The sequence below is a fragment of the Falco biarmicus genome, chromosome 6, assembly GCF_023638135.1.
Source record: "Falco biarmicus isolate bFalBia1 chromosome 6, bFalBia1.pri, whole genome shotgun sequence".
NCBI classification, from domain to species: domain Eukaryota; kingdom Metazoa; phylum Chordata; class Aves; order Falconiformes; family Falconidae; genus Falco; species Falco biarmicus.
Window position 1 is genome coordinate 61000598 of NC_079293.1, and position 105500 is coordinate 61106097.

The window sequence follows — 105500 nt, forward strand, 5'->3', positions numbered from 1 at the left end:
ACAACTGAGGAACCTGCTTCTCCTGGGTTGTCTTTCAAGCTCAGTGGACAGGTACCAGAGGCCCACAAGCACCACCTCTGGGAAGAGAAAGCACCCAGCAGGAGGAACAGAGCAATTCACATATTGCAGAGCTCTTGTCTCTGGCTGCTTTCAGTTCCATACATCCAACAGAGAACTTTAGGTGAATACGCCACATCACCCTGAAATGCAATTCTTTGGCAATTAAACAAACCTATATTGGGTGCTTATGTGACTGGAAAGGGAGCTGGTTCAGAAGCTGGACCACTTGAAAATTAATCTTATTTATCAAAAAACAATAGCTATTTTTTGTCTGATCCCTTATACCAATGCAATATCTATGAAAGTGAATGCCTACAGAAAGTAGTTGCAGGAACATGCAGCCAGGAATGAGAAGATAGGACTGTAGCAGCTTAGCCTAGGGAAGCTTTGACTGCCACAAAACAGTTTTGCTTCCAAGATAATTTAAGCCAACACAAAAATCTGATGCTGCTGTCCTGCACACAGCTTTGCATTGGTCCCTCATACTGCTGCCTGTAGTGTTCATATTGACCTTTTGATGAGTCAATTTGGAAGCTCACTTAATAGAAAATTAAATCAGAAAGAAAAATGTACAGTTTCTACATCTTTCAGTACCCAAACTAGCTCACAAATGGGTAAGTAAAAATTCTGTGCCTAAGAAAAGAAAGGTGACTGTGCAGCTGTGGAAAGGAAGGAAAAAATGCCATAGGACTGCAGCAGCACCAACCTAGCCTAACTTCAGTCACTATGGAGTTGCATACCCAAGGTGTGGTTAAATGAACACCTTAAGCCAGCAGAAATTGGCACTGCTACCAAAAGCAGCAGCTCTGTCTGCCACCCAGCCCCTGCCCTGGTGCTGGCACAGCCATTTGTGCTGCCCTCCAGCAAGTCTTTATCAGAGAATTGAGCCAAGTTAAAAAAAAAACTTACTTCCCATGATGAGTTTTCAGTTGGATCAGAGGATGTGCTACATTTTTCATAATAAAGTGCAAATTCAGTGCTGAGCTGTGGATTTTTGGTACCTCTCTAAATTTGCACTATGTCTATGAAATGAGTACATTTAAATGGCCTCCATAGCAAGACCTCTGTGACTAGAGTTGATAACAGATCTCCATATAGAGTCATAGCATGGTTTGGGTTGGAAGGGACCTTAAAGGTCATCTAGTTCCAAGCCCCCTGCCATGGGCAGGGACACCTTCCACTAGAACAGGTTGCTCACAGCCCCATCCAGCCTGGCATCCAGGGATGGGGCATCCACAGCTTCTCTGGGCAGCCTGTGCCTCACCACCCTCACAGTGAAGAATTTCTTCCTTATATCTAATCTAAATCTACCCTCTTTCAGCTTAAATCCATTCTCCCTTGTCCTATCACTACATGCTCTTGTAAAAAGCCCCTCTCCAGCTTTCTTGTAGGCCCCCTTTAGGTAATGGAAGGCTGCTATAAGGTCTCCCCAGAGCTTTGTCTTCTCCAGCCCGAAGTATATAGAAGTATTTACCTTACTGTCATGTGCAGTGAGTACCTTCTGAAGAGTTTTTTAACATCCATTTCCTAAAATTTATCAGCAACAAAAAATCCATTTGGGCTTCTACATTAGAATGCAGTATTAAAAGGTATGACCATGTGACATTTATCGAATAATGCAACTATGTTTGCTATAACTGTAAGAATACTCGAGGCATTTTGTACTGATTACTTAATCCTGTATACTTAACACTGATTTCATTGTGTTAGTGGTCCAGGACATTTCTTATTACTTAGCTGTATTACTCTGAATTTAATTCCTCAAGAATATATTTAAGTAAGATTAACACAGCCTATGTACCACATACTTATTTTGTGTTAGCTATACTACCCTCCTTAGGTAAAAAAGCAGAAGGTTAGGCAGTGAACTGTGAAACTAACTTGCACAAATAGGTGACCTATATTTGGCAGAAAAATTTTCATTGCTGCTTCTTTCTGTACAGATAATTTTAACATGTTCTGTACTTTCCACCTATGTGACTTTCATGAGCACTGTGTGGGAACATAGTATCACAAGACATTATACTTTCTGTCTCAGATATGAGAAGAGATGGGTATGATATTACTTAATGGAATGTGCATAAATCAAAGCATGCATGATTATACGTACTGACAACAGGATGTGATTTTCTTGGTATCTTCATACGTAAAGATATGTCCTTCAACATCTTGATGCAAAGGATTTTCCAATGGAAGTCTTTTTCCCTGTTGCCAAAAGCAGCCCTGAAGAGGAGTTCCATAAACTTCAAACTTCTGTACGTGAACTAGATTGGCTAGAGCTACCTGCTGCCTGCAGGAATTGAAGTCACCTCAACACAGCTGACAACTGAGCACAGTGTCAGGCACACCTGATGAGTCTGCCCAGGAGCAGCCCCCAAGCAAGTCACAAGCTGGTGGTCAGGCAGCTGTTCAGCAAGACGGGAGGCACAGCATGCTTTATCTTCAGCCATGTCAGAGACCTCTCTTTCTGCAGAATATAGAACACAGAAGAACGTGATGTTGGTATAGGTAGACATATATAATTCCATAATTATAGAAGTTCACCTTGAAGTTCAGCATCTCAGCTCCTCAGGTTTTCAATACACTTTGTAAAAGTCACTAAATACTTCCCACAGTTCTCAGAAAATTACTCCAAGCCTCCTAACTCCTGTGATTTATAGTTAGTTGTATGTTTGCCCATTCTTTCTTTAAGCATCTGAATTCAAAATACATGATTAACAAATCTTTTTTTTCAAACTGTGTGCTTTATTAGTTTGAATAAAGAGTTAAACTGTATAAGTAACACATAATTTGTGAAGTCTCATAGTATTGCCAAATAGAAATAAATGTTCCCTTTAACAAGACTAAACATTAGCATTTGTTAAGACTATTTCATGCCATGTTTTATTTCAAAATTTGGGCATCTTAACTGCATCCATACAGTCCGACATGCTTTTTAACTTCTACTTTTAAAATACTGCAAGTTAATTACAGGCAAAACCATTATACCTATGATTGTATATCTATATCCATTTGATGGCATTTCAGCCATTCATTAAGTCAGAAATTTACTGACGTTACTGAATAGTGCAATTGAAGTTTTCCATTTGTTTATTTATCATTCAGGCAAAAAGTGTACATGCATTAACTTAAGCCACTACCTCTTTTTTCCAGTAGTATGTCAGAAATCAAGTTGAAGCCATTATCCATTATTGCCTTCTCTCCATATATCGGATGTACAATTACCAGAAGACACAAATTATGTGCATCAGTGGGGAAGGACGTTATTTTCTATAAGAATAGCTGTAATTGGGTGGATGGCTTTAGCCATGACTGAACAAACTAGTTTGTAGTGTAGTACAGCAATGAGCAATCAAGGAGCAAATCTGGGAAGTCTCCAAGAAAGTTCTGTAAACCAGGGTACCATCGTTTCTTCTACAGAAAATAAAAAATGCTATTCATGGGTGTCATGTGCAAGGAGCTCACTGTGGCTAAAAATTTATTCCGTTTGCTTCCTTTCATCCTCTTGATGGCAGTTGTATAGCTGTTTGTTATTAGGATACGTGGACCCAAGTGTTACCTCCGTCTCTGTGTTATCTGGTTTCAAGATCTGTCTACTTCTGTTCACATGAAAATGATGTAAAAGTAGACATTGATCAGAACTAGAGCAAAGATTGGTCTTTCTGAGACTCTGCCAGGTAATTTTTACCGTGAAGTGCCAACTGTAGTCTACTCCTGTCTCCCAAGTATTAGCGGACTACATATTAACATATAACTGGTCTGCAGTAGGCATAAAATTTCCTAAAATAATTCCTTCTATTGTCAGTCAAGGAAAGAAGTAATTCATTCACCATGGCCCAACAATGTTCACTGAGACAGAGCAAAGACAGCCCCAGGTTACTGAAGTGACCTAGTTTCATCCTATATATTCACCACAGAGCAGCATTAAAAATCCTCTGACAAGTCAAAGAAAGACTGAAATTTGAAAGTGGTAAACAGGAAGTTTTACAGCAGGAAGAGGCAGCCAAATAACAGTTACTTTTTAAAAATACTGTAATATTACCTTGAAAAAACTTGGGTAGTTTTTATCACTGCAAGTGTTTGTAGTGTACAGTTCATTGGTAAACAACAGTTCCTTCACATCCCTAAATTAATTACTTTTTGCTTGTACAGGAATCAGGAATATAAGGCTGGCGTGGTGCCTCAGCCCATGTTATTCGAGAGATCCCAGCTACTTTGTGTCAATATTTCTATTGTGAATTTCCTCTGCCAAAACTTTTAAAAAAATATGGAGAAAGTCAAGCTGTAGCCATTTTTGTAGTATAAATACATTTTGTAACATAAATACAGTGTTTAATACGTTAGGAAAACACTGTTTCTGATATCATTTGGGGCAACCTGAAAAAATGGTTTTTGTTCAGGGTTCTGTTCTGTCTGTAGTGGTGACGCTGCTATCCCCCCAGCCTGTGAGCAGCTGAGGCATGTTCTTGGTATAACCCTGAGCGTAGCTGACTTGCCTCATGGTTGTACACAGGTAAGGCTGTAGAGAAGAACCTCCTTCTACTTCTGTCCTGTACTTTTCTGTTGCCAAGAGAGAGTACAGCAGGTGACTTTCCCAGTACCTCTGTTGTGAAGGATTGTTTAAGACAGCGTTTTCATGATAAGACAGGTTGTATGTTGGAAACCTTAATTTAAAAGCCTGATTTAATCTTTTAGACTCTGGGCTGTCTAGCGAATATTATAAAGTGCTCTGAAGCAAGATCTCTACAGAAAGAGGTATCTTTCATCTTATATGATGATTTTATATGAAAGCGTTTCTGCTGCTCTGGTCAGGCTTAACTTTGGTGTCATCCTGTACATCTGGAAGGGAAGCACTTCCCTTTGTTATATAAAATTCTTTTGTGTTATACAGAAAGAAATCTGTCTGAAAAAGAGCTCTTTCTATCATCTTTCCACCTCCTACACAGATGGACTTAAAGGAAAAAAGCTTTCCATAAAACTTGATTAAATTAAAAAAAAATACTTTCCTCTTTGCTCTCCTTCTTTTGTTCCTCAAACCCTGGCAATAGAATTACCTCAATTCTTAAATTAAGAGAACCAAAGTCACAGAAAATAGCTGTGTTTTGTTAAATTATTATTTTAAGAATATCATCTGTTGTTTTGGTTATTGTCCTTTGCTAGGAAAAGGGATGTTTATCACTTAGGAGGATGAGTCAGGTAGTATGAGATATGTTAAAGGCTGCAGGATAAACACCATCTATACTGCTGGTTAACCTAATAGCTACTTGCCAGAAGTGTGTTCAACTGATCCTAACAAAAGCAAGGAACCAGAGGGAGGGACATGTCAGATAACCCTTTAATAATACCAAAACAACCCACTAAAAATGCAAGCTAATGCCTGTTGCTAATGCTTTCTTTTGAAGCTAGTCAGAATGGATTTGCAAACGCATTATTGGAGCGTGTTCTGCCTGAAGAGGAGAAGGTTTAGGGGGTATCTAACAGCAATGTGCTAATACCTGCAAGGGGACTATCAAGAAGGTGGAGCCTTGTAGTGATGCATTGCAGAAGCATTTATGACAGAGGCATAAACTGAAACAAGACAGGTTCTAACTGGATGTAAGGAAAAACTTTCTCCATGAGGACATCAGGCAGTGTAGCAGCAGGGCCTGGAGAAGTTGCCCTGCCTCCATCACTGGAGGTTTTTCAGCCCTGACCAGGCAAAGCCTGGCCTTGCAGCTGAACCCATTCAGGACAGGAGGCTGGACTCAAGACCCCCTGGGTTCCTTCGTAACCTAAATTATTCTAGGACTGCTTAGAATTACAAACCTGTCTGGGTATGATTACTTTGTGTCTTTACTTGGCAGAAACATACTTGAAGTAAATGGTCTTTTGGTTTAATAAAGGGATTTTTAGCTGGCGTGGTCTATTGACTTCATGTCTAATGTTAAAATTCCACAAGACGTTGCAAGAGCTATTAGAGAGTGGAACTGTCATCAGCAAAAAAGGGGTTTGCTCTAACAGTTGCCTTTCCATGGCCTTTCTTTGCAAGTGGCATGGGGAAGTAAAATCCAAGAAATGAGCATTGCATACAATAATGCATGGAATTGCTATCATTCTTAGATACACTTAACTGCCTTAAAAAAGAACTACAAAGAGTAAGTTATGCTAAAATGGATTAACATAAACATAAATGAATTATTTCTATGGTTGAGATGTAATCCTGCTTTTTAGGAGTCATTTTACCAGAAAACATTGCAAGTAAAACTTCTCAAGGGATTGGGAGTATAACTTTATATGCAATTCTTTAAAGGTGTTCCATGAATTTTAAGTTTAAATTTGTAGTATTTGTGTGAAATATGTTAGTTTTCAAGTGGAGACAGTGACACTATAGTAGAAACATTGCAGAGGAAAAAGACAGCTTACAAAGAAAATAATAATGAAAGACATATTTTAGAAGAAAATTATGAAAGACTGATTCATTATCACTCAATATTTTTTTTAATATATGTGTACAAGACTGAAAAGGGATGAGTGACATTCTGCAGTGAAGAGGCACTGCTGTACAGAGGTACTGTTCATCGCTGAAGGGTTTGGGAAGTAAAGAAAATACCTCAGAGAGAACGAAAGGATCCAAGAAAAAAGAAGTCTTTGCTTCATTACATAATAGTGAGGTAGTAATACTTGGTGAACAAGTAATGCAAAATTATTACAGGAATTTTGCGCTTGTTAAGATGTCAAATCTTGATTAAATTAGTCTTATGTAATTAGTCTCCTAGATCTGTTCTTTTTCTATACATTTGTTTTGAGATCATAACATGAAACTGATATCAGAAAGAACTTCCAACAGCATTGCAAAAATAGTTTTCTCTAGGTGATACACATTGAACTGAAGGTCTGAATCTGTCTTTGAGAGGGAAGGATACTCAGTCTCACTATCTACTCTGGCATCCTGACAAACCAAAAATAACCGTGTCACCCGCACTCTAAATTAGCTCTATACTATTAGAACTACTGATTTTTCGGAGTGCTAGGTGTCAGTTAAAGGGGCTTGTCAGTGGCATTCTGTATCAGCTGTGTATCGAAAACAATGCTGATAGGTTATTTGTTCCTTCTCTAGGGAGAAACGATGTTTGGCTAAGTTAGGACCCTCTAGTCTAAGAGTGGCATCTGTGAAGGCAGCTTCACCACTGTGCTCACTGAGGACAAATAAAATGCAGAAGCTGCAGGAATTCAAACAGAGGTTAATATTCTTCTCTTCAGCCATGTCAAACCCATTCCATTTTTCATGCTTAGTTTTTCAAATATGGAAATAATTGGAGCTGCAAAAATAATAAGCTCTCCTGAAGTAAACATGCATCTTTTTTGTATATGGCTTTCTCCTCTCTCTTTCATTTTTATAGAAATGGTGTGACAGAAGACCATATTTTCAACAGCATGTTACATTAAATATTTAGTGGTTTTTTATAAACTGATTTTAAAATTACTTGGTGTTTGGCATAACCTAAGTTTCTTTAGCATGGATCTTCTACCTGATCCTAACAGAAGTGTGCTACATAGCACACTGTAGAAATTCTAAGATATATGCATAGAAGTGAAATGTACACAGGTACAAATGTAGAATCAGCTGAAACTTTATTATTAAAAAAAGAAATAAGTTTAATTCGGCTCATAATTGAAGGTATTATAGCCTATTAATGGCATAATACTTGTTTTTTAAAATTGTACTTTCATAAGTAGTTGAAAATAAGCATCTTAACATTCTTTTTAGTATAAGTTCATTATTTTTTCCCTAAATACTTGACCTGACAAAGCTAAGCAAGTTCTCTCAGCTGCAATTTGGAATTATATTTTTCTTTCTCTAAGGGGAAATTTATGATGGAAGTAAATACCATGATGTATTCCCATTGAAATCGATTTTTCTTTTTCCACCACTGAGGGGATGCACCTGCACTCTAATTTGGACTGTCTTAACTACCATGTAGCTCTTTGAATGACACCAAAATATTTACAAACAACCAACAAGAAATATCCAATTTAACTAAATATTTATGGAGTAACTTAAGTAATTGAAGACTAGATCAAAAATAAGCAGTGGTATAGTTTGCTTTATTCTTCATCATTGAAAAGGAAAATAAATGGAAAGTAATTTACAAAGCAAACACAATGAGAAGTGCATGATAATCATGGAAAGGCTGACTGATAATTCTGAAAGAGCTGTTTTGTAATGAAAATTGAGTTTGAGTGGTGGGCACTATTTCTAAATCAGACACTTTTGTCCCTGAGTGATGTTAGATGAGAGTTAAGCAGCTGAATTATGTATTATTATCAATTAAATATTAATTTATTGCATAAAGAATTTAAATACTCTTTTAATAAAAAAAAAGCTGTGAACTTTCAGTGGTTTTCATACTTTGCATACCTACCAGATGACAAAAAACACTCTATATTCTTTCCCCAAATATGATTTACATCTTTTACTGGGCTTTAATGTTCCAGATTTCTCAAAAATAGAATAAGAATTGTGCCACAGTCTTTTTTACTCCAAAAATTTTATTTCAGAGTACAAGTATCATATTCCTGTGTATGTCAAGTAGCTTATAATATAAATTGGAAATCTGCATTTACCTGTATATTTACATAGTGTAGTTATGAGCAATAATATAAATTACTGTCTTATTAAAGTGACCTTTCACCTAGGCAAGCACATGTTAATATTCTTCCCCCATACATATATGGGTTACATGTGGCCCTGAAGGCTGCCTTTAACACTACTATATTATGGAGACATATCTTTTAGAATCAAGGCTTTTCCCACTCTTTCTGTAGGAGATGATGTAAGCCTATCTTTATTACAATTCCTGCTCTGGCAAATTTGACATCTCTCCAGAGTACACACTGTATGGCAGCTACATGGAGCAGAATCAGCCCCTTACTTCTCAGTATCTACTTGGCCTTGCTCTGTTCTGGGTGGATGCCAAACTGAGAGCTACTTGCTTCTGTGATGGACCCATTTGCGCTGCAGCAGAAGCGCTAGCTCAGAAAAAAAAGCTTCTGAAAGGCAAATTATTTTGCCATTAATTAAACCAAGTGTTAGAGAGTTAAGGCTTCTTTATGAGTGTTGGTATGTTTTATAATACAAATATGTGAAGCTACCATACAAGCTTTTTCCTCAGGTAATTTCCCAAGACTCTGCCTAGGTAGTCACTAAGTAAGGAAGTTTAGTCTGGCATCTGGAAACTGCTGTGGCAAACAGTGCAGAAGCCAGCTGCACAGCGCATGGGGAGATAGAGCTTCCCATAGACATAGAGTTTATTCGTTATAAGAGATCTTTAAAACAGCGATCTGTTTTTAGTGAATGAAAGTTTTGCTCAGTTACTATTGCATATACACTAATCTTATAAGGAGAAACCTGGCATTTGAAATTACACAGACATACTTGCAAAAGTACTTCAGAAGAAGTGAGGGAGTTTTGTAGACAAACTGGACTGTCAAAACATTAGAATTACTGGATTTTCTTCAAAGTTGGGTTTGAATATTAAGTTTCCAAAGACCACAGATTTTTAAATTCCAAAAGATTAAGCTGTAATTATTCCTATTACTTTTATTGTGCTTTTTCGATTTTTCAGTCTCAAGTAATTCAACTGGTTCCACTAAGCTTGGCAAGAAAAGAAAAAAACAGAAAAACAACAAACCACCACCTTTAAACTAAAATTAACATCTACGAATGTCACATCTGAATGATGTTAAAAAAGCCATGGATAACTTAACTGTGGAAAAATAATACCTCTACCTAAAATAATAAAAAAAAAAAATTAACACCTACGAATGTCATATCTGAATGATGCTAAAAAAAGCCATGGATAACTTCACTGTGGAAAAATAATACCTCTACCTAAAATAAAATAAAAAACAAAACAAAACAAAAAAAACCCCAAACTTTTATCCGTCTGTAAAACATTGGTAAATGGGGTCTCTTCTGTTTAACTGAAGATCAGCTGGGAAGAGGGCTCCTTTTTACTAAAAAAAATTATTTTTTATTTCTCTTGACTGATTTCCTTTCTAACATTCTCTGAAAGTTATAGTAGGCTTGAAAAACTAGGTAGCAAAAGCACCTTGTAGAAGTACATTTCTTCTTTTGGCTGGCAGAGTGTGTGGCAAGGCACTCATCAGGTAAAAGCTGATCTCAAAGAGATTACTTGAATACTCAAAGCTAAGTATGTACCTGCTGAGCTATGGTTGTAATCACCAAGCTCACCTTAACTGGATGAAGACTTGGAGTGAATTCTTTATCTTGCTCTTCTGAGACACCACAGTACTTCATCACAGTCTTTGACTTAATTCTTTGTGGAGTACTTGATATTCAAATGCTGGGTTTTATTACTTTCCTTTCTTAGTGTTATAAATATTTTCTTCATTTTATTTAGCTTTATATAGTTCTATTCTTACAGATCAGGCAACTTTTAATGTTCAAAAAATGGATTTATGTGAAAGTTGATGAACTCGTTGTGAGTAACTAGCTCAGCATCCAAAGAGCAGTAATAATGATTTCTAAATTATTCTCTCAATATCTAACAGGGTATGCTTACAAGTAAGTAAACTAGATTTTATTATAGTAATTAAGGGCACTTGTAACTAAGAAGTAAAAATGAACAGTGATCTAAAAAATTACTATCAGTGATATGTAATCTTTACAATTTTGCCCTACTGCTCAAGGGAGTTTGTGGAAAAACATAGCTCTTAATTTGCTTTGTCTAAAATGCCTGTTCTTAAACTTCATAAACAATAACTTGCAAATTTGGGGTCTATTCTGGTCATAGAAATCATCTGTATTTTTTCTCTCACTCTCAAAAACATTTTTCAATAAATTATTTACAATTTTTTTCCATAATATTTAAAAATAATCACGTCTGTGCTTATAAACTAGCTTGATTGTGCACCAAACAGTACACTATGCCCTTTATGAAATTTATATGCATGATATACTGAAACACAAATTTGTGCTGATTTTGGGAAGAACTTATTTTAGCTTTCAAAGGTAGCCCATTGTCAAATTATATCTTCCACCTTGGTTCAGAACCAGGCCTATGCAACACTAATCCTGATCTTTTCCAAATTTTTAAATATTGTTGAAGCAGCTGGGTTCCTGTCAAGAACTGGGAACCAAATATTCTGCTGAATGCAAGCTGTGTCGCCATTGATTTGAGGTTGCGCATAATGGGACATTTTCAGGCCCGATGCACTTTAATCCAGCTAGCTGATGACCCTGTACTCTTCACTATTCAAATCAAATCTGGATGTTTGGCAAGCAGGTCTCAAAACATCACCTCTATGAATAACAACATACAGTCACCAGATAATAAGTACGACAATGATAGCAGGTTATCTTATTCAGGGCAGATAAACTTTGCTCTTTTTCTCCTCCCCCTGATGGTTTTAGTTACCGTATCAGTTTCAATAGACTACAATCAAGAGGTACGCCTCTTGATTTTGACAGGTTAATTGATGACCAGTAATAAACTCAAAGTGCACTTTTTTATCCCCCCTTAATCACAGGTTTTCTGTAACACTTCTGTGAAATGGAACTTTCAGCCAGCAACCTGCATATGCAAATTAATCTTAAAATATTTCAGTTTTCAACACATATAATTTCAAAAGAAGCCTTCAGCTATTTGCAGGTGTCCTGGTTTCAGCCAGGTTAGTTAATTTTCTTCTTAGTAGTTAGTGCAGTGCTGTGCTTTGGCTTTGGTGTGAGAACAATGTTGACAGCACACTGATGGTTTTAGTTGCTGCTACATAATCTTTATACTAAGTCAAGGACTTTTCAGTTTCTCGGGCCCTGCAAGCGAGAGAGCTGGAGAGGCACAGGACATTGGGAGGGGACACAGCCAGGACAGGTGACCTGAACAAGCCAAGGAGGTATTCCATACCATGGCACATCATGCTTGGTATATGAACTGGGGGGCTTAGCTGGGGCTGGGGGGATCGTTGCCCAGGGTCTGGCTGGGCATCAGTCAGTGGATCGTGAGCAATTGTATTGTGCATCACCTGTTTTCTTTCCTCCTTTCCCTTTGGATTTCATTCCTGTCCCACTTTCCCACCTTTTCATGATAACTTTTATTATTATTACTATTGTTCTTTCACTTTTATTTTATTTCGATTATTAAATTGTTCTTATCTCAGCCTTCAAGTTTTATGTTCCTTTCTGATTCTCCTCCCCATCCCTCTGGGTGAGGGGGGAGCAAATTAGCAGCTGAGTGGCACTTAGTTACCAGCCAGGGTTAAACCATGATAGCAGGTAATAAAAACTTTACAAAAGCCATTTTAATTTTAATATTGACACTTTGGCAAAGCTTTGGGGGTTTTGGCACAATTTTAGCAAAACCATAAATCCACCACTGTTAATTTTCTGGAAAGATGCCAGTCTATCTTTCTTCCTTCTTGAAGCGTAACCGAAATCCTCTCTAGCCTCCAAATCTGTATGCTGGATTCCCCCAACATGCGTTGGCAAGATGCAGCAATTTGAATTCTTACGTGTCAGGGAGTAGACTGGCGGTAACTATGTGGGCCAGAAAATCCTCAGCCAATGTTGGAGATTAATTAGGCACATTCAAAGTAAAACCCTTCAAGCAACAAATCTCTCAATTTCCAATACCATCATAGTGAGAAATACAGATTACAAATATTGTCCATGTTGCTCTGCAGAATGACCCTGAGGGCAGGATCAGAGCTACACCAGCCATCTGTCTGAACTTTGCTACTGGAGCATTTCTGTGGCTGCTTCCACGCAATCCCATTGATACTGAGGGAGAAGGAAAACCTAAGCCATCCTGGTGCTTTTGGTGCCTTTACCTGCACCGTAGATGAGACATGCCACACAGTGCAGCTTTCATCTGTCCCATCCAACCTTCCACTGATGACCTAAAAAGAAAAAAAATCTGTTTCATCCATTATGCCTGTCACAAGACAGCATGAATTTTATAAGCATCCTGAAGTCTGAATGAGTACATACATGGGACGATAAGAATGCCAGCATAGAGCAGTGAACTAAATCCTCAGCCAGCTTAACTCTGTACCAGTGCTCCTGTAAGGAACAGGTTCAAGCTGCTGAGAGCAGTGACACTGCTGTTTCCTGCTGATGATTTTTTCCCCAAAGATGTATTACAGATGTGATAAATAGCAGCTGTGGCAATAACCATGCCAAAACCAACCAAACATCATTAGCCAGCCAGATTTTCCCCGGAAGATCACTGTTCCAAGTCGTCTTCTCAGTCATAGTTGTTTAGTATTGTTTATCATATATTAATATTCTGAATGATATTTTATCAGTCAGAAATCTTTTTACATTTTAGCCTGTAAAGCTGTTTTTTCCTCTAAAAAGAAAACAAGTGCATAAATTTCTGTACAACAGAATAATGTAATATGTAAATGATGTCAGGATTGAGCTAGGCAAGTCATACTAACATACCAAAATAATCTTCACTGGCTACTGCTAAAAGGCAATGGCAGATTTCCTTGTATTTATCTCCTTTCTGAGTTCAACACTCATATTAGAAATTACACAGCCCCACCCACAGCACTCCCATTCAATTCTGTCCTTAGAGGAATGTTACAGAAGTTAGCAAGGTTACTTAACACATCCCTGGAAGAAGCTCTGATGATATACCAAAGGTCACTGCTCCTTTCAATAGGAATGCTTTCATCCTAATGAAGATAAATATGAATGTATTAATTGAATTAACTGAAATGCATTCATTTTCCACTCTGAACAATCTCCTTAATGAATTCTTGTCAGAGGAGCACAGGAATGTAGAAGATCAACAGTCTATGATAAAGACCTTCAAATTCAACTGTTACTTAATACATCAATTTTTGTCCTATCTGCCATTTTGTCCATAAGCAAAACCAAAACCACTTTCTAACATACTTGGATAAAAGTATCCTAGGCAGCTGATTAAATTTTTATTCCAGTGTAGAAAGCAAGACTGAATCCCTCTTCTGCAGTAGATAAGTCAGTATAATAAGAATTACACTAAATTTAGCATATATTGATAAAATTGTGTTTTCATGTGTGGAAATGTGCCAGAACTTGAGTTTGAGCAGAGAAATTAAATGAAGCTTTCTTTGCACCCCTAAATTTATTTGTAGCATAAAGTTAAAAAGATTGATTTGCAACATTAAGATCAGGATTTGGCCTGCTGTATTCCAGGGAGTGGAAAACAAGGTTGATTTACACAGGTTATGCAGGAAGGCATGGCAGTTCTTTTAATGTCTGCCAAATTTCTTATGAGGGTCCTGCTTAGCAGACCTGGTTTGAAAAACAAGTTCCTTGGCCTCCTATTCCTCACCACGAAGGCCAGCCCTGCCCCAGAGGGCCCAAGCTTACACAACGAGACACCTCTGTTCCCTTCCTCCAGTCCATTCACCATTCCTCTCAAGTACCCACCCCAACTGAGCTGCTAGCTTCCCTGGTTTAGGTCTAATTTTTTCTACCTGAAAAAAGCATGCATAATTTAAAAAAAGGAGAAAAACATAAAATGAGAAAACTTGTTAAGAAGAAGCTTGAAGCAGTATCTAATATGCTAAAACTTTGTGGATGACATGAAAGACTACAAGAACTATTATAACCTGTTTAAGGACTGTATTGGCAGGTTAGAGCAAATGCATACTATTTATATAAAAAAAAATCCTTGAGAAAAGACAAAATGAAACATGATTTAAAGTAAGAAGGCTTACTTCAGAAAGTATATTTTATCAGCCAAAATGCTGGCTCTAAGCCAGAAATTAAGTGACTAATTACTAAAAGCTTGTATCTGAGAGGTTCCATAGGGTTATGTGCTACATTTTGATGCAGACAGCTGGCACAAAATATTCTATAAGGGAACTATTAACACTTACATGAATTTTCAGCATGAGCTCTGGCTTCGTAATGACCAGTTGTCTTACTAATTTTCTGTCCACTGGCAAGCTCTGATAGGTTTAGTTTTCTGCTTTGACAGGAAAAGCGCTAAAAAAATGATTAAAAAAAGAGTTGTTTTTTTATATGTCTAGGTGCTTTCTCAATGTTGGTAAATGCCTTCCTGTCCTGGTAAATTAGGATTTTAAAAAGAAAAAGTTGTAAGAATTACTAGCAAGACTAAGGTTGATACTTAACTGGGGATTCATTCAATCTTCCCCATCTGTGCAGCTAAAGAGAACAGAAATGTACTGGATAATCTTTTCTAAAACAAGAGGAAAAAAAATTATACTAAGTAGACTCTTATAGCATCTTTTACCCAGCTGTATCTCAGCAACTTCCAGAAAAGCAGTGAGTGATATGACCAACATTTATTTTGTGTGACTCCTACGTCAAAATGACTGCCATGTGTAAGCAGTGGGATGTTTTACCAAGGCATTAGTTTTTCTTTTTTCCTACTTCTACAGGTGTTTTTTCTTCCTTTGTCTGAAAAACAGAACTGTATTTTCTCTATATTTTTTATTTTCTTTAAAATATAGCTTCTCTGCTACAAAAAAAAAAAAAAAGTGGATCAAGCTTAACAACAAAAGTAAAGATAAATTATAAGATAACAGAAGTATTGAAAAAAAGAGAGCTACATCAGAAGAAAGACAGAGCCTTACACTTTTCATATTGGTCTTTCTCCTTTACACTGGACTTTTCCATCCTTAACTACTCTTTTATGCTTGAAATTAAAATAATATAAAAATCTTTACTGAATGAAAATAATTGATGTAAAAGAGTGGGCTATTGTTAATTTTTCTAATAAAAAGCCATGTGCCCCCAACCTCATGTTTCCATGTGAGGATAAAAATGCCATGCAAGAGATTATACAAGTGAATTGAAAGAAAGACAGAATTATCTGGAGATAATTGCTCATGGGAATTTTTCTGTGTGCCAGTGCACATTTCTACAGAATCTGGAAAATTAACTTCGAAAGAATCAGCAAAAAACCCAACTGTTCAAATAGGCTTGTTCACAAGTTGCAGCCGAAACACTTTCTCTTCCATCATATCTTGACAGTAGTTCCAGTTTGGACACATGCATGAGATGGCAGCATTCCTTTTAGATACTGGTGACCTAAAGTATCTTCCACCACTAACAGTTTCCAAGATGGACAACTGGACATAATAAAAAACACAGCAGCTTCATCTATATCAGACGTGTGTTCACCATTCTCTGCTTATTTATTTGAAATATTCAATTTATATCAGGTTTCCCATACACATTAGTTCAAGACTTACAGGCGTTAAGTCTTTCAAGCTTTTAAGGCCAAGACAGCATACAGCATTAAAATCAAAACCCCAAAAGACATAAGGCCCAAAGGTCTACCAGGTAGAGCGCTAAACCTGTATTTGTCACTCTGTACCGCTGACTCATTATTGACTGAAAGCTTACTTGCATACATAGAAGCAAGAGGGTAATTGATTGAATTACTCAGATGAGTGTCCTGAAATGTTGACCTGATTGTGTACCTTACATAGATCAGTCTTGCTAACCCACAAATTAAAAGGTCATGAGATTATTTCAAAGCTATTAGGATGTTTAGTTTTTATTTTTGTTTGATTCTTCATCTGCCCCCTGCATATCCTTCATGGTTACGTACGCAAACACAGCAAGGCAATTTTGGCTACTCTTGTATTTCATAGATCTGAAAATATGTCCCTCTTTATATCATTATCTACAGCTAACAGAAGAAGCCCTTGTTACTTCTATACTTTTAAAACAAAATTGTTTTGTATGTTTTCTTACACAGAAATCTCAGCATCGTAGATTAACCTCAGCCTTAGCAACGAGGCCTTTATGTTAAAGTAGGACATCATGGGCTTATTCAGTTATTATATTCCATCAGGTTTGTTTGGAACAGAAAATTAAAGCAGGAATGACAGATACGTTTAAGCTGTGTTGTTATTTTGAGTATTTATACTATTTTTTTAAATGGTGAATTATTACTTTATGAAATTAATTAAACCTGTCTATAAACTTAAGGTATGTATATAATAAAAGGTTAGTTTAGCATTCTGGTAGAAATGATGAGGCTTTTTCTTAAGAGTCTCCATATTTTAAGTATTTCGTTACTAAATACTTGCATCATTCAACCATTCAATGAAAATGAAAGAGACAATTGTGATACGAACACCTTTATTCATACACATTTGCAAATTATTTGAAAACTCAGTGTTCAGAGTTGTAGCTGCAAGCTTACAAATTAAACAGCAGAAACCTGCAAAGACCAGTAGGTCAAATTGCTTGTGAACTGTCCTTTCAGTAAAAGCTGCTGACTTTCTGACGTCTTCAGAGTTGTCAAAAGACATTATCACAAAGCAAGCTTAGCCCTAGTAACACTTTCTGTCTATAAAGAACCAGAGAGGGAGTATTGTGCCTATGGCTTGAAAATAAGACATACAGTGATTGCACACATTTATCTTAGTCAAAGCTGCGATGAGATAAATAAAGGGGGTTTTGTACCCACAGAAATCTGTCAGCCATAATATTCCCAGCAGATTGAATGTAAATGAAATCTTCGTGGTTTTGCAAACCTCAGTTATGGTATTTCATAATTTTAGAAAACATAGACACATACACACATTTGAACAACAAATACACCGATAAATAGACAGGCAGTAGAATACAAAAAAGCACAGGTAGACTTCCATATAGACAGTGTTGTTGATTTTACATCAAAAAACCCAAAACTATAAAGTCATTGTATGTGTTGCACATATGCTGCTATATATGCCTAGCAGATACACAAAAATACAGTCTTAAAGCATACATTCACTAACAATATTTTCAATTTTATAAAAAAATCTTCCATATGCATACACCAAGAACTCTCCTACATAATGCCTATACTCACAGGGAGACACTGGATAGATACAAATTGTATGTCGCTTACGTAAGCCCGTGGTGATAGACACTAAAGGTTTCACTGTGCAGCTTTCACAGCAATGATCACATAGAGAGCCCTGCCTCATTCCATTGCTTTTTGTGCCCTTCAGCAATCCCTAAGCCCTGGCTTCTCGGTTGCCTCTGGATGGCCTCAGCCCAAGCCCTGGGAGACCTCTGGACTTACAGATCCTACTGAACTGATGAGACATGAAATCCCACCAAGGGAAAAAAGCACTAGGGTCCTGACTGTTCTGCTGCATAGAGTCTCTTTTCAGCAGCAACCTTAAAGAAAACAGGCTCTATGCTACACATGTAGACCTGAATAGAAAAGGGCTTAGCAGTCACCCTCTGAGCTCTAAAGGCATGGCATGTGTAAAGAGAAGCCTGAAAAAAATAAAACTTGAAAATTACTAATAAAAGATGCATGAAATATTGACAAAGAATATTTAATCACTTTTTTTTTTTTGTTTAAAAGCACCTAGGCAAAACTCAGTATTTAGCAACTCAGTACAGGGAGACAAGAATGAAACATATTTGACTGTTTTGTCCTAGCAGATAGAAGTCACTTCGCTTCAAAACAATGATCTGGGGCCAGTATGAACCACAGCAAATATGCATACTCCTCAGAAGAAACTGAAAAATAACACAGTGATGCTTTTTGTCTCAAAAGAAATGTTGATAAATCCAAACCACTACGATTTATTTGAAAAATAAGTCTATCCAAAATACTTAAAATGTGTAGATTAAAATTATAATAATACTTCCTGTAACTTTTGAGGTTTCTAGGAGCAATAATAAATTGAGCCAGCCACTCCTTAATAACAGAGGCATTCTTAGGTACACTAAAGAAAGTGCCTTCTTGCATGAGAATTAGGAAGTTTGCTTAAGGTCACACAGTCAGCCAGACAGAACCATAATCTGTAACCAAGTCTTCACAATCAGTCTACTGCTTTCATTAGTAGTTTGACCTTCCCAGACATGAAAAATTACAGTCTAGTCTCTTCTGCCACTGAATTATTTTTTAATTTGATAAAATTAAATTAACAGTATGTGCTATTCATGGATGTCATCTATGGGCAGATTTGATACAGATGCTCCCAATACTCTTTCTTCCTCTTGTATTTCATCTGTATGAATCACTGCCTGAGTAGGCACCATCTGTCCTTTGCTCCCTGTTGCCAGAGTGGGCCACTTCAGAAGGAAAAAAAATAAATAAGCATCAGCGTCAGAATTTCCTGAACAATGCAAATTCTGAGCTCATGGCAACACAGCTACATAAAGACTGGAATTACATCACATCTTAGAATCCTCATTATTCAAAATAGTTTGGGTTTATTATGTCTTTCAATATATGAGACTTTTTCTAGAACCTCTGCAGTTCTTCTGGTCCTTTCTTGAGTGCCTTCCCAGTGTGCTGATGTGTGGAAATTAGACCCCAGACCTTGCTGCAAGTATTTGTCTTGAACTCTCACGAACAACATGTAAAAAAGTAGCAACATCTAACTATACCTTCTGAATAGTGTCCCCTCTGTACATCAGGGAATCACATTTGCCCCACGACCTCAGGTTTGCACTGGCAGTTCATGTGTAGTTGGTTATTTATTATACTATATAAGCATGAATCTCTCTTAGCAAGTGAGGCACTTTACTCTGTAATATGGATGTCTTCTTCTAACTTACTATTCCACCTGTCATTTGCAAATTCTCAGTGTACTTTTCTCCATAATCTTATTGAGAACAACAGATTTAGCAATGTATTTTTGTGGTTTCTCTCTTAGATATTTCTGTCTGCCTACAAAGAATGCAGGCAAATATGGCATTTTTAGAGCAGAAAAAAGGCAGTAAAAAGATACACTACCCAACCCAGGGTAAGCACTAAGGACTCTTAAGAGATGAGTGCAGAGGCTGTGAATCAGGAAATCAAATGTGCCCAACCACATTAGTATCTATATATATTCTCAAAAGGTCAAAGCCTGGCAAAGAGACATTAAATTGTTAAAGAGGGTGGCTAATCTCAGGAGTTGCACAGGGTGGAAACAGAAGAGAGCAGTCACATCCAAAAGAAAAGCATGTGCGATATTCAGATTGAATCCCTTCTGGCAGGGACCTCTGCTCCGGCCCCTCACAGGCGGTGGGCGCAGGCAGCGCCAGCCCCGGCGGGTGGCGGGCCGCCCCACCATCGGCGAGTCCGGGTTGCATCTTCCCTCAAAACCTGAGGTAATTGTGCAGTCAGGTGCTTATCTGACGTACTACTTAGGTCGATTTTAAGACTCTGCTTGTCCCTATCACTTACTACTGTGAGAAAACCGCAGTTAGGCCGCCGCGGACCCGCGCGTACGCAGGGGCCGACAGCACCGCACCCCTCTGCGCACCGACACACGGCGGGCAAGTGCCCCGGCGCCCCCGCGGTGCGGGGCTCTGCACCGGCCCGGCCCCGGCCCCCGCGGGGCGCCGTGCCCCCTGCCGAGCCGGCGGGAGGGGCGCTCCCCGCCTACGCCCGCGGGAGGAGCCGCGAGCGACCGGTAGCGGCTCCGAGCGCCGCCGCCAGCTGCCGGGGGAGGCGGGGGCGGGAAGGCAGCGCGCGCACCTGCCGGGGGAAGGGGAGTGGCGAGGCCCCGCCGGCCGGCGCTCGCGCTCCTTCGCCCGTCCTCGTGCGGCGCGCGCGGCCCCAGCCGCTCCGGGGGCGGCAGGCTGCGGGCGGGGGGCGGGGCCGGCGAGTGACGCGGGGGGCTGCGCGGCGTAAACAGCCCGGCGGCAGCCCGGCACCGGGCACGGCCCGCCCGCCCCCGCCGCCCGGCCCGCCCGTCCCCGCCGCCTGGCCTCCCGCCGCTCCAGGACCGGGCCGGACCCCCCGCCCGGTGCCGGGTGGAGCGGACGGGGAGAGGGAAGATTGGCGGCCGGCGCCCGCTCTCGCAGCGCCCCGAGGGGTTGGCGCCGCAGCCCGGGGCCGGCGGCTGTAGGAAGCGCCCGGGGCCGGCCGCGGGGCGGTTTGCGGCTGGGGCGCCCTCGGCGCGGCTCCCCGGTAGGGCCGGTGCCAGCGGAGCCCGAGCAGCGGCAGGGGCCCGGCGGTGAAGATGGCGACCCCGGGGACGGGCTGGCAGCAGCCGCAGCACAGCTACGGCGGCGGCTCCGCGCCCGGCGCGGGCAAACTCGGCTCCGGTTCGGCCCCGGCGGGGCTGGGTGCCGAGCACGGCCCGGACCTGCACTTCAAAATGAGCAAGAAGATCGCGCAGCTGACCAAGGTGAGGGCGCGTCCCCCGCCGGGCAGCGGCAGCCGCGGCCGCCCCTCTGCCGCCCCTCTGCCGCCCCTCTGCCGCCCCTCTGCCGCCCCTCTGCCGCCCCTCTGCCGCCCCTCTGCCGCCCCTCTGCCGCCCCTCTGCCGCCCCTCTGCCGCCCCTCTGCCGCCCCTCTGCCGCCCCTCTGCCGCCCCTCTGCCGCCCCTCTGCCGCCCCTCTGCCGCCCCTCTGCCGCCCCTCTGCCGCCCCTCTGCCGCCCCTCTGCCGCCCCTCTGCCGCCCCTCTGCCGCCCCTCTGCCGCCCCTCTGCCGCCCCTCTGCCGCCCCTCTGCCGCCCCTCTGCCGCCCCTCTGCCGCCCCTCTGCCGCCCCTCTGCCGCCCCTCTGCCGCCCCTCTGCCGCCCCTCTGCCGCCCCTCTGCCGCCCCTCTGCCGCCCCTCTGCCGCCCCTCTGCCGCCCCTCTGCCGCCCCTCTGCCGCCCCTCTGCCGCCCCTCTGCCGCCCCTCTGCCGCCCCTCTGCCGCCCCTCTGCCGCCCCTCTGCCGCCCCTCTGCCGCCCCTCTGCCGCCCCTCTGCCGCCCCTCTGCCGCCCCTCTGCCGCCCCTCTGCCGCCCCTCTGCCGCCCCTCTGCCGCCCCTCTGCCGCCCCTCTGCCGCCCCTCTGCCGCCCCTCTGCCGCCCCTCTGCCGCCCCTCTGCCGCCCCTCTGCCGCCCCTCTGCCGCCCCTCTGCCGCCCCTCTGCCGCCCCTCTGCCGCCCCTCTGCCGCCCCTCTGCCGCCCCTCTGCCGCCCCTCTGCCGCCCCTCTGCCGCCCCTCTGCCGCCCCTCTGCCGCCCCTCTGCCGCCCCTCTGCCGCCCCTCTGCCGCCCCTCTGCCGCCCCTCTGCCGCCCCTCTGCCGCCCCTCTGCCGCCCCTCTGCCGCCCCTCTGCCGCCCCTCTGCCGCCCCTCTGCCGCCCCTCTGCCGCCCCTCTGCCGCCCCTCTGCCGCCCCTCTGCCGCCCCTCTGCCGCCCCTCTGCCGCCCCTCTGCCGCCCCTCTGCCGCCCCTCTGCCGCCCCTCTGCCGCCCCTCTGCCGCCCCTCTGCCGCCCCTCTGCCGCCCCTCTGCCGCCCCTCTGCCGCCCCTCTGCCGCCCCTCTGCCGCCCCTCTGCCGCCCCTCTGCCGCCCCTCTGCCGCCCCTCTGCCGCCCCTCTGCCGCCCCTCTGCCGCCCCTCTGCCGCCCCTCTGCCGCCCCTCTGCCGCCCCTCTGCCGCCCCTCTGCCGCCCCTCTGCCGCCCCTCTGCCGCCCCTCTGCCGCCCCTCTGCCGCCCCTCTGCCGCCCCTCTGCCGCCCCTCTGCCGCCCCTCTGCCGCCCCTCTGCCGCCCCTCTGCCGCCCCTCTGCCGCCCCTCTGCCGCCCCTCTGCCGCCCCTCTGCCGCCCCTCTGCCGCCCCTCTGCCGCCCCTCTGCCGCCCCTCTGCCGCCCCTCTGCCGCCCCTCTGCCGCCCCTCTGCCGCCCCTCTGCCGCCCCTCTGCCGCCCCTCTGCCGCCCCTCTGCCGCCCCTCTGCCGCCTGCGGTTTCGTCCTCCCGGCCGCTTCCCCCGGCCGCTGGCCGCCACCCCCGGCGGGCTGTGCCCGGGCAGCAGCTGGCGCCGGGCGCGGTGCGGCGGCCCCGGGAGCGGCCCCGGCCCGTCGGTTCGGTCTGGGTTCCGCGGCACAGGCCGGTGCCCGGGCGCGGGGGGACCATCCCCCGCTGCTAGGCTGAGACTCGCTGCTTATCCTGTGGGAATAGTAGCTTCTCTTCCAGGTCTTCTGTAAGCCAGGCTCTGAGTCTTTTTAAACGGAGAAATCCCAGCCGTGCTTGTTCGCCTTCCACTGGAGAGAAGTACCGTTATTTAGCGTGTCTGGTAGCATCTCGAATGCCTTTGATGCTGAGGGTGAAGTGTGAGAGTCTCTCGGGTCTTGTATGGCTGATGGAACAGTTCTCATTGTATCATCCCCGGTATAGGAAATACAATGTATCTTTATTAAAGGCTGTGGGGTCAAGCTACAATGTGTTTCAAAAGCATATTGGTAAGGCCGATGGGCCCCATGTTTCAGATGCAGTTGTAGCTATGATTTACTTGGAACAGCCTAAAAAAAAATCTTGGGCGCTGTAGTATCTCTTAAAGGATGCTAGAGACGTGGGTGAATAGCATTGTTTAGGAAGTGAAAGGCAGATTCTCCTTGTTAAAGAGGAAGCAAAAGAAATTACTTCTGTCAAAAATTACATAGCTAAAACACTTCAGGGTAACTTAAAAGCACTGTGGGAACTGCGAGTACTCTTCAAATACATGCTGAAATGGATGAAGGTGACATTTCATTGGAACTAAGAATAAAGAGAATGAAGACTGCTGGCAGTCTCACAGTGGAGACGGTTCATATTTAAAAATAGTATTACCATGGCACACTGTGCACGTTAATGTACTGGAAAACTGATGGCTGAGGGGTATTTTATCTTGTCTTTGACTTCAGAGTCCGATTTCTTTATATGTTAACACTGATGGAACTAAAATTACAATTTCATACAAAGAAAAGTAGAAATAAGCTGAAGAATTTCTTTTTTTACTCTATGGGCATCCAAATGATGAATTAAAGATGTTACTATAGACTTGTGCGTCCTGAAAGGTACAAAAATCACCTAGAGACCATAAATATATTTTAGACTTACTTTAAGGCCTAGTACATACGCAAAGTAATACTTTCCAAGAATAAGTTTCACTTGTGTGTCTCCAGATATATTTTTCTTTCTTTAGGAATTTACCCAGCAGTTTATAGTTGATCTCAGAAAGAGCATTCCCCTTCTGTTGTGAAGTCATTCGTGTATACCCATGAGTTCCACATCACTGGGCATGTGCCCTGTGCTCTCCCGGTTATTGTGTGTTTAGATACCTTGAGGTGGGTCTGAGTTAAATATGGATTTACATGTGTGGTGCTGGAATATTTTGAATTTGTACTGGGAAATGTGAAGAGAGTGAAAGTATATCCTGGGGTTTTCATAAGCTTGTCTTTTTATGATCCATCGTACAGTTCTAAAACTCTAGAAACTGTGTCCATCTCTGTCCTGCTGAGGACTTCAGAGTACTGCAAGTAAAACCTATGAATTGTCTTCTGCTGGTGTATTTTAAATAACTGTAAACTATGTGCTTGTACAAGGAGTTTATGTGTGAATTAGACTTTTGCAGGAGACCAGAATCTTGTATTTATTTCCCAGTGACTTGTGGATTCTGGTAATGTTTTAGTTGGTGTGTTTGTGTTCTGGTTTCAGGTTTTAGGGAGAAACCTTGAAAAAATCAGCTGATGTTTGTACTGACTGAAGGTCTGGAGTGAAGAACAGCATTTTTACATGTAAAACAGGATGTATAGTAAAAATGCATCTCTTGCACCTATTGTAACAATAAAATTAAGAATTTAAAGATGATTAAAAGTGTTCTGTAGCATTAATTTCATTGAGGTAGAGGTGTAAGTTTTGACAGTTTTATAGTTAGAGGGTTTGGGTCCTATGTTTCTGTTTCTTACTTGACTTTTCAGAAAGGGAGGCTTAAAAAGGTGTAGAAACTTCTGGGTAAAGTATAATCTAAACTTCATTACCTGCTCTAGAATCTGAAGCCTGATTTGATCGATGGCTGCAGAAATTAATCCTTGAGAAAGGACTCAAGCTACAGGGGAAGAAAGATAAACATGATACTTAATTTCTGTAAGCGAGAGTTAACTGTCAGAGAAGAATTAACTTAACTTTGCATTTCCTGGAATAAAACTGATGCAAAAAAATGTATTGGGCTGTTTCTGTGAAGGTGTTTTTTGACCAATTTGTGCTGTTCTAGCTTTGTCAAATGCTTACTAATTTATGTGTATAGAACTCCTCTTCAGTAATCTTCTTAATTATTCTTATTAAGAATACCAATTCTTAATTGGGCTTTTCCAATTGTTTCATGTCTTTTATTTATATTTATAGATATAAGACACTTCTTGCACACCTTCTGACTGTTTTCCCCATTTATTTATTTTTTGTCTTCCAACTCTTCTCTAAGACTGCCTTAAAGATACACTAAGTCTCTCAGTGGATTTAGAGCTGAAGTCAGGTGCTTTACCAGGTCAAAACAAACCTACCAATATAGCATGGTAAAAGGAAATCTAAATATGTATGGGGCATTGCCAAAGGGATGCACATAGTTAAGTTTTCCAGACATCTTTTGTCTTGTGACAAAAGAAATGTGACTTAATAGTTTGGGTTTTTTATTTTATTTTCCTTGTACAGTTTGTATTACAAGCTGTGAGTAACAGCAGAATAAAATGCTTTCCCCACAGAAGATGCAGGTCACTCATGAAGTAAATGTAAAATTCCAAAATTAGGATTCCTCTGTTATGAATTCATGTTACTTAGAGAGGTTCTGATGTTTCAGTCAAAACCGTGCAGGAACACAAAGGAAAAGGTGAAATTTGTTTAATAACTAGATTTAATCAGTAGTTCAGAATGAGGCTAAATAAGATACAAAACCACTTCACTAAGCACAGTACTTCTGAAGTGGTTAACTTTATTTTTACTTTTGGGTGGGGATGGGAAGACTTACTTGATTTAACTTTAACATGCTTAAAGCACAGGGGAAGGCAAAACAAGTAGTTAGAAATGCAGCTTTAAAGAGAAGATGATACTCCATTTCATGTTTAAAGACTCCAGTAAATTGTAACTGAAGCAATTTTAAATAGTTTTCTTCAGCATAAGCTCCTTATTTTTAGGTGTTTTGAAAGATCTGTGTACCAGTTTGGGGATAAAGTAGCATCTGACACGAAGATTAAAGCCAACAAGAAATAAACTGTGATAATGAGGTTGCATGTATGTGTTTGTAGTACTGTATGCTGGAGTGCTAATGCAGTGCTGAATTGTGCCTGCTGCAGATGAAGTTATGCATATATATATATTTAATTAGTTTGCATAAGACAACTGGAATAAAAAAACAAAAAGTAAGTTGCTGCTATGCTTACATCAGTAGGGAAGAATGGGGTTAGTTTTTACAGTTGCCAGAAGAGTACAAGTTCAAGTGTTTTTGGTTTGGGTGTTGTGTGTGGGTTGTTTTTGCTTTTTGTGCTGTAGTTTGAAGCTTGAATATTTGTGATTGCAGACACATTCAGGATATGGATTTCTCAAAGTCTGTTGTGCAAGCTTTGTGACATCAACATAAAACTTTGACTTCTATGGAATAACTGCATGATCCAAGCTGGGATTATGCATTGAGAGTCTTCAGGATTGATTTGGTTGCATGATACTTGTTCCAGAAACTTTACATCAACTGGAGAAGAGTCTGTAAGTGCCATGCTAATGATAGGTACCCTACAGTGATCATTTCTATTCAATAAAAGGAAAACTGTACTTCAGTCTTTTCCCTTGGTACATGCTTAGAGCTGGATGGTTCAGTTTTGGAAAGGTTCCACTCAGCTCATTCAAAGACTAAGGCAACAAAGTTACCCAAGTTGCACCATACTTAAGTAAACAATAAACTAGAATTTGGGACCCCTGAGATCACAGTTCTGTTCTCAACTCTGCTGCCAGCTTGTTGTGTAAATTTGCAAAACTGCTTTTTTTTAAATAACGTTTCTCCTTTGTCTTTCTATCTTCCTGCATTAGAGAGAAGTATGATGTTAATGTAGCAATTAACACAGTGAGTTGCTTGCAGTTGTTGATAGTAAATTTATTTTGAAGATTGAAGTCCAAAGTTGATGATCTTGAATTCAGATGCTTACGCTTCTTATTGTGTGGACTTTTTTGCTGGGATAGTCAGAGGTCTCCCTCGGCTATCACAGAATGCAGTGCTATGGAAGTAAGAGCTATAGGGTTTAACTTATATCGATGATTTTTTAACAAAATATTTCTAACAAAGCTTTGTCAGCTTTTGTTTGGAAGTATTCTGCCTCGGGAAACAAAACAACTAAGCCTCTTGCCGAAGTTTGGCATAGGACTATAAGAAAACTTAAAAGAAGAGACCTTACAAATAGGGAAGAAATGAGAATCTAAAAAACCCTGTGGAACTGTTTTGATGTTAGCTGTCGGCATGTGGTAGCTGATGCCATTAACAGCTTTGTAAAAACGAGTTTTAGTTTTTTAAGCAACCTTATGTCATCTCTCCAATGTGTGTTAACATTGGCAGTAGGCCAATATTTGCTAACAGTTCTAGGACTGCATGAAAAGAACTGAAATTTTGAGGCGGGTGTGATTTGAGTACATATTTGAATGCCAGAATTTTTGCATATGCTTCTGACTGGTAATGTGGGAATAAATGCTATATTTTGTTATTACATAAAAATGGTTTTCAAGGACTAGAAGGTGTGAAAATGTAATATTAGATATTAATATTTTTTTACATCTCTTTAGAGATACTTATTTTTGGTTTGCGTTAATTGTTCCAAAGACAATTGAAGTCAGCCCTCTAAGGAGGGAAAGACTGAAGGTAGCACTGAAAGATAAAACCACAGTATTTCTGAAGCAAGTATCTTAAGGTTTTCCACTAATCATGCTAGTATAGTCTCTCCATATTCCCTTTCTGACTCTGTCCATGTGATGTTCTGTGTCCATGTTCTGCAGTAGTTACAGTTTTAGCAAGGGATATTCACAGAAGAGAGTTTTCTGTCCCCATGATGGTATAAGGACAAAGATGGGACTAGATAAAAATGGCAAGTCTTTAATACCATCTGGTATAGTTCAGAAAAGCTAAGTAGAGCTTTCAGGCTCTCAAAATTTTCTTCAGATCGTAAATAAAATCACCAGTTATTGTCTTTATCTGAATACTTGCTAGTTGAAGCACTCAGAGTTGCTTTAAAGCAGCTGTGGCTTCCGATTTAGACCTGAAGAGGTCTGTCTTACCTTCCATGTTTTGTAGGACAAAAATCATGGAACGTGGCATTTTAGTTAATATGCTCTTTGTCTCTGAAAGAAGAGAGCAGGAAGAGGGAAAAAAAAAAAAAAATTGTCAGTCCTGAAGCAGAGTCTGGGAATTCTTACTTAATGCTGGTTTTTCCCAATTGGGACTAGTTGAAAACAGTTAATTATTCTGATACTTTGAAGACCTCAGGGCCATGTATCCCCTGTAATGGTTCTTCCATTCATTATAATTGCACACCTATAAGGTGAGACTGCAGGGCTGGTAAATGGACCTGATACAGGTATATTTTAGAGGTCAGTGTTCTGGTATGGATGAATTGGGTCAATGACGTTACAGTCTTTTGTCACAAGACATCAAGAAGAAAGAAATGGGAAAAGAATGAAATATTTTGAACATTAAAAAAAAACTAACTCATGAATTTCCTTTGCTCTCTATTTGCATAGTCTTAATGGTTGTCTGTTAACTCTCAGTTCTTCTGACACCACTGACAGTTTAATGTTCTAAAGATATTTTCTGCATATGTGTGTATTTGAAAGTGTGATGTTGTTGAAAAACTTGTCTGATCACACACTTACATAAGCTACTAGTCTAAAATGTCTCTTTAATAAGCTTGTGCATATATTAGCTTCTCTAAGATTGTTTTGGGGTTTGTGGTTTTGGTTTGTGGGTTTTTTTCTTTCACATTTTAAAAAAATCCAAAAGAGTAATCAACATGAGACAAATAAATCGGGTGAGAGGATGCATAATAGGATGTGGCACCTAGAGACATGGTTTAATGGTAGAATTGGCAGTATTAGGTTTACAGTTGGACTTGATGATCTTAAGTCTTTTCCAACCTAAATGATTCTATGGTTCTGTATGATTGATTCTTGTTCTATGCCTATTCATATTTATTGCTATAATTAAATAATAGTTACAAGGAGCTGGAAAACTATAGATGTTGTTGCTTTAATATGTAATTCAGCTGTTAAATCTGATACATCAGTACATTATAGATATTTAAAGAAAACCTGAAAGATAAGGATTTTAGTACAAAGTTCAATGTTACCAAACATGTCAAAATTAGAAAAGTCATGAAGAAAGAACATGCAGGCCATAAATGAATCCTGCTACTGCAACATCCATAAAGTTTAAAATCTGTCAACCTTCATCAGTTTTTTACATAAAATGATATAAATCCTATGGAAAAAATTAAAAAACCATTTGAAATCTAGTTTGATATTAGTTTTTTTGATGATGATGCTGTTTTCAGGGAAGTACTGCATTATGAAAGAAGGCTTTTGCTATTATCTTGATTTAGATAAAATCAAGAAAGTGCTAGCTCAGAGTTATGAAAATAGTATGGAAATGCTTTCCTTCAAATGTGAAAGTTGTAAACAGGAGTGTCTTTTATGTATATTTGAAAAAGAAAATAAATGGTTCAACTCCAATAGTACAAGGTATTCATAGATTAATTTCTTTCTACACTTGTAAATGAGCATGGACACAGTGCTTTGAATTATTCAGTCCTGCAAGGAGTTTTGATTTGTCAAGTTTTATAAAAATGAATCAACAGAAGACAGTCTTTTTTGTGTGTCTAGAATATCGTGGATGTGCAAAGAAGTTACTTCAACATGAAGAGTCTTACCACTTTAGAAGTCAGATTGCAACTTAGTCATAGTGGTTCTGTATTTTCTTTAAACACTGTAAAACTGTATTTAGTAACAGCATTGTCTGGATATTTCTGTGTTTCATGCAGCATATTGGTTGCACATACCTTGTTTTTTAATGTCTGGAAGTATAATTGGGTGCATACTGCATCTAATACACATGTAGAAATATTTTTTTGTAGTAAGTCATTGTATTGGTACAGTAGCTTCTAACCACTGAAATTCTTTCATTATCTCATTTTCTAAACTCAGGGCTTGGCTTTAATAAAAACAGTAATTTTGTCACTGATACTACTGTTTCCCCACCCCTTCAAGTCTCCATTGAAAACTATACTCTCCTTTTAACTGTATGGAGGAGGGGGGGCATTACTTAGATAGTAACTAACTTGTTCTTACTGTTTGCAGGCTTACTGCTAAAGAAATCCAGCAAATTTCAATGTAATACTATGAAATCAAATATGTATGTCTTTCGGCTGATACAAGTTTGGCAGTAGTAAGCCAGGCTTCTATGCATTCTTCTAATGACCAATGTCATACCAATAACCAAAGGCATTGCATTCCAAAAATAACCAGAAGAAACAAAAACAGACTAAAGCTATTCACCATCTTGTCCTACTTAATGCATATTACCTGGTTCTGTTTCCTCGGTCAGGCTTTTTTAACTGAATCTAGAAGGCTCTGACAAAGAACAGCTTTTGCTGAGGCTGTCACTTGGCGAGGCTTAAAATGACAGCCTTTAAACAATAGCTATTGTTGAAAAGTTCATTGAGTCCTTCTTTTTCAAGATACTGCTTAACTAAAATGTTGTCTTTCATTTTAAAGTAGCAGCACGAGATGATTATAAGGAATACTAGCTTTCTATTTTCATTTTTATGACATTAATTTTTCCAGCCAGTTTCCTAAAATTTCATTTCTAGAAACCTGAATTGTAATATGTTTAGAAAACAGGTGTGCTATAATCCAGAGATTTTTAATTTAGTAATGCTTTTGTTCACAACATGACTGAAAGCTATAACTTTCAGTAAAGAGTGTCTGACGCTGCCTTCTCAGATCTGGTATTTTGCAGTATGAATGCTGATATGTTTGGATAGGTTGTACTAAAAAGTATTTCAGTAATCTCCTATGACTGTCTTTGTCCTTTTAAAATTTGACAAAAGAAAACAATGGTAAATTATTTCTGTAATAAAGATTGGGGTAAAGGACTTATCTCCTTTGTGTAATTGTAAGTATAGGTTTCATGCTTTAACAAATACAGTTTGTTTGTAGCTGGTAGTAATAAGTAATCAAGGATATATTTACAGGCTAAAAACAATTTTGAAACGCCTTAAAAATCTATAGATATCTCTTTCCAACATTAAACTGTATTGACAACATAGTAATATATACTACTTTTTGTGTTGTGCCATTGAGTGGTAGCATTCTATTTGAAATTTTTGATTATTATGGTTGGGTTGTTACTAGCTTTCCATATTGTATCTAACATTATAGCATTAACTTATAGCTCCAATAAGTTCCTATGCCATAAAAATCAGTCTTTTTTTTTTTTTTAAAGCATATGGCTGTTTGCTTTATGCTGAGATAGAATTTGTAAAAATGTGTGCTAAAACAGAGACTGGACTTTGACATGAAGATCAGTTTGTGTTCTTTGAGTTGATCTGGGAATGTTCTGTGGCCATTCTCTCTACGCCCATGGTTCTTGTCTTGCCTTTCTTAATTTTCATGCTTTGCTTCACACTTTGACACATTTCAATCCACAGTATAGACCATTCACAGTTTGGTGTGGTGGGTATATTCTGCCTTGCCTACAAATTCCTAATACATGAGCTTGTAGTAAATGCCATTTATATTTGGGCAGGCACTGCTTTACCAAGTATCCTTACACCTTCTGTACAAGTGAAGAGCCTGAAGCAAGCTGAGCTTCTGTTGGTTTGCATTCTTTTCCATAGGTATGAGTTGATGCTCTAGAATAAACTATATTCCAAATCCCAGATATTTTTTTTTTTTTGGGGGGGGGGGGGGGGGGGGAAGGACAAGATGGGACACAAAGGTCTTTATGTAATAGACTTTTTTTTTCTCTAATGGCAATTGTGAAATGTGTTGGGGTTTGTTGTGGTTTTGTTTGCAGTGTGGTTTTGGGGGTTTTGTTTTCTTTTTTCTTATGGGTCTATGCTCCCTGGTTCTGAGGGAAACTAAATCCCCTGCTTTCAGAAAACTTAGTTGGTGAAGTTGGAGATAGAAGTAGCATGTCCTCTTGCTATATGATATCAAAGAAGTTACATAGTGGTCATAAACTGTATCTTCTTTATTTGCCTATATGCAATTTTGGTAAATGTGGTCCCTTAAAAAAAAATCTAATTCAAGTCCTGATTGACGTGCTTTATTTGACACTAGATTTGCTACTAATTCTGACCCTTTTCTGTTTGCATGTATGGAAATGGGTTTCTTTATAGGTCCTTAAAGAAAAAGGAAGAATTTGCTCAGGTGTACAGAAAGAAATAATTCACTTGTCTGGGAAGCATAAAAGCCCAGATGTTTGTCAAAGAATTTAGAGTAGTCTGAAGTTTATCTATAAGAACTTTTTTTTTTTTTAAATCAAAGAATCATAGAATCATGGTATCATAGCGTGGTTTGAGTTGGAAGGGACCTTAAAGGTCATCTAGTTCCAAGCCCCCTGCCATGGGCAGGGACAGCTTCCACCAGACCAGGTTGCTCACAGCCCCATCCAGCCTGGCCTGGAACACTCCCAGGGATGGGGTATAAACATTGATATATCTTTTATGAAGTCTGAGGCTGTACGTGCTTTTGTTGGAAGACTCGTGAAGCAGAGCCTTGTCTGACGCTTTGCCTGTCAGTTCTGTTGGAACTGTGGTGAATTTTTCTCTTGCCCCGTTTTGTCCCGTTGCCGCGGGGGCGGGAAGAGGCGGCAGCCGGCCGCTCTCCTGGTGCTGAACGGGCGGGGGGGGGGGCGATGGGTGCGAGCCTGCCGCTGTCTGTGGTGCTGAACAGGGGCCCGGCGACCGGTGACACCCCGCGCCTCTCCTTGGTGCGGAACGTAGGGCCGCCTCGACGTTTCTCTTCACTGGCACTGATGTCAAAAGCGAGTAAGTTTTACTTCCTCTTATGCAAACCAGTGTTTCCCTACTAGCAAGATCTCTTTAGAGGCTCTACTTGTATAACTACTATTGCCCAGTCCTTTTGTGTAGTCAGTGTGGTGAGCCGTAACACTGATTGCACTGAACACTTTGAAAGTTAAGTGCAGTGACTTATTTCTCTGAAAATGTTTGCCATGCCATTTTGTCGTGGATTCCCAAAAGCCTGACAAAAAAACCAAAGAAGTGAAAACAAAAACAAGCAGTAGTATTTTTCAGGGAGTTCTGTCAGTTCTCAAACATTTCTTAATTTGCTAATATTTAAATGAGCAGCAGCGTTTTATTTATATTGTCAAGATTCTAAAAGGGGTTCAAGTTTGATTTCCTAAAGCTGATTTAGAGAATATACAACACAAAACTTATTTCATTCAGGATTTATCCTTGGTTTTATTATTTTCTCAAATAAATACCTTACTATTCTTACCTTTTAAGGATTTTCAGAAGTTGGAAATGCAGTTGTCTTGTCATTAAATTCATTAAAGGGATGTATTTTATTTCTGGATGTTGCCCAAAGTATTTTAGATTCAAAAGCCCGTGTAGTTTTCAAAAGAACAGGAAATTGCATCCTGAAATTATATGCTGCTTATTTATTTTGGTGATTAATCAAAAACAGTGATACAGGTCTATAAGATGACTACCTTTTTCACTCTTTCTCCACTTAGGTGTTTCTACTTCTTGTTTTGGGTAGCTCTGAACTTACTGTCACTTTTCAGAGAGAAAATAAATTTGTTTGTGCATGGAGCAATTCTTGTAGAGTGAAGATCTTTGATGTGTTTTTTTTTTTTGCCAAGGGCAAGCTACTATTATCTCCTCAATGTAAAGTCGGTTGTTCAGCTGCGAGAACTTCCAGTGCATTGTTGCACAAAGTCTAAATACCCGCAAACAGATGCAATACAAATTGACTACCTTAAATTCCTCTAGGGATGTCTATACCTGAAAGACTCAAATAAAATATGCAAAAGTTCAAGAAATAAATCTGTAAGCAAATGCAGCTCAGAGACTAAAACACAACTTGGAATAGCCCTTTGGCCTATCCTGTTTTCCTTGCAGCAATTTAAGGTCTAAGCACATAGCAGATGTGTAAAACTATATTCTAGATAGATGATTAGTGGGTAAATGGGATTCTTTCTCACTAGGAGGTAGATTGGAGAATCTGTACATCTGTCACTAAATTTTTTTTATTTTTTTTACCTCAGTGTGCTTCTCAAGATTTAACTGTCTTAGGAAATTGCCTAAAGCTAACTGTGCTACAGATTTGTAATGTTTATTTCTGGCATAACCTGATTAATAGAGGTTACCATCCCAAAACTGAAAAGGGGCTTTGACTGAGTGTTGATATGTCTGCAGCTGTCCCCACACAAGGCGGGGAGTTGCAGTTGTAAGTATATGCTAAACCTGTTTGTAACAGGAGGAAGTATTGATTCAAGTTGGGTGCAGGATGAATACCTAAGCCATTACTGTTCATTAGAGGGCTGTGAAAGATTATTTTTGCAAGTCTGTGTTTTATCGCAGTGGAATTTTCAATCATATGTCCTTTTTGGTCAACTCTTGCATGTTCTTTTCTGTGAAAATAAGCACACTTGAAGTGTTTTGATTAATTTTACTTACTTCAGGTCATTGATTTATTACATGATGACTCAGGGGTATATGAAACGTATAGCTGGTCTTTTCTTACATACTTGTGTTTGCCTTTGTAATGTTTTTTCTAACCCTTAAACTATAGGTAGAAAGCCACAGAAGTTCTCCTAAAGTATAGGTTAGAGTTAGGGAGAGGATCTGCTGAAAGCAGAACACAAAGTTAGATATTAAAATCTGTCCTTTTTCTTAGAACCTTTCCTGCTCTGCTATGGGAGGAGTGTATTAATTACTGGAGATAACTCGTGCTTTCTTTTTTGAAGAGTGATGTTATTAAAAATACAAACAAACCAAAGCGTAAATTCTATTTGCTAGCTAAACTTGAAATTGAAATTTGAAAAAGTGTTTGAAAACTTTCAACAAATTTCTTGTCAGCTGCTAGATGTTTTAGTCTGCAAAGCAAATTGTTCCATACTCTCTCTTAAAAGGTTAAGACATCATTTTTAACTGTGGAAATAAAACTGGTGTATTGGAAGCTGCATTATACATAAAGTAGTCTTAAAGTGCACCTCAGAATATTTTTTCGGTGTTGTATGTATGTGTGCTTTGTGTATAGCTTAAGTAGATAATTCTTAATTATATTTTTTTTAGGTAATTACATTTTTCAAGTAACATTTTTGTTTCTCTTGTCATAGAAAAATAGAGATTTTTACAGTAGAAGGTAAAACTAGGCATGTTTGTTTCAGAGACTGAATATATATACACTGAAATGTGCATGATACAGACCTGTACCTACTCCAAGGTCTCTGGCCTGGAGCTCATTATTTAATGTGAAGCTGCACACAGGTGCTGAGAAAGTATTTTTTTTTTTTTTCCTCACAAGACTACTTGTATTTGATTTGTGTTCCTTGATGTAAGATTGCCAATATTTCTGAACTGATTTTAAAAAAAAAGTTTTTAATGTGTGCTGAAGAAAGGAGACTTCTTGGTTTTCCTTTAATCATCTTCCTCTACCATATCAGCTATGGCAGATTTTCTTAGGATAGCTCATCACACCCAAAACTTGAGGTCTTGATGAAGATCCTTACTTGACTGACCCATTAAGTATGGGGAATTTTTGTTGGAGGTGAAAAATTCTGAACAGTCTTAACTATAGACTTTTGTATGATGGATTGTTGGAAGAGTAGGAGTTAATGTTGAATAAAATAAGTATTGTAAGAGAGTCAAATTTAGCAAATAATTACAATATAAGTACTCTTAAAATAAGCTTCTTCTATTTTAGCTGCTAAGCAGAAGCAATGGTAGAAGCCTTTACTGCAGTTGCATGGGATGGCTTTTTTTAAGAACATTCACTAGTGTTGCTCTCCGGAAGATTACATCACTGATGAAGTTTAAATCCAACAGGATAACAATAATAAGACTGTAGACCAGTAACTGAGTGTTCAGGTTGAGAAGCCACAGGATTCCACTTACTGTATTTAATGGCATGAATGCTTTAGGACAAAGCAATACAATTGTATGCTTTTACCTGGTTTCTTGTAGGTTTTAAGTAGGAAAATTGTAGTGTCTCTATTAAAGTATACACTTTTTTTAATTGAATGGTTCAGACAACTTGTGGCAGAAGGTACTGCACAAATTTTAAGTATTTTTATAGGTAGACTAGAGACAAGGAAAAAACTGTTTGGTGTATGGGTTTTTTTTTTGTGGTGGGGTTTTTTTTTTTTTTTTTGTGGGACTATTTAGTTACATATTCACTGCTGTTTGCCACATGCCTGTGTGTTTTCTCCAGGTATATGCTAGATAAGTAGACGTTAAGGTGGACTGAAAACTGGCTGAACTGGTGGGCTTAGAAGTGTTCTGGTCAGCAACATGAAGCTCAATTTGAGGCCAGTCACTAGTGGTGTACCCTAGAGGTTGACACTGAGGACAAGACTATTTAACATTGTTAGTGACCTGGATGACAAGACAAAATGCACACTCAGCAAGTTTGTAGGCAATGCAAAACTGGGACAAGTGACTTTGTTTTATCAAACATATAGGTGTGCTGCTATTCAGAGCTGAACAGGCTGGAGAACTGCAATGACAGGAACCTCATGCGTAGTCCTGCATCTGGGGCAGCATAATCAGTATGTGGTTGGGATCAACTAGCTGGAAAACGGCCTTATCAAAAAGGCCCTGGGGTCCCGACAGACAACAAGTTGAACATAACCAGCAGTGTGCCTTTGGCAAAGAAGGCTGACTGTATACTGAGCTGCATTAGAAAGAGTGTTTCCAGCAGCTCAAGGGGTGATCCTTCCCCCTTGGTGAAACACACCTGGATTTCTGGGTCCAGTTCTGGGCTCCCCAGTATAAGAGACCTAGACATGCTGGAGCAAGTCCAGCAAAAGGCCACTAAGATGATTAAAGGACTGGACCATCTGTCATACCAGGAGAGGTAGAGATGGGGACTGTTCAGCCTGGAGAAGAGAAGGCTTGGGGCAATCTTATGAATGTTTGTGTATACCAGATGGTAGGAAGAAAAGAAGACTGAGTGGGCATGTTCTTAGTGGTGCCTTATGAAGAGATGAGGCAATAGACAATAACTAAAACATAAGAAATTCTGTTTAAACATAAAAACCACTTATTTTGCTGTGAGGATGCTAACGCTGGAACAGGTTGCCCGGAGAGGTTGAGAGTTTCCTTCCTTGCAGATATTCAAAACCCAGGAGTTATTCAAAGGCCCAGCATAGTCTGTTCTGGCTGATCATGCTTTGAGCACAGAAGTTGGACTAGATGGCCTCCAGAGGGGCCTTCCAACCTCAGCCCTTCTGTGATTTTTGTATACTTGTGATATCTGTTAATGTGTTGAACCTTTAAGGTTTTGGTGTGAAATGACAAAACTAATAGCCACTATTGTGTAAATACTGAGAGATAGCTAAGAATTATAAATGGTTTTTATTGTATGTTAAACACGATATGTAAGTTACTGGTAGGTATCCCAGTGGACTATAGAGGAATAGTAGAGGACAGTATGAAGGGTTTATTTGTAAAAGGTTTGTGATGATTGGTAAAAACATGAGGTATGAAATGTTAAAAAGGAAAAAGGGGATATTGTAGAGGGATGAAGTTGGTTTAACTAACATTGATAATAAACAGCTGTGGGCTGGCTTCAGGGCCGGTCGGTTGGCCCAGGTAGATAAGGTGCAGCTGTGGCTGGTTTTGTTAAGAGGTTGGGCAGCCAAGGAAGAGAGAGCAACCAAGGAAGAGAGAAGAGGAAGAAGCAGAGAGAAGAGAAGAGAGTGTGTGCCCTAGGTGAGGAGAGAGTAGGAGAAGGCAGCAGAGGGACTGGCATCAAGAGTATGCTGGTATGAGATGGTGAAAGACCTTGCTGCAGCTTGATAGTTTGGAGAGTGCTGTGACAGTGGACCACTGCAAACTTGTTCTAGGTTTGTCTCAGGCTGAGCTTTGACAATAAACTTGAACTGTCAAATGGTGTGATTTGTGCAAAAGAGACTGTGCCGCTCTGCTTGCTTTATAGTATGGCTTCTATAACCTCAAACCAAAAAAGAAGACTGGAAGCTTAATGATGAGTCCTTAGCTTGAATTTTATGGGTTTTGGTTATAATCTGGGTAACTTTTTCCAGATTACTTCAAGGTAGCATGATAATTCTGGGGAAGTGGCTCAAATTCTTTTACAGTTACTAGAAGTTCCATGAATTGACAAGTTTCTGGTTGAGGTTTCCTTTTTTCCAATCTGGAAAATTAGTATTTATCATTAGACTTCCAGAGATTACTTGTAGTTAAGGCCTTCTGTAAAGTTAAAAAAGATGAAGATAAAAAAAGTTGGGAATCTTGCAGTTCATGCTTTTCATGAATATTTCTTTCCTGCATAGCTGCGTATTTGTTTAAGAGAAGGAAAGGCATGGAGCTTTCCAGACAAGCCTGGAAAGTAGAGAGACAACCATGAGCAAGAAATTGACTTGTTTTCCAGTGTGCCTTTCAAACCACTGGTGAGGAAATCTTTGCTCCATAGAGGCTGCATGGTATAGTCTTATCTGACCAGCCTCTTCTGCTGTGAGTAAACACTAGATACTGGAATTGCGTAGAATTTGCAGAAGTTCTTGGGGGAAATAGGAATCAAAATAGATCAAACATTGAGAGGAAAAGACCTGCTGGCAGGCAGAGTGGGGAACATGAGCTTTGATTTCATAGGGAAGAGAAACTGGGAAGACCTTCTCTCTGGCTTGTACAGTACTGCTTTTTCTTTGGGGAAATGGAATACAAGAAACCTTTTGCTAATGCTTTCATCAGCTGAACGCTTGAGGACTCATCAGTAAGAACAAATAGTGTGTATAAGTGATAAAATGCTGACTATGCATTAATTGCAGGTTTACAAGCAATCTGAAAGGAAGAGAGATAATGTTTCTTTATTGTCAATTTACACTTTGTTCAAAAATACTTGTGACATTTTCAGGTGATGGCGCTCAAATATGGCTTTGGGTATTCTCTGGAGCACATTTAGAAATGGAGAGGCTTTGTTTTTTTACATTTCCACAGTTGTTCTGTCTTTATCACCCCTGCTTCCCCGCACCTTTCCAAATAAAAGAAAAACCAAATCTCTTTAATTTTAAAGAGCTGAAATTTTTAATTCTAGCTTCAGTTCTCAATGTTAGTGAGTACTTCCAGGAAAATTGTTTTTCCTTAAAAGGCAAGACAGCTTGTCTTACATACTCTTGGTTATGTAAAAACTATGGATATTTGTAATTAAATATTATTATTTATAATTATATAGAAATGACATTTATTTTATATAAATATATAATTATATAAAAATTAATACAATACTCTTATTTAGAATTAAATTATTTTTTCTAGCTAGGCTATGTATGGAAAAATCAAAAAATGGTCAATGACCAGACAGCTTTTCATCATAAACATCTAGGTAAAACTAAATGTTTGAATTAAACATGACACTTCAGATGGCAAAATTTAATAGGGGGTTAGGTTTGAAGGTGGACTAGATGAAGATTTAAGAATAAATTTTAGTCTTGAATTATAATGAAAGCTTAAATGATAAAGAGAAATAGATTTTGAAAGGAAACAGGACAGTAATTTTGTAGACTTTGTATTTTGAGTATTATGACTTATTTTTCTATAGAGTACAAATAGCTACATGACTTTATTTTAATCAGAAAGAAATATTTAAATTGGTGAAAGCACAGATATGATTGTATCAAGAATAATTTAGCCAAGTCTAGACAAAAAAAGGGAAACTTAAAATAGCAATTATGTTGACATAAGTGATACTGTGTTAGATGGTTTTATAGTGGCCTTTTTTAAAAAAAAAGACTGATTTTTAAAACAGAAATGAATGAAATTGGCTGACTGATCTTGCTTCTTTTCTATGAGTGTTTTTCATTCTAAATTAAGAATATCTAAGTGTAATGGATTTGTTGAAATACTTTTGCAGAAAATTTCGACTTCTATTCATCCTTTTAGACTCATCACTTCATTATCAGTGAATGTCATCTTTTAAACTGTTTGATCCCACTGCAGAAAACTTACTTTTTAATTGCTCTCATATATTTTTCACCAAAAGGCTGTTTTTCTTATGTGGGTGGTATTTCAAGGACAAATATTCTTTTTCATTGAGAAAAAGGGGGGGGGGGGGGGGGGGGGGGGGGAAAGCAATGTTGAATTGGAGGGTATGTTTTCCTTTAAAATATATACAAATGCAGTGAGGGAGGGAAATTTCTGAATGGGATTATGTCTGGAAAAAATGCCAGCTTTGCTAACTGTGGCTTGAATAACCATTAAGATGTAACTTGATGATACAAAATACAGAAACTGAAAATGGAAGGGAGCGACTTGCTATGGCTGGCAGGTAATTAAAATATGGAAATAGTGTCTGTGTGTTTTCTGTAATGTCGTTCTGAAACAATGTTGATATAGGATGAAACAATTTTTCAAGTCGTAGCATTGAAGAGTCTGAGAAGCTTTGTGAAGAACTGCTGTATTTTGGTAATGGTTTTCTAGCAGAGCTCTCATCAGTTAAGCAAGTAAGTGTTTTAGGACTACTTAGCTTGATTTACAGGTACTGGCTGAGTTAAAAAATGAGTACTGATTTCCAGGGAGCCATTATAAAACACTTAAACTATTTTCTGCTATTTGCTACAGTTCTGACTAAGTTTTGAAATGTTTTTTTAAACACTTTATTTTTTCTCTTTCGTGAACAGTTTTTCTGCAATGTTGGATTGTATTGAAATCTGTCATAATGAAAATACCTTTGATGTCATAATCGGATTTAAACTTGCATTAAACTCTATTCTGACTTATTCAGCAAGTTGGTTTTACACTTTAGCATAGAAAGCAAACTTATGCACAGTTAACAAAATTAAAAAATGTCACGGAATCATGCAGGTAATATAGTGCTTAGAAATAACTGTAGTTGAGAAGAGCGGAATATGAATGTATGGAACTGTATTGCTGAACACTGTAAATTATGTAACTCTGAGAGCCAGCAGTGTAAGGGTAGAACAGCTGAGCATTTATCTCAGAAACAGGTGTCATGTAGTAGCCAAGTGGGGGATGATGTGCCAGGTCATACAAAGCAGTAGCGGTGATGTCTCCCTTGTAAACTGGGGAAATAGCCCTGTATAATTTAGTTTATAGTAGAGGTATGCTTTACCTGTATCTAGCTGCTTCTCATCTTTCTGTCCAAATCTTCAAATCTACTTTTTCCTCTTGTAAAAACTCTTTTGGTTCAAGGTTGTGCATATAATTCTGGGATGTTTTACTCCTGAAAATCAGTTAGACCGCCTACTGGCCAAATCCAATCTATCTGCAGTATTCTGTAATACGTATCTTGGACATTACTTCTAGTCAGTGGCTAGTGTTGTTCGACTGAATATCCAACACATGTCTCATAGTCCTATACCATTATCTTCAAATAGCTCTCCCCATTTAATCTGTATTTCTTTTGTGACATCGCATCTGCTTGCTTTGCACCTGAGTTTTTGCCTCAACTGAAGATATGCTGAAGGCTGTATTGTATTTAGATAGTGCAGCATTGTATCTGTCTGTCATGCCTTAGCCAGGCCATGATTCTTTTAAAAATCTCTATAAAATGAACTTGTATTTCATCAGTGTTTAAGCTGTTTGCTTGTTTCAGAAGTAGCTTTGGTATGAAAATCCTGAAAACCAAATTAGAATATTTTCAGAACATAGGGTCTGGATATTGTATCTAATACTTTTTTTTTTTTTTTTTTGCTTTTCTGTCTTGCCTAAGCAGGAATAGCAGCTTCACCTATTCTCCAAACTGGCAATCTAAATTGCATATTGGCAAGTCATTTTTCCTCTTTCCCTTCTGTTAAACACCATATGCCTTCCATAATTACTGCTGTGTTTTCTGGAAGGGAAAAACTAGATCTAAGGGCTCCTATTTTTATTGTATTTTGATATGTATTTGTAAATTATGTCTGCCCTAATTTCTTCTCTCTTTTCTTACTCTGAAACCTGGGTACGGGTTATCTTATCTGCCTCTGCTCCACTGTAATTTTTTGGCATGAGAAAAATACCCTACTTGTCCATTTTCTGCAGCACAGCTGAGAATACCCATCTAAGAAAAAAATAGAATTTTTACTAAACCAGAGCAAGATGCCATCTGTTCCACAGTGGACCCCACACATCCAGTCGAGGACCTTGCTCTACTGAATGGAATGGAGTTTCCCCCAAGTATCTATTTGTCAGCCTCACGTATGCACTAATGTCTCTGTCAAATCCCCTTTTGCCCCCCTAAGGTCATATTTCCACTGGTGAGACCCAATCTGGAGACACCAGCAACATAGCCGGGTCACCCACTCTGTGCCTTGTAATGAATGGGTAAATTGTTTCTCAGTTCACTGGAGTGGTTGCTAAAATGATTTGGAAGGTAGCATGCTGTGTCCTGGCCCAGAGACCTGAGATTTAAACCACTCTTGACTCCTGACAGCAGGCCACATGGCTTCTGGACTGGTGAACCCCATCTTCCTGTTGTTGCTTGGCAAGTTGGTCTATAAAATGCAGCGCAGGTACCGTGCTCCTTTTATTGAATTTCTGATTGCAGAGTGCTCTGCAGCTGTAGGTTTACCTGCTGGCATGCTTTTGATTTCGATTACCTGGTTGGTTCATTAATGGTTATTCTTGTTCGTGGATTTGGACAAAGTGTACATTTCCATGCCAGGCTAATGTAACATAAAGCTCCTGATTAGTTCCCAGAAAGCCTCTCGTTTGTTGTCTGGTACAACTCTAGGAGAAAGGCAACAGTGAATGACTGAGTTGGGCACACTGGCTGTTCTGGCCCTGTGCCGAGACATGCCCTGTATCTATCTGTTCTTCAGGTGAGGATATCTCCTACCCCATGATTAATTGGAACATGGCATGCCTTTTTCTGATAACTATATTTTAAGGTACAGGCCCTGTAATAACTTACAAATATGCTGAGCTGTAAATGCAAGTGGATCTCTTCAACCAGTAGGATTTTCAGGCAAATACTTAAGCGCTGATATTTCGGTGTGAGTCATACACAAATAAACAAAACACAGACAGGATTGTAAGTCAAGTAGTTAATGTGATATTGATCTGTGGTTGGCAGTTCAGAAAGCAGAAATAGGTTATTGGCACATCAGATCACTGGTACTTAAGGAGCATGTGTTTAGGAGCATGAGGAAATTGTCTTTAGATACATGTGCTCCTGTGAGGCTTTACGCCCTATGTATATTGTATTGAACATCAAGAAACCTGAAAGCGCAAAATATTTTTCTTCTCCTGTTTAACTATCAGCTTAAGGTTATGAACAGCACGTGTTCTCTGACTCACTAAGACTTCTCTTTCACAGATAATTAAGTGTAAATGTTTAGCAGCAAGTATGAAAGCGAAAAATGGTTGTAAGTTGTTTTCTTTCAAATGTTGACCATTAGGTAGAAGTCTAAATGTGTTAATGTTCTATTCCTGGAAATAAATTATGCTGAACTTAATGGTATCATTCTTTAAATAATTAATTGTAGACAGAAGACATTAGAGAAATTTGGAAAGCTTGTTGCTGTAATAAAAATAATTCAGTATTTGTTTTCAGAGTTTCTGAAGAAATAATGTACTAAATTTTACTTTGGCATGAATGCTTTAGGCACAAGAAGACGACTGTTGAGCAGCTAAAGGATATCTTAATAATAAATTTTCTGTGGAAGTACATTTTTTTGAGAAAAATTTTCAGGTTCTTGCCCTCTGTGGATTTTCTCTCAAAGGAAGACTGGTGTAGTTAGACCAGCTGTTCTGGAGAGATTGCATTGGCAGGGGGCTCTACTTTCACAGCTGTGGACCGTATTTGTCTCTTCTCTGCTCATCATGCTGTGCCCCTAATGCACTGGCCCAGCCATTTAAGTCGACTTGCAGTGAACCAGACAGTTGAAGAGCAAGTGCCTTCCACCTTTCCTGTGATGTCTGAGCAGTTTTGGTCTGAAGTTCTAGGCTGGTTTCTGTTGTGTTGCCAGCAATATAAAGGGCTGGATTGACAAAGCATTTTTATTTGGAGTATTTTCCATAAGAGAACAAAAGGGTTTCTTAGATAAAGGTGGTGGGCTGGTGTTTTTTTTTAATTCAAAAATAAGAAGGGAGAGATGGGCATACATAGGTTTTAGAGTTGGGATTTTTTGGATAACGTATATCCAACGTGGCTTTTTAAAAGGGGTTTCAGATTTAGCAATAACTTGGTTTTCCTATCAGACATTCTGAGTAGAGTTGTATCTTGGTTAGAATGCAAGGAAAAATAAAGTCCCATTAAAAACTTCAAAGATTATTATACAAAAAAATCTTCAGCGCTGTTTGTGGTGCTCAATGTCTGGCTAGCAATGCATGAGAAGGAATAAAATGTTATGTTGTAATCGGCCATCTAGTCTCTATGCAGTAATGCAAAGTAAGAATATATTCTGTGATTGTGGACAGCATTTCTGAAAGACTGTTTCAATTAACTTTTAAGTATTTTTCTCTATTACTATATTTTTATAATGTACTATGGAGCAGAAATCTGTCCAGTAAAACCCAAACTTTTTCTGGGTTTTAAATTGTTTGTTTTACTGTCTTAAATTGACCTTTCATTGGTCATAATACATACATTTTAGATGCTTTAATGTAACATATTTCTTATTATTTGGCCAACATGGAGAAAAGAGCAAAAACTGAATGCAATACCCATTGTAACAAAAAACGTGATAATTCTGGACTGTAGTAGAAGATACATTTCTACATAAAATTATAATAATGGAAGTATTTTGATGTTTCTTGTCTATGTTGTAGACTAAACTTTTCTATTCACATCCCACTGCGCGTGTGGGAAGTGACTTGTCTCTAGAAAACCCTTCTTACTGTTTTCAGTAGATCTTACTACCTGTGTCGAGCAGTACTTGTCTAGCTACAGAGGGCAAGGGTAGGTCAGGCTCGTTGGTCCATGCGTTCCAAATTATTAACAGGTTATGCATGAGCAATTCCTTGTTGGCGCTGTAGTTGTGTAGTTCATTAAATAGGTGTGCAGCTCTAGGGAAGTCTTGGCATGTTTCTGGAGGCTCTAGTATTTCAGGCTGGAAGGTACAGACAGCACCAGCGCGCACAGGCAGCAGCGCTGGGAACAAGATACTTCACCAGAACTAGGATAATGTAGTGCTCTGACCCAGGGACCCACACATTGAGTCTAAAGTGAAGGTTGACCAGAGACATAAGGTTGATGTCTGCGTAAGATGTGATGTTTCTTTCATAGGTATTGGTTCCTGTTTCCATGTAAAATTAGGGAGAATGAACCACACTTTGAGATATTTTCTGTGCTGCAAGATTCGCCACCTAATACTGGTATTAAGGTGAACTTTTAATTAGAAAAGCATTCAATCATGACTGAATTGCTGGCAGGAGCAGGTGACTGAAGGGCAGCTGACCATGCAGGAGCTGGTCAGCTCTCCAAACCATAACATCTGGTTTGAAGTAAAAAGTATTTCTCAGCCAAATAGTCAGACTTTCATTATTAGCCACAGTGTGGAACTCTTGATTGTTGTTTGTATTCCATGTAGTTCAAGACACCAAAGCTAATGCAGCAACAGACTGGCTTAACCTTAACACCTAGAATATAACTAGGCACTTCAATAATTATTGGCATAAAAAAAGGTTATTCCTCTTATTGTTACTAACATACTGTATTGTAGTTTTTCAGAGGCACATACTATTTCAGTAGATTCTAATGAATAATTATGTTACTGTTTTGTATAAAAAGCATTAAGGCCTTTAGCTGGCAGTCTCAATATTCTTGGAGAGAGTATGGTTCTGTCTGTACCTCTGGAATGCTAACTGAAAATACAGTGAAGCATAACCTAACTTTTTCTGTCATCTGGTAAGAACTGCAATTTGTATGATGCATTTAGAGTGGAGCTAGAAAAAAATATGAATTACTCAAATGAACAGTTTATGCTTCCTAGTAGTATGCGGTTGTACTAAAAAAAGCTGCTAGTATTTTTAAGAACACTTCCAAACAGGCTTAGGAAATGGTTCTTCCTCCAACTTAAATGGAGAGTGCAAAACTTTTTGCCTACCCACCCCCAACTTTTGCAACCTTACTGCCTGTCAATTTTCAGAAACTTAGTTGAGCAGGAACTACTTATTTTAGCTAGGACTTTAATTTCTTCCAGTATCTTTCACTTTCTGTTTTCACTTAATTGAAATGCTGTTAGGTTGTTTTTGCTTCAGTTAGTACAGACTTTTTTATTTTTTCCCTATGTTACTATGCTAATATAGCACATAACTGTACCAGATTTTATCTTTGAGGATTTTATTCCATTACTTTAAAAATACTGAGATGTATAATAGAGTACTTTGACAGAGCTGGAGTTCAGACTGCTGAACAATGAATGTTGTGATAAAATGCATGCAACTGAATATTGTATTTTATTTTTACATTTTCTGTAAAACACCTATGCCCTTTGTTTAGGGAATGAATGGTGGTTACTGAATTGGCAGATGTTCAGTGCTTTTTGCAGGGAATAAGTGCATGATGAGCATTTAAAGGCACCTTCTGAATCTGGCATTGCATATAGGCTTATTTTTCATTTGGAATGTTCGGTGAGAGTCCCATTGCCAAATTGTAATACCTGAAAATACTATATGATTTATACTTTCTGTAGGTTATAGTGCTGCATAACCTGTGACTGGAACACTGCCTGAAGTGAAGAAGGTTATGGCACTTCTATACACAAAATCAGGAGTCAAAGGGTGTTTTAAGCATGAAATTTATTTGATCTAGTTTTCTGTAAATAGTTATCATAATAACTTGATCATAAGTGTGAGATTTTTTTATAATACCTTTTCAAACTAAATTTTCTAGCTTCCCTAGGCAAAACTAAGGCCTCTTTATGCAAGATACTGTATGTGTATTTAAAAAAAATAAAGCCCTTGGTTTTCAAAGTACTTCTGATACGAACAAAGGAGTTGAGCACTGGACACCATTTAAACAAGTGAGAAGCTAACCTTTGAGATCCAGTAGCTGAGACTGTGTGTCGGTGACAGGAGGGAGGTGAAAACTTTGTAGTCAGAAGTTAATGTTGGCATCACCAGACAGTGAGAATAGAAAGGGTTGAAACTTTGGGTGAAGAGCATTGCAGTGGTAGTTGTGATTCTGCTAATGGAATTGTATGTGGGTTTGTGGTCACTTTTTGCAGTGTATTGGAGGAGGATTTTGAGTCTCTGAACCATGAAGCTCTTTTGCAGTAGGGAAATTTTTTTTTTTTTTCTAGGGAGGAAGCCAAAAGTCTAACTGCTGCCTGCAGAGGTATTAGCACTATTAAGGACAGTTATCAAAACTATGGAAGATCTATTTATTTTCTCTTTTATTACATAGTATTACACATATTAGAAAAATTTAATGTCTTTAAACTGTATTTTGTGGTTTTTTAAAGTTATTTCCTTGCTATGTAAAGATGATTTAGGCTGTTGGTTTGTTTTTTTTCTTTGTCTGATATGTTTCAGAACTTTTTTTTTTAATATCAAGCCTGCCCTTTTAGGAGATAGATATATCCTCACTACATATATCAATATCTATATCAAGCTGTAGCCCTATCTATAGTACCAATATAGGTAGGTTAGGTTAGGTGTTTTGGCACAGGTAATGGAATGATGCATGTTTCTTATTTCAGACAATAAAATGCAAATACAGTGTCTGGACTCTTACTTCAAAAATAAAATTAAAAATAAAAAAAACCACACCCCACCTGCTCACCCCTGAAAATAGAGCTTGTTATTATCTTGAATCTGCTTTTTCACTTAGAACTCTCTTGAGATTTCTGACTTGTCTGAACACTTGACTGTAGACACTTCCTCCATTCCAGAACTTCGAGGCTCTGTGCTTGGTGCCAGCAGAGTGATTCTGGGGCCAACTCGTATTTCCTGGCCCTGGTCAGGTCAGGACAGTCTTCCTCTGCGCCTGCTTGAATGCTAACAGAGGACTGGTCTAGGTTCTGTCCTCAAAGGAAAAAAAAAAACCAACAAACCAACAACAAATAAACCACCAAAAAAACCAAACATCCCCAAAGGGCAGCTTTTTTCTAAATTCTCTGCTGCTGCCTTGTTTCCATTTTTGTTGCTTCTTGTTTGTTTTTAAGATATACAAAACATACTAATTGCCACGTGCTTTATTTTTTCCCCCTGTTCAGATGGTTTTTGTAGCTCTTGCTGCCTGTAATATATCTGGGAATTGTGGGGATTTTCTGGAGTTCTTGGAGCACAAAATATTCTATTAAAACTACTTATCTCATGAATAGTTTATTCATGGATACATACACATACTTATCTGTATCTCTATATTGGTGAGAGTGCTTCCTAGTTAAAAACCAGAAAGATGACATACTGTGGTGTGGTGCAATTGAAAGATCCCATAGGATGTATCTGGTTACTTCAGAACTTTCACTGAAAGTTACGCAGCTTTGATGCTTTCACAGCCATTGTGAGCTGCTTAGCTCCCTGGGCTTCCCAAACTTGGCTGCCCTGCCAGCTACTTTTCTGTTCACCTGACTTATTAGCTGGAAAGCTGGTGAGCTTATGTTGTGAGACACCTTAGACAGGATGCCTACTAGACAAGTTGTCAAAACCAAAATTATATCTGGGCAACCATCAAGCTTACAAACCAGAACAAGCCATGTTTGCATTTTAGGTGTTTCTAAAATGAAATATTTAAGAATAGTTAGCATTTGGAAAGGAGGAATTTGAGAGTTTGATTTTGTTCTAGTTTAATTTCATGTCGTAATGTATACTGTGTGTGTGATTCTCTGACAGAAAACCTCTGTTCATATTTCTTTTCAGGCTATGCTTCTAAATCTTTTAATTAAATGTTTTGTTTTTCATGTGTTGAATGTGCTTTTTTTTTCCCCAGTGGTATTTACAGCAACAACATACATATAAAGGCAAAGCTTTCAGCAGGAAAATTACAATTAAGAAGTATACTGTTCTACAAGATGTATAAGATTTTCATGACTAATACAGCATTTATGCAGTCACATTCATAATAATATTTGGTGTCTTAAGTGTATCATGAAAATATACCAGACTGTCAAAGTAACTTTCAGAGTGCCTGGGTGGTTTTTTCCTTATGATGTAACAGATAACCAGAATGTCTTTTCTCTAACACAATATTATTTCATGTTTGTAGGTAATATATGCTTTGAACACTAAAAATGATGAACATGAAGCTGCTATCCAAGCCCTTAAGGATGCTCATGAAGAAGAAATTCAACAAATTCTCGCAGAGACCAGAGAGAAGATCTTGCAGTATAAAAGTAAAGTTGCAGAAGAAATGGATCTCAAGAGAAAGATCCAGGTTTTAGAAGAGTCACTGGAAGATCATAAAAAGATGAAACATCAGGCGCTGACAGAATTTGAAGCCTATAAGGATAGAGTTGAAGATATGCAGCTTTGTGCAGAAGCTCAGCATGTCCAACGTGTAGTGACCATGTCAAGAGAAGTAGAAGAGATCAGAAAGAAATTTGAGGAAAGGCTACGAAGCTTCATACAATTGCAAGTGCAGTACGAGAAGGACAAGCGTACAGCTCTGGAAGACTTGAGAGCTGCCCACAGGCTTGAGATTCAAGAACTTCTCAAGACTCAGCAGAGTCAGAATGCTACTTTAAGTAAGGGGCAAGAAAAACTAGAGGAATTGCATAGACTGGAGCTGGAAGACTTGAACAGTAAAGTTGAAGAATTAAGGCTGGAAAGAAAAAAACTCATTGAGGACTATGAAGGCAAACTCAGCAAAGCACAGTCCTTCTATGAACATGAACTTGATTCTTTGAAAAGATCTCAGCTTTTTACAGCAGAAAGCCTACATGCTTGCAAAGAAAAAGAAGTGGAGCTAAGAAAAGAATTTCAAAACCAGGAAAGTATGTTACGGAAGAATCTGGGCAAGCTTAAAACTGAATTGCAAATGGTTCAGGATGAAGCTGCTAGTCTACGGGAAAAATGCCAAAAACTTCAGGTGGCTCTTGGTACAGCAGAAAACAATGTTCAGGTGAGACTGATGATATGTTGTTCCCAAGACTGTGAATTTTCTTTTCCTATTTAGGCTGTCTTTCCATGAGGCTGGTAGATTGAGGTGATTAGAATATGTAAACTTAATTTTCTGTCACTCATATTTGACTATAACCTTCTACTTTTTTTATTTATTTGTAAGTTTATTTTATGTGTTTAATTTTCCCAGACTGAATTAATACTACTTTATATTCCAGTATAATCTAGAAAGCCCTACGCAGGGGGAAGTTTTTTGGTCTCCTTCCTTTCAGCTGTTCATAAACAGAACTTGGTTGTTTGAGTCATGCTACCCAAAGTGTAGTATACTCAATAGAATACTCAAAACCATTACCACTTAAAGAACAGACAAAAAAAAAAAATCCAAACCCAAACTAAACCTGGTTCTCCTCCTGCCAAAGAAAGAAAGGGGGGGGAGGGGAAGGAGAAAAGCTAAGCAATGTCTTTTCATCAGGTCTCCACAGACGTTGATCCCTCTCTCCCCACTCCCCCACCCCACCCCCCCAAAAATAAAGGATTCAGAGAGGGAGGGAAGATGTTGATAACTAGTACCATTTGAGATGCTATGCTGACAAGCCAAAATGCTTACTAGAAGAGTTGAGAAACCACTTATCTAGACTGTACTGTTTCTTGCAGAAACATATTTCACAGAAATGTCATACAACTGGCACTGTAAATACAATTAATGTTCTGTATGCAGTGCAGTCTTGCTTGTGGAGATCATTAGTGACCACCTTGCCTAAAGATGTTGGGTGTTAAGAAAAGTTTGTAGGAGGTAAGAAAAAAGATGACTTTCTGAATGTTTCAACTTTTTTATTATAACAACTTCAATGATGTTTTCACAAGCAGTAACCAAAATACTGCACACATTTTCAGTATGTACTGGTTTTGGCTGGGATGGAGTTAGTTTTCCTTGTAGTAGCTGGTATGGTTCTGTGTTTTGGATTTGTGATGAAAATGGTGTTAAGTCAGGTATGTTTTAGCTATTGCTGAGCAGTGCTTGCACAGAGCCAAGGGTTTTTGTGCTTTTTGTACCACCCCACCAGTGAGCAGCTGGGAGGGAATACAGCTGGGGCAGGTGACCCCAGCTGACCAAGGGGATATCTATATGATGTCATGCTCAGTAATAAAAGGTGAGGGAAGGAGGGAGGACGTTTGGAGTTACAGTGTTTGTCTTTGCAAGTAACCATTATATGTGATGGAGCCCTGCCTTCCTGGAGATGGCTGAACACCTGCCTGCTGATGGGAAGGAGTGAGTGAATCCCTTTCCTTTTGTGCACAGCTTTTGCTTTACCTATTAAACTGTCTTTATTTCAATCCATGAGTTTTCTTGTTTTTGCCCTTCTGATTCTCTCCTCCATCCTGCCAGAGGTAGAGAGCGAGTGGCTGTGTGGGGCTTGGCAGCTTGCCAGGTTAAACCACAACACTGTTATTTAGAAACTAAAGTTTCTTGTCCCTAAAGAAGGACAAGACATCCCAGAAATGCAAAGACTGATTTTATTTGGTTAGCAGTAGGACTGGATATGCTGGGCTTGAAGGAAAAGATTCTGCTCAGTTTTTGGTAGCTGTGCCGAGGCCCGAAGAACAGTAATTTCTGTGGGTAAGCTTTAAGTATCTTGTCTTTTGCATTTGTAGTTACTCTCAAGTTTTCAAAGCCAGAAGTACTTAAATGTGATGGTCATAGTAATTTTGGACACATCATTGGGTAGAGCTGAGATGAGCCATGAGCTTTTCCCATTTACAGTCTAATTACAGCCCAACTTTTTGACTACCCCTCTTTCTTGTGTAAAAGCTACAGGCTACAGTGAAAGAAGACTACTGCTTTTATGAGATAATACATTCAGAACATCTTTTTCGTTTCCCAAGGGGCCTTTCAAAAGTTCATTTTCAGCTCTGTTCAGCTGGCAAAGTAGAACCCTTGCCTTTCAACTGACTACACCAAGGAAGTGGGTTTCTTGCAAACCGCAGCAAAGAGGAAATCCACTGTACGCTGATTGTTCCTGCAGTAAGGGAGTGAGTTCCTTTTGGTTCCAGAGAAGAGGAAGAGCCTAGTACAGTATTCACAGCAGATTTAAGTCAGGTCCTACTCTGATCATCATGGATGAGATGATCAAATACATAATCTCGCCACTTCTGGTGTCCATGTTTCATTACATGCCCTGTCCCGTGTTTTCCCTGATTCTATTTCTTGCTTTAGTTTCTGAAATGACCCTTTACTGTTCCAGTGACTTGAATGGTGAGATATCTATCTTTACTTTTAAAACAGAACAAGACTTGCTTTTCCTTCCTGCACGGCTGAGAACGCATCAGCATCACACTACCAAAGATATGTTATTATGGATCAGTACATCAGAGTTGAAACATATTAGAAGTTTGATTTAACCAATTGACTGGCTCTCATTTTATGTTATCAATGTGTAGCTTTTTTTGTCTGTGTCAGTACTAAACACTCAGGGATGGAATGAAAGACACTGTAAACTGCTGTGAACAGAGAAATCTCAGATAACAGAAACAATGTTTCTCAAGTTGGCCTCCAAACTCTGTGGACCATTCCACTGTTTTTATTTTTTGTATACCTTTTTGAATATTGTCACACTTCTCTTACGCATTCTCGTCATGCCGTATAGCCAGTATCTTGATGCTTCAACAATATTTTTGGAAAAACATATAATGCAAAATGAATGTGGTGGTAATATTACAAGATTTTGGCTTTTGTATGAATAAAACTTGTTTGCTGAAAGGTCTTTTCTGTACATTTTAACCTAATGCTCATTTAAATTGTCACACAATTGTATATAATGGTAACAGACATTATACTATGCTTCCTCTAGGTTCTTCAAAAACAGCTAGATGATGTGAAGGAGGAGGAGATGTCATTGTTAAGCAAACACAAAGAAGTGGAAAGTGAGCTGGCAGCTGCTAGGGAGCGCTTACAGCAGCAGGCCACTGATCTTGTTCTCAAAGCCAGTATGTATGTCAGTAACTTAATCTGGAAATTAACTTCTTTTTCTTCTAGCCTTTCTTTTTTTTTTTTTTTTTTTTTTAGTAATCTTGTGTGGGCTTAGAATGCCTAAAGACTGTTCTATGCTGTCCATAAAAACTTCTGACAAGTTTGGGTGGTTTTTTTTAAACCGCTTTGATACCACGTGCATTGTACTTAAGACTCTTCTGGTTGTGTGTGTACTTTTTTGTCTGAACTTTGTATGGCGTGTTTCCAGGTTTTGGAATTTCTTGCCTTAACTGCACTTGTACAGAATGCTTCTCCTGTGTATCTGTTCCACACATAGTCACAGAGACAGGCTTGGTGTTCCTCCATCCTTTTTCAGTTGCCGTGTCTTTTTGCTGAGTTTATGGTATTTTGCTTTACATCTGCTGTCAGAAGACTTGCAGCTTATTGGATAATAAATCTTTAAGTGTTTTCTTTATAGCAGTTTTCTTCACTTCTCTGTGCTTGTTGGCATATGGAAAGGTATAGAAAATAGTTTTAAGACTTGGCTGTACACATGTGTGTGTTCCCTCACTGGCATTATCTCTCTAGTAAACTATGTAGTGGTAGGGCGTGGGTCCAAGTGCTTGAACTTGGTTAACTATACTGTAGGTAGGATTGTAGGCTAAAAATAAGCCCCTGGCTTATCTTTGGCCTTGTTCAACTAAATCAATTGTAGAAGCACCTGATTATTTTCCACACAAATTAGCATAAGCCCAGGGCCCTTCCCAGAAGTCAGTTTGGATAAGATTACTTTGTTTTGAAGTCTGGGACGTTGCCAGACTGTGCCAGTCAGCCTTAAGGACAGACAGTGCTTCACAGCAATAACCTACTAATACTGCAATGGTTTACTATAGTTTTATATAGTATAAATATTTACTATTAATGTAACACTACTATCTGGTTATGTATGGCTTAGCCCTCAACCTGGGTATGTGAATGTGGCCTGTATCAAGGCTTGATTTCTGTCCTTCAAATAATGAAGCCGTTCATACGGAGGGACTGAGTGTGTCTGCCACCTAGGAAAAGTGGCATATATGAGCTAGCTAAGGTAAGGACTAGGAATAGCCTAGGCTATACATTTGGACGATATAGAGGCCAGCAGGTACCCAAGACTTACAAGGTCCTACTGGATGTAAACAGCTAGAAGGAGTAGGCTTGCTGCTGAGAGGATCTCAAATCATGGCTTTCAAATGGGAATCTGACCCTCCAAAAAGTGGCTTGTGAGACACTCATAGAAAAAAATCACAACATGAGACTGTTGAGGGGGGAAAAAACCTGTTCTCATACACTTTGTACATTCTTGTTTCTTTCCCTAGGTGGAAGCATGGGAGGGGGGTTCAGTAGGCAGCCCCAGATTTAGTGGAAATAAATATCCAGGCGGGTTTTCTGCATTATTGATGGTGTGTAGCCGGCTAACCTATGAGTCCAGCACTGGGCTTTTCTGGTATTGAGGTTTTCAGCTTTACCAGAAACTCAAGTGTGTCCAGCTGAGCTCAGTGGTGCGGTCAGTAACATGTATTTGCTTTACAGCATGTTGCTGTGCAACAAGAGCCAGGAGCCCCGTTTACAGTGGTGCCACCAAGCCATTGGCATGTGATGTAATTGGTTACCAGCTTGTTTGGAAAAGGTTTCTTACGCTGGCCCACTGCCGTCTCCTTTTGATTTTCAGCTCACACTTGGAAATCAAAAATCCTGCCTGAAAGAAACTAAATTCTTGTACTTAATTACCATACAAAATGCTTACTCATTGTATTGGAATTTGAGAACACTGTATTAAGTCTGTTAAGGAAAATTAACATTGTCTTCTATTTTTACTGAGTTTCAAACTTGAAAGGAAACTGCTGCGTTTCATACCTTCTGTGTAGAGCATGAGGAATGGGAAACCTGTGTTGTGTGTTGGCATTGCTAGGACAAAAGCTCTAGATCAGTGTGTGCATCTGTGCTTACAATAAACTATGCGTGTGCATAATGCTTCCCGACAGATTTGAATTTCTAATTGTTCTCCTTGTGAGAACACACTAAAAACTGGGTTTGCAAATACATTTCTTAAATAGCTGAACTTTTGAAACAAGGTGTTTTTTGAAACATTATGGAGTTAAGCATACCAGTTATCTTAATTTTTTTTCCTCTTCAGTTTTCAGTTTTATCAAACAAAAATGCCCAAATCCAAATGATCCTTGAAATTATTCAGAGCTTAGCACGATTAGAGATTAGCATTTTCATAGACAATGCAAATCATTTTGGAGCTTTTTTAATCTTCAAATTCTATTATGTATCCCGCTGTCCTTCCCTTCACATCAGTGTTCACAGGCAACAAGGGCTAAAACAGTTTCCTTTTTTTTTTTTTTTTGGCACATGTTGCTTTAACCTCAGATGGAAATGAATCAGGAGGCTCAGTGGTTTTGTCTTGTAAGAAACAGTGACACAGTCCACTTTCTTAGCTTAGGAACTTAAATTGAAAAACAGTACTCCGTTAGTAAAACTCGTATCACTTTTGAAGGTTATAATAAAATGATAAGGAAAAAAGGTCTCACGAAGTTATGACTACAAAAATAATAAATTTATTCTCAGTAAACAATACAGTTTCTTATCTGGATGCTTTCTCTGTGTGAAAATGTTAAGGATCTCTGTATAATCCTTGAAATTCTGTTTAGTTACCACTTTGGTTTTTCAAATGGCATATTTCAAACATGTCTAGGTCATGCAATTTATGAAAGGGTTAATAAGGTGTTTCTATCGAAAGAATCCACTCCAACATGATGCTTCTACAAACATGTTAAAGTAATGGGAGAATACTCCCTTTCTTGTTTTTTCAGTTGAAGAGCCTTAGGAGCACCCTCTCAGTTGTTCAATTGAACAAACCTAGGCGCGTTCTCTTTTCCTAAGTAGCCATCTATCCTCTCCTAAGGCTCTCCAGAATAACAAGGGTTTCACTGCTTTGGTCAATTAGCTAGTGGTAGTATTTTCAGTAATACAGATATAAATTAAGAACAACAAGGACAAAAATTTCTTAAGTCATAAACTTTTTTCCACTGGTGATGTGAAGGACAGATGATTATACTGTCTAGCTTTGTAGATTTTTGGGTTTTTAAATATACATATAGAAACTAAAAGGAAGCCTCTAACCTGCAAGGATTTAGATCCTACTTTACTATAGAGAGAATGAGTTCTGTTAAATCGTAGTCATCTCCCTATAGCAAAATAAAGTGTAATGCCATAAGTTTTACATAGCTTTAGCTGCTATACCTTGCGTGCTGGCTAAATTATGAAAGATGTCAATGTTCTGCTTTCTGTAGTGTAGTTTGCTGTGGGGTAAAAATGTGCAGTTTTAGATGGAGTAAGTTCTTCAAGACGAACTGTCTATGTTCATACTATTGCCTACCTCCTGCTTTCTCTGGGAGTCAATATGCAACCTTGAACCAGAAAAACTGAAACTAAAGGAATCCCAGCACCAAGCGCTCTACTGTGGCTGGATATTTTACATTAAAACTAAAAAAAGGAGAGGAGGGGAAGTTAAGCTTTGCAGTGTATATAATGGAGATCCATATGAAAGCTTCCATAGAGTTGTACTTCTAGAAAACGCTGAAGTGTGAATGTGTACTTCAATTACATGAAACCAATGTGGGGTTTTAAAGAGCTGTTTTGTTTTTAGGTCACATTGGAATGCTTCAAGCTACTCAAATGACTCAAGAAGTTACAATCAGAGATTTGGAATCAGAAAAGTCTAGATTAAAGGAAAAACTATCCCAGCTGGAAGAAGAAAGAAATTTATTACAAAGCAAAACACAGAGTCTGGATGAGCGACAAAGGCAGCAAATTCTGGCCTTGGAAAAGGTTAAACAGCTTATTTGCTTTAGTTGTATCAAAAAAAAGACCTCAGATTCTCAGGAAAAAGTGATTGTTTTAATTTTTGTTTGATATGACTGGACTAGTACCAGCAGTAGTATGTTCCAAATATATCTCACGTAGCACCATAGAATGACTAATGTAGAATGTAAAGTGAGAGTAGAGGGAAGTCAGATTAGATGCTATTCAGCTGCTTGGGGATATATTTTAGCAATTTCACTTTAATTTATGACCTTGTGTGTAGATGCCTAGTACCTAAAGTATCTCAGTAAGGAGAAATGTGAAATGGTTAAAGAACAACTTTAAAAAAAACTTTCTCTGAAAATGTGCTGGACGTGTTTGAAAATACTGAACTGAAATTTTCTATAGGCTTTGACTTTGGTACCTGACTGCTGTTTCCCCAGATTAAATAGAGCAAAAAAATAGATTTTATAAGGATATATTGCTTTGCATGGATATACTGAAACTATGGTTTTGGTTATTGAACGACTTAGTGCTCAGTGTTTGCTCAATTTTTTTTTTATATGGAGGCTAATTTTTGTGCATTTGTCATCAGTAATGTTTTTGGGTTTTTTTTATTCCTACTGTTCAGATAGTATTTTTTTACCATTTCATAGATTTTTTTTTTTTCTGTCATTTATAGAAAGTAAATGAAGCGAGGGAGACACAACGTGAATATTATGAGAAGGAGCTGGTAAAATTGCAAGCAAGATTAGAAGGAGAGGCTGCGCAGTTAAAGGAGGCTCATTCCAAGACCTTAGAAGAATTGGCATGGAAGCACCACACTGCAATTGAGGCTGCGCACAGTAATGCTAATAAGGATAAGAAAAAACTGCAGATGGTAGGTTTGTGTTTTCCTGTTAATCAAGTATATTACAAAAAGCAAATGTTACAGTTTGAACGTTGTAGTGCGTGGTTTTGTTGCATGGCAAGTTTTATTTGGAGTTACCTGCAGATCTGCTGGACCTCTCTGAAGAAACTACTCAGTCTTTATTAAAATAATACATATCTTGCAAGAAAAAGAAAAAAAAAAAGCATTTGTACTGTCACTTCTCTGCATACAGAAGAGAAATTCTCAAACTACTTTCTTTTTGAGCATAGTAGGTATGTTTTCACGGGTTTTGTGACCCATATTCAGAAGGGTTGGTATATCACTCAAGATCAGTTCTTCTGAAGGAAATGAAAGATTATGTTACTCTAATATTTAAAATTTTCATAAACAGTCCAGAAGTACATTAAGATACTATATTAGTACCTGACTGAATGTATACTCAGAGGAAGAAAACAGCTGTTCATAACTTACATCATAGAATTATGCTTGCTGTATATTGACTATCTGTTTATCTTTAACTGGAATCCTGAAACTGAAAGGCTTTTTTGGTTCACAAAATTGTCCTTTTCTTTGTTGGGGTAAATGACAGGACCAATTCTGAATTATTATTTCCTAATCTGATGTATGTACATTATACATATTTTTTACCTGATAGAGTAAATATGGGATAAATATTAATTATTTAATTTAAGGCTTTGTTATGCTTCTCTGGTGTGTTCACAGGAAACACACCAAGAAACACAGCTGTAGTTAGTGATGTGTATCTTATATCTTTTTTTAAAAAAATCAGTATATTACTAGTGTGTTGCTCTGTAGTTTTATTTTGAATAAATCCCAAAGATTTTTTCATGCCTCCCAACAACGAAAGTAGTTCTCTGAGATATATGTGCATCTGATCTTTCAGGCATACTTTCTTTGTACCTTTAACGTGCCTATTATTAAAACAAGGTCTCCTAAGGGTTTCTGGGAATATTTTTCTTTTACTCCAGTAAGATGTGGGGTCCTTTCTGTTTTCTGTTGTTTATTAAAATCATGTAGAGAATAAAACAAAGGATATCAGGAAAAATTTGTCTTTAAAACATTAAATTTATTAAAATAGGGAACACCTTTATAAATATGAGAAATCTGAAGCTTGATTTTTAGGAAGGGAAAACCCAACTATGAAAAGATATCAGGGTCAAGATCTCGGTAAATCTTAATCAGTGTATCGTCTCCTGTCAAACCTGTCTCACTAAGCACATGTTGTGCTGTTTGATTATTTCTTCCTTCAACTCTTCTCCACATTTGAGACTGAGTAATTCAATTTAGTATGAGGAAGAAGCCAGGTACAAGGAGTCTTGTAATAGAGGACGTGAGGACTTAGTGGGATGGGAAGACTTGAAAGCCATCTAGGGTTTGAAAGGCTTTGAAAAAAATGGAACAGAAGAGAATTCTAAAAGTGAGAATAGGAGTCAAGAAATAGCTTCAATACATCTCTTTGCTTCAGTTTTTCCATCTAGAAAATGAGCTGTAAAAATGGCATCAGTTCATATGAGGCTTGTGAAAATAGTTGCTAATAATTTTGCAGCACTGCACAGCTGTAATGAATGACAAGTATCATAGAAGAACTAATTACTCAGTTATCAGAATAGAGTCTGAATAGCACTAGTGAAATTTTGCAGACAGCAGATTTCACAGTGTGAACAAGAAAAATTGAGCAAGTCTCTATTAGCAAACGTCATCTGTCCCACCTGGTGGTGGATCTGGGCCCCCTGAAGAAAACATGCACTTGATGAGTTACACTTTCAGTAATACCTGGCTATACAATGTAACCCTGTTTTGTCACTGTTCAACTTCTACCACAAAGAGACTGTTTGTACACAATCTCTCTGCACACACAGCAGTTTAGATGCAAATTATTTATTGCCTATTGCACACCCTAATGGAGTGCTAGAACTAACCAGCTACTAATGTGCTTACCACCCCCAGCAAAACACCTGGGGAGTCCCTGCTTTTGGATGAGGAAGGGTTGGCCTCCATTGCATCTTTGAATGAGCTGCATGACACCAAGTTGCTGTCTTGCAGATCCCTGGTTTTCCTTAGAGTTTTATATTCTTCATGACAGTCTTTGCTCTTAAATTCTTGAGTATTGAGTCTCCCTGTCTGCAAAATCCTACCAACGCCTGCAGTTGGATGTTTTGTTTCATGCATGGCTCTGGTCTATGTGTTTTTATAGCTGTTTCTGAGGTATTACTGATTTTCTCAAATCCGAGCCCAGGGCTACGCAGAGGTGCTGAATTGATGCCAAGACTCGCATTGCAGCTGAACTCCTAAGAAGGGCTTAATAAAGGAGCCTCTGTAGCTGCATAAGAAGACCTTGAAGTCTCATATAGTGTGGCTCTGGAGCACCTTGCTTTGCAACTTGAATTTTCTTCGAGAAGGCTTTGTGGTGTAATAAATTATATTAGTCTATTCACTGAAATATAAATAAAACTCTTAATTTTAACATGTTTCATGTTAAGTATTTTGTGACAGAAATTCTTCTTCTGAAAATATATTCTGAATATTAATGTATAAGCTGAAGCATAAATCTGTAGTTTTCCTTAAAAGAAAAATGTTTCTAACAAATACATATACAACACAGGCTCATGTAGCAGAAATAAAATTCATCCAAGAGGGGAGTTTTCAGAATTTGGCTATTACTCCACAGAGACTGAAATGAAAACAGAGATATTTCTTTCTTCATATAGTTGAAGACTAATTGTTGTTTTTCTTTCAGTTCTACATAAATTTTGTAGAAAGGGTGTGGAGCTTTTTTGTTTGTTTTAACAGCCTGAAAAACTTCACAAATCTCAGTCTGGATTTTAAGATTTGCTATTTTCTGTGAGGATTTTGTGTAGGAGATAACTGGGTAAAAGGCTGAAGGATAAGCATATTATTAGCATCATTTTATAAAAAGTGAATTTCTGCATTCTGTCAGCTCAGATTGAAAAACTGTGAAAGTAGATATAGTTTTAATGATTTTGATAATTAAGTGCAAAGTGAAACAAGACAAACAGGACTTTATTCTCATTTACTAGATTTTGTGATTAATCAGGGATGTTAGATTAGATAAACTAGGAAAAAATAAGATGTCTGTTGTAAAAGGAAATAAATGTTGTTTTAACACTTTATCAAAAGGATAATTCTTGGTTGAGATCAGGAATATTTATGTCAGAAGGAATAACTTTCATGTGGTACACCTGTACTTTGTGATGAATGTATGGCAAGTATACAATATTTTTTTTCATCCTTGTTTCTGCGTAGGAGTTGGAGCAGCAGTTTGAGAAGGAGAAACTGCATTTGGAGGACGATAAGAATCAGCTCCGACAGCAGCTGGAAAACCTGAAGGAAGAGCTAACAACAAAACTGACTTCTGCCAATCAGGAGGTAAGGGCTAACTTTAATTGTATCGGCTAATGGTTCTGTGTACTAAACTGCATTTCATCAGTAATGATCTTGTGCTTTGTACAGAGCTAGGGCTACACTGTTTGGTCTGTTTAATACCTTATTTCTTTTTAAAGTTGAGTATTCTTCAAATGTGGTAAGCTACTTGACTGCTTCTAAGCAATGATTTTTTTGTCCTTTACAAAATAAACTAATTTTTTTATTAAATTAAAAACAAAATTAAAATAATTAAAATTAACAAAGCAAAAGATATGGATGTACAAAACAGTCGATGTAAAAAGCTTTTTTTGTTTCAACTCTGCTTATCTTCTCATTAGGTAGACAGACCTCTACACAAAATATATCAGGAGACAGAGAGAAAACTAACTATTTAAACCCATTATTTGGTTAAAATTAACATACTGTAAATTCTGGTCAGCTTCCTGACTTACAGATGATCTTCGTATATTTCTGTCAAAAGATGACATGAAATATTTATAGTAAGACCTAAATCATTTGCAATGTTTTGATATATGCAATTAAGTTAAATCTTGTATCTCAATACAGCTTTAACTTTTTCAGTTTGAAATCACCACCTTTTCATAATACAATATTTTAACATTAGAAATAGATTCTACTGATATCAGAAATGATGTGAATAAGCTGTAAATAATATGGTCAAGTTTGTATTCATAAACCAATATTCATTTTAATGCATAAATAAGCTTGTAATTGTATAGCGACAAAGGGGTTAAAATGTCTGAAAGATCATATAGACTGTTCTGGCAAGAAAGTTGCAAATCTCTGAAAGGGGAGCTGTCCTCCTTATCTGCAAAGCAAGCTGCCCTACCAAGGAGATAACGGGACAGCAGGATGGCCTTGAGTAAAATTAACAAGGAGTATTGTAAAAACCCTGGGAAAGATTTCTACAAGTCTGCCAACTCATCACTTTTGAGAACTAAGGTGAAAAGTACACCATGAGGCCTCCCATAGACCACTGCCCACATTCTAAAGACCCCGGCCCACAATTTTTGGAAGAATCTGCGCAAGCGTGAAAGACTGATAAGCTAATTAGCATACGAAGCGAGGGTAGGCGGGTTCAGGTGATGAATATGTATAGGCGTTAATGGAATATTCATTGTTTCATTATATAAATAGAAGATAATCTGCCCCTCTGGGTGTGTACGATTGGTGGAAGGATCCCCCGTACACCCGGCGCCGACAATAAAGAATACTTAATCACTAAGAAATTCTGAAGACGTTCTTTGAAACAGAAACAATGATAAATCATTTTCTGGAAATTTTGCCTTGTTTCCAGAAAAGTATGAATCGGATTCATTGTTTAAGCTATACATATGATTTCACTGTGTGCTTTAAGACAGATTTAAGCATGAATTTAAGCAGGTTTTTTGCAGTGGTACTTTTCATTACAGTTTCCTATACTGTAAAAGTTCTGGAGATGGCAGGTGTCTGTCTAATTCTGGTGGCTTGCAAATTGTACAAATGTTAAACTTGCTTTAGAACAAACCTGCTCGTTATTAATAAATGAGAAAGATTGCCCTTCTGAAAGTGAAAATTTAATTATTGTTATATTAAAGTATATATTTGTGTTAATGTTGTATATCTTGATATATCGATATATATCAGTGTATTACTTTAATAATATGCATAACATAATATTTAAGATTTTAATAGAATATTATATTCTAAAATATATATTCTGAAAGTATATCTTAGTTTAGTTTCAATATGTTTATGCTTTCATAGTAGTACCTGTGGCAAATGAAGAGACAGGATGCTGTTTGATACAAACAAATGTCGATTTATTGTACAGAAGCACGAGTTTATATATACTTTCAGAAGCTGCGCGTTTTAAACAGTTGGTTCTTTAAGCATTGCATACTAGGCAATCCCCGGTTGGTGGTTAACTACCATCAATTAACAGCAAGGTGTTACCTCTCCTTGGTGCCATCCATCCCCCACTCCCCTATGCTCTCTCAGCATGACTCATCGTGTTAATTGTTGTGTCTATTCACACTCCTTGTCCTCCCAGGGTTCGTGACCTACAAAAGAGCACATTCCCCTCAGCTAACTGATTGTCACGCATGGTCCTAATTTCCAGCCCGCTCCTGCAGTACCTACCAGTAGATAGATAGATATGCTAGAGAATATATACTACCAGAGTAGCTCTTTAGAGCGTCTTTAGAGCTCAGCATCAGTCACAAGTGCCTGTTGAACAGGAGACTGTACTTCTTTCTGATAGTTGTGAGTGCCTTTGTCGGTACTTCTGACTTCGGAGAAGGTGCAAATGGAAGGTGGTGGTGCTCTTGTTCTTTTAACAGTATGTTTGCTTACATTCAAGTTGGAGCAAATATGATGTATTTGCTATATATGTGAAGAAAATCATACACAGGTTTATTTTTCAGTTCAAATTTACAGAAAGTTTAGTTATTTCTTTTTAGCTTTGACTTCTCTGTTGTATGTTAACTTTCCTTCTTGCTGGATTAGATCTGAGAGCAGTGCTTTTGTTCTATAGTCATTCAACACTGTAGGCTTTAATTTAGTTAATCTTTATTAACTTTTCTTGAAATTCATGAGTAATAAACTTGCTTCTTCTGTGAAGGAAGTAACTTCAAATGTTTTACAAATGAGTCTTCATTATCTAACTGTCCAGGCTTGGAAAATTAATCAGCACACAGAATTAAAGAGAATGGAGGCTTAGTTAAGGAATAGGTAACTAACAAACTAAAACAGGGAGTTAAGGCCACCTCCTATTTCATATTTGAGCTTGGATGCATTCTTATGCCGGCATAAACTTAATGCAGTATATCTTGCATATTGAGAGAATGAGATAAAGCGTTCGGGCAATAAATTCAGTGGTCTGTAAATCCACTCTATGTAGTACAGAGACAATATGATTTATTTATTACTATGTTTATCTTAAGCACGTGAGAAAGTGCTTCACTTGCAGCTATAGCTTGCCCTTGGATCTCTACTGGCAATAGTTTCTCAATGCCTTCACTGACCTGGAAAAAACTCTCCTGTGGAATGTCTGGCACATCTTTAGCTTAGCTTTTACATTTCTACTGCTGTTTCCTTTTTTTTTGTTTGTGTTGTTTTGTTACAGATGTCATTTAACAGTAGCCATATATTTATTACTTTCTGCAGATGTTAGCTTAGCTCTAGCTTCCCTGCTGAGAAAGCTGCTTTTGAACCTATGCCATCCTCTTTGCTTTTTGACAGGCTTTTTGACAGCTATTATCTTAGCTAAAGGATGAGGAAAATTCAAGCCTCATTAGGCTGGCTTCTAGTACCAAGCTATTTAAGAACAGTGTAATCTTCAATACTTGCCGGAGATTTTCTTTTTTGAGCGTTTAGGTTAAGTCAAGATACTAACTTTCTTGCATGTATCTCGGGGAGAGGCTGGCTGTTACTCTAGGGATTTGCTTCCTTTCACTGTAGACCAGTCAAGACCTCTTAGAAAGACTGTTTGTGTCAGTTGACAGAGTATTCTAAGGACAAGCCATCTCCATGTAAAGGATTTCTGATGATATTACTAAGGATCATTTTAAACAGCCTCCAGCATTGCTTTTTCATCAGTAGGATAGACCTAAGCCCTATGAGTGGCATTCCTGCATGTTTCCTTATCCTTTAGATGTACAGAACTGATTTTCACGTTTCATGCAAGTGGTGTAGGCAATTTTTCATGTGGGGATTCTGCTTCAGGTAGTGCTTTGTAGGGAATTACTAGCTGTCTGTATGTAAAGGAGCACATGGATGAGCACTCAAGGTGACATTAATTTTCTCTGAGATCTGTCGTGCCAAAGAAATTTGGGATCCCTTGCTGAGAGGAAAGGAGTCCCTCTTTAAATACTTCATGAGTTGCATACAGAGGGAGATAGCTCTGGGAGGGGTGTGCATGTGTGGGTGTATGCATGCCTGTGTGCGCTATAAACAGTATTAACATATAATTATACTAACAAACACAAAACGTAGTTATAACTGTTACCTCTTCATACCTGCAAACCAAAGTTAGTCTTTTCTTGGGCCGCGTGTCCTGTTGCGAATGAATTTATCTCAACATACAAAGGCGGTGGCATAGACTACTACTGCAAAAACTCCAGTTCCCATTAGCTCCTGTTCTGTGGTCTCCCTTGCCTCCCATTATTCTGGTTTTTTCCAGTCTCCATATTTAAAAAGTTTTTCCTTTCCTGTAGCTGGTGAACAATGACCAATTTCTAATCTTTTTTAGTTGAAGCAAAGTAGTATGGTATCATTGTTTTAGGTGGGGAGGTGAAGCACACACAGACAGAAAAAAGTATATTGTTACATAGCATTTAAAATATCTCATTATACTCTACAGATATTAGTTTGAGCTTTAAATGGGCTAATTTATGGACAGGCAGCAATCTGAAAACAGGAACATATACACTAGCATGTTAATCCATTAGATTGGAGGTTATATATTTTGAAATAGCAGTTCATGTTATTTTAATTTGCATAAAAAAGCTTTCTCACAGTAAAGTTACATGTAATTTTAGAACTTTTATGTAATCTCTTTTCTTGCAAAATGCTTCAAACATAGGCTGGTTATTTTTTTTACTTGTAAATATCCTTTAATTGAATCTATCTTTGATATTATAAAATTACAGAAACTTGTCTAGACTGGAATTTAAAAAACAGTGGAAGAAAATGAAACCAGGATGACTTGCCTGCCATTACTAATAATTGTGGAAATCACAACTTTTTTTCATCACAGGTGTCTCGTCTGCAAGACCTAGTACGAAAAAGTGAACAAGGCCTTGGTACTGCAGAAGGACATATCTCCAGTCTTCAGGAAGCTCAGGAAATACTCCAGAAAGAACTAGAATTAACTAGAGCAAGATTGCGAGAGACCACAGATTCATTGTATAGTGTTGAGGTAACCATAATGTTGGAGAATAAATTGCACAAAGTACAGTCAAATTACTTTTTTAAAAATGGCAGGAAGTATTATAGTGGATGCGTTACTGCAGGAGCTTCATATGGCTACATTAAAAAAGAGGCTTATCTTTTTTTTTTTTTTTTTAAGCAGAGAGAAGAAAACTGGGAAAATAGGATGAGTTGGTTTGGGGTAGTTTGTTTTCTTTATGGGTTTTTTTGGTTTGTTGTTTTAGGGTGGGTTTTTGTTGTTTTCAGATCACTTAGTATTTAGTGGTATTGCTGCAAGCACATCTTTCTGTGGTTAATATAAATTGTAGCTGCCAAAGTGTGTCTGTAGAAAACATACCCAGGTTGGATTTTTCAGAATCTTAACAGAATTTCATGAGAACGTAGAAAGGGTGTGTGTTATGCCAGTGCTAGTCCAGACAGTTTCATATCTTGGTGCAAAACAAGATCCAAAGCTTACTAGCTCTAGAATTCATGGAAACCTTTTTTCATGCATGCATACTATGTTTTTCTCAAATAATGGACACAATCTTCATTTCAGGCTTAAATTTAGAATTTTGGAAGATGCCTGAGAATAGTTTAAAAATATGCTATGATATCTTGAAAGACGGCAGATTGTCATCTGGAAAATGTGCCCACTTTATACAACTGAACAGATTAATTTGCCTAAGCACAAATGTATTGCTGTTTTAGGTGGATTAGATAGAACTGGAACTGTCAATCTGTCCACTTATTTTGACAGACTCATTGACCTTAATACTAAGTGTAGCTTTTCCTTCTTCTCTTCTCAGTAAACAATGTGCATTTACAAGATCACAGCAATATTTGAAGTAGAGCAGCTAATATTAGAAAAAAGTATTCCCAGAATGTTTTTATGCTGGTGTTATTTTCTTAACAAAACCACTTTGAAACAAGATACCAGGTTGGGTTTGTCTTCTAATTTCTGTCAGCTATGGTCATTAGAGGTGCATCCTATTTACAGTTTAGAATTTCCTCTGTTTTTTTAAAAATTTCTCAGTGTCCTTATGAACTACTGCCTTCTTCTCTCTTCACCTATTATAACATTTAAATGTTCATATATAGAAGGTTAGTGGCAATAACATTTATCTTTACAGATTTTAAACTGTTAATGAAAAAAACCCTACATAAAAACTCTCATTTTAAAAAGTCCTAATTAAATTTAGATGGCCATGTTTGCTTCTCATGAATGAAGCAAGCACTGCTGAAAAATATGAACGTAAGTATGATTTCTAGTTGGTACCTAATACTATTCTAGTATGGTAAAACTTGAATAGAAATCAATAGGCATGTTAAACGTTCTTTTCTGTGTTCAGACTGTGAAAGCCTGTTTCTAGCAGGTTTGTCCAGTCAAGAAACAGAAAGAAGAGACATGAACTTAATATCAAATCCAGACAGCTCAAACTTTGAAATGTGAATACTGGCTATTTACTGCTTTCCAAAAAAAAATAAAAAATAATCCAAAACATGCTTGACAAGATCCTAAGCAACTTGCTGTAATTATGAAGTTAATCCTGCAGTGAACAGGACTGGAAGACTTTTTGAGGTTCTTTCCAATATAAATTATTCTGTGATTCAGTGTAACAGTATTTGAAAAGATTATTTCCAGAATGATTTATTGGAAAGTTGCAGTTCAAATTTTTACAGGAATGCAGAATTCTGTTCAAGAAATATCAGCAGGTGTATAGGCATTAATTGTATGTGATTAGGAATTACACATTGAAAATTTATAGTTAAAGTTTTATGAGCCAATTGTAACTGACATCTTTATAATAAATACACTCATTTAAGGTTTGAAATACTTTTTTGCTGCTGATCAGTCTCTACTGTGAAGTTTGTGTTTGCAGGGAGAACTAGATCAGGAGAGACAACAACACGAGGCAATGATTGCTGCCATGAGAGAAGAGGAAAAATTCAAAGTTGACAGAATGGCTCGTGACTTGGAAATAAAATGGACAGAAAATCTTCGGCAAGTATTAAATTTTTACTTTGTTTCTTATTAAAGAATAAAAGAATGTGTTACATGCAAATGTAATAGCAAATGAAACTTAAAGCAAAGTTTTCTGTTACTTAAGCTTTTCCCATTATTACTGGTTTCTTAATTCTTTTTCATTTCTTGCACAAGGTCCACTGCATTTCAGTTTTTTGACCTTTGCCTTTAGACAGGAGTGCAATAAGCTTCGTGAAGAGTTGAGGCTGCAGCATGAAGAGGATAAGAAGGCAGCCATGACTCAGCTGTTGCAGCTGAAAGAACGTGAAAAAAATGCAGCAAGGGATGGATGGCAAAAAAAAGTTGAAGATCTGTTAGACCAGGTAACTATGGTCTCTTTGAGAATTGGAAAGCCACTACAATTTAGTTGCTTTTGGTTTATTACCAATTAACTACAAGAAATTGTGACATCAGTCTTTGAAATGAAATTTGTTATCATAATGCTTTTTAAACCTAATCATTATCAAACTTTTTAAGTCATATATGAAGATTCCTTAAAATTATATGAATGCCCTTCTTTACACTAAATATGCATAAAACTTTCTACAGTTCTTTGAGGGTGAGTGGGAAGATGTTGACAGTTTGACCTCTTCACTGTAAGATTTTTTTTTATTTTCTGTCTGCTTACTTATTCTATTGTAAATATTTACCAGTGCTAATTGTTTGGACTTGGAGGTATCCCTTATCTTTACAATAACAATACTATACAAGTTACTAAAAAGTCAATGTCCCTCTGTTTCTACACGTTTATTACAGCTATGTCTTCTCTTCAGTGATCTTGAACATTATTTTGGGACAATCTTTTACATATACTGAGTTTTTAAATTGCAACTCGTATTTATAAACTCAGTTATGTTAGATAATTAACAGAAAATACTTGCTTTGTACTTTTTCCAAACCATAAGTGCTATAGAACTGATTTTATTGACTACGGTTTGAAAGAATGGCTGGTAATGAACCAAATACATTTTGAAGTAAGAGAAAGAGATTTTAGAACTCATTAAATGACTGTGATTTCAGGATGTTATTGTGGGATGTCTTTTAATTTGCTGTCTAATTTGAGAAGTCAAATAACTGAACATACACTTGATTATACAGTTTCTTATAGGAACACATAACTATTTTGCTGACAAGGGAATTTAAGCTTGTGAAATCTTGTGGCTTAAGCTCATAAAAGCTGGAGGTCTTCAAAGTTCTTGGTCTGTTACCTTTTACAACATGGATGTAATAAGACTTGGACTCATTTAATTTTAAGTTTCACTTACTGCCTTTACTCAAGCTTCATTTACTTTCTTTACTTCTACCTATAAATATCGTTTTCTCTAAGAAAGTACAGTTCGAAAGGGTTATGTTAAACTTTCCATAGTCCTAACATAATTTTCAAATACTTATGTCTCCCTTTTAAAAAGTACTGTAATCAATCTCACCTACAGTTTCAGAATGGAAAATTAGTATGTTGCAAATGAACAATTTTTTTTTCTGCATGTGGAAGAAATTTTGGAGTTAGAATGCTAACTGTAATAAAAAAGATTTTACTAGAGAACTTTCACACATAGAAAATGGTCTGCATATGCAAATGGGGGGGTGGGGTGGTGGGGATTTCACTCCTTTTCCTGTATTGAAGTGCTGCACCATTTCATAACAGCATGTGCACTTAGAGGACTAACAAGATACTAAACCCTGGGAGTCTTCACTTTTTTTTTATCAGCTGTTGCTTTTCCATAGTAGTGTATGAGTTGGATAGGTATTTCATAAAGATCAAAGTTATTATTGGTGGTAAGGTGTTAAGCTTTCATCTGTAATAATCTACATTTTATCCTTTACACCTGGAGAGAGAATTCCAGGCGATAGTGTACACTATGAGTAACTTTAACTCCTAGAGAAATGGATTTGTAGTAAGTTTCTCCTGACTGCAGTACACAAAGCATAGCCTGTGAGAGTTGCACTGAGCTTAATCATAGAATCACAGGCTTACTTGGGTTGGAAGAGACCTCAGGAAATCACCTAGTGCAACCTCCTGCTCAGATCAGCCAACACTGAGTTGGAACCAGTTTGCTTAGGGCTTTGCACAGTCAGGTCTTGAATAGCCTCCAAGGCTGAAGATTCTACAGCCTCTCAGAATAATCTCTTCAAGTGCTTAATTATCCTCATAGTGAGTTTTTCATTCTTTATATTTAGACAGAACCTCCTCTTGTTTTAGTTTATAATCACTGTCTCTCACAGTGCACCACTGTAACGAGGCTGGGTCCACTATCTCTGTAATCACCTCATAGGTACTGGAAAGCTACTAAGTCCTGCAAAACCTTCTCTTCTTTAGACTGAACAAACCTAATTTCCTCAGGATGTATGTCCCCATCCCAGCCATCTTAGTGGAGCTCTCCACTGAACCTGTTCAAGTTTATCAATGTTTGTCTTGTACTGGGACAGCCAAAGCTGAACAAACTGGAGGAGGTGGCAGAACATGCCCTCCAGCTGTTGTGCAACAAGTGCCAAGTCAAAGGGACTGATCCCCTCTCTCAAACCACTGGTTGTTCCTACAGCCCAGTGTGTGCTGGCAGTCACTGCTGCCAAGCCACGCTGCTGATTCATGTTTGGCCTACAGTTAACCAGGTTATACAAAGCAGACCTGTAACCCAGTATGAACCAGTGCAGGGGTTTAGTCCATCCACGCAAAGGACTTTGCATTTGTCCTTGTTGAATTTTTTGAGGTTCTTATTGGCCCATACCTAAAACCTACGTAGGTCCCTCTGGATGGCAGCCCTACCTTTCAGTGTATCGTGTCCCCTCCACTGTCCATGCACCACCTTCTACTCCTCCCAGTTTGGTGTCATCCACAAACTCCATAAGGGTACTACTGTTTCCTCGTCCAGACCATTGATAAGGTACTGGAACAAACACCTTAGGAATTTGTAAAAAGCTTTTGGGTAGAGTGAACCATTAACTGCTTCCATTTCAGCCTGATGTTCTGGCCAGTTTTCATCTATCTGGTAGCCCACTCATCTGAATTGTTATGCAACCAGATACAAGGATGTTAAAAAATCTTGCTGAATTCAAGGTTGCAAACATCCACTGATCTCCCCTCATTCACAGGTCTAGTCATTTCATCACAGAAGAAAATGAAAGATAGTATTTTCATTATGGAATAGAGTAGAAGATTTTTGGTATGTCTCATAATGCAGATTACTGTAAACTTTGGTTGTATTGGTCTGGAATGATGCTGTTCTGAGTGGAAACTGCATCGGGCCTACTTTAACCTATAGGAACTACTGCAATAAACCTAGCTATGCTTGGCAATCTGTAAATGTGCAATAAAACTCTCTATCCCAGAGGGTTCACAATCTAAACAGACTGGAGATAGCGACAAAAGTGAGATTCTTCTGCTGTTGGAGATATAGATATATAAATGTAGTTACTGCATTGGGAAGAATTCAAATTTCAGTTCATGAAAAGGATGTCTGTTCATACATGTCTTTTCAGCTACACGGAACTAGAACAGTCTGAGATACTGCAGTAGGGCTGTAAAATTGTGAATCTGTTACACCTGGCCCCAGCCTTCATTAGTAGGAAGATGCATTTAAAACTCATTTGAAAGGCATGAAGTCTTTCTTCATGCAATTAGGAAGAGCACAGACATGTATTTCCTTTGTGTAATTCTGATTTTTACACATGAAACATTGCTCTGATCTATACTAACAGTACTATACAGTGATTTATCGAAATAATACAAGACCATACAATGCTAAATCATTTGTAAGCTCCTAACTTGACAGAAAACGTGGCATGCATATGCCCTTTTTGTTGAGTAAGTGTCTAGAGCTTCACCGTTTAGTTGTATAGATGCTTATCAGAAGGGTTGAATTCAGAAATGAAATGTTCATCACATCAATAAGGGTACATAATTTTCTAATATGTATTGATGCATCTCAGATTTGACTTAAAAACAAGTTACAAAAAGGTGTAGCACCTAACTTGATGTGTAGGAATCGTTAAAGTAAGCAAAGCATTGAAAAAAACAGATTTCAATGAATGGAGAGAAGTGATATGATATAGTTAAACTGCAGCCAAATACAACATAGAGCATGCCTATCTTGGAATGATGACTGGTGCTGGAAAAATATTGCTAAAAATAAAATTAAATATTCAATCAAATTTATGCTAATAAACTGTACTAAGCTGATTTGTTGTTTTTTTGAAGTATGTTATACTAATCTAAATTTCTGCCTTCTACTAGTTGTTGTACATTTGATAGGTGAGATCTAGCCCTTGCATAAAGCAAGGTAATAGTTTTGGTTTTATACCAGTAATGCTAAGTGGTTGCTCATAGAATGCATGTTAGGTTTATTGTTGTTGTAACAGTTCAGCTTTGTTATGAGCAAAATAATTGTGTTGAGAGAAAATGCTATTCAGCTGATTAAATAGTCAAACGCATTCTTGCTGGTTGCAAAGCATCACTTACCATCTCCGGTTAAATGTGGTTGGTAAATTAACTAGACCAAGTGTGTAGCTCTTATCTCTGATATGAGAAATTATTCTAGAAGATATAAAAAAAAAGTGCTTTTCCTTTTTTCCTGTAAATTGTACTAAGTACTTCTACATCAATCCCTGTGAGTTTCTTTATGAAAAATGTAGTGAAGTCAGACGTGTGAGCTCTTTTCCATTTCTCTTAGCTGTGTAATGGGCTTCTGATGCTTTTCTTAAAACATTTTACCACTGAGGCGGCTTCAGCCATTGATGAAATAGCAGGAATTTTCTTTTTTAAAGCATAAGCATGTTCTCTTCTGCCTTTGTAGAAATGTTAGTAGTAAGTAGTACAGTGAGAATGGATAAAACCATACTACATACACTTTGGTAGCTGTTTGGTTTTCCTGTGGGAAAGAATCTCTTTTTTTTTTTGAAAAAAAACCAAAAAAACCCAACAAAACCAAAAAAAACAACCAACCACCAAACATTGTAGAAGTTTCCTATTCAGAGTTTTTCTATGATGGTGTGCTTCTTTTTAAACTGTCAAAGTAAGCATGAGAAACTGATTTGTATCAAAACGTAAATATCTTCTTCTGATGTAGATGGCATTCAAATTGTGGTTTTCAGAAAATGTCAAGCTCAGTCTTTAAAATCCTGACCGCTGAGTGTACTCTTGCTCATGAAGTGGAGCGTTGTAGAAAAGCCACAGAGCTCCTGTGCACGCCTGTGAGCGGCTGCTGACCAGGCTTCTCCCAGAGGGCAGGTCCTGCTCCCTCCTTACCTGCCTGCTTGGAGGTGCGTGTCACAGAGCTGACGTGCATCCACGTTAGCACAATTGGGAAACGCTACTTTCTTGTCCCAGCATAAGGATTACTAGCCTGTCCCATAGCTTGGGTAATCCTTGCTTTAGAAGATTTGCTGTTCAATGAATGCTGGAAACTTCTACAAGAAATAACCTGCACGTACCCTCTATCAGTTTCCTGAAAGAAGGGAGATGAACTTTCAGCACAGAATCGTTTTAATCTGCTTCCTGGCACTTGATACTGCCCTGACCACACTTGATAAAGGCTTGCCTGTCAAAAGGAGGAGGTAAACTTCAAGCAGGTCCCCCCTCAGTTCCCTGGTCCTGCTTGTATTCAGCAGTATCAGCACGGCTCCCGTGCCATCTAGCGGGCCAGGTTTAAAAAGCACTCGGTAAGCTAGAGTGCCGAAATCTGAAAGAATGACAAGAAAAATCATACCACAGAGGGAGCAAAGAGCAGAGGACAACTGGAATGCAGTTCAGGGTAAGGTTTTATCCTGTATTTGTTGGTTTTGCAAAGGAGCGCCACTTTCTGCAGCTCTTGGAAACTCCTGGAGGTGACTACGGCTCTCGGAACTGTGGTCTTCGTGGGGCTGTGCCCCAGGTCCCGCCGCCCCCCCCAGGGAGTCAGGGGCGCTTGGGGAGTTTCTGCCTACATCCAGTGTCCGTATATATCCTGCCACTCACCACAGATCTGGAAGAATCAATACACCTTTATTCCAAGTGGGGAAACTTTAAGCAAGTCAAAAACTATTCTACATGAGCATGTGAATGATCCCGTAATCCGGGGTCCCTCAGAGGGCTGTCTGCCGAGTGTCCTTCCCCTTGCTTCGTGACAGTCTGCACTTCTCCACAAAGGATCTCCCTTGCTCTGGGCTCCCTGTTCTGTGCAGAGATGTGATCCTGAAACTGGCTGGTGCATTTGTTCTATCCACATTGGTCATTGCTGTGTCTGAATCACGAACATGAAAACAAATGCCTAATGTCCAGTTGTACTCTCCCTTTTTCTGAGCTTTTAGTTATGGTGAGCCCATTCAGCTCACACTCCCCTCTTGTCACTATTTTACTGTTTCAAAGATTCTGAATGTAACAGAGGAAATTCATTAAAAACAATTCACAATTAAGAGTTACTCAGCAATACAGACAAACAAAAGCAACAGAACAAATCAGAGTTTTCAAAGTATCTGCAGTGGCATACAGTAGAAATGATAACAGGTTAGGTTTGTTGCTCTCGCAAAAAATAAATGTGATACTGTACTATTTTTTCATATCTCTTGGTTTCTTTTTCTCTCATGGTGTGGTGCTTAATTAAATTTAAAGATACATGTAGGCTGATGTTTGAAATTATTTGGATACGAAGATATCATAAACTTGTCTATCTGATAATAAACTTCTAATTGGAATTTAATATTACCAGGGTTTTTTTGGCAGTGTTTGAGTTAGTAAATCTGAGGAGACTGAAAGACTTTTCTTTTCACCCACTGACAGGTAGAATTAAACATTAAGTCTGTAGTACAGTATTTAATTAATGATGCATGAGTCAGAAAAGAGTTTCGTTTGATATCTGGTGTTAAGTTTACATTTCCAAAACTGGTAAATAGAAATCTAAGCCAAATCCAACAGTAATACTATTCCTGAAATTAAAATTTTAATCTTTTATCTGTAAATGTTTTTCTCTTAAGTGTGAGAGAGACTCTGGCAAGAATGTTATCTTGAAACATTACCCTTGGCCTCTTTGTTCTGGAAGATAGTTGATCAAGTTGTTTTTGCATAGGTTCAAAACCAATGAAAATAGGGGACCCTGGGAGGAGCGAGAGATAAGTGGGGCAAAATTTGTTTGAGATTCAGCAGATGAATAAAATCCTAAATTAATGGCACTTCTTGACAGATACCTCTGTGCTCCAGGAAGGAGCATATATAATCTTTAAAATCCTGACAGCTTTATGACAAATAAGTAAAATGAAATGAAGCTCTAGTAGCATTCCAAAAACTTTAAAAATTACTAGGTGAATTATACCTTTTTTCCCCACCCCCGACCACTGAACCTGTATTTTTGTCAGATTAAAAGCATATAATCCAAAATCCAAACGGGTAAAAATGTGTCAGAATACCTAGGCATTTTGCCTTGCTGTTTGATAAACTCCTACAATTAGAAAAAGAGAGCGCTCTGTCTTTTTAAAGCAACAAGGTAGGTATCCCACCTTGTGCCGGCCTGAACACAGCACCTTCACCCAAGCTTGCTACAAAAACAGGAGGAAATCAGGGCCCATTGGACCCCAGAGACAGTTACACATTTCAGAATGCCTTACATATCCTTCATTTCCCTCAACAGAGAACCGCTGAGTTTGAGAGAGAGGGAAGGGGCTCTAAATGCTGCTTTTTCTTGCTAGAGAGGGCAAAATTTGATGTAGCTCTTCCATTCCTGGCATGTCACAAGCCTCAAGCCAAGTACAAAATGTTTTAGTAGGAAACAGCTGCTTTCCAAATCTCTGCAGAGTCATCTGTCGTGTAAGCACTGCGCAGCCAGAGACAGTACATCTGCTGACAAATCAGTCTTTCTCTGCAAACCAAAGACATATCTCGAGGGAGAGTGTTGGGGTGGTGGTTGTTGTTGTTTTTAGCTGGATAAAATGGACCTATGCCAAAAGTCCCTTCAGCTGCTTCAGCAGGCATCTCTGAAACGAAGGGGTTTTTTTACTAACATCTGATAGATGCATATAGCTTTCTTCTTCAGAAAGGTTAGCAGCATCGATTGGAGATCATTCTTAAAATGAGGCAAAGACTGTGTAGCAAGTTCTGTCTCCTTTGATATAACAGATAAAGTTGGACCTTCCCCTGTTTACGGATCTCAGGTATTCCACAGGAATTCCTGTTTGCCAGCAATATTTTGAGAATTCACTAAACCGTATACCGAAGTCAGACCTTGACACAATTTTACATTGAAATATCAACGAGAAAGTGTTATGTGACTGGTCTTTGGACAACATGGAGACTGATGCTGAAATTCAGTGATTTTTTAGCCAAGAGAAACAATGAAATGAGAGAAATTCCATGCATCCAATAAGCAAATGTACTGCAGGAAGCAATGCAACTGAATGAAAATGTGAAAAAGCCAGTGGTGCAGGAATTTCCTTCTTGAGGAAAATGACACCATCTGATCACCAAGTATGGCTGTGACAGTCATTGTGATGGGAACACGAGCAGCTGTTCATTACAGTAAGCAAACCCAAAACTTCAATAGTTTCAAATCTCCAATTCTGTGCTTTACTACAACACATATTGGCCCAACTAAATTGAAAACTCTGCTCTTCCAGGAGAGATGTTGAAACAGGTTGGAATACAAATCTTTCCCCGTGTATTGCATGCAAGGTCTGCAGTCCTGCTGGGAGCCCGCAGTGATTAGTGGGTTCTAAGGATGCAGCAAACTCTGCTGTTCCTCTGGGTCAGGGTGCAGTCCTCTTGTTTACACCTGAGGCTTAGCTGTGCGTATGCTGAGGGTGGAGAAGACAATACTTCTACTGAAAAATGAAATGGCAAAATCAAGTAAAAGCAGGTTAGCTAATAGATATATACTGAATAAAGATTTATTTTCTCAAGTTCCTAGACTTACAAGAAACAAATTCATTTGTACATCTTATAACTGTGAAGATTGATTTCAAAGAGAATTGAGGAAGGGTTTCTCATACCACAATAATATCACAAAACAATAATCTACAATTCCAACCTGTAGAAGTAGAGTGATAGTTAAATCCATATTCTCTTCTTTTTTCTCATCACTTCTCCCCATCATCAAAATACAGAAAGTAATAATTATATTTACATTCTGTTTGCTCTCATCACTTTTTCCCTAAATCATGGACCTTGCTGTGGAAGTAGTCATGATGATGTTTTGAATTTTTATGGAATTTCTTAAGAATACTTCAACCAGACTTCTTTTGGAGTTCTGCACTCTGAATATCCTGCATACTTTTCAATATGGAGCTGCATCTGATTATATTGCTACACATTTTGCTGGAATCAGCCCCCATACCAATTGACTAGCCTATGTAATTCTAGTTTACTATTCTATCATGTATGTATTTAATGAAAATTATTTACTATCTAATAAAGGATGAAAATAATAAAACATGGTCAGGTTTTGTACTAATCGTAGTGAATACCTGTTTGATTTCAGTGATGGTTCACTACTACCTGCTTTTGAAATTAAGTTGGTTTTAATCTTTTAAAATACCCTGCAGGAATATTGTATAAGCATACAAGTTTTGATCAAAATCTCATTTGATAATAAATTGAATGCTATTAAAAAGTCCTCTTAAGTATTATTTCTGTGTAGGAGCTTTTGTTGCCCAAGTTTGTAGTGTTTTCAAAGCAAGAAATTGCGTTTTCTTTACTGGGACTTATTCCATTGTTGTTGACTGAAAATAACCTTTTTTGCCTGTGTGTAGTCTTTTTGCTAATAAGATCTGAGCATTTAATAGGTAATTTTTTTACACAAGATAATTACCATTCTCATTTCACAATCAGGAAATGTGGGTTGCAGAAAGATTGTTTTGAGCGATGTAGCCTAAGAAATCTGTGACAAATCTAAATACTGAACTGGAGAGTCTTAGTGCAGAACCTTCACTGAAAGTTCATTTTAATTCCATTTGTTTTCCAGATCTTTGGAAAACTTTCAAATTCGATGAAAACACACGTATTAAAATGGTTAGCCCATCTTAGTACTTTTAGTTCTAAGATCATTTTGACAGCAGGCTTTATTGGTGAAAGAAATCTGTTATTCTGCAAGCAGCGGGGGGCAACTGTCACTTTCTTAAATGGCCTTTTTAATAGGGTAGCCCTCAGAACATAGCTTCCCAAAAGTATTTTTACTTGGCATTTCTTTTCAGTGTAGAACATTACTAACCTTTCTGCTTCAGATGTAAAATCTAAATATTTCTTAGTTATCCTGCAGTGCTGCCTAGATATGTCTGTCAAAATTAAGTCCCAGATGTTCTAGAAACTAAACATTTCTTTAACAAGAGGTCATTCCTGCTCTTAACAGCTTCCCCCCTAAACAAACCAGACGGATGGGAAAGGAAGCACAGAAAAAAATAGGTGGATTTGTTCAGGATGGCACTGTCAAAACCCAGTGTTGAAACCAGAGCCCTTAGATGCGTCTGTCTGTTGTCTCGTCTGCTGCAGTGTGATGCCTCCTGGTGTTACGCTTTTGCATAGAAAATTATTGCTTGTAACTCTTAGAATTGTAATAAGATAATATGGATATTCCACAATAACGTATTTGTATGTTGTGCCTTTTTGTAGATTCAGGAGAATGAATAATAATTTCTTCTTTTTGTATTTTGACAAAGTATGATCTGAAAGTTCCCAACTGTAGGTAGGCTTCTAAGCTGGTGTCAAAATACCTGCTGTTTCCCAGAGAAAGCCATCTCCCCAACCGACCTGTGACAAAAGGGGAAACTGGTCATACTGGATTTGAAATTGCTTTCATTTCATTTCTGATGACTACTTTGTGCATATGCGTGGGTGCCTATCTACGCCATTCATATATATATATACATAAAAACACACAGGCGCATATATATATATATATGAATGATGTCTATAATTTGTGTGATAATATTTCATATAGAACATTTACTTGGCAACAGGTTTTAGATTTTGCTTTCTATTAGCAATCAACACCAGTATAAGTGGTATATTAAGCCATTTTTTTGCTGAAGACTTCCAGGAGGAATCTTTTATGTACGCATTTTTAAAAAGAAATAAAGGAAGTATTTTAATATAAATATGTCTTCATTACAGACTGAACTAGTTTTCTGCCCTTTAGCAGTGAAATTGTTCTTTAATGTTATGTGTTTGATATGCTTGCGATATTTCAGAGACACAACTGACTGTTGATTGAGTCCTTACATAACATCTACCCTAACAGTAATGCAAATTGGTGTGCTTAATGATTTCTTCCCAAAATTGTTTGCTGTAAAGAAGAGAAAACGGTTGATTTCAAAGGTATTGAGCTGTGTAATACAGAAGTATATAGTAACATTATGTTGAAGATATAATGCTATTCTGTACGTTCAAAACATAACATGGGAAAATGCATCATTCCATTGTGTTCAGTAGTTCATATACTAAGTCAAAGCAATGTATTCATATTTTTTCCAGATAGTTTTCAACTTATTTTTCCCTGATCAAATTATAATTAATACTCTATGTTTTACTCTCCCTTCCTTATCCCTTTTTCTTTTACGTAGTTGATTTCTGAATGTTTCCCTTTATTCCTGTGATCTTTTCTTCATAGCGGCACTGTCTTGGTGAAGCTTTGCATAAATCTATCAGCAATGTAAGTGATTTGCACTTACAGCTTGTAAACAGGGCATGTTTGTGCTAATTAATTGGCATATCCTGTAGTACTGCTTCAGAGCTTTAGCCGATGAAATGGAATACATGGTAACATCTGAGAGGAAAACGTTCGCTGCTACTTATCAAAAGCTTGTGTACTGCATCCATTCATCTGTGTAAATGTACATACGTCATTGGACATCAAACACTACGTACACGGTCATAGTACAAGCAGCATTTTTATGTCGTTAAAGCAAGCAAGCTTCTGGGCAGTGCAAGTGTGTATTGCAGAGCTTTCTATGAAGCATGAGATTGATGCTGTATTATAATTTGCAGTTTTGCAGTGCAAGTCATAGTTGTAGCCAAAATATTCTTCCTTTCTATTTTTTTTTTAATTTTAAAATTCTTACCTATGTTTTTAATGCTGAAAACCTTGGGTGAACATATTGAAAGTTCAGAGAATACTGTTTAGAGGTGTTTTCTTTTGAATCCTCAGTACAAGGAGTATATAGAAGTGATGCTCCAAAGACATGCAAAGGGAGGCACTAATGTTTTAAAAAATTTGCTTTTAAGGATATCAGTATAGGTACCGAATAATCAAAATAACGTTTAAACTTATGCACTCTTCTAAAAAGAACTGTTAGATTTTTAGTATTTGATGTACTTTCATTAAAAAAATCTTAATATTAGAAGGGTAGGCTAATCTAACTTGCTTGTTTAGAATCGTTTAATCCTCATTGTCCTTTATTTTCTGTATAGTCTATTGATGCAAATAGGCATCTCCATCCATCACATCCACCATCCGGTGGAATTGTGAACTGCTCATGAGAAGGGTATTCCTGATCTCTTCTGAGATGGTTTTCCAGCCAGGTGTCAGAATTCTCTTGACCATCTCAGTTAAAATGCTTTCTCCATTTCCAAGAAAGAAATTACATTTGTTTTGCCCTTGGCCCGTACTAAAAATATTTATAAATTATATACTGAGAATTATCAGAATTTGGAGCAGGAACTGAAGTGAGAGACAGATTGAACTGCAAGCCAAAACCACAATTTTTCATGTCATCTTAATAAAAAATAGGCTATCAGTGGAGTTACACTGATGTTCAACATATTTTCTTTTGCAGGTTGTGAATAAGTAAGGTGGGAAAGTTTGCAGCTTATAAAAAGTTATTCTGGGTGGGAGGGACAAAGATTGAAGAATTATAGAATAGCTATAAAAAGCCAACGGACCTGGCAGTGAAATGGCAGATGAAATTCAGTGTAGATAAATGCAAAGTGATACACAAGGAAAGAACGCATTCTAATGTCTTGTGTAAAATGACGAACCTTACCTTGACCTGTTACAACCAGAGAGTAGGTTTGGGGACTGATATATAATTCCATGAAAACATCACCTTAGCGCTCAGTAGAAGTTACAAAAGCAAATAAAACATTAGGAATATAGGAGACAGATGGAGAACATAGCATGTAAAACCATATAAATCACTATATAAAACCAGAGTTTACTCTCCTTTTAAATACCTTCTCCTGTTTTGGTGTCCTAGTCTTAAAAAGATGTAGTAGAAAAGGGGCAAAAGAGGAGAAATGTGATGAAAGATAGGAAATAGCTTTCACACAAGGAGTGACTCACTGAGCCAAAACAGTTCAGTATGGTAAAGAGTGCAAGGAGGGAAATGACGGAGAGCGACAGAAACACGAGTAGAACAGAGTATGTGAAAAAGGAACTTCTTTTGACTCCTTTCCATTACAAGTATTAGAAGTCATCACATCAAATACAGAACTTGCCATGGGACATTGTGGATACCAAAAGCTTTTGTTGATTCAGATAGCGGTTGTATTTATTTAATATTTTTTCCATTAATTTCCCCCAAAGTACATCTTCTGGTTTTAAGAAAGATTTCTGGATGCTGGTAGACTTTGGAGTTCGGATCCCTACATTTATGCCTCGGCCTCGTTTTCCCTGGGTGACCCAGGCTGGCCATTTCTGGAGGCAGAACCAGATTAGACAAACCTTTGGTCTGACACTCTATAATTTGTATATGATACTTATATTTAATGTACTTAGTAAAAGGCATGACATGTATAGTTCAGATTACAGGGTGTAGTATAGGCCTTCACGGTACTTGTTCCATCGTGGCTAATATGTTTCAAAGGTATCCGAAGTAAAAGACTGTTGATACAGTATATGTAGAAGGTGTATATGCCCAGATGCAAAGACCTGGTGAATTTGAAATGCAACGAGCCATGCTTATTTCATTCAAATTAATTTGCTTGTTTTGTTCTAGTGCTAATTTTCCTTTAAGCGTAGCTTTTTTCTTTCAAATCTGCTTGAGCTTGCCATTCTGAAAAAAATCCAAACTACGTTTGACAATAATGTTCATGCTGCAAGCTGTCCTTGGTATGCTGCTGTTAAAATTTTGTTAAGTGGTGGGGTTTAATGTTCTGTAAATCAATAAATTGATGTGCAATGTCATTATTATCATAATTAATTTTAAGATACGCTGAATCAAATGACACTATCAGACTTTCACTTATAATTCAATTTTATGTAATGCTCTGAGGCTCAGAAGTATCCTTGCTGATTCAAATTCTGTGTCACATGGATATTATATTTTTCCTTTCTTTGCGTAGCACGTAAATGGCAAAATTGTCTTTTGGTTAAATCTTGTTTCCAGAATTGGAGGGTCTCTCATGTTTGGCTCTAAAGGGAATATAAGTTTAGTATTTTTAGTCTGAAAGGATGCTCTCTGATGTGAAGAGCAAAGTATAACGTTATTATAAAAAGAAAATGGATTTTTTTCAAGGAGTACACCATACTCTAATGTTTTAAAATGCTTGTTGGGTGAAGAGCATCATTTATAAAATCAAATTTTTTTTATTAAAAGATGAGTATTTCTGACTCATTGCGTAGATCTTAGATCTTGTAAACTAGCAGAAAAATCACCCTCATAGTACTACTGAGCTAACAAAAAAAAAAGTGTACAGGGGGAATCCATCAAGTGTAACATTTTATTTCTGATATAGAGTGATATGCTACCATTATTTTGTAACTGAGAAAACTACTGGTGAGATAGGATAATATCATATCGAAAGATACAAAAATCCATCAATCTGGATGTCACGGGCTGTCCTCCCCTGTCGACTGCAGGTTTTTCCTTACAGAATTAACATGACGTTCCCCTGAATAAGAGTTTATTTAACAATCAAGTGTTTGATTTCAGACCTTGATAGTGTCATTTTCATTGATCTTTATACAAAACCTAGAAATACATTTTGATTATTTGGCCATTAAATATTGTGTTACAGGTAGTGCTGCAGTGTGAACTGTCAGATGTGATAACCATGATACAACTATTAAAATGTAATTATTATATCTCTGAGATATAATATTAACAGCAAATTCAGCAGATGGATGACATTGCTTGTCTGTCTTTTAGTCGATGTTCTGGCTTTAAAATTTCAAGTGTTTTCTTCATTTGAATGTTTTTTTTCAGAGCTCATGTTATTATTAATGACTAATGGATATTTGCTCTTCTGTTGTGGGTTAGATCTCTTTACTGAAGCAGAATCTGGAGATGCAGCTTTCCCAGTCACAGAGCTCTTTGCAACAGCTACAAGCCCAGTTCAGTCAGGAGCGTCAGAGGCTGACTCAGGAGATCCAGGAATTAGAAGAGGAGCATCAGCAAAGGCATAAGTCACTTCAGGAAGCCCATATCCTTGCCTTTCAAAACATGGAAGAAACAAAAGAGCAAGAACAAAAGGCATGTTCATATTGAATAGAATATTCATGTTGTTATTCCAAAATATTTAGAGAAAGTTGCCATTTTTAGCCAGTTGGAATCAGTAAAAAAACAGTATCTGCATAACTACTAAATTTCCTTTCTAGCTGGTGGCTTACAGTAACATTTTTATCCAGTTAAATCTGATCAAGACACATTGGAAATAATCTCCAATACTGGTGTTGTTTCATGTCTTGCTTTATACTCTACCAGTATATGCCTACATATAGGTGTACATTTATGTAAAATTATCAACACATGTGTTTCCTTACAGTAGTTTGACATTGTTATCCATAACATTATGGATAGTTTTGATTTGGAATAAGTTTCTCTGTATTTCCCATTATAGTTAACCTAATTTTGCATGTGTTTTCTGATATTTCCTGTCAATGGACTCCTTTTGTAAAGTATTTTATATTTTTATTGTGTTAAAAGTTTTATAAACTATGTTCTGTAACTTGCAAGATAATTTTCATGTCCAGAGCAATGTGACACTCGATATTTTTTTAAAAACCTTGACTAAACCAGCTCTAAAATTGAAATTTTTGAAGTGCATGGTAGTTAATAGAGTGTGTGTCTTAATTTTTTTTTGAAGTTCAGACCTAGAGTGTACTTTGCAATCAATTTTCCCTTTGTCCCCACTTAATGTACTTTGGTTCACATCATAGACTGGTCTTGGAGCGCACAAGGTGGATTCCTTTTCTTCAAAATTAAACTAGATGTGCAACAGGAACTTTATGCTTCATACACCTCAATAGGGAATAAACATGAGTGTCAATGGGGAGCAAAAAATCCCAAATGTGTATTGTGTGCATGCTAGACCCATCTATGGATCTACACCTTATTACATTGCTTGCTATGGTAAATACATCCATAGATGTTTGGGTTTTTTTAACTTTTCAAACTGTGAGCAGAACAGGGTTTTTGTGTACAGGTAATCTTGATAGCCATCAGCCACTGAAAAGAAAAAATATAGCAGTAGGATAACACCATGGGGAAAAAAAAAAAGCGCAATATTAGTGCATTGTTAATGATCTCTAGAGTATGCCAATGCCTGCTTTTTGTTGCCAGGTTTTTATTATTTAACATTTTATAAATTCCCTGCTGTGATGTAGAATAAATTTTGACAATTTTAATTTCATAGGAATTAGAAGAACGTTTACAACAGAAGCACTCTGAAGAACTTCAGGCGCTGAAAGAAACACATAAACAAGCCATGGAAGGTTTCAAATTGGAGATGGAACAGGAACTTCAGACTCTGCGATTCGAGCTGGAGGATGAAGGAAAAGCTATGTTAGGTATGCTATTTTCAAATTTGCAAGTGGGTTCAAAAACATTATTTCTATTTCTGCTAATATACATGCATATAGATGCATGTACATGTGTCTGTGCATTAAAACAGTGTAGTGTATCTCAGAGTCACAGAGTTGACCTAATTGTTCCTCTTAAAAGCTGTATAAATGTTAACAGGTAAGCCCAAACTCTTCACTTTTGAAAAATCTTACTCTTCAGGTTTTTTTGGAAGTAGTAAGCAACTAAGGTTCATGATGGAGAATGTTTTAGAAAGTAACAGGAATAGAATGACAGGACAGTTGCTTAGCTGATGTAAATAGTGTGTGTTGGGTCAGCAGCAATACCTGACAGGAACTGGACTGTTACCATTAATTAACGTGAACATTTGCAAAATTAACTTTTCTTTTTGTTCATGGTAACTAGCTTCCTTGCGCTCGGAGTTAAATCATCAACATGCAGCAGCAATTGACCAGCTAAGGCACAACCATCAACAAGAACTGGTAGCTGCCAAAATGGAGCTTGAAAGAAGCATAGAAGTCGGCAGGCGACAGGTAGGAGGCATTGTTGGCAACTGACGGTAAAATTGCATAATTAGTATTCATTTTCTCTTAGTTGGGGGCAAGAACTGTTGGGCACAAACATGTAATCCTCCAGAGTCAGCCAGCACTAGCAGACAGTGCATCCCTACCAGTTTACCTAGACTTCCTTGCTCAGCTTTTTCTTCTGTCAATAAACTTGGTTTGCAGCCTAGTAAAGTCTCCCGTATCAAGGCAGTTTCTGCTCAGAATTGTGTAGCTACCTGGGAGCACGCTGGCTTGCCATGGCAGGAAAGTGCCAGTTCTCTCAAAATTCTACTGGTCCTCAGCTGCCAGCAGGACTTAACAAGGAAAAAGCTGTTTCTGGCTGAAGCCTAAGTCATATGGCTAAGACATGGTTGCTTAAAACCAAATGATTGCTTCAAACTTGAGAGGTAGCTTCATATCTTTTTATTCCAGGAGCCAAATAAGAAAAAATAAATTAGCATCTAAAGAAATCAAAGAAGATGACATAACAGCTTGCAACTATTTCTTAAAAATTGCACCCAAACAAAACAAAACAAAAAAAACCCAAAACAAACAAACAAACAAACCCAACCAAAACCAATATAAACAATCCCCCCAGATCCCAAAGCCAGTATGGACTACCTTTGCTTTCAGCAGCAAACTGATCCGTTCACTTTTAGCTTTCATTTTTCACTTTATACCAAATCAGGTTTTTTCAGTAGTAATGAAAAATTCAAAGCTTAATCTCTACTGAAGGGAAGCCAGATTCCTGGAAATAAGATGACCAGACAATTGCTTCCTTATTCACCTATACAGTAGGCTTTTCAGGATTGATATACCGATAGTCCAGCACCAAGGATATGGGGTGGTTTTAGAAATGTATCAACAGAGGAAAAAGGTTTAGTTGCATATAGCCTTTACACAAAAACAGAGAAAGTCAAAGATGAGCCCTTATTTTTCTGTTCCTTGCTGGTTTAAAAGTCTGAGCACTAGAGGCAAGAATGTGGTGCTGTCAGCAGTGAATGAAAGCAGGATTTAGGAGGATATCGTTTCAGTCCTGTGTTAAGCCTAGAGTGAGACACCTAAAGATGTCAGAAAAAAACCCTTTAAATTACAAGAGCAAGTGTTTGATCCACCCAAATGCCATGTACTTTTGGCCCCAGTGTAATGATCTAAGCACAAACCTTAATTGCACTGAAGGCAAAGCAATTAATTGTGTTTCCCTGTGTGATGAGAATGCTCATCAGTTCAAAGGATTAGGGCTGAAACTAGATGCAGAGAGTTCTGAGCAGGATGATTATATTTGTTACTTTTTGAAATACTTAAATATCTGGGTCTAAATTTTCCACTACTTTTTCTTGCAACTTTGATATAGTCTTTCTATAGAGAGGCAGATAATAATTTTTAAAAGTATTCTTAAAGGTGCCCTATAAAATTTTGCATACAGGATATATTTGTATTTTCTGGATGCATGAAGAAACAAAACACAATTATACATAAAACTACTTAGAAATATCTGCTGATTTTCTAGCTGTGCAAACTGTAGGCTCATTAATTATTGTTAAACTGTAAGAAGTGGAATAGATAGAAATGGAAAACTCTGAAAAAGGTTGATTTTGTTACAGACATCTTCTAAACTGAGGAGAATCATTATCAAAACCATTGGGATGGGTTCCAGATGAGTTTCCCAGATGTTAATTTCATTGGAATTTCTTACGTAAAAAGGATGACTTCTACTGATTTACTGGACACAATATAAATATTATATAAACTATTTAGCATGTGTTCTGCTGTGAGATATTTACGACCCTTCTATAAATGTAAGGTAGAAAGACTTCTGAATCACGGTGTTCATTGGTGCAGGGCATACAACTTGAGCAATTTTTTCCAGTTGTGTGGGGTTATAAAGGGGAAAATGTTTCTCTATATCATATGTTAAAGAGGTAGAAAGTGCTAAATACCCAGCTCCTGGTTCTTAGCAGTGTCTGGGTTGTTGTTGTATGTGTGGGCAAAAGGAAAATATGATGAGCTACACAAACTTTAAGTTTTCTTTTTTTTTAATTTTTTCTCACAAATGGAAATTGTTTGTTATATAGTTTTGATTTCTTCTTTACTTGTATACAGCAAAAAAACCCTTCTTTACTTGTATACAGCAAAAACCCCTCAGTTTTAATTATAATTTTTCAGTATCAAAACCTGAAAATATTATCTATTGAATGGAAAAATTTGCTTAGCTGTTATCTTTCAAAAGCAAGTATTGTGCTTCTGAGATACAAGTCTGTTTTAAATATTTTTTGGTGTTGCTACTTATATTATAGGAGAAAGAATTTTTATGCCGAATATCAGATCTGCAAGATGAACTGAGACACCGAGACCATCATATAGCTGAACTGGACAAAGAGATTCTGCATCTTCATGAAAATATAAGTGCATTGACCAAGGAATTAGAGTTTAAAGGGAAAGAAGTTCTTAGGATACGCAGTGAATCCAACCAACAGATCAGGTATGAATTTTTCCACTCTAAGCTCAAATGTGGATTGTTTCACTTATTGGTTTACATAAGAAATTTTACCATTTGTAGCTTTTAATTTATCCTCTTAATCAAGTGATGTTATATATCATGTAGTCATCTTTAGAAAAAGCTATGACCGTTACTAGTAAAGTTAGTGAATATTACCATATAGTTAAGCTGCATTTCAGAAATACATTTTGGCATATTTTAGTAACAGTCCACTCAAGTGTTGGTTTTTGTTTGTTGGGTTTTTTTAATTCATTATGTGTTTTTTTTATTTTACAAAGCATTAAAGGAGATCGATTTTCCCTGAAATAAGCTAGAAGATTGGAGGACAGTGGGTTTTGATGAATTAGTAATTCCTTCTGTGTTGTCTGATGTTGTGTAAAAGCCTATAGAAGCATGGCAGAAAATCATGACGAACAAATGAGTCTGATTTTAGAATAACTCTTTTTTTTAACAAAAAATAAATTAAACAGGATGCATGAGCAAGATTTAAGCAAGAAACATGAAAAAGAGCTGGATGTCTTGACAGCAGATCACATCAGAGAGAAACAAAGCATGCTGGCAGATTTTAATAAGACCCAAGAGCTGCTCAAGGAAATTAATTCAGCTTTACAAATTTCGTAAGTTTTGTTGCATTAAAAAAAATTGTATGTAGCTGCGTTTGAGTGAATAGTTTATTCTGGTGTCCATAAGTTGCTGCAGATATTGCAGACATGCAGATGTACAGAAACCTCTATCACGTATGGGGCCTAATCTTGCATTCTTTAGGCAACACAGTTCTGTAAGCTTTAGGGGAATATAGTGAAATAAATTGTTAGGGATTTGAGATGGAAAAATTTCAATTAGGAAAGATTAAATCTGTGCAGTTCTTAGAAAATTAGAGAAAACTATTTCCAATGGTTTTTTTCAAAGTTTACTACATCTTTCCTGAGAACACAACAGGTTCTTCAACAAGTTTATAAATGGTACAATATTTGCTGTTAAGAAGTCCGATTATAGCACATGAGCAACACAAACAATTTCACGTTTGCTAACATAAGGAAGATTAGTGTCTGAAATGGGTTATATGAGCATTATGATAACAGAATACTTAGAGTCTCTCTGAGTCAAAATGCCACCTGGGGTTAGACCACCCCTGGGCAGAAGTGGTGTAGCAGTGTCATCTATCTAGCCAGTGTTTTCCCATCTTCCACATCATTCTCTATCTCTGTGTGTGATGTAACCCATTTGGTCAGGGTTTCTGGCTGAGATTTCATAGCACATTGAGGACTTCCTGACACAAAGTTGTCCCTGAGGGATTTGGTTTTGCAGCACAGAAAATAATTGGTTCTATCTATATGATAGAAAACTTTTTAAAGCAAATATCAATTAAAAATGGATGATAAAGCCCAAATGCATCTAATTCTTCCTTGATAATAAGCACTCAGAAATTGTCTTCAGGTAAGATGGGTATAAAATTCTAATTCTCACTCCCTTGTAATTGTCTACATGCACACTCTTGGCCATTCATTAAATCAGGTGTAAACTACCTCCTCTGTACTGCATTTATCTTGTACGAGAAACATGCCTATGAGCAGCCACCAGAAATAGGTTTTGAACCTGTTTACCCAAACTTTTTCTCCCATGCAGTTGTTTGTTTTTCAGTGTCCTGAATTTTTCTGAATTTAGTTGGTTCTCTGCTCCTGGTTCTTGTTCAACTTAGAGCTGTGAGGAAGCAGCCACTGGCCTAAAGAGAGCACGCATTGCCCAGGGTGCCCCGACCTGGCTTTCCATGCGTTACCCATCTCTGCTTACACAGAAGCAAGGAGCTGTCAAAAGAGGGAACTATGTAAAAAAATAATAATAATGAAACAAACCAAAGAGGTTTATGCAGCTATTTCTTAAGTAGCTGTTTTCAGGTTCAGCCTCACCTAAAGCATGGCCTTGTGAACATTTATGAAATGGAGAATCTATCTTACAGTAATTGAAAGTGGATATCATTAATTAGGCTCTACAACTAGAGTCTTTAAATTATATATTATCTCTTTGAAATAGAAAAAAAACCAGTTCTCTGAAATATCTGAAAATAAAATGACAGCTGTGCGTAATTATGTACTGTACTCTGGGGATCTGTATACAATAGCTTAACCCAGCATAAAATGTATACACAAAAATTAAGCCATCTGAGCATATTTCTGTTCTGCTGAGTCAAAGGCCTTTTCTGCAAATAAAAACAGTCGTGTTGTTCATGTTCATGTTTTATGTAAATACATTATATAATCTCAGATCAGGCACAGGTTATTTGAAGGTTATAAATATAATTTAATATGAACTGTTTTTTCAGATGCAACTCAAAGTAAAAATCCCATAGCTGCTTCTCAAGGAAAAATAGTTACCTAAAGTGAGAACTTTTGTCTACTTCCAGGTGTCTTGTGGAATTAAGTTTGAGCTGACTTAGACACCTTAAATCCATAGATTTTTCTCAGGGTTCATTTGGGTTTGGGGTTTTTTTTTCATTTCTTTTTTTCATTACATTTATTAAATTTCCTGAATCTGTTCTGAAACTCCATTCACGAACCTACACGAGGGCTAAATATGTGAGACAAGTAGTAGTAGTAGTTTCCTTTGGAACAACATTTAATATCGTGAGCATTATATTTATGTTGCAAAGAGACAGTTATTTGAAAGAGCTCTGTCTTCAAAACTTGTTATTTAAGAAGAAACAAGGCTATTTATGCAGTTCCTTGTATAATTCTTGCCTCAGTTGGCTTATTTCACTTCTCTCCTTTAATGCTTTCCCACCAGGCATTTCAAATTTCCTCCTATTTTTTTTCAAAGTTTATTAATTGTTACATTTCTCTTAATCAGATAACCTAATATCCAAGTGTTATTGCTCTTCTTTTGCAGCTCATTCCTTTATTTCACCTCTAATGGTACTAAGTTGCTTTTGTGGAGAGGAATTAGTTACCTATTAGTCTTCAATGTTTTGGATATCTTTGTTCCAGTATGTTCCACCTGAACTGAGGAAGATGGTGCCAGCCTTGTCTGTCTATCCAGTTTCTCCAGTATCACAAGCATGCATCTTTATTCAGAGTAGTCATCTATAAAAAGAAAAATCATACTGTTTTGCTCATCAAGAAAGTGAACGGCCAACTTTTAAAATTTAACATTGATAGTAAATATAATGCAATGTAGTCCCTATATTTTGTGTAAGAATCAATCTTAGCTGTCTTCTGTAATTCTCCTTGTCCATGCTATGGTTTTGAATGCCTTATTTTCAGTCTGACTTCCAAGAGGCCTTTTTTCAAACACCTAGTACTGCATGCACAAGAAGGATGTCAAGTTTTTAGAATTTTGCCCAGATTATTACTTACTGGAGCAAAGGTTATGGTTGTTGTTGAATTTTTTTTAACTGGCTAAAGCTGAATAATAACATAGAAATAATTCACTTCAAGGTGATAAGAAAGCAATCTTCTATTTTTACTCCCTGAGCTCTCTTTTGTGTTAATCAAATATGTGACTATTCAGTCATCACTTAATACTGGATCAGGCTAAAGGGGATATTCTTCTTTCCTATAAAGTTTAGAAGAAATGGAAGAAAAATATAAAAACAGAGAATCAAGACCAGAAGACTTGCAACTTATTTCAGAACTGAAAGACCTAATTGCAGAGCGGGACCAACTCATAAAGAAACTGATTGTAAGACTTTTATGCTCTTTTGGTTTAATATCTTGACAGATACAAAAGTTAATCTAATTCAAAGTGTTTGAAGTGTATGTAAAGAACCAGTCCTGCTAGCATGTTATTCATATTCTTTAACACATTATTCCTGTGGTTCCAATGATTCCTAATAGTAAAACTAATTAGATACAGAGAGTTTTGTACAATCAAGCATAATGCATTATTACAAAAAATATTTTATGATGACCTTGATCAAATGTCTCCTTTCTCCAGCCCTGGAATAAGCCAGCTGTGTAAGGCACAATGTCTTCTATAAGGTTTCTAAGACCAATTTCCTGATCCACTGAGCTTCCCAAATTCAGAGCACAATACTCTGACTCAGATTAGTCTTGATTAGATCCTGATTCAGAAGCAAGAAGGAATGAGGAAATTCAAATTAATCAGAGATCAGAGGTTAACCATACTGAGTCTTTCCCAGTGCATAATCCATTAGGGCTACGCTCACTCTCAGAAGCATAAAACTGCAATAAAACTGCATAAATAGAAATGATTTAACGTATTATATATAATAATATATACAACATTAAATATTAAATGCAACTTTAAGAATTTACCAGTTTCTTTTAAAACTTAAATATAAATTTATTTGACATCATTTTATAGGCAGATTTGGCCACTAACTGATCGAAAATGCATAAAAAGAGGTTTCTATTTGTTCTTCTTTTTAGGAGGACAAAAAGTTCTATCAGCTGGAGCTAGTTAACAGGGAGACTAACTACAACAAAATGTTTAATGCAAGCCCTAATGTTGGTGTTATTAATCCATTGGTGAAGGTATGTTCCATGGACTTCATTGCTAAAGTGAAGGAAATCTAAACTTAGGATATAGTAAAAAGAAGAAATGTGTGTGTGTGTGCGTCTGTATGTACACATATATCACTCTAAAAAGACACATTTGAAACAAGAAACATAGTTTTCCATTTGTCCCTGCTTATTTTTGTGTACATTTGTTTCCTTTGTGTTGTTGAGAGATCCACCGTATGATACTGTTGCTGTAGTTTGCTAGACATGTATGACATAAAACACAGTTCCTTCCCACAGAGGGCAGGACTGTAGCACATGATAGGGAACAGTGACACCTGTAACCAGTTTTAGTTTCATAATTTTTCTTGGTTATTTTGGAAAGTGCAAAGGTAATTTCGTTTTTCAGGTGGTGCCCAGGATGGAAGAGCATTAGAAAGATAGAGGAAGAGGGGACACTCAAGGAAGGGAATAAGGGTAAAAAGGGGAAGAGGAGGAGTATGAGAAAGGTATGGAATGAGTCTGAATGGAGGCAGACAGTAATACTGGAGAAGTGGAGTGACAAACCAGGTACAGACTGGGGGAGCAGGAGGCAGAAGTCAGTCTCTGGCCTTCTAAGTCATTGTCACCACCTATACGAGTGAAAATACTTCAGCAGCAGCCTTTTCCAGATCTCTCCATCTGGCTGAATAGCAGCCAGTGTACAGCAGCTACTGTACAAGCAGGCGTAGTAGCCTCCCTGTCACTTCATAAGGAAGCAGCATTCTTCACGAGGAACATGAGTAGACTGCAGTAGGGTACCTTAATTCCATTTCTTTTCACCACTTCAGGTGTAAGACTGAGTCCTCTGGCATTTGCTTCCTCCTTGTGATAAGCCATAGGTTATTTCATCTGCATGGAAAGGGAAGAGATTTGTCCCAGCTGTAGAGGCAGAACTCAGGAAGGTTCTGAAGCAAAGGGTAACCCAAGGGGCACAACCTGAGCAGCTCAGATGCCCGAGAGCTTCAGTGATCAAGGTTCAGGCTCCGTTGTTTACGAGGAGGTCTGGCTCCATTATTTGAGATCAGGCTGTGTTTTTAGCTAAACCTTACTGTAGTTCCACATCAGATTAGCATATTTCCCACTTCTGCACAAACTCTGCTACAAATTGTCAACATTCTGCTGTTTTTCAGGAGCCCAGGCAGCTCTCACAAGCTTATCATATAAAAGATGCCTAAATGTTATGCATAACTGCATAAAAGAACTTAGTTCAGGCCCAGTAGAGACAATACTGGGACTGCCAGACACAATTTGAATGCTTGGGTTTTATGTGACAAAAGTTGTTTGAAAATTTTGGAAGCTTGTCTGAACAACTTGTTTATAAAGATGTGAAATGTAACCATCGAGTGTATATAGCTTGTGTTTCGTGTGAAATCTGAAATGTTTGGGAAAAGTCCTTCAACATCAGATTTCCATAGTGATAATTCATATATTTTTATAATATGCATCTATCACTTAAAACTGTTTAGACTTTTTAAACTGTCTTGTATGCCAGAACATTTTGATCTCTCATGTCATGAGTTGTGGGCTATGTTACTTTATTTTGTCAAAGCACGTACAGTGTTATTGGAGAATGAATTGTAAAGAAACTGAAAATCTCATTCTCCTTTTTTTTTTTTTTTTTTTTGTAATAAAAAGACAGAATTTATGAGTTACTAGAGGCTTTGCATATTAATGCAAAATTACAGCCATTGCAGTATGTATTACAGCTTCTCGTAATTTATGCAATGGATCTGTTTAGTATTACATTGTTACATCTGAAGTTTCTTAATACTTTGCATGAATTTCATGGAAACGATACACAAAATTTTGTCTCTCCAGATTTGACTGCTTCAGAAGTATAGATTGTTTTATAGACAAGAAGATATAAATTGTAGTATTCTTCTAAGCACTTATGTGGATAATATACATTTTCCAGAAATGAGCCACCTATGAAACTATGATTTAACTACAGGGTGTTTAACACACCATTTTAATTACAGTGTTTATTACCTTGCAGTGGTATTTTACATACAGCTGATTACTTTGACCAAACTATTTTTCCTACCCTAATGTTATTTCTTACTTCTTCAGCTACTACAGAAGTAGTAAAGTGTATGGGACAACCTTAGTTTAATCCTTTGCTAATGATCTTTCATTGTGATGCTTAAAAGATACTTTTTCCTATTATAGTTTTCTGTTAAATTTTTGAGGGGTTTTGATTGTATTTTGACAAACACATCCACCAGTGGGGCTACAACTAGTAGCATTTGCATCGCCCTACCCTAGAGAGGTCAGGCACTGGAATCAAAGCTAGCAGGGAGCTAAACAGAAGAGTCCAAATAAACAACAGGACTCTTGTCTGTCTCGGTTTTAACTCATGCCCACCCTTGAATAGAGCAGCTCTTGTGTTTCAAGTGGAATTCTGCGGGAAAATATATAGAAACAACATGAGAATCCACTTGTCTTTCACCTTATTTAGTTCAAATTTGTGTAGTTCCCAAGACCTTAAAGGGTTTTTCTCCTAGCTGCTTTGTTAGGGTTGCATGTGTGTAATTGAATCAAAGTATTTATTATATATTCAAATAATACATAATTCACGGGAATAAATTAATCCAGAAATTTTAAAATCCTGTTTTTTGAAATAAGGCTTTTAAGATATTAATGTTTTATTTTGAACATGGAATATTTGATAGAAATCAGAAAATACACATTGGCATCCTGGCTCACAACTACTTTTTAAAAGCTGTAAAATTATTTGAAGCATCCTTCTACATTAAAGTATCTAGGAAAGCAGAGAGAATAAGTACAGATTTCTTTGTGTTATGTGTTATGGAGAGCATAATACTGATATAAAAATAAAATTATTCAGTACTTTTGAGTGCCTTGAAATACTATCAGTAGGAGTATAGAGATTATCTAAGAAAAATGTTCCGTTGTGCCCTCTGGTGTCTAGAAACAGTAGCTGTATTAGCATTAAAAGCTTGGCCTTTCCTTATGAAAGAAACTGAACTCCTACACAATAATCTTTTCATCCTTAGCAGTACTGCTATAATGCTTACTAACTATGAGGCTGTAATTGCTTTAAAAGAAATGTAGCTGCTTTTCTGGGTTGCATGTTCCAGTTACCAAAATGTGCCTCGGTGAGGGGGTGAAACCTATTGGAGAGATACTTTTTCATCATTGAAATTTGCTGTAATTACATTTGACATTCAGTGATATCAAAAAAAGATTTAAGCAAACATGAAAGGTTTAACAGTCTAAATGACAGTTTTGTGGAAAATTTCCTACCTCCAATGTCTTAAACAGAGCAAAATGCTGTATTGGAAGTTCTCATAATATACTCATTGATTATTGAACTAAGTCTTATTAACATAATCATCTTGATCAGAAATTTGATTTTTCTGTGAAAATTTGTGGTGTTCAGGTCTGGTCAAAGCAAATAATAAAACTACAATAGTAAAAAATGTCCCAGTTGCTCTCCTTCAAAAAAACCCACCCAAACCAGCCATCAATAAAACTTTTAAATTTGCAAATGTCCTCATCTGTCCTGGTGCAAGAAGCCTTCCTTACATTTGTTATTTTTAATGCAGCAAAAGAAGAAGAACGATAAATCCACAAACAGGTTTGTGAGTGTCCCCAATCTAAGTGCTCTGGAATCTAGCGGAGTGGTGGGCAATGGACATCCCAACCGCCTGGACCCCATTCCTAACTCACCCATCCACGATATTGAGTTCAACAGCAGCAAACCACTACCACAGCCAGTGCCACCCAAAGAGCCCAAGACGTTTTTGAGGTGAGCACTGCCTCACCAATCTTTTTTTTTTTTTTTTTCTCTTAACTCAGGAAAATTTTGCATTCCTACTGAGCTGAATCCCACTTGCTTTATGAACCTTTCACAGGTACAAGTACTCTTGTGCCATTCTTAATTTTTACATTATATTTGTAACCTCTTTATAGTATTCCTTTTTATTGTAGACCTTGTTGAAATGTGAAGTATTCTCTCACTTCTTCGTGTCTTGAACTTTCAAAACCTCTTTAGATACTTTAACAGAATTCATGTGCTTCCAATTGTTTACATATATGAACAATTGTTTAAAATGTTTGTGTTATTTACTGATTGTCATTTAGGAATTGATACTAGCACAGAATTTCTTTTATTCAGTATTATGTGATAATGGTTTTTATGTAAGAAAACTATTCTCTGTGCTACGTGAACGTTTTGTGTTTCCCCTTTCCTCACCTGTATCAGATCGTTTCATAGGAGTAACCTTACTACAGCAACAGGAAATGTGCATGCTTGGATCCTTAATGCTGAGCTTCCAGTAATCAAAACCAGCACTGAAGTCTCAAGTACTTCACAAAATAATATAGTGAATTGAATAACTTCAATGCCATTGCATTTTAGAGGCAGGATTTTAATCTTTTGCTTTCTACACCTACGTATTAAATGCACTGAAGTGCTGCTGTACTCTGTATTTAGTAGGTGTTGATCTCTTACTTCTAAGTTGGCAACTTAAAGCAATGTATAATTACCAGTTCCACAGTTGGTTGTTTACGTTCTTTCAGCTTAATGCAAAAGACCGTGTATCTAGCAACTACTAATTATAAAAGGAAACAAATAACAGAATCTAAAATAGATAAGGGAAAACAATCTATTTCAAGAAAATAATCTTTTTTAAAAAAAGTAATCTTGCTTTTTTTTTTCCTGTGCATGTGATGTGCATGAGTGTGCTCAGATACCTATAACACGCATGTGCATGAACTCATGAACTGTGATGCTGGAGTTTCCATTCCAAATTGTTTTGTGCTCTGTATTATGCGGTAATACAGTAGGGATTATTTTATTACTGAATTTAATTGATAAAGGGACTTAATTGTGTAAATAAGTTTAAATTATTCTCTCTTGCTCATTTTGTGAGAATGTTATGTGTTCAAGGGGGAACCAAATCTTATTTGCAGTGCAGCAGTTTCTTTATTTCTAGTATATTAGCATATTTTAAATGTGTGCATGAACAACAATGCAAGTGATATTTGTGATCGGTGTCATTAAAATAGTGTGTATTTTTGTTCAGTTGCCAACCAGTCTTTGTGAGCACATGTCTACAAATATGATGCTGGCATCATATTTTTGAAAATTAACTTTACCACAGGAAAAGGATGCTAAAAGAGGACCTTCTACAGTCACGCTTTTCCAAGAAAACTTTTTATTCTTCCTGAAAACCTACAGCTGTTTATGAAATTTTATAGTAACTTTTCCAAAATATTATTTGCCCACCCTGTAATGTGGCTTCTGAACTGACTTGTCCATGCTGCTGATGCTCTCCAATGGAGTGGATGATCACAGATTCTATAGGGAGACATTAAATCATGTCCTGAGTTACACTAATAATTGGTCCATAGAAAACAGTGTGTTCTTTACTGAATATTCCCTGCAATTTTTTTCCTCCTCACATTCTTGTGTAGTTGTGGGATAATTGTGTTGTGTTTTTTTTCTTTCTGTGAATTTAGCCCTCCTCAGACTGATGCTTCACCAGTGGCTTCACCAGATCCACAACGCCAGGAATGGTTTGCCCGATACTTCACGTTCTGAGAGATGATTTGTCTTTGTGGCACAGCGTGATGTGGACTGTTTATAGGAGCATGACCTTAAGTAAACCCTCATGTGAACAAGCTTTCCTGTAATTTGTCAAACACTGTGAATGAGAAAGTATTTGTCTCTCTGATTTGAAACTGCACTGTATTTCATGTTATATTTGTTGGAATCACTTGACATGGTACTAATATAATGTGTGTAATTATAATTATTATTTTTATTTAAAATGGAAGAATCTTTAAACTTTGTAATTACTACATAATAAATTTTGGTAGAACAAACATAATGCTTTCCCCCTTTTTCCTATAAATGTGTTTTCTTTGATTTCAGATAAGGCTTCTCCTCCAAAAATAACGTAATTGCATGGTTACTATAAATAAAATTTAAACTGTAGAAAGAAAAAGTATATATATTTCACTTTCTCTCCAATTTGGCCAGGATATGTTTAATGCATCCCAGTTCTATTTATGTTACTTTGTAGTTTAAAAACTTTTCTTTCTAACAATTAAAAGGAAGAAGGTGAAGTCAATCAAAACCGGTGTAGCTGCCAGCCTTCAGAGCAGAGTGATTTTTGACAAGAGGATGAAAAAAGCCACAAATGAGGAGCTGTTCACTGGGGAGGGGGGTTGACTCCTTACTTGTTCCTCATGAGACTTTGCCATCTAGTTATAATCAAATATTTTATCAAGGGATTTAAGCAGAAACTGTTCCCACAAGTTATGTATTTCTTTTATGAATATTAACAAAAACAAATGTTCAAAACATTTAGAACACTATACCAAGTACCTCTACATAAATCAATAATCTACATTTTGAGCATATAGTCCTGCTTTGGATAAAATTCATGTCTGAAATGAAAAAAAACACCATCAACCACCCAACTTTTTCCCATTTATACATACTACAGATACAGATCATTCATTAAAACTTAATTACCTTCCCTTGTCTACATTAACATTTTTTTCTTCTTCTGAAAGCGATACCTGAGAATGTTTTTTCAGCCAGTGAGCATAATTCTCCATCTACACCTTTTCTGATGCCAGTGTTGCTCGAGAAGTTTGCTGCAGCATATAGAAAACTAGAGCTTGTTGTCCTTTTTATATTTTTTCATTCAAAGATTACCACAAAGTAACTCACACCGGTAGTCTCAGGGAGAAAATTGTCTCTTTGTTTTATGAATGTATTTTTAAGCTGAATCTCTTATCTTTTAAAAGCAGGAAAAAAATGTTAAAGAGTTATTTGAATAAGGTTTTAGTTAGCATATACAAAGGTCCTGAACTTTAATATTTCATCTGAAGCCCTAACTACATCCTTTTTTCGCTATATGCACAAAGGTAAATACCCAGATGAATATACTTGCTAATTACAAGTTTTATATGTAGCATATGTATAAATGAAAAATTTGTATGTTTTCATATGAACAATACAAAATCTTCTAAATGAACATTTTAAAACTTCTATCTTATAATTCAGCTTGAAAACTCCACTGAAAGCTGTATTCTTGTGATGCTGCCATGGATTAAAGATGTACACAGCAGATTTTCTGTAGCTGGTGGACTCAACTGTAGGTATATGCAACTTTTTAATTTTAGAAGAAAGCCATATTGGGCAAAATGTCAGATTTCTTGGCTGTTACCCAAAATAAAATACACTAGCTCATTTTGTTATCATGTTCTAAAGTGAGTGTTGCGTATTTTTTCTTGCATGCTTTGCAAGGGCTCAGCCTTTTTCTCCCATCCTCTGCTTCCGTTGTACATTTTTACATATGGAATAACTAAACAGTAATCCAAAGAGCATAATATCTGCATTTACTTTGCCTTTTCAGTAAAAGGTGTGTCCATTGGTTTTTTGCTAGTAGACATTTGTCTTTTAGAAGGGAGAAGGAAGTTAAGAAGCACTCGGTTACCAGGTCTGCCACAGTGAACAGCTATTCCACTACTAAATCAGTCTCTTAAAAACAAAAAACAGCCATACAAAAAAAAGCCCAAAACCAACCAGAACAAACTAGGAAAAAAACTATTTTCTACCAAATGGCACTGAGTACTCTGTAAGACATATTCCTTAAAAAAGTTAGTATCTGGCATTTGGGATTAATAGACAAACTAGCATTATCACAATGCCATTGTGTTCCTGATCTTTGCAGTATCTGCTATTCTGGAAAAAGCTAGAGTCCAGTTGTGCAAAGAGTTCTGCAACGTCTCTGCTCACACATGTGCAGTCTTTCCTAGCTCAACAGACAACTCTGAGTGAGAAGGTACAGAATTAGCGTGAAGTTGCATAGTATTATTTACAAATTTACAACTACAAAAATCTTACGGCTCTCTGCACTCTTGACACATTAGATCTCATTATCAGCACTTAGTGTAACTAATTCCCCCAACCCTTTAGTTTTATTCAGAAAGAACAATAAAAGGTCGAAGAGCAAACAATAAAGAATGTAATGTTTCAATCCTTACTATGTTTTCCTATGGAAGGAGGAGGTAACAGGCTATACTGGATAACAGGGACAAAATGCAGAAGAATCCTGCATCTCATCAGTATGTCATCATAATAACCAGTCTTAAGGCCAGATTCGGCCCTTCAGTCTAGATTGCTCCATTTACTTCTGTGAGAAGAGTTCGAATGCCAGTGAATTTTCCAGGTGAGCAGAAACATGCTCTAGCTGACCCATCTGATACCATCTCACAGCACAAGGAACAACTGCGTCCCCAGAACTGCATGGCGCTTTCTCCGCAGTAGGAGTTGTACCCAGCAGGTATACTTTGGGGGGAAACCACCCCCAAATGTGTAAAAACCAAGCTGCAATCGGTGCCAATGTAGAAAAAGCTTTATCAGATTGACATCTCTCATCTGCATTTTTATTTAGTTACTTCAGCATCTGTGTACTCTATTTACCTGAGACTCCAAGGAAAATATTCGTCCTATGAGATGTACTGACAATAAATTATACGGGTCAATATTATAGAATTTTTAACATACTAATTTAGTCTAAATAAATTTTCAATTCTGTTTTTCCAATGATCTGTTATTTTTGAAGAAAAAAACTTTATTTTCTAACTGGTTTGAGTAGTTCTCCCTTTAACATGTACACATTTGAATTAAATGTCTTAGATTTGTAATCTTTGATCACTTTAAAGACGAAGAATATGTATGCTAAAACTGAAGAATGTAGAATATTTTGGGTGTGGGTTTTTGTTGGTTTTAGGCTATACTATCATCTTTTCTTCCTAAATGTTTTATGTATTGCTGCAAAAATCTTTGCTTTCATTCTTAAAGCAGAATATAATTTTTTCACTCTTGATGTAGGTAGTCTCTGGACCTAAACTTTCTTGACATTAGAAAACTCTCCACAAACGACCTCCTTTGATGAGCTGCATTCCAAAACTGAAAGCAGCAGTCTCTTGGGGAGTTGGAAATGCTTCCATTCCTGTAACTGAACTTGGAGGGATTCTGAGCAACAGCTGATGTTGCAGTACTTGCCTTTCTGGTGTGGCAGCTGGAAAAAACTGGGGTCCTTTCTTTTCTGTAAATTGTTAACACATACACTATTCCAGTAGTCATAGCTAGAAAATCCCAATATTACCTTTTGACTAATGGCCATTCACTTTTTTTCCAGTTTTAGTCTTACTCTGGAACTCTATTTAAAAACTATAGGACATAAGGAATTGGTAATGAGTATCAGGAAACTTCACTCATAATATTAGAAGTCAGACCTGACCATGATGCCAGAGAAATCCCTTGCTTGTTTAAGGTTTATTTTAAGCTATATGTGAATTTTGTTACATGGTCCCAGTGCTATCCACAGGTAAATTTCACTAATTCTGAATTGACAAAATTAAACCCCTAGTTTTCCTCCTTTGCTGTTATTTACGTCCCTTAGAAGGGAAATGAGTCACATCACTTAAGAAAAGAGCGATCTTCAGCCTCCCCTTCAAGGGTGAAGCAGCCCACTTCTCTCTCGATTGCATGAAAACTGTAGAGCAATAACAAGTTTAAGTGCCTCAGATGCCTAAATTTGTGTGTGAGGAACCCTAGCTTGACTTGGATTTATTTTTTGCTACAGCAATGTTTGCAAAAAATGTATCAGCTTTGAAAGATACAACTTCCTTTCCTTACAGGTGCTGTGGTGCTTTTTTCCTGGCATGTTCAATGCAGTCCAATACAGTACCGTTACTGTTTGTCATAGGCAAATACTAAACCTTCTTCTACTGTAATGAAGGCGAATCCCTAATTTGTCATATTGTTGTTTAGCTACTTTTGCATGTTGGGCATCGTATCAGTTTTACTTATGTATACATTCCCTGGCAAAATCTTTCAACGGAAATATGACTCATTTCCATGTGCAATGAATTACAGAAATCAGCTTGCAGTTATAAAGCTAACTTACTTTGCAGAGTATTTTGGTCACATAAATAAGCATCCATTTCTTTAGATACGCTACAGTAATTGGAAGTACCTGTGGATAGTACTGGGATCATGTAACAAAACCAGGCAGTCAAGCTGAATGAGAACTTTTCCTCTTCGTCATGCCTTCGTCATGTTCATAATAGAACTTGTTATGGGACTTAACGTTGGGCTCTTTTACTGCAGAACTGCATTAATATTTATCATTGGGAAAAATATTTATCATTCTGAAGCACATACACAATTAGATGACTCAAGCTTTGTTGACCGTACAAATTGCACTGCAAGTTCCTAGGTGGTGGGACAGACCTCGTTCACCTCGTAGGTGAACTACTGATCCACTCTGGAGTCCTGCATAGCCCTAAGGATGAGTTTATAAAATTGCCTGTTACTGAGGCAACTCAGTTATTTTCAGTTAAGCATGGTATAGAGGCCTGTTCACAATAAACAGCTGGCTGAACACAACAAAGAAGCTGCTGCCAGCAGCACTGATAGCAGTGTTGCTAGGGAACAGGAAGAGCCAAGCTTGAGATAATAAAAGTGTAATTCAATAATGACTACCAAAATCTGGCTTCATTATGACAGTGAGTACTCTTGGAAATTAACAGGTCTTCCATGTTTAACCTGACAGATGGATAGAAGAGTTTCGAGAGCAGCTGAGTCTTTACCTGGAACTATAGCTGTTTAACTTCAGTTACAGACCATCAGCGTGATGGCTGGGCACAAAGGAGAGCCAGCACACCTCAGGCTGTAAACACCACAGGCAGCCCAGGTGATGGATGGCAACTGACATGCCTTAGGGTAGAGACTGAAGCCCAAGTTTTAGGGTCAGGTGAACACCCAACCATATTCACACCACTTGGCCTACACCTTTACCTAACCTGTGGGATACACGAGCCCTTCTCAGCACGTGCACAGCCTTGCCAGCAGCGTCCCAGCTGCACGCTGAGCGGGATGTTACCAGCCACCCGGACCACAGCAATGGCGAGCAGAGCTTACACTTCCCTGGGACATTCCCTGACTGAGGGCACATGCAATGCTCTGTAAAATTGAAAAACAGAGGAGTTATTAGCCTTCATCTTTTTCTTCACAACCACACAACACTATCAGAAGTGACCTGAAATCAGAGTAATATCAGCTTATGTAAGAGAGCCCAGTCAAAGTGGAAAGCAGAGAAAACCAGGAAAGCATTGAGCCCAGGACAAGAGAGCTTTTCAGGCCGGTAACTGCCAACACTGTGCCCATCCACTTGTTCCAGACGATTACGTTTTCTTGTCCTGCTTTGCCCAACAATTTCAAAAGGGGCCCCTCATTTATTTTCAAATGGGCATAATATTTTTGATGACTTCTTTTTGAGCAAACATTTCTTTACTACTCAGCTATGCACATAAGTGTTACTAGTTATTATTAGATAATAATAAAATGATACATTAGTTTTACTCTTGTAGGAACCACTACCTTAATTCCATCCTTTACGCACCAATATCAGTTACTTGCTCTGTAGTTGTAATTAGCTGCTCCAGTTGCAGGCTACTGCATTCTTTTTCATCCTGTTGCTCTAGTTTAGGCTACAAAATGCACAGTCTGAGGAAGCACAGAGACATCTCCAGGAAATCAAAGATTACAGCTCTGCCATACTAGAAGCCAAGTTACTGTGCTGATCTAACAAATGTGTAGAAATAGCTGTCTCGTTGTTAGAAAAAAGCAGGCGGGTTTTGTACCTTGCAAGACAGCACCATAAACTGACTGAAGCTGACACTGAAAGCATATCACAGAGAGAGGGCTGGCCCGACCCTCCACCCAGGATAACCTTTACCAGGAACAGTTTTGAATTTTCACCTTCATATATTAGGTGCAGATCTCAGCAGTGCTTTTACAGCCACATGCATTCAATTTGCTAGAATAAGACCACTTTATAAAGCAAAATGGTTTTTGCTTCTAGAAACATAAAGGGGTTAAAAAATTTCCTCTTTATAACTGCCTGAAGCAGTCTTAGACTATTGAAAACACTGTTTCCTTCAGGTGATAATTTAAGCAACATCTACAAATACTACAAAAAGCTTGTATTTGCAAACAATGCAGGACAGAGAACTGAAGTTCTACCCACTGATTTACCAGACAAGAGTCATATGCTGGAATCCTCTTCTAATAGCTTGTGGAGTAGCAATTCAGAGAAATGTGATTTGCGATTTAAAGCACCAGCAGTTCCATTCCACCCAAGATTTTTGCCCAAACAGTTCAAGACTCTTCCCTTCTCTGCTGGCCGAACGTTCCTGCGATCAACTCATGGATGAAAAGAGAGTTAATATAGTGAACTGCTGTGAAGTAACTGCTGTAGCTTTCTTATTCATTAAGATCACATATTTAAAAATTATTGGGAAAAATACATTAGGCATTCAAGTTTAATTAACTTAGTTTAATTAAGACAGGTAAGGCAGTTTCTTTACATACTGAAACCATACATCATAACTTGAAAATAAGGGATCTAAAGGATATTTTTCTGCATTGATTTTCCCCTCCAACAACTCCAAAATTTTGTACATTTCTTCCGATATCTTTGTATAATACAACTATTGGCACAGTTCTGATACCTTGGTGATAGTATGGTATACTTTTTGGTTAAGATCTTACATAGGCAGTGATTTTTTTATCTGATTGCATATCAATAATTCATCATTAATACAAGCCAGCAGTGGGGGGTCCTCAGAACGACAAGCTCAGTAGATAAGTCTTAAGATCCTTCAACACTTAAGTGGACATTAAGTTATTCTCTGGGATATCACAGGACTTGAAGAGATAGATGAAAAAGATATTAAAATACATTATCAGTGATACTGAGAAAATAGATGTAGTAATTTAGAAGACAGTCTGCTTACACTGAACTCAATGGGGCAGAATTCCACACACAGGCACAGCGCTTGTTGGAAGAGCACAAACACACTGTAAAGAGGAAAGACACAGGTGTACTGCTGGAGAAACTGGGATCTAGTTTCACTCCTTATGCTGGAAATCAATTTTGAAACAGAATTAACTGTTTAAACGAGAAAATATTTCAAATAGTTAAAGCATGTCACTGGGCTGCAATACACGCTCAGAGAAAAGAACTACAGAAACAAAACTATTCAACACACTATAAATCTGGGGAAAAGTGAAAGCTTTAGGTTGGGGTCCTCAAGCTTTTTAACCAGGGGGCCGGCGCGCGGATGCAGTGGCAGGCAGCCATCTGCGGCTGCTTGGTTTCCCCCCCAACCCCGGGGCGGGGGGGGGGGGGGGGGGGGGGGGCGGGGGCGGGGGGGTCTG

At 37.9% G+C, this 105500-nt stretch overlaps 1 protein-coding gene across 9 annotated transcripts; it reads left to right on the plus strand.

The window, feature by feature from the left end:
- The first annotated feature begins 20720 nt into the window (after positions 1-20720).
- On the plus strand, positions 20721-102272 carry FAM184A (family with sequence similarity 184 member A). Of its 9 annotated transcripts, XM_056344042.1 has the most exons (18): positions 20721-21165; positions 49108-49962; positions 52811-52946; positions 56621-56802; positions 57458-57655; positions 60932-61054; positions 65811-65972; positions 67846-67971; positions 68165-68311; positions 83139-83351; positions 84514-84667; positions 85086-85213; positions 87523-87707; positions 88196-88342; positions 91283-91400; positions 92111-92215; positions 95794-95996; positions 97712-102267. In XM_056344042.1, the coding sequence occupies exons 1-18, from the start codon at positions 20998-21000 to the stop codon at positions 97791-97793; spliced, it is 3432 nt and encodes a 1143-aa protein (XP_056200017.1). In that variant the 5' UTR covers positions 20721-20997; the 3' UTR covers positions 97794-102267. The 9 variants fall into 9 exon arrangements, 6 of the variants coding, with proteins under 6 accessions (XP_056200017.1, XP_056200021.1, XP_056200018.1 ...); XM_056344046.1 differs by lacking the exon at positions 95794-95996 and having other exon boundaries at positions 97712-102270; XM_056344043.1 differs by lacking the exon at positions 92111-92215 and having other exon boundaries at positions 97712-102268.
- Positions 102273-105500: the final 3228 nt, after the last annotated feature.

Excerpts from the sequence above, each read along its gene's own strand:
- FAM184A (XM_056344042.1), top strand. The coding sequence starts at position 20,998 with ATGGCGACCCCGGGGACGGGCTGGCAGCAGCCGCAGCACAGCTACGGC. Across the intron at positions 52,947-56,620 it reads TGATCTTGTTCTCAAAGCCA|GTCACATTGGAATGCTTCAA; the intron begins GTATGTATGTCA and ends TTTTGTTTTTAG. Across the intron at positions 85,214-87,522 it reads TAGAAGTCGGCAGGCGACAG|GAGAAAGAATTTTTATGCCG; the intron begins GTAGGAGGCATT and ends CTTATATTATAG.